General features: G+C 37.6%; 9 protein-coding genes and 1 long non-coding RNA gene across 15 annotated transcripts; 5 read left to right on the forward strand and 5 right to left on the reverse strand.

The window, feature by feature from the left end:
• Positions 1–10,646: 10,646 nt before the first annotated feature.
• Positions 10,647–11,706, reverse strand: LOC131331330 (LOB domain-containing protein 38-like). Its single transcript, XM_058365218.1, has 2 exons — positions 11,428–11,706; positions 10,647–11,158 (listed from the first exon to the last, which is right to left on the reverse strand). The coding sequence occupies exons 1-2, from the start codon at positions 11,609–11,611 to the stop codon at positions 10,794–10,796; spliced, it is 549 nt and encodes a 182-aa protein (XP_058221201.1). The 5' UTR covers positions 11,612–11,706; the 3' UTR covers positions 10,647–10,793.
• A 12,910-nt stretch (positions 11,707–24,616) lies between these two features.
• Positions 24,617–25,784, forward strand: LOC131331333 (LOB domain-containing protein 39-like). The gene is made up of 2 exons (XM_058365222.1): positions 24,617–24,906; positions 25,274–25,784. Exons 1-2 carry the CDS (start codon positions 24,723–24,725, stop codon positions 25,660–25,662), a joined length of 573 nt encoding a protein of 190 aa, XP_058221205.1. The 5' UTR covers positions 24,617–24,722; the 3' UTR covers positions 25,663–25,784.
• An 11,202-nt stretch (positions 25,785–36,986) lies between these two features.
• LOC131331332 (zinc finger protein ZAT10-like) lies at positions 36,987–38,027 on the reverse strand. Its single transcript, XM_058365221.1, has one exon. It carries the CDS (start codon positions 37,838–37,840, stop codon positions 37,148–37,150), a length of 693 nt encoding a protein of 230 aa, XP_058221204.1. The 5' UTR covers positions 37,841–38,027; the 3' UTR covers positions 36,987–37,147.
• A 3,734-nt stretch (positions 38,028–41,761) lies between these two features.
• On the forward strand, positions 41,762–47,307 carry LOC131331331 (adenine phosphoribosyltransferase 1). The gene is made up of 6 exons (XM_058365220.1): positions 41,762–42,147; positions 42,256–42,366; positions 43,528–43,620; positions 44,555–44,704; positions 45,059–45,117; positions 46,946–47,307. Exons 1-6 carry the CDS (start codon positions 41,826–41,828, stop codon positions 46,997–46,999), a joined length of 789 nt encoding a protein of 262 aa, XP_058221203.1. The 5' UTR covers positions 41,762–41,825; the 3' UTR covers positions 47,000–47,307.
• Positions 47,308–49,016: 1,709 nt separating this feature from the next.
• On the reverse strand, positions 49,017–55,065 carry LOC131329576 (uncharacterized). The gene is made up of 13 exons (XM_058362782.1): positions 54,683–55,065; positions 53,248–53,416; positions 52,985–53,065; positions 52,002–52,084; positions 51,788–51,903; positions 51,564–51,674; positions 51,116–51,225; positions 50,571–50,865; positions 50,403–50,480; positions 50,256–50,306; positions 50,075–50,164; positions 49,584–49,661; positions 49,017–49,322 (listed from the first exon to the last, which is right to left on the reverse strand). The coding sequence occupies exons 1-13, from the start codon at positions 54,690–54,692 to the stop codon at positions 49,275–49,277; spliced, it is 1,320 nt and encodes a 439-aa protein (XP_058218765.1). The 5' UTR covers positions 54,693–55,065; the 3' UTR covers positions 49,017–49,274.
• A 20,294-nt stretch (positions 55,066–75,359) lies between these two features.
• On the forward strand, positions 75,360–78,772 carry LOC131328782 (cyclin-D5-1-like). 2 transcript variants are annotated; one of them, XM_058361683.1, is made up of 5 exons: positions 75,360–75,804; positions 75,921–76,007; positions 76,801–77,095; positions 77,201–77,334; positions 77,435–77,898. In XM_058361683.1, the coding sequence occupies exons 1-5, from the start codon at positions 75,550–75,552 to the stop codon at positions 77,636–77,638; spliced, it is 975 nt and encodes a 324-aa protein (XP_058217666.1). In that variant the 5' UTR covers positions 75,360–75,549; the 3' UTR covers positions 77,639–77,898. The 2 variants fall into 2 exon arrangements, with proteins under 2 accessions (XP_058217666.1, XP_058217664.1); XM_058361681.1 differs by having other exon boundaries at positions 75,473–75,804; positions 75,900–76,007; positions 77,435–78,772.
• Positions 78,773–79,712: 940 nt separating this feature from the next.
• On the reverse strand, positions 79,713–89,560 carry LOC131328780 (calcium-transporting ATPase 1-like). 5 transcript variants are annotated; one of them, XM_058361680.1, is made up of 8 exons: positions 88,847–89,308; positions 86,706–86,760; positions 84,683–86,622; positions 83,904–84,062; positions 82,695–82,866; positions 82,057–82,352; positions 81,032–81,287; positions 79,713–79,976 (listed from the first exon to the last, which is right to left on the reverse strand). In XM_058361680.1, the coding sequence occupies exons 1-7, from the start codon at positions 89,021–89,023 to the stop codon at positions 81,039–81,041; spliced, it is 3,048 nt and encodes a 1,015-aa protein (XP_058217663.1). In that variant the 5' UTR covers positions 89,024–89,308; the 3' UTR covers positions 79,713–79,976; positions 81,032–81,038. The 5 variants fall into 5 exon arrangements, with proteins under 5 accessions (XP_058217663.1, XP_058217659.1, XP_058217661.1 ...); XM_058361676.1 differs by lacking the exon at positions 79,713–79,976 and adding an exon at positions 89,319–89,560 and having other exon boundaries at positions 80,728–81,287; positions 88,847–89,026; XM_058361678.1 differs by lacking the exon at positions 79,713–79,976 and adding an exon at positions 89,315–89,500 and having other exon boundaries at positions 80,728–81,287; positions 88,847–89,023.
• Positions 89,561–100,790: 11,230 nt separating this feature from the next.
• LOC131330232 (uncharacterized) lies at positions 100,791–102,582 on the forward strand. Its single transcript, XR_009201028.1, has 3 exons — positions 100,791–100,891; positions 102,011–102,072; positions 102,355–102,582. It is a non-coding gene; the product is annotated as an uncharacterized LOC131330232 (long non-coding RNA).
• Positions 102,583–124,468: 21,886 nt separating this feature from the next.
• LOC131329257 (probable strigolactone esterase DAD2) lies at positions 124,469–127,118 on the forward strand. Its single transcript, XM_058362355.1, has 2 exons — positions 124,469–124,970; positions 126,082–127,118. Exons 1-2 carry the CDS (start codon positions 124,600–124,602, stop codon positions 126,509–126,511), a joined length of 801 nt encoding a protein of 266 aa, XP_058218338.1. The 5' UTR covers positions 124,469–124,599; the 3' UTR covers positions 126,512–127,118.
• A 6,011-nt stretch (positions 127,119–133,129) lies between these two features.
• Positions 133,130–138,484, reverse strand: LOC131329256 (U-box domain-containing protein 4). Its single transcript, XM_058362354.1, has 2 exons — positions 137,296–138,484; positions 133,130–133,482 (listed from the first exon to the last, which is right to left on the reverse strand). Exons 1-2 carry the CDS (start codon positions 138,295–138,297, stop codon positions 133,396–133,398), a joined length of 1,089 nt encoding a protein of 362 aa, XP_058218337.1. The 5' UTR covers positions 138,298–138,484; the 3' UTR covers positions 133,130–133,395.
• Positions 138,485–144,179: the final 5,695 nt, after the last annotated feature.

Genomic DNA, 144,179 nt, shown 5'->3' on the forward strand with positions numbered 1-144,179 from the left:
GCAAAAGCTTCTTTCGTTTCCACGTACATCTTCGATTTTTTTTTCTTCCCTTGTCTGGTCTATTTCAACTTTTGTTAAAAGAATATTTCTAGTGACATGTAACCCAGAGGCGGCTCTATTAAGACCATTCTACGGTCAACTGAACACCCGAATAATTTTTTATTTATTTAGAATACATGTAAAAATTATGGGTTAACATTTCTTTGAATACCCAACGTAAATATCAATGAAAACTCTATTCTAAAAGTCTTGAACACCTAACTCAAAAAGAATTGAATATCTAACCCAAAACTAATTGAACACTCAATCATAACCCAATTATAGTCCATCAATCCAGGTAATTTATATTTGAACACCTAACATATTATCTCAAATAAAGCTCTTAATCATAATTAAAAAAATTATAAAAAGAAAGTGATCGAAAAGAATAATCCTTTGGTGCAAGTATTATGCTCTGTCCTCTCTCTCCATCTTTATTGCACGTTGATGGTCCAAATGGGTTAATTTTGCATTCATGACAATAACTACTTTATTTTTTTTTTCTAGTTAGCTTATAAGATTACAGACAGAGCTTTAAAAAATTTCAACTACATGGCAAATCAAGTTAAATTGAATAATATTCATTCGAAATTAAAACTACGATATAAAATCTCATTATGTCATCCTAAAGAACAACATATTTTTGAAAAGGTTAACCCCAATGTACTCGCTACAATTTCCTTCAAAAGGATTTTAGTAGTTTAATATGTTAGTTAAAAGTTGGCACAAAATATGAAAACTCCTCTAGAACAACTGTAAAATTTTACCACATCCATTCTCGACCTCTTTATTCTCAAAACACTGTCTGCTACGAAATACAACAATTTTCAAAAAAATAAATTTTTTTGTTAAAAACAATAGTATATGTTTTTAAAGTTGTCATTTTGCCTTGCAGTTAATTTTTTTAGAATAGAGGTTATGTTTTTTAATTGTACTATTTACACAACTATATGAGATTTTGTGTGTGTGTGTGTATGTATGTATATATATATATATATATATATATATATATATGTACATATATATATATATATATATATATATGTACATATATATATATATATATATATATATATATACAGATTCAATCAGGTAAGGGCGCCCTTACCTTGTTAAGGTAAGGACCTCCTATTTTCCGATCGAATTTCGATGATCCGAGCCGCTCAATGTGTTTAGAACGTGATTTTAAGGGTACTCGCAAAAAATCGGCAAAAAAAATGACCGGAAAGGGCTTTATCCGAGCAGTTTTTGTTTGTTTTTTATCTAACGGTTCAAATAAAAACTGTTCGAATGAAGCCCTTCCTAATATTTTTTTTTGCTGATTTCTCGCGGGTATCCTTAAAATCACGTTCTGAACACATTGAGCGGCTTGGATCATCGAACTTCGATCGGGAAAAGGGAGAAAAAGGGAAGCCCTTACCTTAACAAGGTAAGGGCGCCCTTACCTGAAGGGGACTGTATATATATATATATATATATATATATATATATTATTGGTTAATATATCAGCTAGTAGAGTTAATGTAATTTTTGAATACCTTATCACAAATTTTTGGAGCTGCCACTGCCTTTTACCATCCGCATTCCCCCTTTTTTTGTTTTTATTGATGTGAATTGATTACATTATCCCTTAATGTGTTAAAAAGTGAATCCAGACATCTTGAATTTTAAACTTTTTATTGATGTGAATTGATTACATTATCTCTTGATGTGTTAAAAAATGAATCCAGACATCTTGAATTCTAAACTTGGTAACTTTTGGCAGCCAGGCCGCAAAAGAGAAATCTTGTAAATCCCTTAGTCCTGGCATGAATTTTCTGTCGTCTTTGACCAGACTAAGGAGGAGAATAGTAGTACGTAAGCTGATTCAGACATCTGTAACTCGGTGATCGTAGAGGGAAAAAAAAAAAAGGACTGGGGACATGATGTTCTGGTGCGATGATTTAGCTAGTAGTAGTAGTAATGAAGTGGGGTTCCCTTGTCAAAGCGCGCGGGGTGCCTCGTGCACCATCGTCACTCCCACTGATTACCAAATCGTGTAGCCAAATCCGCAGCGTTTGTTTATAACCCACGTAAGAAAATTGCTAATCCCCCCTGACACACAACACCCCCCCCCCCCCCCCCCCCCCCCTCCCTCCCTTTTCTTTCTTTCTTTCTTTCTTTACCGTTTGGTTCTTCTTCTTTTTTTTCCTTTTCTTTTCAGTTTCAGTTTCGTTTTTTTTTTTCATTTTATTTTCAGTTTCGTTTTTTTTTTCATTTTATTTCCTTTTCTTTCTTTCCAGTTTGAATTTTTTTTTCTCTTTAATAATAGGTTCAAGTCTAATTCTAGGCTTTGTAAAGTAATTGAGAGCAAAAAAAGTGTTTCAATTGATCATGTTTATCCGACTGTTTTATTTTTATTTTTTTGACCTTTATAGATTAAAAAATATAGTTACTAAAATAAGTGTTTCAATTTTCAATCCGTTTGAACCGGTGCAAAGTTGTTATTTTTCTGATCATTTCATCCTAAATGGTCCTAATAAATTTTTGGCTCCAAGGCGTTTCAATGAACACTCTAAGAGAGTTTTGAAACTAAATAATGAGTCTTAGGGTATTTGTTGAAAGGCCTTAAACCAAAAAATTCATTATGACCATTTAAAATAAAATAATAATAAAAACGATCTTTGCTCTGATTTAACTGAATTGAAAATTAAAGCACTTAATTCTTGAATTATATTTTTAAATATACAAATGGTGTATTTATAGAAATTAAATAAATAAGGTATAAGTAATTAAATTAAAAAATAAATTAAAAAATAGGGGGGACCCGGGGGGCTCAACTGCCCTCATTGGCACAGTAGCCTCTATAAAGCCCCTAAAACGTTTCCGTTTTAGTTATAAAAAAAATAAAAACCAGCCATTTGCAATCCTATGGAGTAGAGACGTGATTTGAAGCAACATACTACTGAATCAGTTAAGAGAATTTATGCTAAATAATAGTTAACAAATTTATTAAATTGTACTATAGTTTAAAAAAAGTAATCCTAAATATAACATTTGTATTTTGGATTAGTATGTCGTTTGCAAAATACATTTCGTAATTAGTTCCCGAACACTAATTGTAATCTTAATTGAAAATAGAATTTGAGTTAACCAAAAAAAAATAAGAAGGGAGGTAAATGGGAAAAGAAACAAATAAAGAAAATAATTGAAAAATAAAAAAAAAGATTCAAAGTGGAAGGAAATAAAAGGAAATAAAGAGAAAAAAAACGAAAAAAAAAATCCAGCCGAAAAGAAACAAAAAGAAAATAAAAAGGGAAAAAGAAAAAGAAAAGTAAAGTAAATGGGCGGAGGGGGGAAGCAGGAGAAGAAGGGAGGAAAAAAAAAAGTAAATGGAAAAAGGGAGGGGCAGGAGAAGTAGAACGGGGGAGGGGAGGGGGTAATATGGGAAATGGGGTGTGGGGCCGGGGGGTGGGGTGTCAGGGGAGGGGGGAAAGCAGCCCCTCCCCACGTAAATGTATTCTTGGCCTCATGTTTTTTTTTTTTAAATCTTTAAGGTGAACTTTTTGTGGTTCTTGGATGAAAGTAGTCCCATTGAAAATGTAAGAGTTTGCATCTTATACGGATCTATAGTACAAATGTGTGATAATCATTTCCCAACAACTTTACGTTCTTAAAATTGATGACTGTGGGGAACATAAGTTGGTAAGTGATAACTCCAAAGATTGGCCAAGTGGTTTTGGCTCGGAACTTAGATATTTGTTTTATCCTAAAATCTCAGATTTGATTTTTCTTGATAACAACTTTTGCGGTCACCTCACCTCCACGTGTAAGTGTGTGAAACGGCTGCGGGAAGGACTGTAGGCAGTAGTCCGAGGTGTACCCAAACTGGTTCAGGACATCCTGTACGGAGGCTACTCCATGTTGAAGGTTGCGTTTTCAATTAAAATCCCTAGAAATTATCTAGGCTACATTGAGTAATGTGCATTTTCATTCTACCCCTACTTTGAACTCCCAACCAAACAAAGTTTGAACACTCATCAATTTGAGAGAACCACAAATCAACTTAGATTTGAATACTTTCTTCGGCTTTAATAGGGCTCTATGCAAGTGGGCGGTGAAATTGGGCGACATGATTAATCGAGGTGCGCGTAAGTTAGCTCAGACACCTGAATTATCAAAAAAAATTCACATTTGAACACTTAGCAACCCATGTTTATACTAATATTTCAGTCTTGTTAAACAGAGTCGGGGATTAAGATTTTTTTGAACACCCCTACCAAATTTTGGTAACCCACTCCCTATGTACCAGAAACAGGACACATATGGACATCACCAACGCCTAGGCGAACGCCAATGGACTCTAGTTCAGTTGACATCTTTTGATCGTTTTCATTTGGGAAGTAAGGGTTTGAACTTCGTCATGGACGTTTGGAAATTAGGGCCATAGATAGCTTCTAAGATCGGTTGTGGACTAACCTACTAACTCCTCATTAACCCCCGTTAGCTGATATATACTATATTGACGGAAAAAAAAACGAACTCCTAGGAAAACAGGGGAGTTATTGCAAGGAAAAATACTTGTGTAATTATATGGATTCAGCTCTTTTCGAGTCTTCTAAATGAACTTGGCTAGCTGTTTTATTTTATTTCTTTCTAGACTCTTATTGAGTTGCTATGATGATTGAAACATATATTTTTTCTAAAACTAGTCGAGAATTCAGCTACGTCAAAAATGATGTCCGCACATCTAAATTATATAAAAAAATGATTTCCAATCTTGTATTGCAAATGTTTTTGCCAACACAGAAGTGTTTCGGAAGTATATCAATTGATATATCTGATCAACACACAAAAGATATCAACATACTAGAGAGAGAGGGGCTAAAATTCTCGACGAGGTGGCCCGTACATCTGCAAGGCCGGCTGGGGTAAGCTGGGGAAGTAGCCGCTTTCGACTTCCAAATTTTGATCCAAAATTGAGGCTCCACTGTAATGTAATTTACATATTGATATTAGATTAATATTTCTAAATAAAAACACAATTGTTTCTTATTTTCTTCAAAAACTCTTGCGATAATATCTTTTTACACTTATATTGTCATAATTGTATCCTTTTAGTTTGATATTTTTTTATGTTTTTATTTTTATACTTTTATCATTTTTAAAAAAAATTCATGAATATGAAAGGGGCTCAATATAAAAAATCCGCTTCGAGTTTCCAAAATATATGAGCCGGCCTTGCACATCTGTTTTTTTAAATAAAAAAAAAAGAAGGTTTTATGGTCATAATGGGGAGGTTGCGGAAGGAAGTAAAGTGGAGGGCTTTGTGAAGGAATACTTTCCAAGCACCGAGCACGAGTGGCTCTTCCGGTTTTCCGCGGCCAGTTGGCCATCCAAACTCCAAAAGTATTTTGTCCGGGCACCTCAAATGACAAAAGATGGTGACACATAAAATCATTGCATTAAACGTCATTTCTCCACCACCCGCTATCACAATTTTCTGTGATGTCTTGTTTATTTTAAGGAGGACCCAATGGGAGGTGAGGGCCTTGAGGAAGCCAAATCACATTTGTTGTCATTACCTTTTCGACCAATAATTTGGAATTTTTATAAATTTATCTTGCAATTTATTATACGTTGGATCGCGTTTAATCGATTTGTGTGTGTACAAATGTATGTGAACATATATATCCTTATTACCACACACGTACAACACCACAACTGTGACTCACTCTGCTATTGTGTGCCGCCGTCGTACCCCATATTGCTCAACCCCTTTCCTGCAACCGTTCAACTATTGGAGAAGGAAAGAAGAAGGAAGAAATGAGGAAGAAGAAAAAGGGAAAAAGAAAACTCATTATTGGTGGGTTGTAGCCGAAGGAACTAATTAAGGGATGTTTTTTTTTTTTTTTTTTGAGAAGGGGGTGGTTCTTTTTTGAAGGCATATTTTCCAAGCTCTAGGCACGAGCGGCTTCGGTTTCTCTCAAACTATTTGTAACCTTATTATATCTCCACCGTTGGATTTTAATATTCCTCGGATGAACTGTCCAAGTGAATGGATTTGGGGAAGACAAAATAAAGAGATTATCTATCTAAGATAATCATTCAATCAAGTTCAAAAAATCAAATGAACGAATGGTATCGGTTTGGAAAATAAATTTTAGGAGATCTGATCATCTAATAAGCGATGTCCGGCTTTCATTTTGTATGAATTACCAGAGTACGGAGCCACTTAGGTAAAAGTGTGATCAATTGATCCACATGGCTATGACAATTCGCCATTAAAGTATGCAATTTTCTAATAAATTCAAGGCAGCCTAGCCATTCTTACTGGACAATCCAGTCATTAAATTAAAAATAGTAAAAAAGAAGAAGCGTTATGTGCTACTACTACCTTGAATTAATAAAATTCAAGTAAAGGTACCTTTCAATGGGGCCCAAACCAATTGCAGATGCGGAGAAACTCAGCCGGCCTCAAGCAAATCCATTGGCAAAAGCTTACTTCATTTCGGAAGTACAATAAAATATAATCCGAGCAACATACTATTTTTACGTGGCTAAGAATCTCGACGAGCTCTAAAAATTGAATAATTTTGATTACCGAAGTGAACTCAGAAAGAGCCCATAAAGAGCCTAACAGAACTACTATCTAATTCCTCTTAAAGGAATGGAAACGATCCCTCCTTTATTTGCTAAACTATCACAGTGATGGAGTAGGCTAATGAGGAACATTGGATGGTATGTCCTCTTCAATAAACCAATGGTAAGCTTTCTTTCGTGAAACCATTTTGAGTAGGGGCGAGCCAATCGATCCAAACAGTCAATTGTTTAAATTTGGTTTGAGAACTTAATGAGCTTTAAAATATGTTTAACCTTAACTTGTTTACGAGCTGATCTCAGACGAGTTTTAATCGAGCCGATCACGAGGTCTGAGCCAACCATTTGTTAATTTTTACAAGTTGTTTTTGGAAAGGGAGTAGAGTGTGGGACAGAAATTGAGGTTTGGAATCTTTTGGGTAGAGCCTACCATATGGGTCTAAAAGTGGGGATGGGAATTAAAGTGGAGGGAGGGGCTTTTTGAAGGAATATTTTTCCAAACACTGGGCACCAGTGCGTTCGATTTTCCGCGGCCTATATCCGGGATTGGAAAATTCAGCATTGCAAGGCCCTGCAAGGCACTCTGTAGAGAACACACGGGGTCATTGATCTTGACAATGAATGGTTGGATATAATCCAAATTTCTACAAATCCTACCCATCCATTGTTTGGATGAAAATCATAACCGTCTATTGCCGAAATTGACGGCCGAATTATTCGCACTACACGTATAGTGCGGGAGTGCACTACACCCCGGTCCGGAAATCTCTTTCCAACTATCAACTGATGTTCCTCGTATAAACTCTAGTGAACTTTTTCCATATATTTTTTCCAGGCCCCACTTACATAAAATTAAATTGTTACGCTATTTTCTCCACCACTTGATTACAATTTCATGTGATATCTTCTTTTTATCTAAGGAGCATCCAATGGGATTGGAGGTGAGGAATCAAAAATCACATATGTTGTCATTACCTTTTTGACCAAGAATTTGGACACGGCTTAATACACTCCATCCCTCTCAACTTAATAGTTTTTCGTTCTATTTTAACTGAATTAAAAATTAGTAAAATCTTTAAATCGGTAATAAATTTTATATCTAATATTAATCTTATTTGATAGATCTCGATTGGTTCTATAATACACCCTTCGTCCCAAATTCTTAGTCCTCTTTTCTTTTTTGAAAGTCTCAAAAGATTGGTTATATCTCTTAATTTATAATATTTTTTATATCAAATATGAATCTTGTTTGTTAAATCTCACTGAACTCTTTTATACAAAATTTTGAAAATCACCTAAAATATTATAAATTATAAGATATAATCAATTGAAAAGTGACACAAACTCCCAAAGAGGAACTACAAATTGGGACGGAGGGAGTACAATATTTTCAGGATCACATAAAATATTATAATTACAAGATACTCCATTAATATTTTCAAGGTCACATAAAAGTAACACAAATTCGCAAAAAAATCTATTAAATTGGGACGGAGAGAGTATTTTATATAAGGGGTGTTTGGTTACCCAATTTTCACATTAATATTTTTTACCCACTTTCACATTAACTCTTTGTTTTTTTGTTTTTTGCATTTTTTTGTGTTTGGGAGCAGATTACAGAATGCAATTTGCCAAAATATATGGTTGATAAGTTATAAAATTTACTCCTATTTATATTATTTCATGAAGTGTGAATTAGTACTCCCTCTGTTCCACTTTGTTGCGCATGTATCTTTTTTGGGACATCCAAAAAAATTATTTATATCTCATAATCTATAATGTTTTTTATGATTTCGAAAACTTTGTTTAAAAAAATAAATTGAAAGTTATCAAACAAGATCCATATTAAATTTATAAAATAGAGCCGATAATGCCACGATCATTTCTTTTCCTGCCACGACCCTTTATTGCACTCATGGTGGAAGTGACGCTTTTGTCCTCTTTTCCAAAATAGTCAGCCCATACTACCATTAATTATCAGTAATCTCCTTTCATGAATTAACTTTCCCGAATTGTCACCTGAGTGTGTGTATATATATATACAATATAAAAACTAACGGTACACTACAGCAAATGCAATCGAAACTAAGGGTACAATCGAAATTGTTCAAATTGTTAAACATGTTCTGAGAGTTTTTGTAAAAAATCAGCTGATTCGATTATGGGTGAGGGCTTAATCAATTTTTTCCCCCAACATTTGTAGGGAAAAAAATTGAATCAATTGATTAAGCCTTTACATATATATGTGACTTAGTTGGTTTTTTGGAAAGGCCATTAGAATAATATTTCAAGCAAATTTTTTTTTTGTCAAAAGTGAGAAGATTATATTGATAAACGCCTAGCGACACTTACTATTTCAAGCAAATTGAACGACTTTGATTAATAGTGTATGACTCCAAAATAAATTTTATGTAATCTGGTGCATAATTGGAGGATGACACTAAATCGTGTACCCATAGTAGGGTAGAAAAGTATAACCAAACACTTAAAAGAGTTTACTAAAGACAAATATAATTCCAAACTGAAACGGATGGCTTTTCTAGATCCTATTTTTTTCAATTTTGTGTCATACTGTATTTTTCATTTTCAAAAAAATTGACAAAAGTAAAGCATTATAATAAAGCGAAACAAAATTTAAAAACAAAGTTTAGAGGTTAGAACACTGTAAAGCAAGAAAAAAATGGAACAGGGAGAAGGACGGGTTTTGTTTAAGATTTCCAAGGCCCAGCTTTTGACCAAAGAGGACAAAATAGTCACTTTGACCTCGAGTGCATTAAATGGTCGTGGCAGGAAAAGAAATGCTCGTGGCATTATCGGTTCCCTTTGTAAAATACTATAGATTATGATATATAAACAATTTTTTGAAACGTTCCAAGAAGGAAACAGACGAAACAAAGTGAAACGGAGGGAGTACATCTTTAGTTCAATAGAATAGATTCCGGTCTCAAAATCATATCCAGATTAGTGCGCCTCATCATCCTAGCTCCATCAAGGGTCGTGTTTTACCTGCACAGCTACATAACTTAATTTGAAAAAATTGTTTTGATATCTATGGTTTTCCTGCAAGAAACTTCCCCCATCTATTACGGCCTTATGGGTCCGGTTGTGATGCCCCAAGGCAGTATTGGGGTATCCATGCCCCCATTTTTCTGGACCCTTGGATCTTTCTCTTTTAATCTTAGCTGTTGGATTTATGCCCTTCTATCTCTAAGTATTGCCATAGTTTGTAGCAATTATTGTCATATTTTGTGGTATGTGATTAGTGTGACAATTAAACATAGTATGTATAACCCCTTTTTTTTTTTTTGGTAAGTAATGGGTGGTGGAAACTAGGGGATAAATGTGATAAATGCACGGTGAGACCCATGATGGGTGTTGGAAACTAGGGGACTTCCACCCAAGGTGGAAAGAATTCAATCTCTTCCGTTTTTATTTTCAGTTTGTTCTTGTTCATCTTCGTTTATGGAGATTTATGTTCCTAATGTGGAACTTTCACTACCCTCTAATGGGTATTGCTTCCTTGTTTTCGATGACATTCTACCCAATCCACATGGAACCCGAAAGTTGAGGATTGTTTTTCCTACAGAGAGCTCCGGATTTTGAGTGTTTTGTCCTCCTGCTCAGTTTCTATGTGATCCACTAATACTAATTAAATACCGCTAAGATTCTTATCTTTTAAGTATTTATTTTTTACTTTACGAAACATGTCATTCTTTTACAATACACCACGTTTAATTAAAAAATATACTTATTTAAGTTAGTAGATCACACCCTAAAGAGTTTCGAAGAAATATCAGTTTATTTTCTTAAAGATATATATGTCCCCAGATATTAATCGCTATTCAATTGGCACGAGCTTTGTCATTATTGAGCTTTTCGAAAAGTTCTACAAAATGAAGGGTTGATGATCGATCGATCATCAACTTGAACCGTCCAGAAACTTCAAAATTAGACCTGCATGTCTGGTTTTCGGAAAATTGGAAAGGAGACTTTCAACACTGAGCAGAGGCCCCAGAAGTACTTTCAAGTTTTAAGTCATCGAAAGAGGTTTGATTTCATTCATCCAACAAAAAGCGCTCTGTATGACAAAAAGACTTAATATCCTAGTCACCGAAAGTTCTAACACCAAAACGAACCCGGGATGGTGCTGTGCACGACACGGTTGGTTAACTTGCTCATACAAAAAGGTTTAGAAGCTTTGGTTCTTCTCCACACACATCTTTCACGTCGTAATCGCAGCCATCAAAGCTGATGAACACCCTTGATTCTTCCGAGTCAAACGACATGGTCACCGAACTCTTCTCTAGATCGGATTCTTTGCTAGTGCTATTGTCGTACCATTTCTGAAAGGAATGAAAAGCCTCTGTCTGCGACGGGGTAACAATTCCGGCACCGATTGGCCGCAAAGCGCCTCCCGAGAGGACCGTCTTGACCGCGAACTGGCATAGGTGCCAGTTGCCGGTCGAGAGGAGACCCAAGGCTCCGTTCACCGGATTCACTGTTCGACCGCATGCTTCAAATAACAGAGACTGAAACAGAGCTGCAGGGTTCGAAAAGAAAAAAAGAATCAGAAAAAAAAACAAACAAACAAACAAACAAAACAAAATGAGTATAAAAAGTTGCATCATTTTGTTACGAAAAATAACTGGACCTTTCCAGTTTTGCTTCTTTCGGGCCAATCCCGAGTTCATTTTCATGATTTGGAACAATCATTTTGTAGACGTTATCGAGAAAATCAATCACGTCAAAAGTCACGTTAATTATACAACGATCAAAATGGAAGACTTGAATTGTGAAATGGTAAATTACCGGGTCGATCGTTCTCGGGTACGGCGCCGATGAAAGACATGAGATCGCTCCGGCCGAAGAACTTGGACACGAAGAGGGTGGCGTTGCTTTGGGCCTGAGGGCTCTCTATCCAATCCAAACACGGCCTCAGTATGCACGATTGGCTGCACCCCTTCCGCAGAGCTCGACAACCATTGCAGCTCATCTTTCCCTATCCTTCAAATTTTCTTTCACTTTAATTTCTAGAGAGCTGAAAAAGGAGGAGAAGATAGCAAAACAGTAGCGCAAAAGTGGGAAGGGATGGGACAAAGTTGTGGCTTTGGAAGTCCTTATAATGCCGAGAAGTGGCCAAGTGGGGATGTGGGTTGAGTTAAAAGAGTTGACTGTGGTTAGCTTTAATCCCGGGGGTAATTTAAGTGACAACAAAATCTAGACATTTTGAGTTCGAAACTTGACAACCTAATGAGGACAGATCGCGAAAGAGAAAATCTTGATCTTTCAGTCTCGGCGTGGATCGTCAACATAATTTGATTGAATAGAGGACGTGAATAGTCGCCAAGATGGTCACCTAATTTGATCGAATAGAGGAAGTGAATAGTTGACGTGCGCGTAAGATGGTCTGAACAATCCCGACCATCGACATAAAAAAAAAAAGACCAACTGTGGTTATCTTTTTTTAATTAGTAGTGGGGGTTGTTGCGTAGGGAGGAGTGGGGGCTTTTCTTTTGAAGGAATATTTTCCAAACTCTGGGACGAGCGGCTTCGGTTTCCCACGGCCTGTTTGTGATATTATATCTATCTACAGTACCGTAGGCTTTTTAATATTCCTTGAATGAACGTTGGAATGACAACTATACCCATTGCCATGGATGCTCGTTTTGATGCGATCATTTGGAGATGGATATTATCGATATTTTCCCCCAACAGCAATGGGGCGTGAGGGAAATAATGAATTGCCCAGTTAGGTTGTGGGGAGTGTGTGATTTTTCAACTCTCGTACTCGAATACTTGTACCTGTCTCATGATGCCCGTTTTTTGTTATGTATATCGGTCCTTTTTACATACATCTTTGATCCACACGCAATTATATACTATTCTTTTTCCCTAGTTGGTGAAAATGTTTCTTTTTTTATATTTAGTAACGGCCATTTATTTCCCGCTAAGGTTTAGGCCCCGTTCCGCTAAGGTTATAACTTTGTTACATGTATATTTGTTGCACTAACTTGCATCTATGTTAGTTTTGTAATTTTGTCATGCGAATAAATACTTCATCATGTTTTTTTTACTATCTTTCTCCTTTTGGTGTGTTTTATTGTCAGCAAAAAAGAATTTATTAATCTTCAGAATTCTTTTAATTGTGTTAATGCGATAGTACAAATATGTATGGACTTTTTGAAGTTAATTTTAATTATAGTCCATTTAAATGTTTTACCTGATTGTTTATCTATATCTTACGTTTTTATAAATTCTTAGAAGAGAACTTGAACTCCTCGTCCCTTATCTCACCTAAGTACAGTAATCCATGATGCTGTTGGGCCAAAAACTTAGAGAGAGAGAGAGAGAGAGAGAGAGAGAGAGAGAGTGTGTTGTGATACCAGGCCTAATTTTTGCATGAATTACTTAAGGCCACTTGGGCACAAGTGGAGCTCCTTGACCTGTGGAATGCAATCTCATTGTTACGACTATATAATCTTTCATAGAAATATTTTTATTACTTTGACCCACCAAAAATAATTGTTTCGAATTCTAGAATATTAATCCCGAATCGCTCCAAGATATCTTCGATAACATAATAAATTTGATTTTTTTTTCCTTCGACGATCTCCCAGAAAAATTAAAAACACTTTATGCAATTCAAAGTTTTCGAAACCGTTATATAATTTAAAATTTCGGCTGAGACTTTCTTTCAAGGAAATGAAAAACATATAATAAGGAACCAACTAGTTTTTGTTAAGATTTTGGAATTACATATATACCAGAGGTATCCGCACGTACCGGATCCACTGATTTCGATGAACTCAGTGAATTCTGGGTGGATCCCACCATCCTCGAAACATACGGCAGCTAACCAACCTAACCCCATTTGTATTATTTTGGGCAGCCAAGTCTTGGAACGAATCAATGGGGCCCAATTGCAAGATGCGGAAAAACGCAGCCTCAAGCAAATCCATTGGCAAAAGATCCCTCCATTTCCACATTATTCGAGTTTTCTAAATTTTATGTCCTTCTCTAGTCTGAAGTGTCCAGCTTAATTCTTTTTCTTTTGATAAATAAAGAATATTGGGTGACGTGTAACACACTTCCTATGGACTAGAAACAAGATATGATCAACGTCATCATCAGGTTTTGAAAAACGTACAGAGTTATCAATCATGGCTACAACAACCGTCCTATTGAGTGCTCTATGAACCCTCGTCGGATTCATTTTTATGATCGGAATCGTTTGGTTTTTGAATCTCGTTGGAACATAAGTCACGTAAAAAAATCTTGTTGATCGTATAAGTATTGACACACTTCAGAATACATATTTAGGTTGAGAAAAATGAATTTAGTTAGTTCCGAGGTTGGAATCATTTTCTACGATGTAAAAGTCTTTCAATTAAAATATATATACTGATAACTGATCAACATACTTTTTTAACGCCGCTAAATTGTGAATAAGTTCTAACATGTGAATGTTTCAGATCGTCATCGAAGTGGACTCGGCAAAAGCCTAAGAAGAGGCTAGAAGGACCGTGCAGTCCCTGAAAAGAGACGAAGAGGATCCTATGTAAAATATTTTTGTTAAACTATTATAGTGATTGAGTAGGCTAATTGACCATGAAAAGCCATTGGATGGTATTGTCCCCTTTTCGATATACAAGTCCAAAGTCGTCTTTATCACAACCATTCTGGCTCCCAAGAGTCCAATTTGGTGGGATATAAAAATGGAATTGAATTAAATCAAATCCCAAAAGGTAGCAAGATGCAGTCTTGAACATATATTGCACAAATACTTAATTGTGACTTGGGACTTGGAAGAAAGTTATTTATCATAAAAAAGATTCAACATCAAATTCTATTTTTTTTTAATTTTTTTTTCTAATTGAGATACAAGAGAGAGAAGAGTGAGGGAAGCAACAAAGACTAGATACAACTTGGGAAAATAAATAATAATAATGATAGAGGTACTACGTTCTTTCTACGTCAGAATTGCGCGGAGAGGAGCAGCTCCCCACCAAAAGAAAACTCCCAAAATTGTTTCTCAGAAGAAAAAGAGATAAAACATTTACGTTTAGAATCCGGTGTTTGAATACACTTTTATCAACACTTTGACAACAAACTTGCAATTATACAAAAAAAAAAAAGGTAGTTGCGTTAACGAACAATTTTATATATACAGAAAGTTTCAAATGAGGACCTCTTAAAATGCGGACTCCCTTTCCCGATCGAATGATCCGAGCCGCTCAATATGTTCAAAACGTGATTTTAAGGATATCGGTGGGAAATTGGCAAAAAAATTTACCGGGAAGGGCTTGATTTGAGCAGTTTTTTATTGAACCATTCAATAAAAAACTATTCGGATGAAGCCCTTCTCGGTCATTTTTTTTTTCTAATTTCAAGAGAGTACCCTTAAAAATCACATTCTGATTACATTGAGCGGCGTGGATCATCGAAATTCAATCGTAAAATGGGAGAAATAGAGAGGTTTGCATTTTAACTAAAATGAGGACCCTCTCATGGGAAATGGACTGTGTGTGTACACACACACTCTAAAATTATCTTCAAATCTTCTCATTGTCATTGTGATCAAATGAGTAAATCTCTTTCAATATACATTACCAAGCAATCATTTTAGTACTTAGATACATTCTTTTCATACAAGAAAAGATGAAAAAAAAAAAAAAAAACATTACTGCCCTCTAGTGAGGACAAAGCTAGCTAGGGCATTCAAGTGACATGAATTGGCCGCTTATTTTGTATTTGGAGAGAAGAGTGAAATGATTTCTAAAATCATGACTTACACATCGGCAGAACTATATATAAAATCATTTAAGACATTGGAAGAGAAAATTGTCAAAGGGAAAAAAAAATTGTTTGAGCCGAAGAGACAACCTCTTTTTTGGTTTTTTGGAGATATAAAATGGATATCGCATAGTGTTGGATAGGTTGAACTGTTATCAATGCTGGCCTGAATATTTGGGTTATTCAAGTTCGGCTCTAAGCTTGGTTGCCCACTTACTATAATTAAGTAATAAAAAATAAAGAGACGTACAAGTCAAAAAAAAAATTCGTTGGGCCGGTATACAGTTCTTTTTTTCTTTTTCTTTTTCTTTTTTTGTCCCAGGATGGGGTTGTCCTAACCCAAGATCTTGTGGAACTTATCCCAGGGCCAGCTCTGAACTATTATAGCAGACAAAAAGAACACCTTACACAACCTCAGAATTGTTTCTTTTTTATTAGAAGTGGTTATAGGGATGTGGGTTGAGTAAAGGACTTGAATGTGGTTATATTTTAATGGTCTTCTTTTATTCGTGTATGGTGTCACAGATTCATTCACGTCAGAACACATTAGAGGCGGGCCGAAATCGTACTAGCAGTAAATACTGAGCAATTGGCCAACTCGGAGACGGGATTGCCGTCAACAAATGAGACCAATCACGAGTGGATCGATAGCACTACATCAGCGTATCGCGTGGGGTCACGATTTCGTAAATTTCTCTCTCTATAATGGGTGGTTGCGGAGGGATACGGAGCGCTTTTTGAAAGAGTATATATCTTCCAATCACTGGGCACCAGCGGCATGGGTTTTCCGCGGCCTATTTCCAATCTCAAATCTCCACCGTGGGATTTTTATATTCCGTGGATGCAAGTGGTGGAATTTGTCCTCCTAATATTATTTTTTTCTTGAGAATCTCCATTGACCACACGATAATGGCCCAACTTACAAATAATTACTCATTATAAGCTACGTTATTTTTCAACCACTTCCTTAAAAATTACTGTAATATCTTGTTATCTTAAGGGGGATCCAATAAGAGGTGAGGGAGCTCGGGAATCGAAATTCGCATCTGCCATCATTATGCTTTTGACCAGGAATTTAGATATGGCGTAAGGCATGATATTTTTTTTAATTGTATTAGAGCATGATATTTTGTTGATAGTTCACATTGTTGCAAGGTTGATGAGATATCCTAATTATTTTTAGTGATTTTGGATTATGTTATTTATTTTAATTCAACTTTAATTTTAAGTAACTTAAATTTTTTTAATGCCCACTAAAGACAAATATAATTCAAAGTTTTAGTTAAACTATTTTTGTTTTTCTAAACCATTTCAAATTTAATGCATATTTTTTATTTTATTAATTTTTTCTCATTGAGAAGAATAAATAGTTTGCAGAACTTAAGAGTACAACCGAAAACACCCACATAGGGGTGACGGTAGCTTGATTAGTACACAATTAAATCTAAAACTGAATAATGCCTTGATCAAGTTTAATTAGTAAGTAAGTACGTACTTAACGACCTTAAAACAATGAGTTGTTCAGACTTGATTTTTGCTGGTTCTTAGCTAATTTCAAATAAGCTTTTCACGAATATGTTGTGTATTTTGCATGATGACACGATAGTCAAATACGAGTCGAGCAAGTAGTTTGATTCATCTATCGACATAATTCTTATAATTCATTTTAATTTAATTTTAATTTATATTTAATGAATGGTTTGAAATATCTTTATGGGACCTGAAATGGGTACCAAAAAAAATCAATAGATCATTAATCTCATGCCCATTTAAAAGCTTGTCAAACGGGGACCAAACAAGGAAAAATTGGGACCGATTATTTGCATTAAAACCATGCCATTTGAACGGCCAGCACACCCTGCTGACCATGGTGGCCAGTAGGGTCCCCCAGTTTTCCAATTAAAAAAGAAAAAGAAAAGGGGCTCAAGTGGTACAAAAGATTTAGCTCAAATGGTACAAAAGATTTAGCTCAAGTGGTGTTGGCGCGCATATTACCAAGATGGGTCAGATCAAGGCCATCGAAGACTTAATAATATTTTTGTCGTTTCAAAAAAAAAAAAACTATCGAAGACTTAATAATTTTTTTGCCGTTTCAAAAAATTAAAAGGCTATCGAAGACTTGTTTTTTTGATATTGAGTTGTTCGTTATCATCGGTCCTATTCTTAAGTTGGAGTCATTTTCTTGTTGTGGTAAGCTACTCTTTAGGTGTGGATCTTGTTTAGTGGTTAGTATATTAGGTTAGAGCATATAATTATTAAAGGATTATTTTTACAAAGACACAGGAGCTAGCATTTTGTACGAATTTTGGATGTTTGTATTTTATTTAAGATTTTATTGTAACGCATTATTTTACGGCTCTAAAACTTCGGGCCGTCAACTCTATGATTATTAAGTTTATTGAACCATCCAAACGGCCGGTTCTCTTTATTGATTTTATAAGTTGTGTTAAACGTCACAACATCTCCAACTCCAAATCGTATCGACCTTAATCAACTACTATCATTTTGTCCTCTTCGGAAAAAACAAAAAACTATAATCTCGTCACTTAACCAAAAAAAATTTCTAAAAATTGTCATCAGTTCCTCATTCAAATATTGAATGTAAAGGATTCTTTAGTGCTTAATAGTTGGATAGTATTTTTTTTTTTTTTTCCCTACTTCCCAGAAGCCAACATTTCATTCATATCTCTTTACTGACTGTTGATCTAGTCACAAAATCCCTGATTTGTTGCAGAGTCTTCCAAATATCTCTCTGCCAATTAACTCTTATACGATCGATGACCTAAGGAGTATCTATCTCAAAGTCATCGATCGGCCGAGTTAATTTTAATAGATTAATAAGACAAGATGACCTAAAGAGTGCTATCTCAGAATTATCATCAGGCATGTCAATTTCCATGGATTATTGGCGGATTCTTAGTGAAAATTAAACAAGTATATAAGCGTGTACAATTTTTAGTACGTATATATTTTAATGGATGGATGACTTCATATTTTGCAATTATCTATTTAATTCAATTGTCATCAAATCAACACACCCAATTATTATTGGCTCTGTCTCAGGATCCTGATTCACAAGCCAATCTCTTTCTTTTGTTATACGGAGTACTATTATTTATTCATTTCAAACAACAAATGCCCATGATATTTTTTCGTTTTTCTCGATCGATAGAAGTAACCATTTATATCATATGTATTAAGTACAGAATACAAAATCAAGATACTACATTAGTTGTATGGTAGAAACAAATTAAGAAAGAAATGAAAAGCCCCTCTAAGGGAAGAACACCCACACGCAGGTGGAGAGATTCGAACTCTTAACCTCCTAGAGAGATGTAAGAATCATGACCAACTGAGCTAACCCTCATAATTTGGTTCCCATTATTATTTCATTATTCTTAATTAGTTTTGTTACAAAAATCTCTTCTAATATTAAATCTATTTTTCCCTCCAAAAAAATTGTAAGAAGTCGCATATAGGTGGATGATTGGGACTAAAAAGTAAAAACTATTCCAATAGTTGATTTCCCTCCGTCCATTTTTTTTTTTTTTTGATAAATTCTTTTGTCCCATATTGCTTGTCCTTTACAAGGGAACTAATCAACGCGTGTTTCCTTAGAAAGTTAAATTGGATTTTCAATATCACCCGAAGTCAATTTGGGAGACAATTGTTATTCTCATGCCCTCAGTTCCTTCCGTTTAGCAAAAACCAGGATTTTTAGGCTATAGTACATTGTTATTTGGAGAATTCGAGATTTTTCAAAAACAATAATCACTCAAAGTATATACAAAGGAACCTGAAATGCTATTTCGAAAACAGTAAAAGATATAGAGAGAAAATTTTGGTTAATTATGATTGAACTCAAGGAAGAATCGATCCTTCAAGTAAAAATATTTCAATTATCATGGTTGATATTGAGCCTATTCTTGATTTAAGCTATTCTATTGTTGGCCCAGCATGAGCTTCTCCGCCTAAGCTATTTTCCAAGCACGGAGATGGGGTAGCGGCAACCGGTTGGAGCACGCAAATTATTATTTGTACAAAGATATGGGAGCACCGGAGCAGTTTGTAAAGATATTTAATTAACGTTTTAGATGACATCAGACGTAATATTTTTAGATGACATTGCGCGATTTTTTTTTTTTTTGTTGTGGTCCTAGCCTTTCAGATTTGGGTCGTCACAAGACTCCCGATTGTAAATATTATATTGAGTACGTGCACACCGGAATGCTGATTCTCTTAATTATTTTGCAAGTTGTGTCACAAAATAATCTCCAAATTGACCATAATTAACTATCATTCTAGCTAGCATACCCAAAGAAAGTTGAATATTGTGTTCTTTGCTTCCCATGGGCCAACATTTGTTGTCTTTTCCTTGATCAAGTAATTCTCTTGATCTTGTCTCAAAAATTCCAACCGATTCCGTTCCGCCTGCCTTTATACCCGTTATCGAATAAGATTGATGTAATAGAAGTATCCCAGAGTTCATTATTCGAGTCAGATCCAATGAAGCGAGATACGATGACTTAAGGGATATCACAAATTTAATTCGATCGATTTCATTTGATTGTCATTGAAGTACCACAACGAATTTTCGTCCGTGTCCTATAGACATTACAAGTGAGACTCCTTTACTAGATTTTTTGGAAGCATTATCGATGCTTCTTAATTGGCCTGTCTTTGGGGGTACATGTGTGCTTCCCTTTTGTTTTTGTTTTTTTCTTTTGTGTCTTTGTGGTGTGTGTCTTGTTGGGTCTTGGGTTTGTCGTGCCTGTTCGGGTCCTTGTTTGGTCTTTCTTTTTAGTGTGGTCTTTTGGGGGGTTTCTTTTGTCTTGCTAGTTTTGGGTGTTTGTCTGGGTTGGGAAGCACGCTTGGTGGGTATCTTGGGGCTGGGTTTTGGTTTGGGTTTTTCTGTGGTTTGTTGGGTGGGTGGGTGGGTTGGTGTGTGTCTTGGGCTTGCGTATCTGGTCCTTTTGGGCTGGTGTCTCTGGTTTCATCTTGGGCTGGGGTTTGTGTCTTGGGTTGGTGTCTCTGGTCTCATTTTGGGTTGATGTCTTCATCTTGCATGGGTGTGGCCGGCCTGCTGTAACTATCATTTCTGCAATTTGGAGCTGAATCTTGCATGATCTTGACTCGTTTTGGGTCTTAATCTCTCACATTTGAAGGATTGATACGTTGCTGCTGCTGCTGCTATAATTGGAGGCTTTTAACTGCTGCTGCTATTATTGGTGTTTTATACTGTTGTCGCTGCCATACTTGGAGCTGTAAATGCTACATTTTCTTGCATGTCGTCATGAAGGAGTACAGACATTTAGCATATATCCTTGCATTATATATGCTGAATTGATATGCGGCTATTGCTATTATCGGAGGGTTTCAACTGCTGTTGCTGCTGCTGCTATATTTGGAGTATGCTGGTATTTTGTACTGTTGTTGCTGATATTTGGAGATGTATTGCTGCTATCTATCTTGCTGTCATCATGGAGGAATTTAGGCAATTAATTAGATGCTGTCATTGCTGGGTGTTATGCTGAAACTAATACCAGTCATCTTCGATCTTCTCCTTGGGTGATTTTGCTTAAAATATGGAGCTTTATCTCTCTCATGGTGTCTCAGCTAGCTCCATTATTATCTGTATGTCGTTGGAATTTTTGTGGACGTAGACTCTGTGTGGTTGGAATCTTGCCAACTATTTATGGGCGTCGATCTTTTGGGATTTTGGGATGGCAAGTGATTGTCGAGCATTTAGGGTGCCAATATAGTTGGAATGTCATTCACTTGTTGTGATGCCCTTTATCCTCTTTCACAGAATTGATAGGATTGATCAGAGGACACCGCGTCATGCTGGCCCCTTTATCCTCTTTCCCTCGGATTGTACTGTTCTCTTTAATATTAATAAATTTGCTTTCGCTTTTCAAAAAAAAAAAAATTCATCACCATTCTTCTTCAATCAATCGGCTGCGTGCGAATAAGTAAACCTAAAAAAAATATGTACATAACAAAACATTAATCCAAATACTAGTTTTCAATTATCTAAAGAATGATGTTGCCCACCACTAACCTGCTATGACTCCGTAACGTAGTATATTTTGTGATTGAATTTCATGTCTTTTCTCAATCGATTTACTCGAGGCTGCGATTCGATTCTCTGCATCTACAAATGGGCCCCAAGTTTCCGATCAAATTTTGATGATCCGAGTCGCTCAATGTAATCAGAATGTGATTTTAAGGGTACCCATGGGTGTTCAGCAAAAAAATGACCGGAAGAGGCTTCATCCGAACAGTTTTTTATTGAACTTTATTGAACGGTTCAATAAAAAACTGCTCAAATCAACCCCTTCCCGGTTATTTTTTTTGCCAATTTATCATAGCCACCCTTAAAATCACATTCTGAACACATGGAGCGGCTTGGATCATCAAAATTTAATCGGGAACTATGAGATTAAGATTTGGGATTTTTTTTAAAGGTTTTTTAAGGGTCTCCGGAACCGCTCCAATATATATATATATATATTGTCATGAAAGATATCTTGGGACAATTTGAAATTAAGAACCTTGAATTTTGAACAATTTTTGATGTTTTGGTTAGGCGTGTTAGGACCAAAAGTCCTACTGTCCAATTCCAATTCAATCCATGAGCCACGGATTAGTTCCATGACCAAAACCAAACCGCTAGACCAGTCCAATTTTGATTTTGTCCAATTAGCATCCAAATATCTTTTTACAACACATGAACTCATAAGTTTTTAACGAGTTCAAGTTCCAATAACTACGATAATATATTGACGACTTTCCTAAGAAACAAGATTTTTCCTCTAAATGAATTAACTTACCAGGGAAAAAAATTACTCTCTATATATAAAAATATATATTATATATACTCCCTCCGTCCCACTTTGTTCCGTCTGTTTTCTTTTAGGAACATTTCAAAAAATTGTCTATATCTCACAATCTATAATATTTTTTTATGATTTCGAAAACTTTGTTTAACAAAATAAATTGAGATCTATCAAACAAGATCCATATTGAATATATAAAATATTATAAATTGTGAGATATAGACAATTTTTTAGGACGTCCAAAAAAGGAAACATGCAGAGCAAAGTGGGACGGAGGAAGTATATAGTAAGCTTCTAATGCGGACCTCCGCATCCAAGCAAAGTGCGGACCTCCCCTTTTCCGATCGAATTTCGATGATCCGAGCTGCTCAATGTGTTCAGAACGTGATTTTAAAGGTACCCGTGAGAAATCAGCAAAAAAAAAAAAAAAAAATCGGAAAAGGCTTCATCCGAGCAGTTTTTGTTTATTTTTTATTGAACCGTTCAAATAAAAACTGCTCAAATCAAGCTCTTCCCGGTCATTTTTTTGCCGATTTCTTGCGGCTACCCTTAAAATCACGTTCTGAACACATTGAATAGCTCGGATCATCAAAATTCAATCGGAAAAGAGAAGAAATGGGATGGTCCACACTTTGCTTGGATGCGGAGGTCCGCATTAGAAGCTTACTCTGTGTGTGTGTATATATATATATTTATATTTATATGTTAATACTACATAGTCCAATTCAGTTTTAACCATGGTTCTTTAGTTGATGCAGTAACTGAATCGAAATTAATGATTCTTGTTTTTTAACATAACCAGATCAATGAATTGGAGAACCAAACCAAATCGGACGGTTCGATCAGAATTAGATCGGTTTAATGATTAGGGGGTTTTATTGAACAGTACCCTCACTATTCAGTGCTCCGCAGCAATGCTTTAAACCACATAGTGGGGTAGCCCCAGCCCTCTAAATTAGTGGAGAATATTTCTAAAAGCACCTTCTGCGGTCACAAAGTCCATCCCCTTTACTCATGTTCTCATCCTAGGAATATCAAAAAGAAAATTCTACAACCACAATTCACAAACTCTTGCAGTATATTTTTCTGTTTATCTTTCCTGTTTTCTGTTTCTTTTCCAGCTTTTCGCAGGATTACCCCTTACCCTTATCATGAGCCTATGATTTCTTCTCATAGGTTTGCTTTGGGCCTTATTCTCGTTTTACTCTTTATCGGGTTTTATTAAATAACTTGTGTTATCGTTTTTTATACACTTTTCACATGTATTTACATTGATTTATGGGTCTCATACACATCGAAGTCATAGCGTGTGTGAATTCTCGAGTGAATGTAAATGTGTTTGCAAAAATAATTGTGCGATTGTTTGTAGTCGTAAAAGAGTGGATATTGAAGATCACAAATGGGCCGTGAAAAACCGAAGACGTTCCTGCCCAGGGTTTGGCAAAGATTCCTTCAAACAGACCCCACCTAGTTCCCTGCTCAACAAACACCACTCCTTGGCATTATTTAAAAACCCAACTTGACCGTTTTTTTAATTATTTTAATGTAAGGTATTTTGGATCAAGTTACCGGCATCTTGGACTTATTTCTATATTTTTTTCACACAAATAATTATGCGTGGGGTGAGTGGCCACAAAAGTTGATGACAACGACAATCGAACCTGAGACCAGAGATGGAATATAGTGTAGTGGGGGTACCTATCAATCAAAATGGCAAAAATTTATTTTTGTAGTCAACTACAATTAAGATCGTACAAAATAAAAGCATGTATTACTAACTACAAAAGTTTATAACGCGTACTTTAAGTTAAATTAGGTAAAAATGAGCCCAAAATCTCATACTAAATTAAATTTTTAAAGTATATTTTAAATGAACATTGACAAGATTTAGAAAGATCGAACTAGTTTTGTTAATGACTTTGTTTTATAATATTTCTTCCAAACAGTTAAAAATAAAAAGAATTAAGAAAGAATAGCTCAAAATAGACAAATAGCTCATAAAACAATAAGTATAAATACACCATATGATAACATTCAGACGTAAAACTAATTATGTATGTGTTTTTTCGAGATATATGCAAGTATGTATGTTTATATATTAGCACACTTTCATAATTATGATAATTTATACAAAAAAAAGATTTTATTTTGATTTTGTGCGGGAGCACGCGTTCGAATATGGACACGTGCCCCCACTTCGGTCCGTTTCAAAGAACTCAGGTGGAAGCAACATCCTAAGTCTCAAGCCAAGATTACTAAGCCAAACCCTTGGGTTGAAACCCAACTACGGTTAACTTTTAATTATCTCAACCCGGCATCCCCTCTTTGGCTCTTTAAAAGGCCTCCCAAAACCTCCAATTCGCCCCAAGCTTATTCTCTCTTGCTATCTTCTCTTCTCCTCCTTTTTTGAGCTCTCTAGCTAGAACTCAGAGAGAGAGATCAAAAATTTAGGAAAAAGGTTAGAGAGGGAAGATGAGTTGCAACGGTTGTCGAGCTCTGAGGAAGGGATGCAGCCAGTCTTGCATCCTAAGGCCGTGTTTGGATTGGATTGAAAGCCCTCAGGCCCAAATTAACGCCACCCTCTTCGTCTCCAAATTCTTCGGCCGAAGCGATCTCATGTGTTTCATTGCCACCGTGCCCGAAAAAAATCGGCCTGGTAATCTATATACCTTCTCGAATTCTCTAGCTCTCGATAATAATCGATCATCACAAAAGGACTGGTTTCTCCTATCTTGGCATTTCAGCTAATAATCCAGCAAAAAAAGTCGCATATTTATTTTTCGCTTTAGAACCCGAAAAAGTCAGGACGGACCTAATGTCGATTGCTAATTTGTTTCTGGGGTATGGCCCTGTGCTCCTGTTATTGGTTGCCGTAGTAAAATTCAAGTTACCAAAAAAGATATGAGTAGTGTTAGGTATCTCTAATATTGACAAATCCTTTTTTTTTTTTTTTGGTCAAACGGAAACTTCTCGATTTCTGTTGGGTTTTTATTGATTCTTTTCATCATGTTCGTACTTTACAGATCTCTTTCAGTCTCTGTTGTTCGAAGCCTGCGGTCGAACCGTGAATCCGGTGAACGGAGTCCTTGGTCTACTCTCCACCGGCAACTGGCACATATGCCAGATGGCCGTCAAGACGGTTCTTTCCGGCGGCACTCTGCGGCCGATGGGTGCCGGAATTCCAACCCCGCAGACCTGCGAACTAGCATCCGATGATTTTCGCGCGACTCGGAAATGGTACGACATTGACAATACCAAACAATCCGACCTAGAGAAGAATGAGATGACAATATCCTTCAATTCAGACTCGGAAGAATCAGCTGGGTCGATGATCAGCTTCGACGGCGGCGATTACGAGGTCAAGACTAGTCTGGGAGGAGAAGAACCGAAGCTGTTGAACCTTTTTGTATGATCAGATAACCGAATTAGTATTAGGATTTACGGCGACTTGAATAGTAATCGGTTCAAGTGTTTTTGTTGTAGTAATGTGGAGTAGTGCTTTTTGGTTGAATAAAAGATGAACTTCTTTTGATAGCTTGAGGGGTTCAAATACTTCAAGCAATTTTTGAAGGCCACCCTAGCTCTCAACTATGAAAATGGACACGCATATGCAACAAACGCTACAAACAAACCAAGCAGCTCGAGGTTGAGTTCATTAGGACTCGGCTCGGTTCGTTCCTTTGATAATCAAGCCGAGTTTGAGTTTTGAGTTTGTTTAGTAAATAAGCCGTACTTAATTAAAACTTCAAAGTTCAGATTTGTTTGAAAAAATAGGCTCGGCTCGTTTATAGAGGCTTATTTAGTAAACGAATCTGACTCGGCTCATTCACAAGCGAGCTCAAACTTGAATTTTTGGCTCGTTTAATGAATGAGTAGAGTTCAAACAAAGCAAATTAAGCTCAGCTCGTTTGCAACCCTCATTTCATGTGAGGCTTTTATTATTTTTAGTCAAAATGAACTCGCATTCTCCACTCTTATGATTTCTAGAATAAGAATTTTATTGTTTATAAAATGGTCTATGGAAAAAAAAAAAAAAAAAACTTTTTCCCTCCACGAAAGAGGAAACTGGGATTTTTATTTACGCTATATAGTACATTGTTTAGCATAATTGATTTTTCTAGAAAGAACAATTACTTCAAGTCATATATAGAAAACTCCACATGCATGCTATGTACAAACCAAAAGAAAAAAAAACAAAAGAAAAATAAATAAATTGCTTGGTTAGAGGAAGAATCTTTATTTGGACTAAAAATTTGGTTAATTTGATTTGTTATTACTATCGTTTATTGAGCCTATTCTTCGCTATACTACGAGTTATACTATTGTCGGTATATCATATGTAGCTTAATCATAATTTCAAGTAAGGAGATGATATAAAATTATTATGTTTGCGATAGTTGTTGATACATATTTAAAATTTTGAGTAATAGAAATGTGTGTGTATTTACTATAGTTGTGGGATATGATAGTCGGTCAAGTTTTGCATAAATGGAAGCCAATTACAGAGAGTTCACATTGAAACGTAATCTTAATCCAAGGTTAGGATTGTCCAAATTATAACAAGGAGGACTAAAGTAAATTTTTCGGTTAAGCCAAAGGAATAGAACACAAAAATCCAAAAAAACAAATCACTTCCATGCATTATTTTTAAGTTTCTTTGCACCAAATTAAATTGCTCCGTAAGTTCTTTAATTTGATAAAAAAAAATTAAATGTTATGCACAGAAGTATTTTACTTTTTAATTTAAAAACTATATTATTTTTGGTATCGGGCAACCAATTTGAAACGGAGTGATTATTAAATTGTATAAAGGCGGGTCTTGTCTTTATTGGCTTTGTGTCAAGTGTAATATCTCCAAATTGACCATAATTAAGTAGGAGTATCATTCTAGCATACCCAGAAGGCAAAAAAAGTACTAGTATTAGCGATTAACTCATTTTCCAATTGGCAACACATAAAAAATCATTCATTCTTTAATGTTTACTTGGGAAAATAGTTAAATCTGTTCTCTCTTACCAAGTTCCCACAATTACTCTCTCTCTCTCTCTCTCTCTCTCTCTCTCTCTCTCTCTCTCTCTCTCTCTCTCTCTCTCTCTCTCTCTCTCTCTTTTTGGGTAAATATAATTACCCAATTATTGTCTTTTTTCCCCCCACAATTATTGTCTTTTTTTATCAAGTAATTAATTATGTTGAGATATATTATCGTGCTTCTAAAATTCCAACCAATTCCGTTTCACCTACTTTTCTACCCGTTAACACATAAGATGACATAATAAGTATCCCAGATTTCATGAGCCAAGTCTATTCAAATAGATTGAAAGGTGGATTTTCCTTTTGAAAAAGAAGAAGAATATATTTTTGTACACTTGCTACTAGAGGTTGGCTTCTCAATTCTACCAATATCTTTTTGAAAGAAATTGTGGCGAATAGGTTAGGGTGGACCTTTTTGAAATTAATGTGCTCTTCTTATTGAGTTCCTTCCATTAGATTTTCTACCGTAGCCTTGGATCTGAAGAAAGATTGTTCACGTCAGCAAAATTTTGTGACGTAGTTGAATTTCTTTTAAAATTATCTATGATCTTATAAACTAAACCAACAACAAATTTAAATTAGCTAATGCACTGAATACTAAAATTAGTATATTTGACATAATAGACATTTCGACAGAAGGCAGGACACCGTACTTATAGGTAGCGACAATTTTTTTTCCCTCTTTTTTAAATTTCTTTCAATGAGCTAATGTATTTAACGTGGTTGATCAACTATAAAATACCTAGCTTAATGGGTGTTCATAGATTTTAGTTAATTAAAAACCCTAGCCACATTCTCTCTTCCTTCCCCTCCCTGCCCCTAGGCATTTTCATCGCCAATATGTGGTGACGAGAGGAGAGGTCTTTACCCACGATAGGTGTTTTCTTTCCTCTCAAGGGAATGTTTTTCCTTTTTGGCTCCCGAAAGAGAAAATTGGGTGTTTCGCACTAAGATAGATGGTTATTGGCCTACTTGTTTTCAAAAAAAAAAATTTACTGAAAGGCAGGAGTATATTTGAACTTGAATGCAATGTACAAAAACTGAAATTGGCCGGTCAAACAAAATATAAAATAGACCACAGAATAGAAAAAGATGAGCCAAGCAAAATAAAAATAGAAAATAGAAAAAGATGAAAACTAATGGGCTTTTGTTGCCCATCAAGCTTCCAAATTCAAAACAGGCCCACGAAGTAGTAATATAATGGGCCAAAGAATCACAACTGGGTTTTCCTTCTGAAAGCTTAAAGTCCAGCCTGTGAAACATCTTCATCTTCATAAAAAAGAAAATTCCCCTCATCTTCTTAAATACTGTACTAAACATAGTATGAAAGAAATGAAAGTAGAGGATCTACCTCTTAGGCCTAGTTTCGAAAAACATATTTTTAGGCCAACTTCGATCTTTTATAAGTATGTATACATATCCAGAGGCAATCTGATGCTACACTGTAGTGTAGGACTTATGAACGAACTAAACTAGCGTTCAGCCTGTTTGATGCACGGGATAAAATAAAATCACATAGATGGTTTTTACGACTTATGAAAGTTCGTCTTTCAGGTGATTCAAAGCATTTATTCCAAAGCTTTGAGTCCCTTTAGTCAAGTTTGTCTTTCAGGTGATTCAGAGCATTTATTCCAAAGCTTTGAGTCCCTTTAGTCAAAGTTCGTGCTAGTAGAGCTTTCCTAGCATTCGGGCATAGTCTTCCCTACCCCGTTAGGCTGTCGACGGTTTCTTGCATTAAGGTTGCTCCCCTACGAGCAATCCAGTTCATTCTTTCGCTCAGTTCCTGAGGGCGGTCCGCTTGGTCGTCAGGAGTCAAGGTATGCCGTTTTCCTTTATTTTCTTTATTATTTAGTTTAGTTGTTTTTAGGGATGACAATGGGAAGGGTCGGGGGTGGATACCACTATTCCCATCCCCGATCCCCGAACCCAAATCCCTCCCCATCCCCGCCCCGATCCCCACCGGGGATTTATTTTTACCCTTCATCCCCGCCCCAAACGGAGAACGGGGATTCCCGCGGGGAATCGGGGATCCAAAGATTCCAAAACTTTTCAAAAAAAAAGTCACCTACCATTACAAAATACAAACCATGAAACCAAATTCAAAAAAAAAAAAAATCGAGGCTGCCATTACAGAATTAAAAAAAAAAAAAACAATCTAGTGGTAGTAGTATAAATAAATGAAACTCTAACTTCTTAATTCTTATGTATATATATAACGGGGATTCGGGGCGGGGCGGGGACTAACTCATATCCATCCCTTACCCGTTCCCCATTTCTTATAAAAAATTATCCCCATACCCTACCCGATCCCCAAATAATCCCCGAATCCCCTACCCATTTGAGGCGGGGAACGGATCGGGTTGGGTCGGATCGACCGAAATTTCCATCCCTAGTTGTTTTTTTTATTACTTAGGAGCATGCCTAGGTTTTACTTTGTGTTCTTGTTTAGTTCTGGCTAGTTTAAGCTTTTCATTCGTTTAAATATTGCATGCTAGCATAGTTTTCGTTTATGCATCTTAACCTAGGGTTTTCATAGTTTATGTGCAATGACCATTTTACCCTTCATGCATGTTTAGTCGTAATGTTGCATGTTTAATTCTGCATATTAGTTACCATGTCGTTACTCTGTCCACGTGAACACTCGCTCATGCATACATGTAGTCGTTACTCTGTCTGCATGCACATTTACCGTTTTACCCATGTCGTTATGCTGCCCACATATATGCTGATATTTTAGCTCATGCCATTACGCTGCCCGACTATAGCCGTTACTCTGTCCGTTTACTATCGTTATGCTGCCGATTTTACCCCAACGTGTCAAATTATCGTTTTACCCCTCGTGTCGCATACTAGCATGATGTTCGTTTAATTAGTTGTTCTGCCCTCATGGTTTATCTATGAGTAGCTTATCGATGCATGTGGTTTCCTAATCAGGTTACTTTCCAAATTACCCGATTTCCCAATTTGAAAAGTTTCTTAATCCGATCAAGTTTCCTAATCGGGTTACTTTCCTAACTTGGTCAGGTTTTCTAATTTGAAAAGTTTCCTAATCCGATCAGGTTTCCAGTTTTACCTAGTTTCCTAATTCGTTCATATTGCATGTTTGTTCAGCCATGTCTAGCCATGTTCATGCGCATTTCCCATTTCAATTCAGTTGCATGTCTAGTTTAATATCACATATTGCATGCACGCTTTTAATTCAGGCCTTTGCTATGCTCGTTAGCTTTAGGGTAACTTCCCCTAGAAGTAAGGACCCTTTCAGTATTCGCAACGGCAGATTAATCATTTTAGTTGCTAGTTTAGATCTATGGATCGTGTGAGGACCTAAAGATGGCTTTTGATTATCACCTGTGGATACGAGATGATAATGGGTTGTCCATCTCTAGGCCCTCATCCATAAGTTGTATGTTTTTGTTTTCTTTTCTGTGTGCTGCATTCGACGGAGGTAGTTTTCAATTGATTTTCCCCTTTTGCAAAAGACTCCTTTTTCAAAAACGTGTTTATTAAAACCTACCTATCCATTTGCTTGAGTCTTGTGCATTTAGGATAGAGATGATTTGAACCAATGGTGATGAGTAGAGGCCAATCGTCAGATTGGGCAGAATGGGTGCCTAACACCTTCCCACTCGGTACCTTAGCCCCCAAACCCGTCTGTGGTCATGATACAAGGATCAAGCATTTCCATAAGAGTCATTCATGGTTTTTGGACCTAAACCAAGTGGCAACTCTAAGTTTTGTCGAATACTTGTTTGATTGCAAGTTTTTGATAGTGTTGTGCCAGTCATCATGTTTTCAATAAAGTTTACCCACACGTGCTCGGTCACGCGAGCGCCGAGCGCCCACCCTCCAGGGCGGCTGTGCTCACAAATGGGCAAAATAACAATTGGAGGTTGGGAACATAAGTATTTAAATCTACTAGGATTGACACCTAAATAAATCTTCTAAATAGGATGCCTATTTAATTTCTTCAAAATATAAATGCTTAATATGTTGGTGAATGTATTCTTTCCGAACAAAATTAATCAATGAAGTTAGTGAAGAAAATGTGTTACCAATTACTCTAGGTTGGTATGGTTAGTGTATTGTTTTGGGAAACATGGCACGAGCACGGAAAAAGCACAGGCACAAAAAAACACAGGTGCGACGACAACGGCACGGAAAAAACACAGGTGCGAAAAAAAAAACACTGTGACAATAATGGCAAGTAATTTTATGTGAACACACCCTTAAAGAAAATTTCAATAACCCATTTCGATTTTGAAATCCAATTTTGTTTTGGGTTTTTGTGGGGAAGATAAATCAAAGATGGGGAGGAAGAGTGGTACTTTTTCAGCCTCCGTGATTGGAAGTACCCAAACGGGTTTCGAACAAACAGAGCCACCGAAGCTGGGTACTGGAAGGCTACAGGGAAGGATAGAGAGATTTACAATTCCAAGACTCGTTGTCTTTTAGGTATGAAGAAAACCTTAGTTTTCTACATAGGGAGGGTTCGGGGCTCGAAAGTAGAAGAAGAGCAACTGGGTCATGCATGAGTACAGTCTTGAAGGCAAATTTGCCTACCATTATATCTCCCGAAGATCCAACGTCATAACTCTCTCTCTCTCTCTCTCTCTCTCTCTCTCTCTCTCTCTCTCTCTCATACTGTATTATTTTGATCGGCTCTCTCTCACTCTCTCTCTCTCTCTATTTTCTTGATTGATTATACTTCAACAAGGCCATGATATGAACATGCAAGTACGTGTAAATTAAAGAAGTTACATTTCTCTTTAGGTTAATCATTTGTCTCATGTCATCGCTACTGTGACGCCGCATAGCCAGGTTGAGGTTGGGCTCCGGTGGAGAGTTTCGGTAAACATCTGGATGGGTGATCATAGGGTCCCACATCACTTGGTAAATGCAAAGTTCAATGTTAGATCATGCCCTATCTTGTACAAGACATTTTAAAAGTCGCAAGGGCGTCAAAGCTCATTGTGGGGACCCTCTTTTATTATGAGTGTATATGTGTAAGTGTGCTTTTTTGTGTATAATGATATAATCCCATTGTTGTTTTGGATCAAATTTGCATCCCCATTTATCCCATTTCCCATCTTTTTTAGTCGAGTCAGATTTTTCGGAATAAAAAATTTGGGAAAAGGAGGTGTCTTGGCTAAATTTACTCATTTGCCCTTTCACACTTTATACGATCAAAACTAGAGATGCCAAACATATCGTGTCGTGCCGGGCCGGGCCTGCCGGCCTAACCCATTTAGCTTTGTGCTAACTGTGCTTCGTGCCGTGCCGGCCCATTTACTTAATTGTGTCGTGCCGGCCCATTTACTTAATCGTGTCGTGTCGTGCCAACCCGTTTACTTAATCGTGTCGTGCTGTTCCGTGCCATGCCCGTGCCGGCACATCACCAACCGATTTTTGCCCGAAAAAAATTCTTCCCAAAAAGTAAACATTCTCGTGCCGTGCAACTAAATAGACCGTAAGAGTTTGGTGCATGGTTGCGGGCGTCATGCTTGGCTTCACTATAGGACTTACTATTTTTTATGTTCAAAGATAAACAATGCGGTCACCTCAATTCTATTTTCTTCTTTTTTATCCCCGCACCTCAATTCTATCTTGATGGAGCGGATATGAATAAATATCCCAGGATTTTAATCTCACACAGCAATACTGGGTTATAGGCTATAGCTACGCTTTGTCCTAATTATATATGGTATTTTATTCAACTTAATATGTCAACTTTGGAAGATTTGGACGCGGGAGTGACACTGATTAAGCAATCTACTTATGTTTGTTGCATGTTAAAAGTATAAAAACATATAACTAGCTAGACTTGGGGGTGTTTTTGGTAGTGAAAAATTTGTAAATTTTTATTTGTGGTTAAAAAGTTGTTAGATGTTTCCAGCAGTAAATAAGTTGTTGAGAAATATCAAGTTGTTTCCAGTAGTAAAAAAGTTTTTGATGGGTATGTGAGTGAAAAAGTTTTTGATGGGTAAAAACCTTTTTTTTAGTGGAAACCAGTTGGTAAAATGCGTTAAGCTTTTAGTGGTTTTTGTTGGTGGAAACGGTTTTTTTTTTTTTTGGTCTTTAGCATTGCTTCTTTTTTTTTTTTTTTTGTGTGTGTTAAAAAGAGTAAAAGTCTGGTTCAGCCCTCCTGTGGCAGTGGTTTTAAAAATAAAAAAAAAAAATCTAATCCGAACCAGTGATATTTAAATTGCAATTTCTGCATTATTCATACTCCTACAAAATAGTAGTAACTAAATTTGCATACAGTAAATACGTAATTGAATCACATTAATGTGTATATATGAAAGTTGAGGTGGCACCTAACCCACCCTCTAGTTCGCTCCACCATGGGATATATATATATATTTTTTTTCATTTGTTAAACTTAATCTATTCTATCTTAGGGGATTTGAGGAGGGGAATGGGTGCTTATGAGAATCGAACTCTGTCCATATGCATGAGAGTATAAGGGAGATACCAATTGCACTCCACTCCACTTGCCCGCCTTGAGATATCAAACACCGAATTTCTGAGATCTACAGAAAGCACCTATGACTTTGAACCCACCAAGCACTCTATTTTACCGCTCCCCCACCACTCTCAATATCACTGTCCAAAAGTGTTTTGGACGGTCGGGATTTTAAAAGTCTCCTAGAAGAGTTATTTTAAAATCCGGACCATTGATTACCGAAACAGACGGTGAAATTAAGCGCTGCGGTGGGGGGAGCTGTGAAACTGAGCGGTGGATGTAGTACCGCTGCTTCGTTATCGCCCAATGTATATAGATTACAAGAGAGGTAAGTGCTTATTTGAGTTGACATCGCGTTTATTCTATGCAAGGATTAATTCGCATCATTCAATTAGAACCGTATGTTCATATTCTTGTAATAATAGCTGGTGTGCCACCCCACGATTGAGTTAGTCTGGTGGCCTCACACAACTCATGATGAACGTTCGATTCCTGGTATCAGGCTCCAAAAAAGTAATTTCTCGTGGATTCCTTAGTCCTAACGTACGTGATCTGTCTTTGATCAAAACGATGAGGAGATCAGTTGAAGTGCACGTGAGTTGGTCTGAACGCCCCTGGCAAAAATATATATATAATAGCTGGTGACTGGTGTGCCGACTTCTTAGTACATTGAGTGCCGACCAACTACTAATTATATGCAATCTTAGTTCGTTGAGGGCATCTTTTATGTGTTTGTGCTTGAATTTGGCCACCCTCCCAACCCCCATCTCTCCTACCATGGAATCTCTTGTGCGTTGATATTAATCCAATGATCAGTCACTTCTAACATCCACGAACCACTCTCAAAGGTGGAGCCTATTGATGTAAAGATCAGCTCGGGACAGTAGTTTCCCGTTTTGTAAAAATGTACCAGACTTATACTCTATTGTATTAATATATAAGTTAATCTGTTTGGTTTCAAAAAAACAGCGGAGCCTATTGGGGAGCTCAAATTGTCTGTAGTACTAAGATTTGTTTGAACCGGTGTGTCGATTTTTTTCCTGACCATTTTCGCATTTACTATTTTTCTCGGTCGACTCACAAGATCGATTATTATAGGATTTAGTGGCCAAAAATGCACCAGAATGATGTATAGGTAAATTTGGGTATAGATAATTTGAGGAGCCTATTGAGAAGTGTTGATTGACGATGTATGAGTATAATAACTTTGTTTATTGCGGATAAATTTCTAACCTAAAGGTAAGATTACTAAGATCTAAAGAAAGAAACCCGTTAATGATTGAGCAATGGGAATCTGTTGCGGAGTAAAATTTAAAAATATGTGAACATGTTTTAGTGCGTACGTAATAACAACCATTATAGGCCTGTTCATATTAAAAAGGTCAATTCATTTGCGCGTGCTACATAATTGTTCTCGCTCTTCTAATAGCGAAAAAGAGACCATTATAGTATAATAGTAATTAGAACAATTCTACATGTACATATGAGAGGAGGCTGGGTAGAGATCTGGAAACAGACGCGTTCGGAATCATTCGATACACGTGAGTCTCGCACGGTAAAAAAGGGACACACAAACATTGAACACTTTTGGACACAACGTTTCCGGGTCCGGCCATTCTGTGCCCGTGACATGTTTGTCAAAATTACTTACTCTCAAGTTAATTAGTACTGACTCAGTCATGTGATTAAAGCGTCCACTTGTACTAGTATTAATTAATTACCACCGGACATAATACAATTCACATGGCTTACATTTCTAGGAAGGTTCCCAATTAACTTTTTCCATTAGGGAGATTAGTATCCTAATTAACAGCTTTGTGTTAAGTTTAATTTAGGTTGGATTGTAGTAGCTAGTCCAACTTTCTGTTCCACACGCAAAGCCTACTCTCCTAATTTTAGTTAGTTGCATGTGCAAACCAACTTTAATCGGTTCTCTCAACTGCTCTAGAGACTAGTAGAGGTCTGGACTCGGGAGGGGATAATTATTTTGTGCTGTCATCTTATACAATTCCTACTAGTAATAAACAGAGACGAAGCCAGATTGGGGTGACCAAGGTCAGCCTTGGCAAGATAAAAAGAGATTAATTAACTCCAATTTTACAAACAATTAGTATGATTTTGAACATAAACAATACATATAATGCAATAATAATTACACTTGTAACAGTTGCATGATATGAAAATAAGAGGGCATATGTATTATTGGTTCGTCTCGACAAGAGAAATCGCAAAAGTAAAAAATTAGGACTTTTACACCAATATGTTTTGAAATATCCAAGAAAAACCTTAAAAATTGACTTTTTGGGGCAGACTTCGAAAGAGCACGTGGGGTTATATGTCTCCATTTCATTTTAATTTTCTTTGAAATATAATATCTTGGGACTGATTTATACTGTAGTAAAAAGAAGAAGAAGAAGGGAGTGTTCTTGAATAACAAACAAATCTCTGTGGAGAAGTCGTACAAGTGTTGACATCACATTCATCGCTCGCTATCTACATTCGTCGAGTGATCAATGGTTTAACGCTCACTGTCTGCATTCGTCAAACAAAATGAGTGATCAATGGTTTAAACTTAATGGTAATTTGGAAACACCGACTGGGTTGCTTTAAAAATGACATTTTTTTTTGGTGAAAAATCCTTAATGGAACCATCGCGCCTGCGGGGTCGAAGGAGACATTTTATATTCCGAAGTACAAAAAAATAAAAATAAAATGAGATATTACATAAGAACAAATCTGGCCCGAAAATATTTGGATCCACCGTCGCAACACCAGTATATATTGCAGAAACTGGTGACTCGTATAAATCAAAACTAGTTTGAAATTAATGGCTCTGATAATACACCGAATACGTTATTAAATTCCTTACAACTACTACTGTATTAAGCTAAGTTTAAACAGCTCATTACAGCCAAATGTGTCATATCTCCAAGTGGCAAATAGTTTAAGCATGATTCATGTAGTAGTTACGGGAAGTTTTTGGATGTTGGACAGGTACCACCCCACACGTGGTACCCGTAGCCGATTCCACGTTGGACAAAAAGAAGAGAGAATAGTCGAGTGAAAGGGGAGAGAATAAATTTGGACCGTTCAAAATATTTGGATATCGTCACATGTTACTGCTCAGCAGCAAAAATATTCTCAGTAGTTACACACACAGCCAAAATATTCTCAGCAGCCAAAATTGATGGCAACACTAAAGCTTAAAATCAATCCCATCAACAATCTTACTCTGCACCGAATTTCTGTTAAAAAAAACAAACAAATTGAATTTCAACTGACACAAAAATACTAAGACAGAAACTCGCTCAAGATCTTATCTACACAAAAAATACTACTAGTAGAAAAAAAAAAAAAAAAAAAAACTAAAACTAATTCCCTAAAACCCCTAAATTGCAGTAATTCATGTTGGGGAAGAAAAACGAGCTTTCTTCGCTGGATGAGGGCTCTCGACCTCGTCCTCGCCACCGCCGAATCCTTGCCAGAATTCGGGCAAGGCAGGCACGTTGAGGTCGAGGTCGAATCCACGGTGGCTGATGGTGGACCCCGCACCTTCAGATGACGTCACGCCTGCGACGCTACCGGTATTGCCGTTGCCCCCTTCGTAGTGCCGGCGCTTGTGTCCTCCCAAGGCCTGGCCGGTGGGGAAGCACCTGTGGCATATCGAGCACTCGTGCGTCCTTCCACTGCCGTTGACGGCGGCGGTCACTGTTGTGGTGGTTGTTGTTGTTGTTGACTGGTCGTCGGCTCCGGCGAGCTTCCGGTGACTGGCCTTGTGCCCGCCTAGGGCTTGGTACGAGCCGAAGGCCTTGTTGCATACGGTACACTTGTGGACGAGCTTCGATTCGGATGAAGTCGACGGCTGCGGCGGCGAGATTGAGGCGGTGGAGTTGGCGCCGCCGTGGCCGCGAGCAAGCATGATGAGGCAGAGAGCTAGGTATTCTTCTTCGGTCGGTGGCGGCGGGGATTCCATGCTACGCGAACGCTTGGATCGCTTACCCTTGGCCCACGACTCAATATAGCGGAGGTCGCTCACGTTCTCGTGGTGGAACGGCGGCGTTGCCGTGGTGGGTGAGTTCAGAGCCTCAAGCGCCATTCGATTTTTCCAAGAAACAGAGGTGAATCAGCAGCTGGAGAACCCAAAACAATACTGAAAAACAGCGCTGAAAACAGCAGCGAATAGAGAGACCCTGATTTAAGAGGAATATAAGAACGAAGGAGAGTTCTAGAGAGAGAGAGAGAGGGAGAGAGGGGGTTGAAGTGTGGAAGTTTATAGTTGAGTGTGGAGTGAGGAGAGAGGGGGGAGCGGCTTTATATAAGGAGGTGGTGGGGGAGAAACTAGAAAAAGGAAGGTGCGGGACAAGTGTGAAGAAAGTATAAGAGCGGTGAGGAATAGTGTATTCCTCTGAAATACTGTGGTATTTACATAAATTTGAGTAGTAGTATATTGTATTGCGTAAGGAAAGACGCGGAGCACGTTTTGAGTTTACTTGGTGGCCAAGTGGTTGGGAGTGGACTCAAGTCGGTGAGAGAGAGAGAGAGAGAGAGAGAGAGAGAATGTGTGTGAGCCTGTGTGGGGGAGAGAGGAGAAACTTTTCAGTGGTGGGTATCATGTCACGCGTCTAACGTGGTGCCCGAGCGGGTATATTCGAATCATTTAAAAGTGTATTTGACGGTCTAAATTGAAATACTCTCTATCTTCTTTTCCTTTCATTTTTCTCTCTCCAAATCTGAACAGTCTAAAATCAAAATGTACGATCCGGATGCACCAAAGGGACACCACGTTTGACGTGGCAGCCAATCGGCACTGAAAAATTTCTCCCGTGTGGGGGACCGTTTGGGGAAGGGAGTGAGTGAGATTCAGTGAAGGGAGACTTGTGGGAGGCTAAAAGGAAAGTTTCAAAGTCAAAAATCAGAAACCCCAGTTGATATTAATTAATTAGAATAAGCACAAAAGAAACGCGTTCTTTAAGTTTCAGCAGCCGCCAGGAGGCAGCAGCCGTCCGCCAACAGAATCAATCAACGGACGCCTTCAGTGTTTAGTAGTGACTTTTCTTCCATCTGGATGTCGACCGAGTGAGTAACCCATACGTATACGGTATGTATATCTGCATCCAACCGTTTTCGTTCATGCATCTTTTGTTGGTGAAATTACAACAATTTTACACCAAAGAATAAAATTATAATGGACAAATTAACAGGTTGAGTCGCGAAAATTTCGCTCTCTTCAAAGAGATTCAAACCCTCCACGGTAACAAACCGGTGTAGTAGAAAATCTCTGACTTGTTCCCTTCAGAATATAAACAGTTTGTTAATTTATTGTATGGTTCGGACCTACTCTATAAAAGAACACCCTTACATTTTGCCCAAAACTCTCATGTACATATTAAAAACTCACTAGTTTTGAGAGAACAAAGATAGTTGGAAGAATTGAGTATGAAAAAAGATAAGAAAGGTCTTGGTATTACTCTCGGCTTTTTGGGCTGTGATTGCTTCTTATATACAAAGTCACTCAAGCCGGAGTTAATTGTTTAATTGTTTTACTCCTCACAACCGCAGTTAATTGTTTGTTTTGTTCCGCAAAGGAATGAAACTGTGAAGGTGCCAAAGCCAGAGCATGACGAAAGAGGGGAAGTGATTGTTGTACTTGGTTTGGTAGTTTTAGATGGATGTCTTTCTTTGGCTCTTCTGAGGGATCGCGATATCCAGACTCCAGAGTCAAGATGTTGAGGTATCAACAATGCAGAAATAGGGTGACAAGTTGTCTTGGACAAGACTGTTTGTTATGTCATCGATTTGCATCCAAGAGTTAACGTGGTGCCATTGTGTATGACAAAGAATGGGGTGGTGCTAGACAATTCCTGCGTTTAATCCTACGAGGAATACACATTGGAATCTTCCACTACCAAACGATAACTGGTATTCCGAAGCTGTTATGTTTTTTTAAAGTTTGGCTTCACAAGTGAGATACAACTGGAAAGATGTAGAGTTGAGGGAAATTTTCCTCTCAGGGGTAGCATGGATGAAGTGCATGCCGCGATCAAGGTGAAGAGATTTCAAGTTAGTTAGTTCGTTCTTAGTTGTGGCATATGGGTCCTGAATATCATTCTAAATTGTGACGTAGTTTTCAGATTGCTGTTATTTTCTGTCTGTATCTGTTGATGGGTCTGAATTGGTTTGTTTGAATATCGAAATTTCAAGTCTTTTACTCCAGTTTATGGCTGACATTCATGCAAGAAATGCCAAAAGATGGTTGCTGCAATTTATTCAAGAATGTTAAGTAATGTCCAGCATTGTTTTCGGAAAACAACTACACTTTTGTTACTTGAAAAAACAACTGTGTCAAAGGTGGTATCTCCCACTCAAAAGTGTGTCCTTGTAGAAATACTGCTGAAGTTGTTCTCTATAGCAATTGCTATTGGCTACAGTTTGTTTCAGTACCACTTTAATATGTACTATTTTTCTCCTCCTTTGTATAGAAGCCATCGAAGAAAGTCTCCTTTCTACTTTTCACAGACAACCCTTCTCCACAAACTTTTCTTTTCTTTTATCCAAACCTCCCACCATAATTTTGACAGTAAAAGGTGGCTTTTAGTCCTATCTTTTAATTTCCTCCAATTCAGTAAGATGTTATTTTCCTCTGCATTTTATTTTTCATTCAAGACAAAGCATTCTAAGCAGAGACTGGCAGTACACATGCAAGTTTGCTACTACCTAGTAAGTTTTGGTTAAACTCAGTAAATCTCCAAAGGCCAAGAAATATGTTTCCTTTTATCCATAAGAGCTTACAAATTTTCAAACCGTGGAGTGGGTGTTCTGGCCAAATCACGTACATTTGGTGTCTATGTTTTTTGTGTGAGTGAACCCCCAATCCCCCAACAAATACTCTTGTGAATATACATTTCTAACTAGACTGGGGCAATCCACCTTTGGAATTCCTGATATTTTTTCCAGCATTCAAACCCCAAATCTTAACTACTCCCTCCGTCCGGATTTAATAGTCATTTTTTGGAGTTCGTGTCATTTTTCAATTGATTATATCTTCCAATTTATAATGTTTTATGTGATTTCGAAAACATTGTATTATAGAACTAATTGAGATCTATCAAACAAGATCTATTTTCGATATGAAATTCATTACGGATTCAAAAATATAACCCATTTTTTAAGTAATAGAACTAGAAATAATTAAATTCATATGAAAGAAGTAAATTTTTTTTGTCCAGAGCTTCCCCACACACCTGACCACATCACCTTTCATCAAATTATTATTTTTCTCCGAACAAAGATGTAGACATCCCATCTGGTCTAGGAGCAAATAAGTTTGACTACTTTGTGAAATGAATTGAAAAGTGTAGGATGACTGAGAGATCAAAAAGCAAAAGTGAAATACCATCACTTTTAACATTATTTTCCTTGTTACGTCAGTCCGAGGCGGGGCAATGCCCCTCTTTTTAGACAAAATGCAAGCTTATGCAGGTCGATTCAGCAGCAGATATCGTCAGGTGGAGAGTTTGGCTAGGCCGGCACATCGTCAGGTGGAGAGTTTGGTTGGGCCGGCACATCTGTTAAAATATAACACATGTTTCATAAAATGAGTTCAATGAGAACATAAATCTCATGTGACTAAAAATTCATTTGATTCTGATTTTCAGTACGAATACGAATCGTGAAAAACGTAGCCTAACGGTCCTTTAAACCTTCATAATTTGATACTAGAGGTGTCAGAAAAATCCCGCTATTGTTAACCGACTCTTGCAATAGCTAAGCGATCAAGCGACGTTTCTCGGTCGATACCTACCCCAGTGAAGTGAATGAATTTGAATGAAAAACTAAAAAAATGAATCAAGCACTTACAATTTTCCGATTCAACTAATTTTGGAAAAATCCATCACAAAGTTATACACTCCTACTAAAATCATTGAACAACTCAAATTACTTTGTGAAACCCTAAGATTGATTCCACACACCGAAATGTCCATTATCGGTGCATTCTCGGTCGGTACCTACCGTGAAGTTCTTGTTTTAGCTCGAAGGACGTCCTCTTTAAAGGGAGAATAAAACGCCCCAAAAGTGAGATCATGAATCCACTGACACGGAACCTCTCTTTCCAAATTTCCACCGTCGATATCGTCAGACAAAGTTATCGAACGCAACATTTGACCAATTGCAATTCAGTCACATCACTGCACTTACCTAGCTCATCGTCATCGTCATCTTCATCTTCATCTTCATCATCTTTTGCTGCTACTCTTCTTCGAGGACGACCTTTACTTTACATCCGTCCTCAAACCCCTGCAGCGGCAGCGCAGAGAGATCAGCATCGATCAATGGCCGCCGAAGACGATCGCATCGCCGGGATTGCTTCCGCGATCCGGGTCATTCCCGACTTTCCCAAACCCGGTACGCACACATCTACGTTTTGATGCAATTACGTGTGGATGTATGTATGTATTTATGTTTTAGGGCTTTTTTTGTTTTGTTTTGAAATTGGAGGGGTTTTTTTGGAAGGGATTCTGTTTCAGGATATAACGACGTTGCTACTGGATCCCAAGGCGTTCAAGGACACGATTGATTTGTTCGTTGAGAGGTACAAGGACAAGGGCATCTCTGTTGTTGCGGGTACGATCTCTCTTCCTCTTGATTCTCAAATAATTCCGTTTGCTTCTGTTTTTCTTTTATAAATGCACAATCTTTATAAAAGCTCAAACAATGAATTCAACCTACACTGAAGGACTCCGGAGAATAACCAGCAGCCAGGTATAACCATCCCGGCAACACTACCAGACTATCTCAACAACTGAAAGTGAAGGAAAAAATGAAACTCAGAGAACAACCAATGAAACAAAACAACCATACGAACACAGACAAATTGGAGCTCCACTCCTTACCCAAACTCATACCAAATTTGAGTTTTACTCAATTTTTTCACCAAATCAGGTGAGAACCAAATCCTTCACCAAATTTGCAACGGCTACTTTATGGTGGTAGGCGGTGGTGGTCGCCGGTGGTTCTGCTTTTCCGGTGGTGGTGGTTGGTTTTCCAGCGATGGCGTTGGTAGTCGACCCTGGTGTTGCTGCTGCTGCTGGTCATCCATAGTGGTGGAACTCTAGATCGTGAAAATGAGATCGTTCTTCATCCAAGTTGGAGAGAGAGAGAGATTTGGTCGGTATTGTTTTAGGTTTCCCAAAGAGTGAGGGAGTGATTGTCCAAACAAAACTTGACATGCCCCATGTCGGTATTCCAAGAGACCTAGACTTGGAAAGATGCATTTTGGGAGTATGTCGAACTGGTTCGACGGTTTCAGTGCTGGGACTGGGAGATATAACTGCTACTTTTGGTTGCATGCCCGAGACAGTTAGGATGCAGTTATATGACTTGGTTATGTGAGAAAATGGTTGGGAAAAGAAGACATTTTCTTGTACTATTAGGGCTTTTTTATCAGTTGACAAAACCACCAAGATTTGGTTGGCTGCCCGAATTATTGTCGGCTCATATTTTGAGCCACCTGGTGTGGCAAACAGCAAACTTAAGTTCCCACCAGTACTGGGTGTTAAAAGGTTTACATTAGTCAACTTCCTTGCGATTTTCTCTCCGATGCAGTTTGTGCTTTGCAGCCATCACAAACCGTAATCTCAAGTTCATTGACATTGTGGGATATTGGACTCTGGTATGCAGTATAAAGGTGTTTGATTTGTCTTTGGTAGTAGTCATACTTCTTATTTTGTGAACAGGAAAACAACTTGTAACCAAATAGAAATAAGGTATGTTTGTGTTTTACAGGTGTTGAAGCAAGAGGTTTTATATTTGGGCCTCCCATTGCGCTAGCTATTGGAGCTAAATTTGTCCCTATGAGAAAACCCAACAAGTTGCCAGGTACATCATTCAGACTGATCTTCATATAACAAGCAGATTGCAGAATTTTCTTTGGAAGCTATAGTCTTAGACATCCAAGAATCTTTGATTAGTACCTGCACAAATTCATCCATGATTATGAGCTGTTTAGCTCCCTGAAAATTCCATACCATTTCATACACCATTTTTGTTTCATGTAACCTTTTTTTGTCCTTGAGCCAATACAGTGTCGGAGCTCCATCTCCAGGTTATCATTATTTGTTAATCATTTGGACAGTGTCAGAGCTCCGTCTCCAGTTCTGGACCAGTACTGTTATGGTGTTGTGAATTTTATATCACAGTTTGGAGAGTAAAAGTAGACTAATGTGTGGTTTTGAGCTCTATATTGTCTATGTATTGTCGGATTGTCCATTAGTTCCAATTTCCACATTATCATATGACATGGACCTTGTGTTACCTTGATTGGTTCCATACTTAATCCTCAACTTCACATAATTTGATATATGTTTATCTGTTCTAGTTGAGATTTCTCAGCTGGCTAATTTTCTGCGGCACTAATCCTCGATTGATCCTGTCACTGGCTACAGGGCGACCTACCTCTACTCTAAACAAAAGCCTTCGGTTCTTGTCCATTCAACGACCATAACTTCACTTAGGTCCTTGTGATACATACTTTAGAACTCAACTGGTATTATGTTTAGTGACTTCAAACAGAAACGATTATTTATTCCAAGGTGTTTCCTAAGTAGCCTGATATCTTTCTTGTGGATACATATGTGCTTCTTTTTCCTTCTTTTTTCTTTTTCTTATTTTGGCAGGCATGGGGGTTTCAAATTTAAGTTCTGTATCTATCAAATTCATATGGTTTTTGAAATTACAGCTAGATTTTTTGCGGTAATATTTAGATGCTGCTCAAGTAAGTTAGTAGGCTCCTTACCTGTTTGTATGTTGGCAGGGGATGTTATCTCAGAAGAGTACTCTTTGGAGTATGGAACCGACAAGATAGAGATGCACGTTGGGGCTGTTCAAGCAGGAGAGCGTGCCTTAGTAATTGATGATCTTATTGCAACAGGGGGTACCCTGTGTGCTGCGATCAATCTACTTGGTAATGTATTGCTGCTTACCTTTTTCTATAGTTCATGAGGAATAAAGAAGCCTACAGCTAGATAGGCAGACCATTGAGGAGAAGTATTTATTCACGGTGGAGCTACAAGCCCACCAAATTTGGAGGGCTTTCCTGTGATGGGGTTCACTTTGGTTTTGAAAGGTTCATCATGGCCATTAATCTTTTTACTTGTTGCCAAACTTGAGCTTGTAGGGGGTGAAATGGGTGTTTAAGTGTGGTGAGAAGTGAAATATTTTTTTATCTTTTTTAGACTGCCTAGAAATCAGCAGCAGGCTAAAGAAAGCATGTTTCCCCAGAGTGCACTCTTGTTTCATACTTGCTTTTTCATTGCAGAGCGTGTAGGCGTGAATGTTGTCGAGTGTGCCTGCGTGATTGAATTGCCAGAGCTAAAGGTACAGTTCCAATTAAAATCTGCAATCTGTGTTCTTAATATTTATTTCCACTCTGTTTTGTACAAACCCATCTTTGTGAATTAGCCCAGTCTGTTAACCTCCTCCAGCCTTGGGATTGGACTAACAATCCCTAGGGCCCCAAAATTGCTTCTTTGATAGCCCAAAAGCACTCCGGAATATGAACCCCGTGGGATGAGAGCAAGCCCCGAAAATGGGGTGGTTCGTAATACCCCATGGAATTGGTATTCATAATCCAATCCTAATCCTAAGTTTGATATAAAGTGCAAATGCCAAACTGCCCATGCTTAAACAAGGTAATGGTCGTTTGTGCTTTTGGTCATTTCTTTTTGCTATTCAGTTTTGACTTATGGGTTTGTGTGTTCATTGTTGAAATAATTAGTCCCTCAGTCACAATTTTATTCTCCAGTTTCACCATTTCTGAACCTCTCAAAAACTTATTTATATTTTTTAATTTATAATGCTCTTTATACATAATGTGAATCTTGTTTTATAGATCTCAGTTAATTCTACCACACAAAGTTTTCAAACTCATAAAAAGCTTTATAAGTTGCTAAAATATAGCTAATTTTTTAGACACGAACGTTGAGTTAATTCTTGAACTGGCTTTTGTACAAATTGAGTTCCGCAATAAGGCACGGTCTGGTTTGAAGTAGATTGTTCAACATCAACAAATCTTTATCATGTAAAATAATTTTTCCAAAGAAATTTATCATTTTTCGTTTTTAGGGGTTTGGTTGATCGGTAAGAAAAACTATTACAAAGTAAGTTTCTAGAACAACAGTATCAGTCAAAGATTCAACATATACAATATTTTCTCAAGATTATATACAATCAAACACGCTAAAATAAGTACAATATTTTAGTATTTTACCCAAAAACATTTTACAGCCCCAAACAACGGAGCTTCAAATGCATATGTAGGGTTCCATTAATTTTTTATGTTGGAGTGAAAATTCTTCAGTTGTGGATTTACATTTTTTCAACACAGGTTGCCAAAAATATGCCTTGTAACGTTTCATATGCAAAAGGGAAATAACCCAAGGGCAAAACTGAGAATCATGTTTCTCAATCGCATCCTCCAATTTGCAAACATTGGTCTAGGATGAATAATCCAATCCCAAGGCCTAATACTATCGAAACCAAACAGGGGTTTGAAATTAGATGGGGTATTGACAGTTCCTTGTATTGCGAATTCTATTCTAATCCCATTACCTTCCTGATCCCACATTGCTAGTCTGATCAAACTGAGGCCTAAGGTTGTTAGACTTGCGTTTGAATCTAATACTATATGTTACCGATCTGAGGAGATGCAATTGAAGACCTCTTACAAGTTCTGCTTGTGTTTCCCATTGGCAGTGAACAAGTGTTGCTGCATGTAACTTGAAGTCGTTAATATTTCTCCCAGTTTAAAAAATCATAATCTGAGGGAAAAACATAAAAAGATAGGAGTAGATCACTATTGATTTGATACCTCTATTCCCATTTGGTCTAATTCATACAGTCTCCATTTGATTTTGATTCAATGCTTAAGCTCTTTGATTGATGAATATCTGATGTTCTGGATTAAGAATGGAACAAGATGATATCTGGATTCATCAGAAGGTCCCTTGACTTGGTTTGAATCCTTTGGTTGAACAAAACTAGATTTTGCAAAATTGTGTTTAATATTTTAGGATACATGAGTTGCATAAACTTTCTCCATCTTAGCTTCTGGTTCTGTGAGTCATCCTGTTGGGATGTAAGGAAATTCCTGTCTTGCAATTGTCTTATTGACTCATTCTTGGCGTGAACTTTTGCCTTATTTCAGGGTCGGGAGCGGCTAGGAGACAAACCACTCTTCGTCCTTGTTAGCTCAACTTGATGTTACTTGCATTGTAGACCTGCATGTGGGTTTACAAAGTTTTAATTCACTAGTCTAAAAGCTAGAAATGGCCTTATGAAGACCATTTGATTGAATGGGGAGAGGATTTGACTGAATACTAGGGTTTGTTCTATGTAGTTCTTAGCATGGTGAGATAAATAGGGGTATGGGTTGTGTTGTGGCTACGTGTTATGCAAGTGAGTTTGACTTCAATTTCATGCCAGGATGGATGTATAGTCCATATGGAAACCTCTCTTCCGTTTGTGTACTAACTGATGATTGCAATAGGAGAATTTTTTGCAACCTTATTTCGAGTGCGAATCTGTTAGTTCTATAAGCTCTCGGGCATCCTCTCGTGCAAACCAGTTTTCAAAAGGCAACTAATACGCAACAGTCTGTACAGTCATTTGCAAATTTTATCAAGTTTTTGGAAGGTAATTCAGCTAAGTGTTAAATGCAAATGAATGGAGAACTCCGGTAGATGAAAATACACTGGCCTTGCTTGGTGATGCAAAGAAATGACAGTAGTGTTTTAATTTCCAATCACTTGTTTATTCCCTGGTGCTGATTCTGAATGGCAGTGATGATGAGGAGACTAATGCTGGGGAAAATGGGCAGAGCTTAGGGGATGATTGTATTGCTTCTCAGGAGCTTAATGGAGGAGCAATTTCAGACTCCAATGGCCTGTTGCACTGAACTCAAATGAGAAAACAAGAGCTAGTAGGGGGGTGCAACTGATCCCCAGAGTCTCTATGCAAGGGTAATCAACATTCCATCAGAATTAGGGCTGATAAACAAACTAAGTTATCCAGGTTCGAGCTTGTGTTCGTTCAGTAAAAAGCCCGTTCAAGATCTATTTGTTCAATAAGCTTGAACATTTTTGGAAGCTCGTTAAGTTTTCAAATTAAACTCGAACGAGCTACTAGATGGCTCGTTTAGCTTATAATGCATAAGAGCTCAAGCTACTCGACATCCAGCTAGTGTTCAGCTCTATTAAACCTCATTTGAGTTTGGAAATCACCTGGTAAACGAGCCAAGCTTGATCAAACTTCCGAAGCTCACTAAATTTTCAAAACAAACTTAAATAAAGGACTACTTGGCTCGTTCAACTCGTGTGTCAGCCATAATCAGAATGGAATTGCTATATAATCAAATGAGCTTAAATTACAACAGTTTTAGGACTCATGGTTTTAACACTTCAGATTCAATGTTGCAGAGAAGAAGAGAGAAAATTAATGAGAGGCTGAGAATCCCTCAGAACCTCGTCCCAAATGGAACGAAGGTAAGCAGCATATCATGAAGTTCTCCTGTCTCCTATCAGTCTTGTAACAATTTCAAAAATTAATGAATTTTTTTTATTTTGTTCAAAAAAAAAAAAAAAGTATTCCTGGCCCTCATCTATATCTATATAGGCATTCCTAAAGAGTTTTTGCTGTGAGTCTAATGACAGGTTGACATCACCACAATGCTTGAAGAGGCAATCAATTATGTCAAGTTTTTGCAATTAAGGCAAAGCACAAAAGTCATTCAGTCATATCCTTCATAGTATCATATGGTCAGAATTCAATCGGGCTTGCTTGCGACCCAACGCGACTTCTTTAATTATGAAATACATGTGATAGCAAGAAGGCAGATTTGCGATGAATGACACCAACTTTCGGAGGGTTGTGAATTATAGAGTTTCCCTCATGAATAACTAATCTTTGTGTTTTACCTGATTCCTGGTACTTCTTTCATTTGTAGTAGTTATTAAGCTCTGATGAGATGTGGATGTTCACCCCTATCACATCGCCTCTACGACAAAATCTCCCCAACTCTGACTTTAGAAGAAGCTGCAGGAAGCTGAGAGCGATTTTTACAGTTACATTTTACCGAAATAACTTCTGATGTTAATTACCCCAAAATAAAAACATCAGATGTTCACTTCTACCGGAATAAGTTATAGTAATACAAGACGTTAAGGATACTGGACATTGGATCCATAATTCCACCCCGAACCAAAATACAATCACCTAAATTTGAAGAATCAATTTATCTTTTATAATCAGCAAGAATCAATTTATTGATGTCCTAAAAATGCTTCATGGAGCGAGCAAGAACAATGTTCAACAAATGACGACCAATTAAAATGGTTCCCCATTCTGCATATTGTATCATCTGGGATGATAATAATAATAATAATAATAATAAAACTAAGCTAAATATTTTACAAAGCCCCTCTATAGGGAGGCACTCCACATCTGCAAAGTGTGCAAGAGACTAGGCTGACAGCACTTCACGTCTCATCTCCTAAACCAACTGCAAAGTGGCCAGCGTTCTTACCCTGTACACGGAGAAAAACAAAACGCACCGATTAGTAACTAGAAAATTGACGGCATAATAGAAATAGCATGTTATCTCAAAATGGGCTCAACAATTATAATTAAGCTTTTTCATCGCACGTAAACATAGGAAAATGAATCTTCATGTTTCTGCAGTAACGCATAATAAGAGCTTAAAAGAGGTACTACAATTCTATTGACTAGCCTTTGCATTATTACTTTAATTTGTTATCTTGATGACTTGATAGTAGAAACTAAGCTACCTGGGCCATCATTCGCTGCTTATTCCGGATCTGTGTCCTTGCCTTGTTGACAACCGAGTTTGGTGACTTGAACCATCTCTGTACAAAGGAGTAAAGCACTTTAGGGAAGCTAAACAAAGGCAACGAGAAAATAAAGAAGAGCTTCACATGAAAACGGATTTGTTAAAAGAAAGACCAAACTACATGCATAAAAAAATCACTACACGCAGTTTGCTTTACAGAGCTCAATATTGGCAATGGGCAAAACATAATATCTAGCTTCTTATTTAATCAGTAGAGCTTATATTTCCGGAAATTGAAACGGCTTCAAACAAAGTTCAGTCAGCTTGCTATCACAATTCCCATTAAACAACTAAGCTTAGCACATAGGCTGGCTCCCCTAAGGCTGCTCATATGCTAGCCCTACTGGAAAAATCTACAGACTACAGTATATGTTTGGCAATTCACAATAGTTAAGCTATAAGGGTCACAGAGCATGTGAATGAACTCACCTTGTCACTAGTACTCATACGAGACTCATCTCCAGGAAGCTGCTTCTTCTTCGGTGTGAACCCAAAGAGGTCATGAAGAAATTCATTTTCCTGTTAAACACAAAGGAAACCGAGATAGTTAGAAAAGAGAGAAATTACCAAAAAGAATAGATAAAGGCAAGTTATGAATATGAAACTGAACCTGCATGTGCTTGACAAAACCTCCCCCAAGAAAATGCCTTAAAAAGTTCAACTGTTACAGAAAACAAGAAAAAGATGCAAGGAAAAAATGAGAATGAGAAGCAGAAAGTTTAGGCAGCCACATTCCAAAACCTGATAGAAGAGGAACCTGTATCAGTTGAGACCATGATGTCACATTCAGAGACTCCCCTCCAATCTTTATTGATGTTTCTGGAGGATAACCGTCCTGACATTGACGTAAAAGTAAGATCATCATAACCAACAACAAAAGAAACGAGAAGTACAAAGAGAAATCAATAAAAGCAAAAACCAATACCTCAAGAAAATCAAGAATGTCTCGGAACGAACTCCGCTGACTGTTTAGGTCTTTCTTAGCAGAACCCTTACCACCTGCCTCCGAGGAAAGGACTCTTACTTGATTCAGAATTTTTGCTCTCAGTCCCTGTATATGTGTGAATTCCCTAGAGATGGAGCTGTCACTAGATTCTTTAGCTTCACCAGAAAGCTTCTCCAATTTTCCAACCTCAAAAATCAACGCAAGTGCTTCACCAGCTGCAATCCGAATAGACCTATCATCCTTGTCTAGCAGAGTAGAGAAATAAGTAATTGACCTGCATCATTAGCAGAACAAAGTTGACTTAGTGTACTTAAATCTCTCCTTGCTGACGAACACAAAATCCGTAGCCTATCTACAACCTCTCGTGGCTACGTGGTCTAAATTTCCAAAACTTCCATACCCATGAAGTCATGAAGAACACCCATAAAGTCAGTAAAAAGAATGCTTATATGTTGACATCATTTTCCTGACTAGAGAGAGAGAGAAGACCAAATCAGTGATAAAGAAAGCCAAGGTTTACTCACTCTTGGCAATTTTTTGGATTGTTTGCCCATCCATCTATAGAGGTAAGAAGAAATGACCAAGAAGAGACCATCGCTGTTATTACACCTGGTGATGGTTTAGAAGCAACTACCTGAGAAGAAAAGTGGCATTAGTTTTTCCATTATAGTTTTCAAAACCAACTACATTCTGATGGATCAAATTTGAACAATGGAAAAAGCATTACATGTCAAAGCATCTCAATTTGATGTAAAAATGTGTTCATAAGTTCGTTTCTACTAGCTATAATTAGCCAAAAGTCCCAACAATATGAAAATCTCCTAGCAATAAGAGACAAATTTGCAATCCAGGAAATGTTGAATTTGAACACCATGGCAAGATTAGTTGTATTGTGAACCATGACACAATAGGAAACTTACAATACGGCATCGTAAACATTCTAAATAAAAGGAGTGAAAGATCAATACTTACATTGGAACCCAGTTTTGGATGAACCACTTGCCACATTGTTTGCATTGATTTTTCTGTTTCCTCCGCCTCATTTCCACCAACAAAAGTGATAATAGCTAAACACTCTAGCAACTACAATAACAACCAAAAATTATCATTTACAAACAAAGGATTTCAAAATCACAAGAATAGCAACCCAATCGCCATCAGCTGTTAAAGTATCAATATCAACCATTCAAGCATACCGATGAGATCTTAGATGCTTCAGACCCAGACTTGAGAGCCTGCAAAATAGGAGGCATTGATTCTTCCAATATTTCTTGTGCTTTGCCCCCAGGACCCGTGGTGAGAGCCAACAATCCTACAAATGAAAACATATTCAGAACTTCTGAAATTCAAACAAACTGAGCAAAATTAAGGGTTGAAGTTCTGAAATTCAAACAAACATAGTCAGCTTACCAATTGCATGAGATGCTAAAGATATCTCCTTAGCAGATCCCCGCTTAATGGAGTTCAAACACTGATGCAGTAGTGTAACAAACCTACAGGAAAAGTACCAAGTGACTACATAAACATACAGAACAGCAAGAATGGTGATAGCAGTTCACTCTAAATCCAAATCTTTAAGGCAAAGTATTCTGTTTTCATCAATTTTCTCCCATGGGCCCTACTTTTCAGTTTCACTAAACCACTGCCAAGGCCGGCCCAAGAGGCCTGGGCATCCAAAAAAGTCCAATTTCTAGGGGCACTCCAATATTTTTACTATTTGGGTTTGAGTAGGACTCTTTTTAAGCCCAATGGAATGAAAAAAATGCCCAATTAGAGGAAATGAGATAGTCCACCCACCATCCCAAAACCCAAGTGCCCAACCCACTAAATCTCCAAAATCATTTTCCCCAAATCAGTGAATAATACCTCCCAAAAATCGTTTCCCCACAAACCCACCCCAAAAACTTGATGATCTCGTATTTTGTGTTCATATGTAATGATTAGTAGAACTTTATATTGGTTTGGCTTTCTCATATTGTGATTGTTGCTGTAAAAATTGTTAAATATTAATTCTTTAAGGACACACTTTTTTTTTATTAGGCCTTGGGCACTAAAAACCCTTGGGCCGGCCCTGACCACTTCATAAATCAAGTAACTGCAGATGCCAATCAAAGAAATACAAAAGACATAACTAGACTAGTAGCATGAAATCTTTTTCAAATCACACAAACGTCAATGAATGTCAGTCCAGAGTCCGGTCCCCTAGCATTAGAAGAATTCATTTGATCAGTCCGTATCAAAGCGTATATCATCATTCATCCTTTCAGAGCCTCCTCAAAAGGAGACGAACTAAAGAATCACAAGCAATTGAAACAAAAACACCACATTCCCCTAGTTTGGATCGTTTTAGAAGCTCCTAACTATTCCTAAGAAAACGATTTAGAAACACTTACTTCTTTTCCACGAACTCGTGCTGCAAAGAGCTATTAAAAGCCTCTATAACTGCTGCCAATGCCTTCTCTCTCGTGGAACCCCTTTTACCACAAAAAGTAAAGACAATATTAGCATTCAGCTAAAATGGGAAATAACCAACGTGTGTTCCTTGATTGCCAACATCCAGTGTTAAAAAACCAATTACTTGTAATTCAGGTGCCACTTCTTTTAATGGAACAATTAATGGAGGACAAGCTAATTAAGATAACTGATGATCAATTACCTTTTCTCGTATAAAGCATCTAAGGATTGATCAAGTAAACTGTCTTTGTCCAGCTGTACTTCTTCCATGCCAGACACCAACATGTTATCTGTACCGACAGTGGAAGATGAGCTCACACTATCAGTGTCGTCAGTATCCAGCATCGCAGCATTCCTACGTTGAGAACTACCTGCAGAGTCCAACAGATTCACATCAATAACCTCTCAATTCTATCCCCCTCCAACACAACACAACACAACTCCACCAACCAAACTAAATCCTAATTCTTTGTGGTATAATTTTGGGTAATTAAAACTCCCAATTCCATCCCCCTCGAACGCAACATGACCAAGCAAACTAAATTCTGATTCGTACTCTATCATTTTAGGTAATTAAACCTCTCAATTCTATCCCCCTCGAACACAACACGACCAAGCAAACTAAATTCTGATCCTTCGAGGTACTCTTATCATTTTAGGTAATTAAACCTCGCGATTCTATCCCCCTCGAACACAACACGACCAAGCAAACTAAATTCTGATTCTTCATGTTATCTTTTCGGGTAATTAAACCTCTCAATGCTATCCCCCTCAAACACAGCACCACCAAGTAAACTAAATTCAGATTCCTCGTGGTATCTCTCTGGGTAATTAAACGATAGATATATTTCAAAAGAAGAAACCTAGATGGGCCAACTTTCAAAAAAGCATTTTGCAATTTACTACCCTAAAGGCCTAAACAAAGTGGTGGTGTCTTTTCCACAATTCAGTCATGATTCTGACTCCCGCATTGCCCACAAATAGGCAGGTGTCCGACCGCTTATGCGCACCTCGACTAATCTTGGACATCCCACCAAAGTCCACTAGCGGGGCCCACTTAAAGTCGAGACACAGTCCCGCGCGACAAGCCCCACATGCCTCAGAGGTTTCAAACATGAGACCTAATAAGGAGCAAAACCTAACTCCCAGGTCTTGACTACAGGGCCAACCTTCAAGGTTATGCACAAATAGGCATTCGTATGAAAGTACAAGCTTTTAAGAACAAAAATTCGATTACTTTGTAAGTGTTTTTGCAGCGTTTTCTATAGTGAAAGCTAAATTACATTGTCAAAGCACAAAAACGATGGGTTCAGAAACGATCAGAACAAACCCTAACTCATCAATTACGTTAAAAAAAAAAAAAAAAAGAAACTCCAACCATTGGAGTTGCTCTGAGTCGTCGATTACGAAACCCTAGAATCAACAGGTACGTAATTATGCAATTTAATGTTTTGTTATCTTCACAACTTAAAAAGCATTTTTTTAAAAATTCCCCCTAAATTCTTCTGCTTCCAACATTTCTCTCTCTCTCCCCCACTTATTACCCCGGCTATTTTTCAAAAAAAAATTCAAATCTCAATCCAAACATAGCATAAAAGTGTACGAAACTTACGCAATACGTAGAAAAAAAGACTTACGCTTTCCCATGGGTGACAGCTGCGGATTGTGTGCACGTCAGAGGGAATTACAAGGCCGACAGCGAAAAGATCTGAATAAGAAGAGGTTGGAGTGCTGCTGAGAACGAATCGAAAGAATCGAGGAGGGAAACTGAGTTGAATCGATGGGCGATTTATCCATTAAAGTTTCGAGAGGAATCTCTCTGTTTCTCGCTCTAGATTTGAGGTTGTAGAGATTAACGGTGAGGCGAATGGGATTTTCAGATAGAGAGAGATACGGCTTTTTATATATTGGGATGGCTTAGAGGGAGGGAAGGAAATTTCTTGTTTTAAATGAAAACAAAAAGGAAAATAGATATTAAAAAGTGGGGATCAAATTGGGGTGGTTTGGAATATTCGGCGAGAGTGTGGACGAGGGCAGCCGAGTAAATTGCTACTTATGACGTGCCAATTTGTGGAGCGTTGGCTGGAGATTATCGGAAAGTCTAGCCTACCGCTCCGTTTTACTGCTATCATTCAGCGTTCAATTTCACTATTCGTTTCTGTAATCAATGACCTTGATTCTAAAACTCTTTCAAAGAGAAGTTGAGATGAGCGTTTTAAAATTTGTCCCTTTAGACTATCAATTTAAGCACTGCAGGAAAACGGTGAAACATAGCGGTCAAGGTTGCACTGCTGCGAGATTATTAGGGCAATATGGGTCTCCGTCTGGTGGGGCCACGTGCCAGTTGGAGAAGATGGTAGAACACTAGAGCAAGAGGCAGGAAGCGATGAGGTTGCACGTGGAGGATTAATTTATATAAAATAAAAAAAACCAATAGAGGGAGCACGCGGCGTTGAGACGCGTGAAAAGCAGAAAGTCTAAGGTTCCCGACGGCACGCCAGACCCACTCTGGCTACCAAACTGTTGATTCGAGCCGTTCAAAAATTTTAAAAAAAGAATTGAGTGTGCCCACGCTAGAATCAACGACATCCGACGTGTGTATCCAAACACTCTATTTTTGTGTGTATTTTGAACGGCTCGAATCAACCGTCCAGTGGCCGAGTGGGCCCGGTGCGCCGTAAGAAATCCGGTCGGAAACTGTAGCACCTCTCCGTGAAAAAGGGAGTACTTCTAGTACTTTCTGGACTTTGGGTTGGTGGGGTGCGCAGCATAGTCAAATCGTCGGATTGTACATCTGACGTTTCGAATCTCATCTCAACAATTAACGATCGAGAGTTGTTCAATGTCGATATGAGATCGGAGCCATCCGGATACACAATCTGACAGCTTAAAAATACACAACACGGTACTACGCACGTCACTAAGCAACATCATCCCCATTCGTTACTTTCTAGTTTCTCAGAGGGGCAGGTGGAAGAGATTATTCAATGTCCTGGAGTTTTCAATAATTTTTTGGTACTCGGATTCCGTAATTCACCTATACAATACAATATAATACCACAGGATTGCTATGTGCTCGGGCATTCAATAATTTTTCGGTACTCAGACCTATGCAATATACATAAAGACTACTGGTACAGCAGTAAAAGAGCACAGATAGCGCATATATCGTTTTTTTTGGCTCGTCTCGGGTCCAACAAACATAATTGGAGCCACTTATTTTGTTCACTATATTTTGTTAAAGATTCCTGTAAAAAATAAGCTTCATCTAACATCGATCAGTGCGTTTACAAAACATCCAAAATGGCTTCAGAAGTTAGGCTAAATTCCGAAGCAATTTTTGACATTTCGTAAACAACCTTATTGATGTCGAATAGAACTGATTTTTTTTACATTAACCTTAAACAAAATATATTGAACAAAATGAGCGACGGAGATATACTGACCGACTACTATAATATCTCTCCCTGGTGAATATCTTCGTGTCAAATATCTTGCAAGTGAGAAGCATGCTTTTTGGAAGGGTACGGAAAGTAGTCTTATTCATTCTTTCAAACGTGGGGTTTATATTACTACCGAAAGTCTGTCCACAGACATTTCATACATAGATTGTACACAGATTTTTTGTGAGATTCACCACGGGTCACAAAAAAACGATCCAAATCATTCATTAAATGTAAAACACTTTTTCAAGGATTACCTTAAAAAATCAGCTCAATCCGATACTTATAAGTGCTCAATCCAACCACTTAACTTTTTTATTATTCTGAAATCTAAATAAAAAGTTAGATGATTTGATCGACACCTTAAAGGTATCGAATTGATCTGATTTTTTTTGTAAATACCCTTGAAAAAGTGTTTTACATTTAATGAACGGCTCAAATCATTTGTGTGGAACCCTTGATGGACCCTACAAAAAAATCTCTGTACAATCTATGCACGTTTATCTGTGTGGCTGTGTGGGTAGCAGCTTTCCTATTACTAGTAGTTTAGAGGCTGAGGCCTCGTTTCAGAAAGACGAATAAGTACTTATTTTTCAAAAAAGCAATTTCAAGTTCAAAAATAATGAGCTTATTGAAATCTAAAAATATGCAATATGGATCTTATTTAAGAGATCTCAATGAGATCTTTAATATGGTGCAAAAAAATTGAAAATTTATTTTTGAGTTTAAAAATATGTGAAATAAGTACTTATTTTTTTAGAAGGTGTTCTGGAACGGACTCTGATTATGGAATGATATATCTTATTTAAATATCCGTTCTTTTATGGCTTTCGTGCTCTTTGACAAACAGCATGACGTTTGTGAATACGTTGCTTCCAAAGAATAGGTCAATTAGTACTAATTACTTATGGCTTAAGCCAAGTATACAATTTTCGTGGAAACTATATATGCCACAATTTATATTCAAGAGTTCAAACGTATGCGATTATATCTTCTTAGAACTTTACTTGTCCTTCTTTTTTCTTTCCCCCCACGGCCCCCTTTTTTTTTCCCGAAATACCACGCTTTCTGAATTTTAAGTTTCAGAAGAGTAGTAAATACTCCATCATAAACCATAAAAAAAAATTGGTTAATCGATAAAATATGTATCTACGTGTGGAGTCGGTCCTGAGCAAAATCTAAAGGAAAGAGAGAGTCAACAATATGCACAACATTTTACACAAACATGTCTATGAGGAAGTGTACGTTTCATTGCCGGCTAAATAGGTTGCTGGATTTAACTGCCAACGAGACATTTGTTGTGCAAAATATTGTGTATGTTGTTGTGTTTGTAGACCTCCTCGAATGAGAATACATATCCCATCTTCTTTGTGGGCTAAAAAGAGAGAAGGCCACAAGGTTTTCTAAGAATTTGTCATTTAAACATGGCCCATATGCTGACAGGCCCATAATGAGTGGACATGGGCTCTGCTGAGGTTTGTGTTATTTGCCCGAAGAAAGGGAATAGAACTTCAATGGGCCAAAATTAATGCTGCAAGGGAAATCAAAAGTACATTACTACTATTATTTACGCCGTTAGAGCATCCACATTGTAATAAGCAAATTGATATGGATAAGCAAACTTAATAACAATGCTAAAAAAATACCTCACATTGTAATAAGCAAAGTTACAAGTCTTTTAGCAAATAATCAAATTCCATCCATTCCATAACCAAACTTAACAACTTTTACCAATAACCAAAACTCAATAATCAAACCCAATAACCAAACTCAAAACTAAAAAACACCCCATATTAGAATCGTCTCATCGAGACGAATAATTTGGTGTGGTCAGATACGTGATTAAAACTCGTTTGCAATTGGACATAGGTGCATTGCGTATTGTGGGGGGGGGGGGGGTGTTTATAGGGATGCAAAAATAACAAATGTGGAGGTAAAGTTTGTTAAGTTTGATTATGAACTAAAAGGATAATCAAATGCTGACGTGGCACATTTTGATTATTGAATTTGATTATTCCCATTGCGGATGCTCTTTTTCCTCGGTTACTTGTGAAAACATGGCCCCTCGATAATGCTCGGAAAAAAGGTCGAAATACCCTTCAAACGGCTTGCTATTTTAACCGGTCTTGACAAGGCAAAGCGCCACTCTATCGAGCATAAACTAGATTTCCTTGGAATTCTTCGCCATCTACATTGTAAAATTTGTCTTCCTAATTTCAATTTGAATGGACTAATAGGGGCAATTTTATAACTTACGTAAAATGCTTGGAGCAAGAAAATAACTGTCCGTTTTAACTTTAGGCCCATACTCTGACTGGGCTTCTTCTTGTCACAGCTTCATTTGTTCTGTTCTATAAATAAAAATAAAAAAATTTCTAGAACCGCATAAGCTTTTAGGACCATGCTCTTCTCCATAGACTGATGTCCAAGTCACGGCCTTGGTCGTTTGGAGTTTTTGAGAGTAATGAATGGAAGGAGATAGACAGAGAAATTTTTTTGAAAACTTTTGAGACCCCAAACGAATCGCAAGCAGAGTCACGACCCTACTGACTTCCCATCTCCTAAGATAACCAGCTTCATTCAGATGAATATTTTGTTCTTTTTGTAATCCATACCAAAAATACGCATGTCAAATTTGTTCTTCTTGTACCTAACCCCCTGCCCAAAAAACCGGACTCCGCCCCTTTTACCGATTGTGACACTTTAGTTCGAAGTCTCACTACTGCGAATTGCAAATTCCATTTTATCAACACCCAATGGTCTCGTATCGATTACAGAGAGACAATAAATCATGGCCCATAGCGTTATCAACTTATGGGTATTCTTCCTCCAAGTCCAATCCCAACAAAGTCAAGTAGAATAGAGAGCTACACAGCACAAGCAACCAAACATCCTGAATTCAGAGTCGGCCGTAGTCAAAGCTTGATGTGCATGCGATTGCCTTAAACCCCTTCAAAAATTTATGCATTTTGATTTTCAAGGGTCCTCCTACTTAATTTGATACCCCTGTAATAGTTCCAAAAAAAAAGGACTCCATCTTTAAACTTCTCTAGGCTCCCGAAAAGTCACGGCCAAGCCTTTTCACAACCAAAATGTCAGATAAGATGATGTACTGTGGGTTCATGATGAATGATAACCGAGGCCAACTTTAATACAGTACTCCGTAAGCATGGCAGTGACTGGGTCCGGCCTTCCCTCTTCCATCTTTCCTAGTTATATATTCTGGAGTTTATATATAAGCCTTTGTGGTTATATTTCATCTCCTAGTCACACTCTGTTTGTTGTTTTCTGTACTATTTTTTTTCACACAATTCTATAGACTTAATCCATTACCTCTGATTAACCATACATACTCTTAAGGCCTGTTAATTAGTTGACGTCTTATATGCTGAAAATCTGAATGGATCTAGACGCAATTGAGTCCAAATTCAATGAGATTAAATAAGCAAGTAAATTGTCAAGCTAGACAGACCACTAATGGAAAAAAGAATTATGGAACCGGCCTCTTCCATTGAAATCCTGCAGCTGCGGGTGGTTTTAACTTTTACGTAACACATCATCGTCTTTTTTTGGTTTGACAGTCAATGTGTCCCGACCAGCTTACGAGCATCTCAACTAATCCTTTTCCCAATTCGGTCAAAGACAGATCATTCATACCGAGATCAACTGTGTAACACAGCATATGAACTATCCAAACATAGCATCAAGCCATCAACCACACAGGAAAAGCTGGTGGGGGCAAAAAGGGAATTAGAACCCATGTGAGCACACTGCCCAGTGAGTTCTTCTGGGGAGAAGAAAGTTTGAAAGGGGATCAGGTGCAGTCAAACCATTGGGAATCTATTGGCATGGGAGTTAGTGTGTGTAGGGGGTTTATTTCTTCTTGTGTGGGGTAGTATACCCCCACCCCCATTGCCATCTTTCTCATGTCAGAAAATTTTAAGGGTGCCAACCTATAATCATGTAGGGTATAACTTTGGAGGGATTTGGCTTTGCACTAAAAATTTGAGGAAAAAACGTTGGCCTTTTTATCATTTCGTTCATACTAATTAACAAATTTTGACATTTTAGCTTATTGTTCACACTAACTAACAACTTGTCAACAACTTCCTCATTCTGAACGACTTTTTTCACTCATATACCCATCTACAACTTATTCACTACAGGAAACAATTTGACATTTCTCAAATAACTTATTCACTATCGGAAACACATAACAACTTGATTGCAACAATTTTTTTCTCAAAACTTATTCACTATCAGAAACACCCCATGGGCATGAGAAAGGAAATAAATGTTTGTCATCCATGAAGTCGCATATTTAAATTCTACGGAGACCAAACATTTTATACTAACCTTGGGGCCACTAAGGAGTTTGTTTAATCGTTAGCTTCAAGGCCCTGCAATCGATCGAGAAGCACGTAATTAAGCTGGCTCAGACGTCCTGTTGTTGAAAAAATAATCATGGAGGGTATACCAACACCAACACCAACACCATCACCATCACCATCACCTGTTCCTTACATTAATACTATTTGGGTGTAATTTCCCTCCCCCCTCCGAAAGTCCTTTGGGATTCAAAACAGTTAACTGAATAAATTGCCTACCAACCTCGATTCTGTCTGTATTCATTTTAGGAGGATCCAGCTCCTTAATTTTCTCTGTCCCACTAACTTAAAAATTTTAGTCCTCGTCTCTGTTTCTTTTGTCACTAGTCACATCAAAAATAAGGACTCAAAGTATGCTATCACTAGACCCATACAAAAATACGAACAAAAAAATTGTAGAAAAATTAATATGGTGGTTCAAATTTCTAGTAACAATTACATGTTTAGGAGAAGGATTATATAGGTTGGGATTAAAACCCCGCATTATGATCCTCGATTAAACTCTACGAATATTGCATTTGGTGGTGTTGTACAAACCCCTATAGTAGTTAGTTAGTTGCAGTTTCAAAAGACACATAGGTGCATGGTGATCGAAGCTTCAGCTATTTTTTCGTTCAAAATTATGCATCTGATGCGGGTATGGGCCTTGGATGAGAACCCTAGTTAGGAAAGACATGCATGCCTCTCACTTTCCATACTTGTACCTTTTCAAGTTCTCAAAGTGCACCTACACTAGTCTCCTTCGATCTCCATATCGATGTGTTTTTCGCTATACTTGTTATAAGTATCTCTCTCTCTCTCTCTCTCTCTCTCTCTCTCTCTCTCTCACAAACTTTTAATGTGGGTGAGAAAAAATTCGGTTATTCTACACAAATATTTCCTTCTTTAGTCCTAGAAGTATACAAATTAAACTGACGTCGTTTTGGATGAAAATTGGAATTTCATCGCAGGCCTTCAAATTGGCCGGTGTCTTCAGGTTGTAAGCCTCGAAATTATTCAAGGATATATATTCAATCTGAAAAACAAATGTAAATTATGACTTAGAAAAAGAACAAATGAACTTCACGAAAAGCGAGATACAAGTTGGAAGCGGTTTATGTAGTACTTCAACGATATACTTAAAAAAACTACATATCAAAACACAAATGAGTACTTGAACCACTAATAAATTACGACTTAGATGGATTTTAGATATGATACTACTCGTTCCAACGAAAGAACATAAAGAAGTTTTCTAAATGAAAAAAATTATACATATGCACCTGACAACTGGTTGATATCTCAATTCCCCCATGCGCATCATCTTTTCATTTTTCTTTTTCAGATTTTCAGAAATGTTGCACTTCATGGTCTAGATTTTGTTAGTTCACCCAAATATTATTCATTAGTTAGGTTGTGGCTACTCTTTTTTTACGTAGAACAAATTGTAAAAGGAATTCTTACTCTTGGAACAATTGGATCGGTATAAGTCTCGCAAGAAGAGGTTAACTGCGTGTTATGGTTGAGGGGTTAAATTGCAATTGTTAAAAATGTTTGGGCATTTACAGAATTATATAACTTTGGTCAAAACAAATCCATTTGAGGCTAAGATTTATGGCATGTTTCTTCTTTGTTAGTAATACCTAAAATTGAGCTTAACTCAATTTTCTATTTTAGATTTTAAAAAAATTATTTTCTAATTTTCTTTTACGGATTTCTTTGTTGGCAAAATTGTATTCCCTCCATCCCAATTTGTTAATTTGTTCCCTTTTAGATTTCTGTACGTTTCAATTTGTTTGTCCATTTGACTTTTAAATGAATAAAATTTTATTTTTGCCCTTACATTTTTTTTGAAATAAATAACTTTTCAAAAAAGTTGAAAGGGTAAATGTTGAAAAGTAAAATACTTTAGGCGTAATCATTATGCTCCCTAAGCAATAGGCCTCTCCTCCTCTCTCTAAAAACTTTTCCCTCTTCCTCTCCTTGAACCAGATCTAGGGTTTCCCCTTTGGAGGGACGTAGCGTCTTCTTCCTCCCCCCAGCCGCTCCTCTTCCTCTCTATCTCCCTATCCTCCTCCTCTTCTCCCGTCTCCTTCCTTCTTCTCCCTTATCCCTTATCCCCATTAATTTTCTATTGGTGGGGATTCACCGCTCACGGCTTTGGCACGACTATTTAGTGTGGTGCTTTCTGTGGGTGTGGGTTGGTGACTGGCGTCCGGTGTTGGCGGTGGATGGTCGAAGCTGCTAGGGGCTTTTATTTTTTCTTGAGCTTCTATTGTTGGGCCTTGTCCCAATTATTTGGGCTTCTAGACTCTTAGGTGATTGATCTTAACTTTCTTTATCTGGGCTTTTAGGCCAACGGGTGTGAGTTTTATCCCAATTGGTTTTCTATATTTGTTTCCTTGCCAAAATTGAGTTTTGCCAAAATATCCGGGCTTTTAGGCCAACGGGTGTGAGTTTTGTCCCAATTGGTTTCCTATATTAGTTTCTTGGCCAAAATTGAGTTTGGATCTCAGATGCACATAGGATTATCCTTAGCTTTGTAACTCTTTTATAGGTCTCGGATTAGGGATATGATGTCATCACTCCTTGTCATATTAATCTTTGTAACAAATTCAGAGATTATTAAAATCTTTTTCGCCTTTCAAAAAGAAAAAAGTACCCTTATTGAATTTAATAAAACTTATTTATGTCCATAAAAAAAAAAATCATTATGCTCATTAAGGAAGTTGGATTTTCAATATTGGACAAACAAATTAAGATGAAGAAAGTATAATTTTCTAGTTGATTTATTATTTGTAACTATAACTACGTAATATTGTAGCCCACTGGCCTATTCAATTTCTTAATTAATAACATTACAGGACATTAATTCTCCCTCTTTTACTTGTGGACCTCAAGGTTACAAGTGAATTCGAGTGTGTTTCTCGTTTGGTACGTAGAAAGAATACACCACGTTAGTCTTGTTTGTATACTCTTATATTATTTTTCCTTTTTTGCAAACGAATAGAAAATTCCCTCGCACCATCGGTAGTCACTATCTTTGAACAGTATTTATGAATTTGATCACCCTAGATTACTCTTGAATTCGAATGTATTTCTCATTTGGTACGTAGAAAGAATACACCACGTTAATTAGTCTTGTTCGTATACTCTTATATTATTTTTCCATTTTTGCAAATGAATAGAGAATTCCCTCGCACCATCGGTAGTCGCTATCTTTGAACAGCATTTACGAATTTGATTAGCCATCATTAAATTTTGGAGACATGTGCAGGACGAGGACTATTACTACTGGCTGGTCGATGGTACAATTGATGATGATGCCCATAACTATTTGGGTGGTCTCAATTCTGAGCGACAATAGTGACGTCCCTTATGAGTTAGGACCCCCACAAGAATTACCCATATTAATACTGTATGTTTGTAACACTAGCAAACTTATGTGTATCTCAACTAATTTTCGACGGTGGTTCAAATTAAAATCAGAGCAAATCTGTATATGGACTGACCCCTCAAAAAATTGTTAGCACGTGAGAGATTTTGAACTTGAGATTTTAGGAAAAAACAAACCCGTAAGTCTCAAACCCTGACCACCAACTCAATCCTTGGATTACCTACAAGAATTATTGATATGTAACCAAAAAAGAAAAAAAGAATTATAGATATGTATGTGTTGCTCGGAATTACCACAAGATTGCCAAGTTTGAGTGCTGTTTGGATGAGGTTTGGCATTCTTATTCCTGTGGAGTTGCAGGTTGAATTGCCATATCCAGGAGCTCATGCCCTGAAAAGTTGCACCAATAATTTTTTTTTGTTGTTGTTGTTTAGAATACATATTTGGGTATCCAACCCCCGCACTCTATGCACACGGTTTTCAATAATTTTTTCTCTAATTATTACTCTCATCTCTCTCCACTCATTATTCCAAAAACCTTCCTCAAAATTCAAACCAAACAAACTCGTTTTGTTATATCTTATTCTTGTATGGCAGTGTTTTCCCACTATTCGTTATTCCCTCCGTCCCAATTTTTTTTATTGGCAAAAATACATTTTATTAAGGAAAAAGAGAAGGGGAATTCTAACCAAAGTTAGAAAGTACATCCAGATGAGACAAAACCCAATCACACCTATTGGGACATCGGTCTTGCTATTATCAGCTCACTGGGCTGACGACAAACACACTAAAAGATAAGAAAAACACGTATTTATGTGCACTTTTTACATCCTTTACTACACATTAACACACCTACTATCGTCAGCCCATTGGGCTGATTTTAGAATTCTCCTTGGGACATAGCCCATTACACATGTTGGCCTATATGCCTAGATCTTACAATTAAAACCAAAACACCTGATGGTCTAAAAAAGCTCATATCTTACAATTAAGCACAAAAAAGAAACCTAGCCCATGTGGTGGGCTAAGCCCATCCCGTGAAAACCTTAAACCTAAACTGCACGTCTGAGTCGTTCGAAACCCATCGTCCAGCCACCGACCACCATACTCAAACAGACAGCCACCCAACACCACCGTAATGCCACCTCCAACATCACCAAGCCCCTGGAGAGACGAAACAAAAACCAAGAATCCAGCTTTGTTACGGATACTCACCTTAACCTTTCGGCAAGAACCGTGCCGCCCAACAACAAGCATGGTGGGAGACCACGCTGATCAACCGCCATTTTCATTGTATATTATTTCTTTTGTTTCTCTTATGTCTATTGCCTATATCTTTTAATTGATAATATTTTTCAAAATTTCAACTTTGTATTATAGATAAATTAAAATCTATTTCAACAACTTTGTATTATAGATAAATTGAAATCTATCAAATATGATTCATATTATATATTTTTTGAGATCCACATTGAAAGATATAGGCAATAGACACAAAAGAGATAAAAGGAATAATAGACAATGAAAATGAGACGAAGGGAGTACATGTTTCACTGGATACCTAGCTAAAGCAATAACTCATCTTCTATTTTTACTTCTCACCATTCAAATTTGAAGATCAATTTCCCTCTTTTAAATATTAGCAATTGATCGAAACAAAAAGTCTACAATTACAAACACTTTCACACAAACGCGTACACACATATACACACACACAGCACATGTGGGCCCCACATACATTAGATTGGTTGTAGCAAAGTTGTTGATCAAAAACCATAGTTGTAGCTATGGACTACCGTCAAGAACATGTCATATTTAGACCTAGTTTTCCCAAAAGTACTAAGAGGGCTTATTTTCCCTTTTGTATTTTGCGAAGAACTAAAAATACCCATCTTTGAAAATTATTTTTGATGTTATGATTGGTAATGAGTGGAGAGAGGTAGATAGAAAAAGTTATTGAGAACCGTGCAGGAAGAAAATTATTTTTCTCAAAAATAGGAAAAGAACAAAGGCTATAGTAATGAGTGGAGAGAGATAAATAGATAAAGTTATTGAAAACCGTGCAGGAAGAAAAATAATTTTCTCAAAGATGGGAAAAGAACAAAGTGATGCAGAATGGAAATTAAAATAATTTAATAAATAGCATTCTCTAGTTTTCTTTATTTTGATTTTAGTAATTTTGTTAGAGAGTTTCAATTTTAGGAATGAGTGTTCTAAGAATTAAGTATTTAGTCTCCTAGTTTGTCTTGAACTAGCATTCTTGTATATTTTGTAGATGTTTGATCAAGAAGAATTAGGGTTGATTTTATTTCCTTATGTCTTATTTTTCTTTCTGGTATTTTAGTAATGTTGGCTAGGTTTAGGAGTTTTGGTATTATAAATAAGGATGTAAGCCTTAAGACAAAGTAGTTTATGAATTGATTAATAAAAATTGGGAGTTTTGATCTCCTTATTGTGTGTTCGTAGATAAAGTACATCTAGTTCATACTTATTTGTGATTATCTTTGTTGCGTGTTTTTCTTTTTCAACACACCTCCCTGCATCAATTGATATCAGAGCTTAGGTTCGATTCCAGATCTTAGCGCAAGAAGGAGTTCGTTATGGTTGTTATGTTATTGCCAAAGATGTATATGAACAAAGTAAAGCTGCGTGAGAAGCACGAATGGAAGAGAGGTTTCAACAACTTGAGCAGTGGATGGAAGGGGCGTTTGGAGCGCTAACCAATTAGATTGTTGCCTTGTCTGTTGGTGAAAACCTACCTCGCCGTTGTCCGGTTCAACCTCGGTTTTTGAAAGAGGAGGAGGTGTCGGATGATGTTTCTATCACCAAATCTTTGGTGGGTAACCATTAGTTAAAGGGGAGGACAAGGGTGGTCGTGGTTTGTAATCATGATCTACAATTTTGGGAATTGGTTCAAAGACCAACTTTCTTGAGTTCCAAGGAGGTATGGCACAGAAAAAATCCTAGAGGTTAATACAATGGACGGTATCGCAATTGGATGATCATTCACATTAAATATTATTGTGGATCCATATGGATCGGAATAAACCGCCAGTCTTCGATGAAGACGAAGAGATTGAAATCCATCTAGTAAAAGAAGCATTAAAGCCTTGTGTTTCCAACATTAGTCAGCCTAGTGAAGACGTCCGAGTAAGAGTTGATTTTGGCAAATTTACGATTTTCACAATTAACCATAGTGTGATGGATTCTTGGTCATTAATGATGCATACAAGGTAATCCCCAAACGCATGTGGTTCGTTGGATGCAACAATGGAAATATGGCAACGTGGGTTGAAGGCAACATTGTTAATATGGCTGAAAGAGGTTCTACCTTGTGTGATTTGGTGGAAGCAGAGGTAGATTCAATGTAGGCACAAACAGGTCACGTGACCCAATTAAAAATAGGGCCCCAAAGGAGAGCCCCAAGACTAAGTAAGTAACATATATAAAATATGCCAAAAATTAATAAGGTTGCTTAGTTGTTCCAGTGGTAGAGAGCCGTGCACCCTCATAAATGACAGTGGTTTGAGTATAGGCACTACAAATTCTGTTTCTCAAGGGTTTAAAAAAAAACCCTTCTCTCCTTGAATTTTGACTGGGTTGGGACTCAAACTCATCCTTAAAACTGACTTTATGTAGCATTGGTACCATAAAACCATCTACAATGTTGCCATTTGCTACACAAATCAATTAATATAACTATAACTTCCACGGAAAAATAAAAAATAAAAATCTTATATTCTTTAATATTTTGAATATTCTTTATTATTTTTTACAAGTGCATCCCTCGCTCTTATTTTCGAATTGAATCATGAAATTTAACGTGAGTTCGTCTACGACTTTCACACGTATAAAGCTGGTCCAAAAAGAGTAACCCATCTATAGAAAATTTCTGGATCTGTCACTGGATGGAAGTGTCATTTTTTGTGCTTCATCCAACTAGTTAGTAGTTATTGCGTTGAAGAGTACTTCTTGTAATTTGTCTGAACAAAAGTTTCAAGATGGTATACGGTTATTGCAGGAAGTTGTTCCCTTAATTTTTGAAGACTCGTCGTCTTTAACGTTCAGGTTCGAAAAAATTAATTTGAAGTATAAGATTAATGCAGACAAGATTCGACGAGCCCAATTATATAAACTCGAGGACGAGTTTCTTCAAGATGCAGAGAATGATGCAAAATGGAATTGAAATAATTTAATAAATAATATTCTCTAGTTTTCTTTATTTTGATTTTAGTAATTTGTTAGGGAGTTTCAATTTTAGGAATGAGTGTTCTAAGTATTGAACTAGCATTCCTACTTTGTAGGATGCTTGATCTAGAAGAATTAGGGTTGATTTTATTTCCTTATGTCTTATTTTCCAAGTGATTGAGACGTAAGGCTCGGTTTGGTTTGGTTTGATTTGGTTTGGTTAGTAATGTTGGCTAGGTTTAGGAGTTTTACTATTATAAAAAAGGATGTAAGCTTTAGGGCAAAGTAGTTGTTTATGAATTGATTAATGAAAATTGAGAATTTTCTTATTATTGTGTGTTCGTAGAGGGAGTATAGTTCATAATAATTCGTGATTGTCGTTGTTACGTATTCATCTTTTTCAACACGCCTCCCTGCATCACAAAGGCAAGCTAATTTAGCCTCTTTAGCATTTTTGGGAAGTTCTGCATTCTCGTAAATTTAATTTTTTTCTTCGTTTTGTGTGTTTTGTTTTGTCTTTTCTAAATTTTTGTTAGATTTGCATTCTAGATTTTATATTAATCATCCGTTTCGACGAAAGAAGTTTAAAAACTACAAAATTATGATCAAAAGCAAAAAACAAAACTATACGAAAGACGAAAAAAGTATCAAACAGCTATTTTATTTATCTAAAGTGTCATCTTATTTAAATTTTTTCAACATCAATCCATATTTCATACTTTTTCAATTCGTCCTCAACGTAAAAAGAAGAACGCTAAAAACAAGTAGAGAAAATACAGAGAAATGCACACCTACCTAACCTTGTACTTAAAAGGTACACTTGTTCCCAAGGTTTGGAAAGTCCCAAAATCTCTTGACCATTACAGGTACACTTGTTGCCCCCTTAACGATTAATGAGTCTTTCACCTGGGTTCGGATCTTTTGTCGTATGGTAATTTTGGGCTCTGGTGAATATGAGGCCAGGAAATTTCGAGGCAACAAGAACATTTTCAACATTAACAAATATTCTTAGTTTGTTCTTAAAAGATATTAATTATCAAAATACGTCTTTAACCGTCATTTTCCCAAGATTGTTTTGTACCTGGAAACGAATTGGGGGCAGTGGTGTGCGCAACTACGTACTGCGCACCTCCGAACCGTCGGATCGTGCATCCGACGGCTCAGATCTTATCTCGGTAATGCACGGCTCTCGATCGTTGGTTTTTGAGATGAAATCCGAGCCGTCGAATACACGATCTGACGGCTTGGAGGTGCGCAGCACAGTTTTGTGCATCTCACTACACTGCACCAATCCGAAGTCCCCTGGAAACTGTCAACACAATATAAGCATGAACAAAAGATGTCTGATCTACTATAGATGTACGTATGTGACTATAGATGTTTGATCGACTTAAATTTTTCCATAAATAATTTATTCAACGAGGCAATTTCATTTATTTATTTGGGGATAAATGAGCAAATTTGATAATTTTTCTTCAACTGGCAAGTCAATCACTTTATTTGCAAGGTTGAAACGTTCCACCAGCTTTGGGAGTCATTCCAGATGGAGCCTTGAGAACACTGGCCCCAATGCCATGTGATAGCCAGGTTTGAGCAACTAATTAAAACATGATTCTAAAACACTTAACACAATTCTACATCCACCCCTCAGTTCTTTACCTACTAAACAACCCAATTGGTGTACCAACCTACCACCATTCATATATAGGACTACTTCCGGTTCGACTCAAACCACCTAAAAAACAACTCTTAAGATCATTCGAAATTTGTCCAGTTTTTAATCTGAATGTTCAGGATTAGTCAAGATATTCATAAGCTGATTTAGGCACTCGATTATAATAAAATAAAATAAAATAAAAACAGTATGATTAGTTCATTAATTGGTGTCATTAGACTAATTACTACTGATTTAATCCAATAGATTAGCCAATAGAGACCTTCCCGTGGCATCGGTGGTCACATTAATGCATCAATAACTGAATCAGCATCTAGCTCAAAAGAATCAAACAACGACTCTTTTTTAAGACACATGTACCAAGTGAAGTACTCCATATGCTTAAATTAGGTTGAAGCATGCAATTAATGATGTTTAATTAAGATGGAATCTTAATTGGATTCCACCAAGACTTCATAGAGAAATGCATCATATATTTTATTTTTTTTGGCCAAAATGGTAGGAGTTGTATTATATCATAAAACAATTGAATACATCAAAGTTGGATATCATCCCAAGCAGAGTAAATAACCAAACAAGAGGTCTAGCTACACAAGATCACCCATTAGAGCCTCGCAACCGCACTTTGCCAGCTAATCAGCCATGACCAACCCCCAAACAGAGAGAGCAACACAAACCCTCAACTGCGGTAAAGATAACCAAAACAACACCAAAAACCCCACATTGGAGAGGGAAAACTCCCATTAAAAGGAGAGAACCAAACCAACAAAATCCAAAATAGACAAAACCAAAAAGAGACATGAAAATAAATTAAAAAAATCGGCCGAGGACATTGTCGCTGAAAGCCACCGCACCAGATCCGTTGGCTTATTCGCCAGATGAGCAAAGTCAAGCCATCCATCTTCAAATCATCACCAGATCGGGCCCAGCAAGGCTGGACAAGCTAACAAAGGAAGGAGACGAAGAGGGGAAGATGGAGGTGGAGGGGGAGGGGAAGCGCAGGTGGAGTACGATGGGGCTAGGATGTGAAGAATAGGGAGGCCGGAGGAAGGGGGAGGCAGAGGAAAAATATAATTTCACCGTCCCAATATTGTTTGTTTAATTTTAAATTATGTCAATCATCAGTTTAAATAATAAAGTATTAACCAACTTATCATTTTCTTGTTTAACCAATTTTAAAGATATCGATTACTGTGTGAAGAACTTAAAAAAAGAACAAACAAATATAGTAGTAAAATGCAGTCTTCTTTGGGTCATTTTAATTAGTAGTTTTAGAAAGCAGCATTTTTTTTAAAAAATGAAAAAGTCAGTTTAGGAAAGAAAGGTTAGTAGTTGAGATTTCTTTAGTTAAAGAGAAACTCCAGTGGAGTGGACCGACCCAATTGCCAAAGTTGAGAACGTAATATCTCTTCTAGTTTGGGCTATGTGCAGATACATCATTTCCAGTTCACTTTGTTGCATCCGCACCCTTTGTGCTTGTGGATCTGTGCAAACGCATCCAATTAACGGAAATGATGCAAAATCCACTAATGGAAACGATGAAAATTCTAATAGCCCTCATCTTCTTCCTTGATTCTACTTCTTTCTTGAATCTAACCACTCCATCCCGTGTACCAAAAATCGACTCCGAACCATTGATATTGTAGAGCTTGACGAGTAATGCATCATCCATGCCAAAATTGAAGTCGATCGAAAAATGAAAACCTAATGGTCAAATAGAATTTATTATAAAGTAAAATTTTAAATCTAAATTTATCTTTCATTTTAATAAGAATAATGTTTCCCGATGATTGAGTTGCTAATGTCTGATCAATAAGATATTTTTACAAAGATGCTCTCTACACTTTAATTAATACATTATGGACGATACATATTCAAATTTTAATATATTGATTAGACTCAAGAGGTGTGAAAGGTAAGCATCCGTTAACATGGACGGAATTGGATGCGTCTGCAGCAAAACAAATGCGAAGAAATGTATCCACACATTACCCAACCACATGGGGGGTTTAAGTGAAAAGTTTTTCCCAAAAGGTATGTGGGTTCATTCAAAGCACATTGCTAGAATAATACTTCAAACTGTTCCCAAGAGTAGGGACTTAAAGAAATTAAAAATGCAAGAGGAACTCTGCTGAGCCATTAAAGATAGTGCAGAGGGTAATTTGAATAAAACTGTGTATGAAATTGGAAGGTGTGTAATATTCCCATTTATCACTTGTTTGGACTTGGACAGTTGGATTTAGGATCTTGTGTCTGATAAGGGTTCTTTTACCTTTGCCACAGCTGTTTTTGTTTTTGTTTTTGTTTTTAGTTACTGCCATTAGTGCCATTTGACTGACATTTTCAATTCCAACCTTAGAGCCTCGTTTGGCAACAAAGTATCTGTAAAAAGCTAAATTATAATGCTGGAAATCATCTTTAAGTATTGTTGCTAAACTAGGGAAAAAATTGGATACAACGTTTATTTGTACTCACATTCTCTCATATGGGATGGATTGTGTAGGTTTCATCCAACAGAAAATGAGCATCAAACAACCGTTGTATATTATTTTTTCTGATAAAACAGGCCAACCGGGGTACGATTGAGCAAACAACACCAAATTTGTTCCAATAGCTTTCCATATTCTTCCACTTGCATGAGTCCTTGGCAGGACTGTAATGAGGAATGAACGAAATCTCCCCTTGCATCTTCTATTTAATTACTACCCTGCTGTTTGCAATGGTGAATACTATTTAGAGCAAAATGTTGAGCACATCAACTATTCTTCTGACGAGTTCAAAAATAAAAATAAAAAAACTGTTTTTCTGATTGGAAACAATCGTCAATCTTGGTCAATTAGGATGAATTTTGATGTAATTCCTGTGAAAGTAGGCATTGAGTGTTTTGATCTGTATAGATCGCAATCGTAAAGATGGCTTCGGTATCCATAAATCCAATTGAGTCTAGCTGGGATTGACAACCTCGGAAGACCTCATTAGCAAAGAGAATTCTACAATCAGAAATGCTGCTGGTACAGCAGAAGTGGGTACAGACAGCGCGTACAGCGCGCGTTTGGGCCCGTCTCGGGTCCAAAAAAAATAATCGGAGCCGCTCTTTTTGTTCAATATATTTTTCTTAAGGTCCCCGTAAAAAATCAGCCTCATCCGACATCGATAAGGGCTTTTACGAAGCGTCAAAAATCGCTTTAGAAATTTTCATAAGCAATTTTGGATGCTTCTTAAACACTTTTATCGACGTCGGATGGATCTAATTTTTTACGGAAACCTTAAACAAAATATATTGAACGGCTCTGATTATTTTTGTAAATGAGTCCAAGTTGTATGCCATCACCTCATGCCATACAACTTAGACTCAGAAAGTGTCGATTTTTTGAATTTGGATCCCCACATGATCAAATATGGGCAAGAGGTCTTCGAACCAGTTTCCGTATCAATAATATCCATTATCTTTTTCCATGAAAAAAAATCTCAGGAGATTTGGCCAATGGACATGAGAAAGTAATTAATAGTTTGTTTCCAAATGTCGCAAGCTTGAATCTCACGAAAACCGAACAGTCTAAACCTTAGGACAACTGAAAATTTGCTTTACCAACTGTTAACTGCAGAACCCGAAAAATCGACGTGCGGGCAAATTGATCCCGAAAATCCGATTATCAAAATAAAAAACAACATAATTAGACTTTTCAAATTAAATTGCTCATTGTTGATCTGGTCATTTTAATTGCAGTGCTACACACACAACGGTTGTGTAAAACACAACACACAACCAATCTCTAGCTGTCCATTGTCATAATAAATGGCCAAGATTCACTCAAATTTTTCCCCATAAAAGTTCGACTTTTCTTTGGAAGAGTTTTTTTAAAATCTAGACCGTCCAAATACATCTAGACGGTTAGAATTACGCACACAACCAACACAACGGTTGTGCAAGTTGCATTTTTGTTTTAATTGAGCCTTGGGCCCAACCACTGTCCAATCACAAGAGCCCCATTCCCGCGCCATATGTCGTTCCCGCCTCTTTACCATCATCAACTGGACCACGCGCTCCAAACTCGCGTGCGTATAAATCGCTCGTGCCCTTGAAACGAGGGGCGAAGGAAGGGAAAAAATTATACCATGCCCTGGGGCATTGCCACGTAATGCTTCAAATCTCTTCTCAACCACTTACTTCTATAGAGTTCGAGATTAAATGCGAGAACACCATAATAATATGTGGCAAAAAGAGGTTTGGGACATCGCCACATAGTGGCCCAAAGGCACGGAATAATCTCTCGAAAGAAGGGGGGAGCACTTTCAGTCAAAGTTTCAGTCGTCACGTACTCATGACTCTTTTATGTTTCTGTAGCCCCAACCACACACGTACGTGGAAATACAGATTATATAGTATATCTAATGTTTTTGAAACCGTCACGTGGTAGTCCTAAGTCGTTAATTTGTGTGCACCAACGGGAGCCTGAAGTCGCGTCTAAAACACATCCCAAGATATTCTAAAATTCGTAAGGGCGAGAATTGAAAGAGTGTGAATTGAAGTGGGTACCTTGACCCCAAGTTCGTAGAGATGGTTGGGGCTTCACAAATCAAGAACCTCTTTGCATAACGATCTCTTATATGATTTCTATTGGGAAAGAAGAAAAAAAATTCCTAAACGATCCCATTTTGACAATCTGAATTGTGCATATTGTCAAATTTTATTTAAAAAATCAAACTGGTCAATGTTTATTTGAACGAGCGTATTTATGATCTAATAAATAACAATGGACGGTTATAATTCAACCGTTCATTGCTTTTACGCAACTAGGATTCAAACCACATCTTAATAAATTTTAGATCATGCTGATTTTCTAACCAATATTAATACATAACGATATCTATGATATGATTTGCTCATATCTCAAATGAAACCGTGTTAAATCTCATTTAACATTCCATGCGAAATCACAACAGAAATCGCACATGAGTACATCCTTACTGAGGACCCATTCAGTTAAGATTCTCATGTTTTAAGTATTTATTTCTTATTTTACGAGACATGTTATAATCTCGTAATACATCACATTTAATTTAACAAATAAGTATTTTTCTTAGTGGAACGGACAGCATAAAGACACCCAATAATTTCCCCCCTCTAAATTAACCTCACAACCATTAGCACCACCTTCCACCAAAGCTCAAAAACCATGACTCACAGTCTCATCATAACCGTTAGTTAACCACATCTTTCCACACCCAAACTACGCTACCACTAATCACATCCCCGCTAAATTTGGACCCCCACCTCGCCTCTCTCTCCTCACTTTCTCTCTCCAAATCGTGGATTTAGCGCTTCATTCATATCCTATATCTCCTCTTCCTAGGTCCCTCCCAGTATTAGCAACCTAGTGAGAGAGAGAGAGAGAGAGAGAGAGAGAGAGAGAGAGAGAGAGAGAATAATGCAATGGAGGATTTTCCTTCTGGCTCTACACCGCCTTCTCTCTCGACCCAGCTTCTCTGTCTAGAAACTGAAACTTGCTTGAACGAAGCAGACGAAGAAGAAACCTTCGTTTGCTCTGCTCCAGGCATTGAGGAAGATGAGTACGTGCAAATGTTGCTTCGTAGAGAGATCAATGGCGGAGAATCTGAACCTCCGCGGGTGTCGATCGACGACTGGATTAAGTGTGCTCGATTAGATGCCATCTTATGGATTCTCAAAGTTAGTCGTAATTAATTCAATTGGTTTTAAACACAATCGCGTACGTATTGATATATGCCTTATGATGTGTAAATGTGATCTGTGATTTGAGTCAGTTTTTGAAAATCTTAATCCAGACTAGAGAGTTGTTCGGGTTCCGATTCCAAACGGCGTACTTGTCAGTGGCGTATTTGGATCGGTTCCTTTCAAGGCGAATCATCGATGTAAGTATGTTCGACTCAAGTTTTCGCTTTAATTAGTGATTACTTTGGTAGTTACATAATTTTAATTTATAATCAATACTCCTTCCTGCTGACTTTAAATGTCTCCTACGAGAATTCGTGCAATTTCAAATCCCAAATAAACATATTTTTACATATTATTTTAAAAAAAATTTCTTACACGAAATTAAATTAAAGTACTCAATAGTGCTTGGAGAGTTTGTTGAGCTTTTTGAATCAAAGTGCATATGGGAAAGAAATTTGGTGTAAGAAATTTAAAGAAACAATATGTAGAAATATGTTTTTTTGGGGTTTGGAATTGCCCAAATTTTTGTATGGGACATTTAAAGTGAGACGGATGAAGTAATAATGTTTAGCATTCACTTATGCATGCCTATCGGCCTTCGCTAACTTCGATGTATATTGTGTACTACCTCCGTCCCAAAAAGATTTCCCACCTGCAAATGAGAACTCATGAATCATTAGTTGTAAAGAAAATCAGAAAATTTCCCACAACTTATGTAGTACTATCAATGAGTTCTTTTTAATTCATGGGAAAAAAGAAAAGAAAGTACGACTTTTTTGACAATTTTTTTTTTTGTCTAGTGCAAGTTTTGGGACAATCTTTTTGGAATGAGTGGAGTATTTTTTTTTTCTCATAGGAAACAACGGCTTAAATCTAATGTACGGAGTATGTATTTGTGTTTCCGATTGCTTTTTTTCGGCATTCGTATCTTCTAGATCCTGCGTTAGCGTTTATGCAAATTCCTAACAATTTGCTAATGACGGTAAGCAGAGCGAAAAATGCTGGGCGATTCGGTTACTCTCGTTGTCATGTTTGTCATTGGCGGCAAAGATGGAGGAATGCAGAGTCCCGGGACTAGCAGAGTTTCAGGTGGAGGAATTCAACTTCGGTAGCAAAGTGATTCAGAGAATGGAGCTTCTGGTGTTGAACACGTTGGAGTGGAGGATGAATTCAGTCACTCCTTTTGCTTATGTTCACTATTTCACCAAAAAGCTAAGCAAAGCTCACACCCCACCAAAGAATACAATGTCCAAAGCTGTACAAGTAATCTTAGCCATGATGAGAGGTATATCTATATTTGACCAAACTTTTTTTTATTTTTTATCTTCCATTCTCGTTAGATTGAGTAGCATTGATTTTCTATATATTGTTTGTGTGGATGTGATTTTAGACGTAAATTTGATGGATCATCGACCTTCAGTCATTGCCGGGGCAGCCACATTGGTGGCATTGGATCGAAAATTAACAAAACAGACTTTGGAGCTTGAGATCAATTCCTTGTCTCCAAATGTGTTTTCTGAAATTGTGAGTCCTCATTATAAGTTGAATTTCTCCAACTCATACGTAGCATGAATTCCGAATGACCTAGTATTCAATCTCTTTGTTGGCATTTTTTTGGGTATAGGAGGATTTGTTTTCTTGCTATAATCGAATGCAAGAACTGGACATGGGGGAAGCGACAACACCCGAGTCCCCGATCCGACTGAGAGGCATGGATGCTTGTGAAAATTCTTCTGTTATTTCTGCACTTACCACTAAGAGAAAGATGCTTACATTCAGTGATTCTGACCAAAATTGCGGCATTCCGGACGAGAAGCGACAGAGATAGAGGAAAACCGTCCGAGTTTATTGATATAATGATTGGTTTAATATTTTTTCATTACTTCTATGATTCCAACAGATGGTTTGGGTGGCTCTTTCTCAAAGCAGAGGAGAGCAAAGAGAGAAATAAAAAGCAAAACAGCTTTGGGCTGCAAGAAAATATATATAACAGTTTTAAGTCCAAATCTCAAAACTGTTTTTAAGATAGGACTTTGAAAGCTGTTATTAGTACAACCACCATTCTTAGTTTTGGTTCATTTGTTAAAATTTGTTTCATTGTTTTCATTCAATCTTTTCTTGCTTTTTTTCTCTCTTTTTTGGTTTCATAATATGTCCTTGTGACACCCTAGCTTTTGATGATGGGTGTGCTTGGAATGCTTTCATGAGTCTTTCTGAAAGGAATGGGGGAGCTGTCTTTGTGATTTGATGCATCTGTGTTGCATGGTCTGGCCATCAAAAAAAGATTGTAAAGTTTTGTGAGAATAGTATATGTTTGTGAGTCTGGGACTTTGGGGTTGCCTTTAAAGTGGGCCCTGCTCTTTTTCCTGTGCAAGTGAGAAAAGCCATTGTCTGGTATTGAGGGGTCATGAAAAAGTTGAAAACCAAGACATTTTGTGGAATCAATAGGAATCTCTGTATTGGATTGGATTGGTTTTTATGTGCTGATTCATACAGTATGTTTTACTAGATTTCAGTTTTGTAACAAATTCAATATTCAAACAGGGGCATAACTGCATGATATTTGGAAATTTCTTCGGAAGTGACAACAATTGCTCTCACAGTGAACTTGAGGACACCTAACAAAGGATTTCGGGAATCGAAACACCGGAAAAAAAGAGTACAAATACCATTGCAAAGAACATTAATATATGGATTACGTTCTTAGATTAGCGTCGTCGGTCCTATCATTATGTTTACATGGGATCGAACTTACACAAATCTGATAAAAAGAATAATGACAACTGTCTACAATAGGAGTATCAGAATTCACCTTCCGTGGAAAAGGTTTCCAGTTGGTAGACTAATTTTCAACGCCAAAAACTTTGCACTAAACTCCACTTGACAAGAGGGAAGAGGCAGACCTTCCTTTACATCATCTTTTTGACAGCATTACAAGACATGGGCAAGATCAGGGGTGAGTGTCCTTGTTTGTGTTTCCTTTGGTATTTTATCTCTTCAACCATAGGATGTGGGGAGAGAAGGAAAGAGCATTGCTGTACAGTCAAAACTGGCAATGCAATTACTCTTGAGGGTACTTTCTCTGCAGTGTGTACTCAAACCAGCCAGCTGCCCTTTATTTTTTTTTTTATGGTTGCAAAGAAGAAAATTAGGCATCTTGACTTCAACAGCTCTGCTGAAGAAGTGTACTATTTTTTTTCCCACATTTTTACTTGGTCCATATTTCCATAGGAGATGGCTTCTCTCAAGTGGCCTGCACCTCAAGTTGAAGCTTTTGTGGGTCCTTTTCCGGTTCACAAAGATGATTGGAATCATTCACTTTCAAAATCTTGTTGTGAACATGAGTCATGCCATAAATCATATCGTTCGGGTAATGATTGGTATGGTTTCAGAATTGTTGGGATTTGTCCCACATTGGTTAATTATCTCCTCCAAAACTAGTATATAAGCCTGGGCGGCCTCTCCACTCTTTGCCAATTGGTTTGGAGTTGGATGCTTTCATTATTTATCCTTAGTATGTAAATAGTTAATTAGTTAGGACCTCATTGTAATTGTTGTATCTTGCGTTATATATATACCCAGTTTAATGAAAGTTACCCTAATTTTTGGGTCTTCCACATTTTTAATTTGAGTTGGATGCTTTAACATAGTATCAAAGCTAGACTTTCGGAGGCTTTTCCCCTTTGTTTGTGCCATAGTTGCACTTTGTTTCATTGTGATCCATGTGTTTCAGATCCTTTGTTGACCTCTCCACGTGCGAATCGGGGATCGCACATGCGAGAGAGTGTTGGAATTTGTCCCACATTGGTTAATTATCTCCTCCAAAATTAGTATATAAGCCTGAGCGGCCTCTCCATTCTTTGCCAATTGGTTTGGAGTTGGATGCTTTAACAAGAATACATTTATCCAGTGATGAACGGATTCTAATCAAGTGTGTCACAAATAAATTTGTAACATAAATGGACTCTGAAACCGTACTTAATGATACCTGATCAATATAATTTTTGGAATGGCTTATGGTCATGGTGAGATTTTAAGAGTTAGAACAATTCCGGTCATCTTTGCAAACCCAGGAAGGGAGCACAGAAACCTCAACATGAGGTGTAGTCCAGTTGAGAGAAGCCATCTCCTTACCATATCTCTCAAGTCCTTTCATTGCTTTTTACCTGTAAGAAGATAAGTTTGCTGCATTCATACATCATATAATGTGATGGCACAAATATGCTACTATTTCAAAGATTCTTCACCATGGGGCTCTACGGCAAAAGACGCAACTCAAAATCCTAAACTCTAAATTCGAGTAATGTCATGATTTATCCAAGGTAGTTAACTTGATCCAAACGCTTCTTTGCAGTAAAGATAATCCTGTCTCTTTGATTCATACTCGCAATTAATGGAACGTAGTTACTTGATCTAAACGCTTCTTTACTACTGAAGCGAAGATAGTATTGTTTCTTTGATTCATGTCATCCAAACATAGCCCACCGTTGATGCAATGTGCCATAATTACAAATCTTCTGGACATCATCAACCAAGTCTTCTAAAGTTTGTTTTTTTGGAGCAGTCTAGTCAAGTTGATTTGACATAGTTAATTTATTTTATCAATGCGAGCCAACTTGATGGGATCTAATCATAATTTTGCTGTGCATTTGTGGTTTTTGAAATGGAGAGGTTAGAAACCATTTGATATGTCTGAATTCCACATTCAAACGTGCGATCAGTTCAACACATTTCTTATGTACCCAACAGTTCCTATTGGATCCCTCCCTCTGGACAGAAATTTGGCACTTACCTTATGAGCTGTAAATGGCTCACTCATCCACGGACACACAAAACGAATTGCTAAAACACAACTGAACGGATGAATAAAACGATGGTTAGAGAATTGTCCAACTTAAACTATAGATCAAAAAGACATAACGTATAACGAAGAGCATAACCATTACTAATTATTCTCGTGCACAGTATTTGAGGAACGTTACCTAGTGTATTGTTGTTAGTACACTTTAAAGGAACTATAGGATCAACCATAGAAAGTTCTCACAAAAAATTGAGCCATTTTCCAGCAATCTATGTAGGAGATATTCAGCCTTGAAATTAGCAGGGCTGCGCCCTTTACTGTAAGAGAGACATTAACAGTGCCCTACAAGTGCTTGCTAATGAAAAAACTAGGGCAAATCACAAAAGCAAAGGCAATTAGCAAGTACCCGTTCTGCTTCACCTGAAAATCATGTGGAGCCCACCGGAATCATCTTTACGGCCGCGGCAATGGGCATGCCAAGGAATCCAAGGGAAACACTCAAGAACCATTGTGGCAAAGTGAGAGGGCAAGTGTTTGCGAAAGTGCCCAGAAATTCGATGATAATAATTTGGAAGAGGACCGTGCAACTGAGTACTGCCACGAATACATAGTTATCTAGAATGCCTTTGAAAACGTTGATCTTTTCCATCTCTCTGGAGCTGACCTCATTGAAAACCTGCACAACAAATCAATATTATGACATAACTTGAAATTTTATACGATATTCATTGACTTTGTTTCAGGGAAAGCTCACAATTAAATACTAACACTTACCAAATCATAAACAGATCACTATTAAAAATTATGCGTCGGCCAATCGTAAACCACATTAGAAATAACTGCAAGTTTTCATGAACGAAAACTTCCACATTTTGCCTCAGAATGCAGGTAAAAGCCTTCTATCAACTTCACAGTAATATTTATCATCATTTTCTTAGCTTCAGGGGGATTTATTAAGGAAAAAATCACATCCAAAGGGGAATAAGTAGGTTTATTAATAGGATGAGTTGTCATGCTGACTTTAATATTGGACATTGTTGGGGCTATAAAAGGTGAAAGAATCGTTAGTGTAACTTTTTACGGAAACAGAACTAATATAAGCTTTTACAAGTAGTGAATGCAGGCAGCATAAGGAAGTACAATACTTCAACTCTTGTAGGGAAAACAGACCCTTAGGTAGTGTTTGGTTGGCTGGATTTTGGGAAGGAATGGAATGTCATTCTTGGCCTCACCATGGAATGGCAATTCACCATTGGCGATGGTGAATTGCCATTTTTTAGCAAATCAAGCATCACAATGAGCACTTCCAAGGAAACGACCGTTACATTCCAGCTCATTTCAGTGAATCAAACATTGCCTTACAGTTCAAAGTTCACACACATCAAGAAAAAGCAACCAAAATAATAAAAGCTGTACTCAATTACTCAAAATGTCTCAAGAGTTACCTGACAAAAGACAAATGAGTTAAAAATAAGAGTGTTTAGAGTCAGATTAGAATCCGGGCTGTCAAGACGAAAGACTCCTTTTGCCGTTTGGAGATACCATATGATAACAAATTGATACAAGGACTGTCCCAAGATATTCCTCCACATGACATTACTGATGAAGTTCCCTTTCCTTCCAACAGGCGCCCGCTTCATTAAGTCATCATTAGGAGGTTCAGTAGCTAGCGCAAGTGCTCCTAGTGTATCCATGATCATATTGACCCATAGAAGCTGAACAGCAGTGAGAGGAGCACTTCCTGAAAGCACAGCCATACATGAGGGGACACAAGCATAAGCTGAATACTAATCAATTTTGCAGAATTTTTTTTCCATAAACTGTTTCTAAAGTTTGAAACAACCATCCTTTCTATATTGTATTCTCATTTTCTACTGCATATGATTCTTGTGATAAAAAGATGTTCCCCCAGAAATACTGTACATTCTCTTTCATTAAAATTTTAAGATCGAGTTTTGAAGATCATTATCCAAACCAGTTTCTTAAAAACAACACACAAAACTGCTTTGATTACTGTAACTGAACAGGTCAGGATGTTCAAGGAAATCTGATAAAGAGGGAGCTTAAAACTTGGATAGTTTACCTGTCAAACAAGCTGAAGAAAAGTTGACGATTAGGGCAACAACATTGACTGTCAGCTGAAACTGGACAAACTTTTGAATGTTCATGTATACCGAGCGTCCCCATTTGGCCACGGTTACAATTGTGGAAAAGTTGTCATCTAGAATTATGACATCAGCACTCTCTTTAGCCACCTAGAAAGTGGGAGCGACATCAACAAAGCCAATCCAATGGAAAGAAATACAATGGCTTCAAGGGAGCGTGTTTACTCTATAGTTTTTCTTGTTTGAAGGGTTATGAATACTGTTATCTATGGTTCCTAGTACAAACTTATCAAGTTCAATTGTCCATCTCAATCAAGATTCTAGCGCATAAAAGCTATTTACTGCCTATGCAGTTTTGTCTGAGATGGCAAAGAGGCTCACAATATAATCAACTATTCTCTCCATAAGCTACACAATGAAATTGAGTTTACCAAAATATTTCCAAAAGTAAACAAGCAATAGCACTATGTTTGGTTCAACAACCCAAATTTGCAATGGTTATGTGAGATATAGATAGGTTATTGCTCCACAAACAATCATCACACGGAAAAAATATAGACAACTCAAAATGACAAGAAAACAATTATCAGGGAGAGGAGAGTAGAAATCACACGTTTCCGTTCAGTTCCGTGCATTCTGGCATTCGCCTATATCATGGTTCTACTCCAGAATAGCTTCCTCAAATTCCAAATATGTCACAGAGGAACACCAGAACCAAACACCCAAGAAACAAGAAGAGCAAAGGCATATTCAGATAGTAGAGTAACTTAAAAGCAAAAGTAGAAAATCTGGTACCACATTGGGCAAAATGGTCCAAAATAACAGCATAACCAGATAGTACAGTAACTTAAAAGCGACTATATTAAATCTTGTACCAACAAGGGCAAATTTTACAAATTAAAGGTAAGGCAGTTCCTTCTGCCACTCCGCAATGATATCTATTCAGCTTCTAAACTCATATGAAGCCACAAGTTTAATAAAATTCAGCATTTAATTAACTCAAATTGATATCATACCATCCCATCTCAACTTGAAGCCATGTTTGTTAAATTTAGCAGCTGGTATTGAAGATAATGACAAACGAAAGAACAAGAAAGTCCTAAGATGTTATAAACTGGCAATCCAGCCGCATGAAAAGGAGAATCTATACTTCTATAAATAAGAGTAAAGCAGAACTTAATAATCACCTCAGTCCCTGCGATACCCATAGCAAGCCCAATATCTGCTTCATGAAGTGCTGGAGCATCATTTGTGCCATCTCCAGTTACTGCAACAACTTCTCCTAACGTTGTTCGCAAAAATTTAACCAGGGTATGCTTATCTAATGGAGAGGATCGAGCCATAACCTGCAAAATATCACAACCTATGAGATATAATGGTTGCACATTTCTAAATAAATTTCTGCTCCATGCACAATTATCACCTTTATCGGCAGGTTTCTTAAGACTGAATGAGTTTCTAAGGTACCTAATGGCATCTTTGGCACATAGCGGTACATAAGTTGTTATATGTACTTTTTATTTTCCCATCTACTAAATTCAATGGAGTTGCTTTCAGCACGAGTTTCAAGGACCAAATACAATAGCAGCTTCATCCTGACTGCAGTAATACAATTCTTAAGTTTAAAAGCTGCAGCAGGGGAGAAGTTCGTTGCACAGATGACAGACCGGGCCCGTTTTGACCTAAGAAAATTAACCTTTTCCAGGTCTTGCCCAAAGGAAGATAGTGCATGCTTTATTGAAGAATGAATTCAAAAGCAAAGTCCCAACGTATTATATGCCTAAATGGTCCCACAACTATTTTTTGCTAAAAAAGGGGCCCAAAGCCCAACAAATGGTCTCGTCATCGATGATTGTGGATGTCAATTTCAGAACCATTGGGTCCTTTACAATCATTCCTATCCAACTTTATTTACAAGAAACCCCAAAACAATGCCAGCATGATGCCATCACAAATATAGAAGCACCTGAATTTTGGGTATGAGTTCAAGCAACTCCTCCTCACTCTTCATGCGAAATTCTGGGCCTTCAATGGCGACACCCTTATCAGTCAAGATACCACATTCTCTAGCAATTGCCTTTGCGGTGTTTATGTTGTCTCCGGTGACCATCCGCACAGTAATTCCAGCTGACCTACAAATTGCAACAGACTCTTTGACTCCAGGACGGACTGGATCTTTAATTCCAACAATTCCTATACAAGTATAACCCTCAAAGGGAACAGCACCTTCGGCACAAAACTCATTTCCCATTTCTTTATAAGCAAGGCATAAAGTCCGAAGAGCTTCATTAGCAAAAAGTTCAATTGTATCCTTGAGGTGATTGGTGGATACCTCATTGAGAAGAACAACCTCACCATTCAAGTCCATAACTTTGTCACACGCCCCTAAAATTATTTCAGATGCACCTTTACAATGTGCTATGAAACCTCCTTCCGGAAGTTCCAAAACTACCCCCATCCGCTTCTTCTCAGAATTGAATGGTTCAACTTTCACAAGTTTTGTCTCTTGTCGTTCTGCTTTGAAATCCCCACCAAGAAACAGCCCAAATTCCAGTAGAGCCATTTCAGTGGGGGTTCCCAACACTTCAATTTTGTTGTCCTTATTCTTAACTATGTCTCCCCCCGTATTGTTAAATATGGATTGAATTAGCATTTTCAAGGAAGAATCAGGAATCTCAGAGCAAAAGGTAGAAGTATCCATAGAGCTACTAACTTCTTTTATTTTTCCACCAATGCACGCTCTTACAACAGTCATGTGGTTAGTAGTTAGTGTTCCAGTTTTGTCACTACAGATACAAGTGGCAGACCCCATAGTCTCACAAGCAGCTAGATGGCGAACAAGTGCTTTGTCATTCATCATCTTCTTCATGGCAAAAGCAAGGCTCAAGGTCACAGCTAAAGGCAGTCCCTCAGGAACAGCAACCACAACAATTGTAACTGCAATAGCAAAGTATTCCAGCATTTCCAAGGCATCCTCTCCCGACCAATTCCAGTGGGATCCTTCTTGCAGCTTACGGCTAAACAAGCCTTGCACCAAAACAGAAAACGTAATAACAGCGAAAAACAAGCCAATTTTCCCAATAATAGTGGCCACTCCATTTAGCTTAACCTGCAATGGGGTCTCATCGTCTCCTCCTTCAGTAAGGGTAGCCATTAGTTTTCCCCATTGGGTTCTCATCCCAACTGTGGTAACAAGCATTTTACACGATCCATCTTGAACTTTAGTTCCAGATAGGAGAAAAGGGTTTGCAGCAGTCACATTAACTGGCTCACACTCTCCTGTTAAGCTAGATTCATTTATCAACAAAGAAAATCCAAAAACAAATAGTCCATCAGCTGGGACTTGATCTCCAATAGAAAGATGAACAATGTCACCAGGGAGCAAATCATATATTGAGATCTTTTGCCTGTATCCATTTCTAGTGGCCTGAACTGTAATTTTTTTCTTCTCCTTATCCAAATCCTTAAATTGCAGAGATTGCCTATAATCACTTGTAGCAGTGACGAATACAACCAACAGGATGCTTGCAACAATTCCAAGTCCATCATGGGCCCCCTTTGGCCATCCTTCCATCGTTATGCCAACTACTAGAGATATAAAGGCACAAACACCAAGTATCATGAGAGTTGTATCCTGGAGAGCTTCCCAGACAAAAACCCAGAAACCCTTGGGAGGGATTTCAGTGAATTTGTTAATCCCATAAATTCCTTTTCTTTGCCTAAGTGACTCTTCAGAGATGAAAATACCATTGGTTGTTGATGTGGAGAGCTTGTTTGCAATACCCTCAACTCCTCCATGATCTCTCAGCTTTCTAACATTATGTCCTTCCACAATGGATCCTAACTCATTGGCACAGATATCAAAACCCGCAGATTTGACTTCCTCTGGAACCGTGTAAGTTATACCTGAATGCATTTCCATGAAATTAACATGAAAAAAGCAAAACAAATTCAAACTTCTTGTTTCAGCACATTCAAAAGAATTTTACCCTGGATGAACTGAAGGGCAGCTTGTGAAACCAACACTGCAATTCTGAACTTCTCCTATGAAATTGAAGAGTAAGAGACTAATAAGTGACCCAAAAACAACACAATAACTTTTCATAGCTTTTTCACCCTTTTCCCGGTATTTTATTTTCCCCAAACAGCAACATTTTCATAGCTTTTTCCAAAACGCACGTAAATGGTCCCTTTCTCACAGCCAGTTGATGCTGTCCTCTCACTAACTTTGATATTTAGTTAATTCCATGATTGAAAGCTAGCTGGATTAGCTCTATCCCAAAAAGGGCCTAATGGAAGTTTAAGTTAGCATATACAGTTTTTATAGTAACAGAAATTCAAAAATCCACACATTTTAACTAACTTCTTTTAAGGCCTATACCGATGCATCCAGGACATTATATACTCGATAGCAATAAGAATTGGATTAAGCAATTAGCACTAAATTTTAGTTCTCAAGAGGGGCACTTTAGAAAGTTAACAAACTGGTGTTTTCACTTGAGTACTGAATTGAATAACTGGCACAAATTAGGGTTAATCTTTTATCACTCAATTAGATACTGAAAAAACTAGTGAAGCTTGAAACTACAAAAACAGCTTCAAACCACCACAAGCTATTAATTGAATTATCAAAATAATAGATATTTCAAGAGCCAAGAAGTTGCTAGAATTATGTGAGAAGATGTCTTAACTATAGAGAGGGGCAAAAAATAAGTACCCCAATAGCAGGAGGTATTTTTCAATTCTGGTCATAGCCATTGGAGCTGCTCACCTAGGTTGACTTTATTAGAGGTATGAAATAACGATTGATTTGTACCCATTGCAGCCACTCACCTAGCTCATAGTGCTTACTACAAAAGGCCACAAAACAACCTTGTAAATCACTTAAAACCCAAACCTTCTAAAACCAGATCATTTTAGATTTTAAGTGGTTTAAAAAGTTGCTAAGGCCACAAAACAATTATAGATTTTAAGTGATTTAAAATTTAGTTCCAAAAGCATCCCAAACCCTCTAAAACCAGATCATTTTTCAGCTCCCAAAAAAATTATGGGTTCGAAAATCTTATGGAGATTTTTAACAAATCCACATGATTGTTCTTAGATTTAGGGATATGATGCCGTCAAATCCTTATTCCTTTAGTCTTTGTAACAATTTCAAATATTATAAAAAAAAATGCCGTTCAATAAAAAAAACTTTTTTAAAAAGCTATAATCATAAAGCCTACGCATAGATGTTTTTGTCAACAAGCACTACAAGTATGTAAAATTCCAAATGTGGCAACAATGTAAAATCACATTTGGAGAGCCGATGATATTTCCAATTGTGGCATTCAAATAATGACAAGTTTCAACACCATGATTGCCAAGAGGTCTTTGGTCCAACGGCATCAGGAGTGCACTTAGGTTCTAGGAGAATTTAGATCAGGAGGTCAACTCCTCTCCAAGGTGCTAATCAAACAATTGGGGTGTCCTATAAACTGAAAAAACTGGACCAACCAGACCAAACCGGTCTATTTGGATTGGTTCTGTTGTTTAATGGAATGGTTCTGGTTCTAAAAAAATGAGAACTGGATATTTTGGCTCGGTCCCTAGTTCCATAATTGGGAACCGATATTCGAACCAAACCGGACTGTTATATACACACACACACACACTTGAAAACTGTGTCATTAAGTACGTTGCATCTGTGATTATACACATTTGCAACAATTTTGTGGACAAATTCAGTTTTCAAGATTAATGAAGCTGTTGCAATTATTTTGCGGTCTATTTTGTTAGCTATTTTAAAGAACTAGAGGTATGAAAATTCATGTTCTTTTTTTGGGCAATTTTTGAATGCTACCATGGTTTAGAACTGGAATCGAAACAAACGGACTGGTCTAATGGTTTGGTTTGGTTCCAATAAGTGCAACGGTTTGGTTATGGTTTTCAATTCTTCAGATCCTTTAGATATGGTTTGGTTCCTGAATTTCTATAAAAACCGGTCCAATTCGGATCATGTACACCTCTATCTAACAATACTAACTTTCACCAATCAAATAAAAAAACGCCGATGACCTAGTTATATCTCCATTTTTTTCTCTCCGGGACCAACAGAAAACAAAAATTCGGGGGAGGTTCAGAGAGAGACCTGATTGGAGCGTTGAATAGCGCGAGCTTCGAAACGCTTAGAGAGATTAGCAGTGAATCGAAACCTTCTTTTACGATTCTTGACAATCCAACAGAGCTTCCTCCATCTCTGAAGCGCCTCCTCCGACGAATTCTTCGCCTTCACTTCCCCAAAGTTCTCGTTCAAGTAGCTCTCCATCTCCTTCAACAACCGAAAACCAAAACAAAAACAAAAACAAAAAAAGTATTACAGAAATTGGAGGAGTTGAGAATCACATCCCCCACGCTTTCTGATCTGGTTGACAGATCAAAAGATGTCGCATGTTTCGTTTTTCAATCTTTGGTACCTAACCAAGTCACGTAATCGGCGAGCGCGATAGTGAAAACTCCATTAAAAAACATCGCGACCTACTGAAATTCACGGCGGCAGGAATTAAGAGTTCGAGTACAGAACGCGAATTGAAAGCGGGAATATATGAGAGGACATAACCTACTGGGGAAAAGGCAGTGGAACAAGACTGCTGTTGACTACAGCGTACGAAGTCTTTCTTCTGTACTACTGTTGTATTGTCTTCTTGAGTAGACTTCTCTTGTCCTTCTTCGGCGGTCAATTGCAAGATCTCGTCCTCCTCCTTCCTCGAATCCCTAGAGAGAGAGAGAGAGAGAGAGAGATTTTGAGCGGAAAAGGGGAGCGGCTGCTGAAGTGTTTGCTGCGTGTCTGAAACCCTCTCTGGGCCGTTCGGTACATCCGGACGGTCTAATACATTTTTGAATGATTCAAATTGAAATCATTTCTCCTCTCATTCAGCACTTTCTTTTTTTTTTTGTCCTCATCAAATTTGAACCATTCAAAAATATAATAGACTGCTCCGATGCGCTAAACGGACACCACGTGATACCCACCAGACGCGCGGGAAATTTTTCCTGGATGGTCAGGTCTTTTCGTTGAAACGATGTGAAATTGAGAATCAAACCAGATCTTTGACAAGGGTAAGTTTCACTGCACTGCCTTCTGATTTTTTTACTCGGCATTCCTGCACCATACACAAATAACACTCCCACCGTCACATTTTGTTGGGCCTGTTACGTTTAATACTTTATAAAAAATTGTCTATATCTCATGATTTATAATTATATTTTTTATAATTTACCCGGCTATTGGGTGCATTGTTGCACTGGTTAATATTTATGAATTTGCATTTTTTTAGGAAAATAATTTTACCATTTCTTTTTTTGTTAACGTCATTCTCCTATAAGTATATTTTTTGTTCAAAAATATACTTGCAGTATAGTGGCTTTAACAAAAAAAAATGAGCGCCAAAATCAGCAATTTTTTTTATGCAAAAACTTTTTGCTTTTCTGACCTTTAAAAGGGACTGCATTTAGGAAATTGACTGTACTCTCTTCTCAAAGAAGGCAGAGAAGGAGGGGCAGCCCACATGTGCGAGTGCAAATTTGTAAAATGACAACTTTGCCCTAAAATAATGTATCGACCTTTTTCACTTTAAAATTGAGATTGAAAAGTTAAAAAAAAAAAAATACATGTTCATAACTTCTAACACGGTAACACTTGAAGCCACTTCTGTAATTTTTTTTTTAATAATTTAGGTGTTTGAGTCAACTTTTTTTTTAATAACACAGGTGTCTGAGCCAGTTTTTACATATCTCGACTAATTTCGGAAGACCAATTCTACTGCCCACTTGCTATGGTTTTAATTAAAGGTAACGCCAAAAGAATTGATAACACCTAAGAGGTTTCGAACATGAAACCTTAAGAGAGAGCATTACTCCCCCACTCCACTCTCTCTCACAAACCAGTCCACTAGGAGAAACAATATAAGGGGTTGGTCAGAATTATTCTTTTCTTATTCAGATTTTGAATTCCTGTTGTTAAATAGTAGTAAAAATTATCTATAACTTATTATTATTCTTAACATTATTTTAACATATAAATTTTATTTTTTTATTTTTTTTGAGTCCTCTTGTCTAAGAGAATAAAAAAATAACAACTTTATTTATGTCTTAATATTTTTTGAATTTATTTCATCGATACAACATACAAATTTCTGCAAAAAAATTTATTTAATTTTTTTAAATCAGTTTGATTCCTTTGATTGTCAAAATAAATTTATTTGATTTTTTTTATTTAAATAAACTGACGTTTTTATTTATTTGATTTAAACTTATTATACAAACTAAAAATTGTACAAAATTGTCAAATATTTTTCTGACATTAACAATTTTGACAAAACTGTTGTACTTGGTGGGCACTTTCCCCGCTTTAAATAAAAAATGTTACTTACCAGTCTATTTGACAATTATTTTTGTCTATTCATATTTTGAATTCTTGTTGAGAATCAAATTGTCAAAAATGTTAGTTTTGTTATTACTTCCAAAACTAAGGGCAACCGTGTAAAGAAACCCATCAATACTAGCTTATGTCATTGTTATTGGTCTCCTGATATTGAATGGAAGTACTTATTGGAAGATGGCTATTGGGACCCATATAATCGGTGCTACTTAGAGCAAGTACATCAGATTAGGTAAAAATTGAGCCAAAATTCCCCAGTGAACAGAGCACATTTTTCCTTTTAACTACTCATATTTCTTTCAATACTATATCAATACTATTTATTTTATCTATTCTCTATTAAAATAATACTTTCTTTTTCTTTTTTTCTTTTCTTTTCATTTTTCTTCTTCTAGTTGCAGGAGAGAAAGAGTGTAACGACCCGGATTTTTGCCCTATTTTTTTTAATACAAATTTGAAATGTTAAAACTAATTCAACAATTAGTTAGATTTATTAAATTACATTATTGTGTGTATATTTGATATTACAAAAAAAAAATCGTATTCGAAACATATTATACTTTAGAGATATACATTCATCCATTATCCTTCGTATCTAAACGCTAATTAGAATTCTATAGAAACTATATCTCTCTCTCCTCCCGAATTCCACCACCTCTATACTTGTCATCTATAAATACCTCTCTCCTCTCTCATAATACAACACTCCTAGTCCTCTACAAAAACAAGAAAAGAGGGATCACACCCTTTCGATTTTCGTCCATATCACGTCCCTCTATTCATGGCCTGTTTCCTCCTAGTTGCTGTCGTTTTTAGGCCTATGTTTTTTCACGAAAGTTGTAGAGGGCGTCGAAAGCTTCAATTTCGACCCAAGAATCGCCCAAAACGGTCAAGAATTGATAGAGTTATCGCCATTCAAAGTTAGGTAAAATTCTCGGATTCTGATTTCCAGGCAGACTTAGCGATCCTTCTAAACTTCCATTTTTCTACTACTTAGAATGGTTTTCGGGCTTAGACTTCTTCATAAAAGTCGTATAGCGTTTCAAGATCTTCGCGAGAGACACAAGAATCATCCAAAACGGCAGATGTTTGGTCAAGTTATTCCAGCCCTAAGTTGCTGCTAAAATATCAATCTTTCGCCACCAAACGAAAACCCACCAGACTCCACCGAATCGCCTTTTCTGAATTAAAGGTATTATAATTCATATCCAACCTTCTCCTAAGTATAATAAGTGTTTATGTATTATTGTTTAACGTTTCGGAGTAGGAGAAATCAACCCCGACGTCGCACGGTATCTCACGGTATTCCCCTATTTTTGTTTCGAACTGTTACTGTTCATGTGTAGTTTTTTTTTTTTTTGGAAAAGAAGATGCTGATATTACACTTATCCCCTTGGGTTTTCCGAGTTTATGATTTCGGCCTAGATGTATTAATAACATATTAACCTTAATCCCTGTGTTTCTTACTCTAGAATTTCGGACTATAACAAGTTTTGTCCTTTTGTTATTATAATGCGAGGAAATCATGTTAAGTTTTGTTAATAACATTAACAAGTTAAGTTAAGTCACTTGTTTAATAAAAATTGCTTGCACAAGTAGTAATGTATGGGCATCGGCCCAGTCATAAAATATTAAGAGATTATTTACTTGCACACTATCAATTGTCATGCTTGCTTTCACATAGAAACATATCATGTTTATTGATTACATTATTATGGATTCTTGTTTGTTTCCGAAAAGTGACAATTGGCCTAGGAACAACGAGTAGTGCAGTTCTAGGCCTGATGCGGGCGTGCCAGGGCAGGATTGCTACCCAAATTCGTATCAAGGCCTGGAAGCCTCAATCTGACTTCTAATCGGACGAAAGTGCACGGCCTAAGGGTGGAGACCGTGAGGAGGTTCGTGGTTTGCCTTTGCGGGCTAAGGACTTAAAATTTCCTAATCGTGTGAAAAATGGAAAGAAAGGTAGAGCAATGCCTAAAACAAAAATAAATGGACTTTATTAACGGTTTAACAAAGTCTGATTACAAGGAAATGAAATAAAATCTAGGCTTGGCTAGATTGAGTACAAACTATTCTAGAAAGTAAAGGTAATTGAATGATAAGCCGTGGGCTTGTTTGGTCGGGGACCAAAAGATAAAAATAGTTAAAAGATAATTGAAATGTAATTTGGATAAGCCATGGGCTTTGATGGTCGTGGACCTAAAGATAGAAGATAATTAAAACATAAATTTGCATAAGCCGGGGGCTTGATGGTCGGGGACCTTTGCCAAGGCCTTCAACTCTGGTATTTATAGGCAGACGTTCCAGGTCTTGAGCTGTTCAAGCTGCTTCCACAGGCCTTCATGCATGGCTGCCAAGTGTCCCTTTTGAGCTGCTTCAAAATGCTCCAATGAGAGGCTATTCTTTGATAAAAATGTGCCCTTTACTCCAAGGAAATGGTAAAGGCCTGAAAAGCCCTTCTTTTCTGCATAAAACTTTGTAAAAGAGTAAAAGGAACTTCAGCATCCAGGCCTTTGAGCTGCTTGTGAGCAGCTACTGCTTGACTGGACGTCTTTTGGGCCCACCAATGCTGAAGACCAAGGCTTCTTCAGGCCTTCCCACGATTTTATTGGTCCTTGCATCCCTTGTGGGCCCTTAAATCCTCTGAGGTTCATCTTTCACGGAAGAAGGATCCAGAAACAAAGGATTAACCAGACCTAGATGAGCTGCTTGTGAGCAGCTTGCTTAGGTCTGCATGAATCATTCACCAATAGCTCCAAGGGCTGCATGTGCGCCACCTGTCTCTGGCCTTGCTTCATGTTGAAGAATGGGGTCTCACCAGTTCAGACCTTGAGCTGCTTGTGAGCAGCTTACCCAAATCTATCTAGCAAGAATATTCTAGGCCTTTGAGCTGCTTATGAGCATGGATGTTTATAAAAAAAAGGGATATTTGGGCCCACCAAGGCCAAAAACGCAGGCTTGGTTGAGCTGCTTGTGAGCAGCTTATATGATGTTAGATATAGGCCTTTGAGCTGCTTATCCAGGCCTAAGCTGCTTGTGAGCTGCTTGGGATGTCTCCATGCATGGTTGCCACGTGTCCCAAGCCTTGCTTCATGCTAAAGGATAGTAAAGACTCAGATCTTGAGCTACTTGTAAGCAGCTTACCTAGATCTGCCAAACAAGAACATTCTAGGCCTTTGAGCTGCTTGTGAGCAGCTTAAGGCCTTTGAACTCTTTGTGAGCAGCTTAAGGCCTTTTGAGCTACTTGTGAGCTGCTTGTGAGCAACTTAAGGCCTTTGAACTCCTTGTGAGCACCTTAAGGCCTTTTGAGCTACTTGTGAGCAGCTTAAGGCCCCCTAATTACTCCTTAAAGGCTTTAACGATGCTCTTAAAGCAGTGGGCCTTTCATCAATTGGGCCTAAACTTGTTGGTAAATCATGGGCCTTTGCCCAATGTAAGCCTTCTGAGCCCAAGCCTGGTGAGAAAACCAAGGCTTCTACCAATTTGGGCCCATTTCTTAGGCCTTCGTTACTTCTAGGAATTTGGGTTAGGCCTGGACGAAATACTCAGGCCTGGTGGACTGATTCAAGCCTTAGGCCTTTGACTGATTTAGGCCTATATGGAAGGCCCATCATTTCTTAATAACCGGCCATAATTCGTGGGCAACTGGTCGTAAGGTCTTTCAAGGCTAGGGCCTCGACCCTCGAGGCTACCTTTTAACCCGTAAATCCATTTCCTGATTTTTGGCCAAAAATGAGTGTAAACAATTCTTGATTGTTGTATTTGTTGGATCAGAACTTGGTTCGCTTGACGGTTTCAAATGAGAATTTTGCAGCCGTTGTAATTGTTAATGAAAAAGGAAAAAGGAAAAACACATGAAGGTTGTGGGCTTAGCAGGACCTCGGGGGTAGCCTGACAGGACCCCGTATCGATCGGGGGTAGCCTGGTAGGACCTTGAGGGTAGCCTGAAAGACCAGGTGTTGCTAGGGTGGCCAAGCAGGACCTCAGGGATAGCCTGGCAGGACCTCAGGTATTGAGGACAGCCTAGCAGGACCTTGAGGGCAGCCTGATGGATCTAGAATTGTGAGGGTGGCCAAGCAGGACCTCAGGGGTAGCCTGGCAGGACCTCAGGTATTAAGGTAGCCTAGCAGGACCTTGAGGGCAACCTGATGGACCTAAATTAAGTGGATAGTCTACTAATACCTCGTGATATTGAAGGTAGCAGGATATTTAAAATATGAGTTCGTAAGACGATGGATACTATGATGCAGGTATAATTATGAAATGTGAGATTCAAAAGAATGTAATTTAAAGGCTTGCTAATTGATTTACTTATTTAATGCTGGTCGTTCTATTATTTCCATATGAATTGTGATAAGACTGCTTAGCTTTAAAGTAAGGGGTTGGTAGGGTTAGGATTATTCTACTGAGTGAATTATCACTCACAGATACGTTTGTATCCTGGTAAATCGGTTGTTTTGGCGATCAATTTGTCAGAGTATGCAGGATTCAATGGTGGAGCAGTTTGACACAAGAAGAATACTAGGGGCGGAGACCGAGTATGCTTGGGATCTGTATCAAAACTAGAGTCGCTCTGAAGTTATTTCAATAAATTGCCAGATTTTATTAAGGTTAAATAATTTTTTTTTTTAGTCAGTATCTTCCATGAGAAGTCGGCTCAATGCTTGTCAGACCAATGTTTACCTTTGAATAAAAGTTTTGTATTTTCAATTTGAGTTGAAATAAAGAAATCCCTATGTTGATACTTCCGTGTTTATTTGGTTGACTAAAGAAATCTTTTTTGAAAAATAATAATTTATGTTGCCGATATTCGTTTAAAATATCGGGCCATTACAAATGGTATCAAAGCTTAGGTTCAACTCTCGGCCTTGGGTAGATGGGGTAGATCACTTCCAAGAACGTAAACTTGAGTTACTAATTGAAGTTGTTACCTATTTTAAGTCTAAACTATAAGTACAATTCAAGTTGTCTCCTGACCTAGATTTCGGGAGAGTACCGTGAGAAAACATAGGCTTTACTTGTTTGACTAGCAGCTAGGCTAATTGTAAATGGTATGTGTCCGGTCTATATGACGTTCCCTGTATTGATATGTGACTTGTTTGCTATTATTTATTTAATATTCCAAAAAAAAAAAGGGAGAAAAAAGGTGATATTTCATTATTATGAATGGTTAAAAATATGTATGCATAATAGTAATATTACTTATTCTTATAACTTCAAAATCTTTGTCTCGAAATTGATTTGTTAACATGATAATAAGAAACTCTCGAAACCCTAAACCTAACTTCGTGGGGGTAGTCATTATAAGATTGGTACAAAAGGGTCAACGACGTCATTCTTTACCGTCATTTAGTCGACCTCAGCAACAAGGACAATACGTGTAGCCCTGATGCCAATGACAACGTTGCCAACGTCAACAAGAATACTTGCGCGAGTCCTTAGGTCATGCCAACGTTAACCCTCATACAATATACTCCTAAAATCAACAAAACCATTCAGCTACTACTAGCGATCGCCAACACGGCTTGTCGACACCCCTAACTCAAATTTATAAACTTTAGATGGAAGAGACGAGAAATAGTTCACACGAAAACAACAACCAGAATAATGGACAAACCGGAGGCCCCCAGCCGAACGGACAAATTGGAGTACAAGACCTGTTTCAACTCATGCAAACATTTATTACCGCCGCCACCGCCAATCCTCAACATCAACAACAGGCCACATGTGTACCACGAGGCCCTTTGACTAGGAGTCAGGCGTTGAACGAATTTTGTAAACGTCGCCCACCGCACTTTCGAGGCGAACCGAACCCTACTACTACAGAATCCTGGTTGGAAGAAATCAAGAAGATCCATGAAGTTCTAGACATCCGCAGAGATGACAATCGGATTGCGCTAACCACCTACCAAATGCAAGGAGAAACGCAACATTAGTGGAAGCTAATTAAGAGTACACATGCTACAGAGACAATGACTTGGGAGAGGTTTGAAGAAATCTTTCTCGACAAGTACTTTCCTGCCCCAATCAAACAGGCAATGGTTCAAGAATTCATGAACCTTGAACAGGGTGAAATGACAATCTCTCAGTATGCTGCGCGATTCGGGGAGCTGTCTCATCACGCCACAACTATCATACCAACAGACAATGACAAAGCGAGGAAGTTTGAATGGGGACTCAATGAGACACGCCGAGCAATAGTAGCGCAGACACTCCCCACCTATTCACAGGTGGTGCAATGTGCGCTTAAGATGGAAAGAGAAAGTTTAGATTTTAAGACAAGGCGTGAGCAGAAGAAAGCAATACCTGCAGCAGGAGGACCGATCCGCAACAACGATAAGGGGCTCGTCACACCTAAACCCTACACTCAAAACAACCAACTCCCATAACAAACCAACCAACATTGGAAGAGCTCAAATCAAGACAAAGGCAAGAATCATGACCAGAGAGGCATATGCTACCACTGCAATCAGGAAGGCCATTTCAAGTTTGCATGTCCTCAATTGAATGAATTTGGAAGTTTCAGAAATGGGGGACAACAGGCACCAGCAAAATCAATCGATTTTGGAAATCAACAAGGAGGTTAGAATCATTCACGAACTGGATGGAATCAACAACTGCAACCACCTCACCAAAATCAACATTTTGAGAAAAGAAATGGTTCGGCAAAGCCAAATCAATCATCTCGAGGCAGGATCTTCGCACTTCAAGTGTAATACCCGTCCCGGATATTTAGTATTTTAAACTCCTATTTTAATTGAATTATGTGTTTACAAGGTTAATTATTATTTGATGGGAATGTAACTAAATGCTATTGGTCGGTTGCATAAGTGGATGGGTGGTGTGGTTACACCACATAATTTTTCAAAAGGAAATATTTATTAAATATCTCATTCCTCCCCCTTTTCCTGATATTTTGTGTGGAGAGAGAGAGAGAGAGAGAGAGAGAGAGACGCTGGGAGAAAGAAGAGGAGAAGGAGAAGAAGAGAAGAAAAGAAGAAGAGAAGAGAAGGGGATTTGCTTGTGGATGATCATTCTTTCTTAGAATTGAAGTCCTAACATGGTAATTCATGTTTTCTTGTATTTGATTTCATATTTAATTTGTTGAGTTCATATGTTTGGGGGTTGAAATCGTGCCTAGAATAGATGGGCTTGGGTTAATTTGGATGTGGGTTGGAGTTCTTGGAGAAATTAAGAACCTAGTCTTAAATCCCTTGAATTTGGTGTTTAGAACTTGATTTGATTCGTGGGTTTTGATGTTCTTGAGTAGCTCTTTGTTATGTACGAGTTTGAGCATGATTTTGTGAAGTTTTAGTGGGTTTTAGATGAGATTTGAGTGGAGAAAAGGTTGGGAATCGGAGGATGAACAAACTGAATTTTCGCTGAAAAACCCAGTCGGTACCCGTACCACTTTTTGGTGGTACCTGTACCGGCAGATCAGAATTGAAACATTTGGGTCGATTTTGGGTGGGTACCCGTACTGAGTTTTTGTGGTACCTGTACCTCTCGGGTAACTTTTCAGCAACTGTTGTGAAACTTCGGACGATCATATCTTTTTTATCCGAACTCCTTTTTGGGCAAATTATATATCGAAATTGATGTACTCAAAACGTACTTTCTAATGGTGGAGGTTTCATAACCCAATTCTAATCCTAAAAGAAGTTATGGTCAAAATATGGTGAAATGGTTATAAGTTTCCATATAGATTTTGGAGATTAAGTGCTACTCTAACTTTATGTATGCTTTGGTACACATATAGGTCATTGAGATGGACATGTTTGTATTTGTTGGGTATTGTTTAATACCTAGTTAGCTCTACAACTCGATATTAAACATTCGTTTGAATGCCTTAGGGATGTTTGGTGACTTGGTTAACTTTTTGGCATGTGTTAGCTTGGTAAAATGTTATGAGGTGTTATCATATATTTGTTTGAGCATTTCAATGGAGTCGTATGCTAATATGGTTAGCTTGTGATTAGGTAGCGAGTTGGTCAAGAGGGAGGTGTCGAAACCGTAAGTTTGGCATACTCCAGTCGAAGCGAAGGTGAGTGTGTCTGATATGGTTCTTCTCAATAAGATATTGCTATGGTGGTATGTATATATCTTGCTAATGGTATTTTAGCTTTCAATATGATTATCGATATGTAAATAATGCGGTGGAGGTGATTATATATCAATGATATCATGCTAATCGAGGTTTAACTATTGATATGGATATATGTGGTCGAAATTGTATATCATGCTATATATTGTTTTAGCTAATGGTATGCATGCTTGTTGTATGTTGATTGTACCCGCGAAAGGATTGTGGAGTGAGTCACGCCATGTCGTATGCCATTCCGTCTAATTAACGGAGGTTGGGAGCATGGTTTGCGGGACGCAATGCCTTGGGTACATGGGAATGTGGCAGACGTGTCACTGCATGCTTGTGTGATTTACATTCATGCTGTCGTTAATTCAGTTATTGTTACGTGGCTGTTTATTTGATAATATTGCTATGTTTGGCGGATGTGGTGGTTATAACTAATATACTCATATGGGTATTGCAGTTATGTTGGTGGTGAATATTCTTATTGATATTCTTATGGGTATTGTGATATTTTATTGAGCATTTCTATATCTCACACACTCTGGCTTTACTTTTTGGTCTGCCAGGTAGCAGGTTCCTTAGAGTGGTTCCACTACCGGTCGACGTGTTGAGGTGTACTCGAGTATTAGCTTTGGGAGGTGTTGGTGGTCGAGCGTGCTGGAGGTAGTTATTGAAGGAATTGATTTTTATAAGTTGTAATTTAGTCATTGGTGAATATGTTGAAGTATAGAACTTAATAAGTCTTGTAGTAGTGGTTATGGTTTTAGCTATGCAGGCTTGTGATTGGTTGATCGGTACGTTGACTCATTTCTGTTTTATTGTGAGAAGTCTTCCGCTAAGTTGTATTCTGATTGGTTGTAGAGTGTGGTGTGGTCTTTTGTGTGGAATGCCACGTGGCCGCGCCGACTCGGGCCCACTTTGGGTGTCGTTTGCGGGGCGGGGCGTGACATCAAGTAGATTACGAAGAATATGATCCTATGGCGATCCGAGGTAATCTTATAATTGTTCAACGCATATATTTAAGCATTATACAATTTGGAGCATCGCACTCTTTTTATGTCTGCTCATGTGTTAAATCACTGGGACTAGAAACAGAACTCTTAGGAACTATGAATGGAACCTCAGCATTAGGGGCAGGATCTCTGTAAGTCTTATATGACAAGTTTGCGTGATAAAAGTCCCCAATCTATGTTTGACCTGTGACCTTCAAGTCAAAGAAAGGGTCAATTGCAAATATCAATTTGAGAATGAACTGACTACTTGTTCACTCTGCTGTCATAGAACGCTATTGAAAGATAGTGACAGCTTACTCTTCAGACATAACGTGTCCTAAATTTAAGGGGGATAGATGAATCATCATCAATGGCGACTCGGTGTCCGACATGAAACTACATGTAACATCCTTTTTAATTGAGGTGCCTTTATGCCACACTTTAGAAACTTTAAGTGCTAAAGTGCAATTTTTCTTTGAAATTGTGCATGTGTGCCGTGTGTGTTGTGTGTGTGTGTGTGTGTTCTTTTAAAACAAAAGAAAAAAAAAAAGAAAACCCATCAGGAGGGTTGTTCCAACGTTAGAGAGAGAGAGAGAGAGCAGCGTGGAGAAGAGGAGGAAGAAGGAGAAAAGAAGAAGAAAATTAGAGTTAGGTTGATTGAAGCTTAATTAGGTGATTTTCATCTCCTTCAAGGCTGAATTTCATGTTTTTCATGTTAGGTTTCATGTTCTACATATAGTATGCACTTGATTGAAGTAATTAGAGATGAATTGAATCCATAGCAGAAGGTTTTTGAGCTTGGAGTTGAGTTTATTCCTGAAAATTCGTGTATAACATATGAATATGCATAACTGTGTTTTGAGCATAATTGAATCTGTCCTGTTTTTGATGAATATTTCTTGTCGACTTGCTGATTATGTTATTTTCTGATAATGTTACTGGAGATGCCTCTATGAGTGTAGTTTATGTTGTAAAAATTTCAGAATTTTCTGAGCGACGCGGGAAAACATAAAAATCATGAACTGAGTTGGTGTCTGATTTGCGTCTGTGCAGACAGCACAGACACGTGTTGGAAAAAACGGGCATAACTTCTTGCTCGGGTATCGGTTTTATGCACCGTTTCTTGATTCCAAAACTAGACTCGTATATCTTTCTGAATATGTATGGGTTGTGTCGTGGTTCTTTCTAGATTATAGCAGTTTTTGAATTAAAGTTCAGGTTTTGGTGATTCTGGAGTTCTGGGCAATTTTTGGAGCTGTGCTGTTCATCAATTTTGTCATAGTTAAATATGCTTAATGACTATGAGTTCTCATGAGTCTTAAACCTTAATCAGTTGGTGTTGTTTTGGCATTGGAAGTATTGGAAAAGATTGAGTGTGTGATTTTTAATGAGCATTCGATCGCAGACTGTTCTGTTGGAACTGTGTTTTCTGTATTAGATGTGTAAATTTATTTGAGCGTATCTTGGTCATTCGGACTCCGTTTAAGACAAATTTTATATTGAGATTGATGTTCTGAGAGTGTACTTTCTAATGGTTATAGTCTCGGAATCTAACTCTAAACCTATAGAATACTATAGTCAGGAATCGATCAGTGGTTCTATTGGATAATGTGTGAATTTGTGAAATTCTTGGTTTTAGGTACGAATTGGTGGATTTACTTTTGTTCGGCATTTGTTAAATAGTGGAATTGATGTAAAACATTATTAATGCATTTGTTAAAGCCTTTCAAGTATTTCTATACTAAAATGTTTTCAAGTATTTCTATACTAAAATGTTTGGCTTGTGGATAGGTGACGAGTCGGTGAATCAAGGAGCACTGAAACCATAGTTGTACTTTCTTTTGGAGTACAAGGTGAGTGTTTGATTCATAGATGTTGTTCTATATTGAATTAAACATGATTGATGGCTTAGTGCCCGGTGGTTGGCTTTATGCCTTAAATTATTGGCTGTGTGCCCGGTGATTGGCTTAATGCCAAAAGGCTTTATGCCTTAAATTATTGGCTGTGTGTCCGGTGTTGCTTTTAATTGCTTGGTTCACTGTTTGACTGATTGAGATATATCTTTTAGATGTACCTTTAATATGGAATTGCATCCATGTCTCATAAACACTCCTGGATTCCATTTTGGAATCCAGTTTTGCAGGCGTTGTAGATATCCACTGCTGATCGTTGTGGGGTTGTACGCTCGCTTAGGGTAGCATGTCGGGAAGGCTGGACTAGTTTGGCGAAATTTTGTAGATAAGGATGTAGTGCAGCCTATGTTTATATTTGGTTTATTGTATAGCTTAATGATTTCTTAAGACTTCCGCTGTGTTTGTAAGAACGTTAAGTTTTGCGTTATCAATAAAATGGCTGTTGGTTAACTTAATTGCTAGAACTTGAGTTATAGAAATGGGTTGGTGGTTGATGTTGCACCCTCACGTCGGTTTGGGCTCATTGAGTGCTGGCCCGGGGTGAGGTGTGACACTACAAGCTGTAAGGATAGCGACAAAGTCTCTTTCCAATCAATCAGGAGAAGAATCAATCAGAATGCAACTGATGTCAACTACTCGAGCTTATTGGAGCAAACGCCATAATTTCGAGGACGAAATTGATTTAAGAGGGATAGGTTGTAACGACCCAGATTTTGGCCCTATTTTTTTTAATACAAATTTGAAATGTTAAAACTAATTCAATAATTAGTTAGATTTATTAATTAAATTACATTATTATGTGTATATTTGATATTACAAAAAAAAAATCGTATTCGAAACATATTATACTTTAGAGATATACATTTATCTCTTATCCTTCGTATCTAAACGCAAATTAGAATTCTATTAAAACTATATCTCTCTCTCCTCCCGAATTCCACCACTTCTATACTTCTCCTCTATAAATACCTCTCTCCTCTCTCACAATACAACACTTCTAGTCCTCTACAAAAACAAAAAAAAAACAAGAAAAGAGGGATCACACCCTTTCGATTTGCGTCCATATCACGTCCCTCTATTCACGGCCTGTTTCCTCCTAGTTGCTGTCGTTTTTAGGCCTAAGTTTCTTCACGAAAGTTGTAGAGGGTGTCGAGAGCTTCAATTTCGACCCAAGAATCGCCCAAAACGGTCAAGAATTGATAGAGTTATCGCCATTCAAAGTTAGGTAAAATTCTCGGATTCTGATTTCCAGGCAGATTTAGCGATCCTTCTAAACTTCCATTTTTCTACTACTTAGAATGGTTTTCGGGCTTAGACTTCTTCATGAAAGTCGTATAGCGTTTCAAGATCTTCGCGAGAGACACAAGAATCATCCAAAACGGCAGATGTTTGGTCAAGTTATTCCAGCCCTAAGTTGCTGCTAAAATATCAATCTTTCGCTACCAAACGAAAACCCACCAGACTCCACCGAATCGCCTTTTCCGAATTAAAGGTATTATAATTCATATCCTACCTTCTCCTAAGTATAATAAGTGTTTATGTATTGTTGTTTAACGTTTCGGAGTAGGAGAAATCAACCCCGACGTCGCACGGTATCTCACGGTATTCCCCTATTTTTGTTTCGAACTGTTACTGTTCATGTGTAGTTTTTTTTTTTTTGGAAAAGAAGATGCTGATATTACACTTATCCCCTTGGGTTTCCCGAGTTTATGATTTCGGCCTAGATGTATTAATAACATATTAACCTTAATCCCTGTGTTTCTTACTTTAGAATTTCGGACTATAACAAGTTTTGTCCTTTTGTTATTATAATGCGAGGAAATCATGTTAAGTTTTGTTAATAACATTAACAAGTTAAGTTAAGTCACTTGTTTAATAAAAATTACTTGCACAAGTAGTAATGTATGGGCATCAGCCCAGTCATAAAATATTAAGAGATTATTTACTTGCACACTATCAATTGTCATGCTTGCTTTCACATAGAAACATATCATGTTTATTGATTACATTATTATGGATTCTTGATTGTTGTATTTGTTGGATCAGAACTTGGTTCGCTTGACGGTTTCAAATGAGAATTTTGCAGACGTTGTAATTGTTAATGAAAAAGGAAAAAGGAAAAACAGATGAAGGTTGTGGGCTTAGCAGGACCTCGGGGGTAGCCTGACAGGACCCCGTATCGATCGGGGGTAGCCTGGTAGGACCTTGAGGGTAGCCTGAAAGACCAGGTGTTGCTAGGGTGGCCAAGCAGGACCTCAGGGATAGCCTGGCAGGACCTCAGGTATTGAGGACAGCCTAGCAGGACCTTGAGGGCAGCTTGATGGACCTAGAATTGTGAGGGTGGCCAAGCAGGACCTCAGGGGTAGCCTGGCAGGACCTCAGGTATTTAGGGTAGCCTAGCAGGACCTTGAGGGCAGCCTGATGGACCTGAATCTAGTGGATAGTCTACTAATACCTCATGATATTGAAGGTAGCAGGATATTTAAAATATGAGTTCATAAGACGATGGATACTATGGTGCAGGTATAATTATGAAATGTGAGATTCAAAAGAATGTAATTTAAAGGCTTGCTAATAGATTTACTTATTTAATGCTGGTCGTTCTATTATTTCCATATGAATTGTGATAAGACTGCTTAGCTTTAAAGTAAGGGGTTGGTAGGGTTAAGATTATTCTACTGAGTGAATTATCGCTCACGAATACGTTTGTATCCTGGTAAATCGGTTGCTTCGGCGATCAATTTGTCAGAGTATGCTGGATTCAATGGTGGAGCAGTTTAACACAGGAAGAATACTAGGGGCGGAGACCGAGTATGCTTGGGATCTGTATCAAGACTAGAGTCCCTCTGAAGTTATTTCAATAAATTGCCAGATTTTATTAAGGTTAAATAAATATTTTTTTTTTAGTCAGTATCTTCCATGAGAAGTCGGCTCAATGCTTGTCAGACCAATGTTTACCTTTGAATAAAAATTTTGTATTTTCAATTTGAGCTGAAATAAAGAAATCCCTATGTTGATACTTCCGTGTTTATTTGGTTGACTAAAGAAATCTTTTTCGAAAAATAATAATTTATGCTGCCGATATTCGTTTAAAATATCGAGGCGTTACAAAGAGAGGCTAGAAGAGAGACAGAAAATAATATTGAATATATAAATGGTGAATAGTTCTTGGCTAAATTTACCTAAGCACTGTTGCAAATTTTATTTTACCTAACCTTAAAAGGGGCTATTGCTAATCTGGTGCAATGCTTATTTTGGATTTTTGCTTAGGTAAAATACTTAAGATGCTATTTTACCTAATCTAGTGTACATGCTCTTCGCACCCATTAGCATTTGCCTTTTATGATTTCAACAACTTTGTTTAAAAGAATTAATTGAGATCTATCAAATAAGATTCATATTTAATATATAAATTATTATAAATTAAGAGATATAGACTTTTTTTGAGACATCCAAAAAAGAAAACAGGCACAACAAAGTGGGACGGAGGGAGTAGGTCGTAGAGGGATCCGGATCCTTCAACAGGAGACAGCCTTGATCTGAACCGTCCAGTAGTAGATTCAATGATTCGGATTTTTTCATAAATGCTTACCGAAAAAATTTTAAAATACATTTAAACCATTGATTCAATGGTTCGGATTTTCAATAGAGATTGTGTTTTCATCGAAACATTTGAATTGAAAAAATTCATTCTTGGGTGCATAATTATGAAAAAGCATGTTTTATTCATCAATTTGTAAGAAGTTGAATGTAAATTTTGTTCTTCAATTCTTTGAATTGCCAATATGCAGGTGGTACTATTAGAAGAATAAGGATCTAATTAGTAAAAAGAAAAATTGTACAACTTCATACGTATAATACTCCATACCCCCATACGTATGTGCAAAATATGTGTGATGTTGATTGGCACGGGTACATCATTTTGGGTACACTAAATATACATAAAATTGTGTGAGACCCATCTCAAGTTTCATAAAAACAAAATTCTAATTGTTTAATTAAGTTTTTAATCGTCATTTTAAAAATCAACTTAATCTAATATCAGTAAAATCTAAATTAATTTATTCAATTTTTGGTCCCTGCATATTTTAAAAGCAAAAAATCTAATGACTTGATGAAGCTATTACCTGTTAAACCATCTGGACCTAGACTTTATTGTGTATATGTAGGTCCCGTTCCGGAAAGGAAAATAAGTCCTTATTTTTTAAGAAGACAATTTTAAGCTTAAAAATTATGTGTTTACGTAAATTATTTTCCTATTAATATGGATCTTATTTGATAGATTTCATTCTCGTTGAGATCTTTAATACAGTGCAAAAAAAATTGAAAAATTAATTTTCATTTACATTATTTTTTAGTTTGAAAATGTAAAATAAGTACTTATTTTTTAAGAAGGTGTTCTGGAACGGGGCCGTAGTGCATTATTGTAGCAAAAACGATACTCACACAATAATCCAAACACAACAACTTACACAACCTCTCACATGCATGTGGGCTCCACACACACTACTATGTGTGGGCCCCACATATATGTGAGAGGTTGTGTAAGTTGTTGTGTTTGGATTATTGTGTGAATAGCATCTTTGTTATTGTAGGCTTATAGGCTTAATCTTTGTATAATCTTGATCAGACTTTATTGTGTATATGTGGTGCATTATTGTAGACTTATATTTAGGCTTAATTTATGCTATTTCCTAAATACTTTTTTTGTACATCTATATATTTCCTCCCAAAACGGTGTACCATAGTTTTTTGGGTTAAGAATTACAGTAATGTGTAGTCAAATGTGGCCATTAAATACAAATGGGATCACACATGGGGCACAGTATAAAGGTATGGGCAGCTGAGCACATGCGTACGGTGTGCACGTTAGTCAAAATTCCACTGACTCCCATTGTTTATTAGTATTATACCATATAAGTTTTTAAATGACGGTAGGATACCATATACGTGATATTTTGTCGGCGATTCGAACCATTTAAACGTGTTTTAGGCTTAATTTATGCTATTTCCTAAATACTTTTTTTTGTACATCTATATATTCCCTCCCAAAATGGTGCACCATAGTTTTTTCGGTTAAGAATTACAGAAATGTGTAGTCAAATGTGGCCATTAAATACAAATGGGATCACACAGGAGGGAGGGGGGCTGCTGCACCCCATTTTGGGGCCTATCCGATCTCGCTCCGATAATCTGAATCGTTCACTTTGTAGAGCTCGTCGAGTAGAACAATTATGCAAAAAATCAGCTTAATTGGATATCATTAAGTACCTGATCGGAACTTTTTATCTTAAAAGAATGGATCCGAAACACTGGATCAAATCCACTGTAACCCATGTACTGAGAGTTATATGGGCTCCGATCAGATACTTAATGATATTCAATTAAGCTGATTTGTTGCATAGTTGTTCTACTCGACGAGCTCTACAAAATGAACGATCCAAATTATCGAAACGAGATTGAAATTGACCCCAAAATTGGGACAGCAGCACGCTGCTGTCCCCTTGGAGACAACAGCCCCCGCGTCCGATCGCACATGGGGCAGAGTATAAAGGTATGGGCTGCTGAGCACATGTGTACGGTGTGCACGTTAGTCAAATTTCCACTGACCGCCATTGTTTATTACTCCTATATAAGTTTTTGAACGATACCATACACGTGATATTTTGACGGCGATCCGAACTATTTAAATGTATTTTATTACACTACCCGCCCCTTTGCTACAGGTTAATCAGATTTAAGGGTCATCCTCAGGTCCGCAAGCCCGCGGCTCACCAGAAATCCATCCACCTGCCAAGCCTTAGCCTAAACAGGCAGATGTTTCAAGTGGGTTGGTCCAACCCGAATTGTGTATGGGCTAAACTTGGGCCTAGGGATTGTAGCTCGGACCCACACGCAAGCACGGCTTGCAAGTCCAATTTGAAGGCCTGCGCATAGTCTCTGATAAAATCTCAAAAAAATGACGGCTCAGGACGTATTTTAATAATTAATACCCGCCAAGGACATGCTGAGAACATTTATTAATGCTGAAAATATCCTTGAAGGACATTAATTATCAAACACGTCTTTGGCCATCATTTTCTCTAAAATCTCTCCTAAAATCTAATGTCGAGCAAGGGCCAAGGAGTTGTTAGTGAATAGTATGCATGCGATAAAATTTCCCAAGGAGTTTAGTTATATGCATATTTTATTTGAGTAGGTAAGAATAAAATTATCTAACAACGGACTTTTGTAGCATTTTCCGAAGATTATTTATTCTCAAAAATCTTACCTAAATTCACTTGAATCTTGACATTTTTTTCCCAAATGAATTTGGGCCTTGGTCCCCTGTTTTTTATTAATTAAGAAACATATCAAGGTGGTTTGTCATCCTGCCCAATCGGGCGAAGCCTGTGGGCTAGATCTAGGCTTAAAACTTGTGAGACATAGTCGAGCCCACCCTTAAAAGAAAGACATCTAGGCCAAGCCTGTGGATGAGCTTGGGTAGCAACTTTTCGTAGGCTGGACCGTCCCAGCCCGGCCTGATGATTGATCCTTACTTACAAGTGCGACAAATAGGTGCTAAGAATTCTTGAATATCACAAGACACTCATGAATAGCATGCGATAAATAAGTTTTATGGCGGCATTTTTTTCACCACAAGGCGTTTTGGGGGGTAAAGTTTTGCACTTAAAATTGTTTAAATTGAATCAGTTAGTCAAATAGAAGTATCTAATTTGTATGTGAACTGAATTTGTGAGCTAAGGAATAATACCCGTATAAATAGGCCCAAAAATATAGTCCAATGGCCCAAAGTAACCTAGCATTGGGTTGATTTGTTTCACTCTTCATAGTATCGTTGGCTGGACTAACTCTCACAGACCTTGGGTCAATAGGCTTCTTCTAAACAGATTTAGGCCGTGTTTCGCTAACCAAAACGTTGTAAACTAGTCTAATTATTTTGTTTTGTTCTTATTTAAATTTTTTTCATGGTTGTTAGTTTTGCGTCATTTTGGACTTTTTCTTGAATATTTTCAAAAACAATTGTGTAAGAATCACAATTTTTTTTACTTTTCCGATTCTTCTCGTTGAGACAAACCAATAATACATAAAAGTTTGGCCCAAAACTAACAAACGCGAAAAAAATTTGAATAAAGACAAAACAAAAAAGTTATAATCCAAAACCGTTTGGTTAGCAGAAACGGGGCCTTAGAAAGCACCAACCTTAAAGTCTTGGACGGTACCGTTTTTTGAACATAGTCCTGACTTGAACACCCGTAACGAGATGTGGTCCTTGTCTAGATCTTTTTTTTTTTTGGTTTATTTTTAACGTTTTTCCCTTCGTTCATGACTACCCAAGTTCATCTGGTTCTTTCTTCACAGCCGAGTCTCTAGTTGCTCACGAGCACGAGCAGCTCTGTTTATTTGCACTCTTATCAAACTCCACTAACGTGACGATCTGGCATAGAGTGTACCGAACCTAAATCAAAATCTCATTTATCACACCAGTAAAGGAATGCTCGTAATAAACACCATGAAACCCCCTTATAATTACAGAGAAAGAGAGAAGGGGTATATTGCTACATTAATCTAAATAAATATTTCCAAAATACCATTTATCGGCCGACTACACAAAGGGAGAAAAATATTTCGACCCTAAGAATAAACTTTCCAGTTTTTTTGATAATTCTATTGTCCAGGCTAGCGTACGCGCACTTCGGCTAATTTTGAAGGCACACAGAGACGGAGTCAGAATTTTTGCGTATAAGGGGCGAATATATAGAATCAATTTTTTTTTTATGATAGTTTTTTTTTTTAGTGTAAAAGTAGGGTTTTTTAAAATTGTAGGGACCAGAGGGAGGGGGGAGCTCCTATTAGAACCTCTGGCTCCAACCTTGAAGGCACAATCCCACTGCTTAATTACTTGCAAGGAGTCCAATTAAAGCCGAAGTAAAGCTCTGCATGGTGTCCAATAGAGTTGATAACATTTGAGAGGTTTTGAACATGAAACCTTAGGAGGAAGCAACACTAAGTCTCAAGTCTTGCCCACTCGGCCAACCCCGTGAAGTTAAGAATAAACTTTCCAGTGATTTGTTAATGTTCTTATATGTTACTAGATTGTTCTTTGGTAAGTAATTAATATTTCGATCGAGTAGTTCATGTCTTATCGGCAAACACACTACAAGTAACAAAAAAAAAAGAAAGAATAATCATGCATGTACAAACGCATATCGTGGCACTGCCATTGGTGGTGTTTTAAAATCCTGAAGCCACTCTGTTGATGAAAATGACACTTTTAATTGTAAAATCATCGTGTTAAGAAGTTGGAGTCTCAACTCCTCCACTCTCAAAACCTCAAAATATTACAGTGGACTAAGGATCAAGGAAAACTCAAAGGAACTGACTTACTCAAAGGAACTAACTTGCCCGAGGTCTGCGGCGGGAAAGAGTTCAAGTTGGTGGAATGGATCCATCCAAGAGAATTTACTTTGTGTTTACACCTAGCAACTACATCCTTGGCCACTCCAACCCCCCATTCACGAGTGTGATCGATGGGTCCGACTCCAGCGTCCTGGCTCCAGGCGGTTTTTTTTGTTCTGTTTTGTTTGTTGTTTCTGTATTTTTGGACCAGTAATGTCTGCTTTTATTATACTGTTTTCTTATATATAGTATCTGCATGTTCTGGTTGGTCAAAAAAAAAAACATTCTATAATTGGAAGGCAGAGGGATAATCCAAATGATCACAACGACTGCAAAGCGTTCTTCAGATTTTTCAACAAATCTAAATCATTGTGAGTGATTGTACTACTATTCTTGCCGATAAGATACTTACACAAACGTGAACCATTAATTATGTAGACGAACGACGGAGATTGCACTGCAGAGACTCTCTCTGGAATCGAACTGCAGAGAAGCCGGATCCAAATTCAAAAGGGCAATTCGACAGCCACAAACAAAACACATGATATAATAAAGTATATAAACCAACAGTTCCATAGTTGGGTGTAATAATAGAACTCCCCACCAGAAGCTTTCAAATCTGCTGGCATATGTTAGAGATAGTGTTAATTTGCACGCGTGATAACTGAGATGAACCAAGCTAGTCTAATCAAAACTCTCAGTCATGACTTCTCGACTACCAAGTACCAACCGCTTTATTTGCCTTATCCTTTCTTTGCTCCTTCTTTTTTTTTTTTTAAACAACTTTAGAGTGTCTGAACTAGTTAATGCGCTTTTCGACCAATCCCTGAAGATCCAATTTCACTCTCCATTGACAGCAGTGGTGACGCCACTTAGTGAATGAACAGTGGGGTCGGGCGATGCCATGGAGGGAAAAAAAAAATACTATTACTATACTGAATTTTTTCCCAGATTAACAAAATGACCCCATTACAATTTAATGACGACACCACACTATATTATTTTCTCACTTGAAACCAACCTTTTTCCTTCTTTATTAAAAAACAATTGGATTTCGATCGTAATTTTTCACTTTTTAGATTCCTTTCGTCATAAAGAAACAATAATTCAAAAAAAAATCGACGAAAAATTAATAAATGCAAAAAAAAGAAATTGAATAAAAACTCAATTATTATTATTATTATTTGTTTATTGGGCCAAAAGATGACCCTAATCAAGTTTCATAGACTGAAGCGGTAAATCACGTCCCGTCCAAGACACATTTATGGCAAAAGAGAAACATGCAAATTCTAGAAATTGGTGGAACACAACACAGGGAAGAAATTATTAGAAGCAATAAGGAGGCCTGATCGAGTACTCAAGTTAAAATCCACCTTATCCGAGTCTGTCAAATCCAAAAGGGTAAAAAATGAAAGGGCAAAAAAGCACGGGACACGCATGCCCCTGGGAAGACAAAATCATGAGGGGGATGTTTTGTTTTCCTTTTTTACATCTCAGGAATTGGGCAGTGGAAAGACTTGGATGAAGAAAACAAACAGTACTGTACTACATAGGAGTATATGGGTTGGGATCTGCCATTAATCATTATCATGCATGCCTCGAATTTGTTACAATAAAATCCCCTAGGTAATTATGATACGAGAGAGAGAGAGAGAGAGAGAGAGAGAATGACTCGAAACAGAACTGACTTGGAATCCAACAGAAGTCCTTTCTAGTCTAGTAGGAGTATTCCAAAAAAGAAAGGGAGAAAGAAAGAAAACAAGACAACAGATATAAAAAAGAAAAAAAAAAAAGAAAAAGGAAACAAGAAGCTTCTTCCTTCCTTCCTTCCTAGTTCCTATGAAGCCACGGTTACTTTTTAATAATGTTGCCCTACGGTTACTGTCATGTACTCGTACAGCTACACACTACGGTAAAGCAAAATACGTATCCGGTGCAATGCACCAAAAACATGATACGTACGTTTTGGTATCTGGGTACTGCGCCGGTACACCATTGTGTTCAGGATGGGTACAATTTCAGCACGCCTATTCTGTTTTTTTATGTACTAGTTACTTCTTCTTCTTTTTTATAGTAATAGCAAAAAAATTTGGCTGCTAAATTTGTCACTCTTAGCGCCACTGCCCTGCAAGTGTATGGGGAGTAGCGTTAACAAAAAAAGAAGTAACAAAATCATTTCTCAAATTTTTTTATTAATCTTTGAAATTGTTTCAAAGAACTAACGCGATAGGGAGAGTGAAACCAAGGAGAAGCTGCAAGAGAGACGTGAGGAAACCGGAGAGGCAACGAAAAACAACCGAAGGGCAACGGAACATCGAGAGCAATAGCTGGAGCCGGGCTAGGGGAGCGACGGAGCGCATACGAGAAATGCCGATGAACTCTCCAACCCGGTGCAACCGACCGCCGTGAACCCGCCGTACGTCGCTGATTCCAAAAATAGTCAGAGAAGCACCGGCCGAAGAGAACTATCCAGATCTGTCAAACTCCACCATCGAGGTACCTGAAAAAAAAACGAGAGAACAACCCCTCCCCCCGAAATTTGAAAATAGGAGGCAAAGGGTTTGGGTTGTCTGTTTAGAGAGAGAAAGGGATCTGCCGTCAGGCGTCAGGGTGTTTAATCAATGACTATCTTTTCCTCCTATTCATTTGTATATACTCCTACAATACTTTCTTAAACATTTTTTTTTCAAAATAAAAAATTTACTTTAAAAAAATTAATAATAAAAAAATAAAATTCGGATTCGGATTGATAATGAATTTAATTTGATCCGATCCGAATTTGAATTACTGGATTTGAATTATCGGATCGACGTTATCGAATTCTGATAGGATCTAGTTTATTGACAGACCTACATCCATACACCTCGATAATCATATGCCGCCCATATCCCAGAGAAAAGTTGGCAAGATGATAATCCTGAACCGGTTGAGAGGAGAGGGGGGTAGAAAGGATAAAAGAAAGGTGAAGTTTGATTTTTTTTTTTTTTTTTGATGATATAAGAATCAAGAAACGTATTGTTTGCGTATGTTATCAGAATTTTGCAAATTCGGTAAAAATTTCTCTAATCCTTTCACATTCCCTTCGTACAAATCTTACCCTTTTCAGGTTGATTTTTAGCATTCCTATTGATCAACCCATCTCATTCAAACCTAGACAATGTCGACATATATAGCCAGATGCTAAACTTTATAAGTGGGGAAAAAAAGGATCAAGAGTGCTTGCATGCTGTCCTCCACATCACCCTTGATGTTACAATTGTCTGCTGTTTTGACTTTGATGGTTTGATTTGTACAGGATCTCGATCCACTGACTAAAATAAGTAGTTATTTGAATTTGAAAAAATAACTTGTTTCGTAAAACAGAAAATAAATAGTACTTATAAAAACAATAAGAATTTTAGCGGAACGATATATTGATATTTATATGATCAAATTAATTGTGTCTTAATAATTTAGTTATCTAATCTTATATTCGTACTTCCCTTACATAGTTTTTGGGTAAAATAAATGACTTGGATCATGTTTATGATTGATATTTTTGCAAAAATTAACGGTCTATTTGTCAAGCCATAAATATTAATTTGTCCAGCCTTAAAAATCAACGATTGAGATCATAATAGCAGGAAGGGATGGAGGGAAGGCAATTATACACCCCATATAAATATGCATTTCGTCAAAAAAATTCACAAAATCTATCCAATTGGCCCCTCATAATCATAGAATATATCCCAAAGCCTTAATCCAATATATTTTCAATTCGTTTTATAGTGGGCGCGTTTGCGATAGCTCTGGAGACAGATTTTAGATTATAATTTCAAATTTTGTTCTACAGATTTTATATTTTAGTAGAAGCAGATAAACATGTTAATCATAGCTATGAAATTATAATCAAGTTACAATAAAAGCTAGTATTGTTTACCTCAAAAAAATTTCAGCTTTTCTAGAACTTGAAGTCTAAGATCTTATTCAAAATTAAAGCTCCAGAAGCTACCCAAATTAATCCAGCTTTGAGATTTTCATAATTTAATTTCTTTTTTAGGTTTTCAAAATCTATAGAATTCGAAAATCTGTTATCTAGAATTTTTGGTAAACATTCCAAAATGATTTTGAAAAGCTAAAATCTCAAAATAAGAAGAAAAAAAAAAATTTCGTAAGCACTCACAATGGTTCATACATCATATTCTTTTTGTCAATAATCATACATAATAAAATTAAGAGTTCTATAGGTAATGGAGATTTTAGCACCAAATCACAATGAGCTTCAAAGGATAAATTTAAAAGTTATGAACATACCAACCTGATAAAAAAAAAAATGAACATACCACCACCTTTTTGTTTAATCTAATGAACATAAATAGACATAGACATATTACGCTGAAAATAATGTGATAGCACTATGCAAAGAAAAAAAACAACACGAAAACATTAAAGACTTGGTAATATGATTACGTAAAAACAATTTTCTGTCAAATTCACCCCCCAAAACCTAATTCCTGATCCGTCCCTAATAGCAGGTTAGAAGTGGACACCTTCTAAACACACAAGTGTGACTTGCTTATTGGCACAACAAGAACACTTAATTGGGGAAAAAGACATCAGTGCTGTAACGACCCAGGACAGCTGACCTGCTTATCCATAGTCTAACAAAGTGGCTCAAAAGATTAACCTTGAGTTATACAGTAACTGGTCGGAAGTCGTTATATACCATTTAACATTCCCACATCCACCGATGTGGAACTATTTCATTTCCATGGTGGGTTTTCACAATTACCCCACCTTATGATGCATTGGCCCAACAATCTTCCTCTGGTGGTCATGGTGTAACACTTAGCTCTGTACAACACAATCAATGTGCTCGTATCGGATTCTAGAGGTGGCCCCCACAATGTAGATCAGAATTGTGCTCTGATACCAACTATAATGACTTGCGGCAGCTGACCTGCTTACCCTTAGCTTAACCACGTGACTCAAAAGATTAACCTGAAATTATACAGTAGCTGGTCAGAAATCGTTATATACCATTTAATATTTTCCCACATCCACCGATGTGGGATTCTTTCATTTCCACGGTGGGTTCTCACAGGTGCTACACTCACCGCTCAACATCTCACCGTTTGTCTTGTCAATCAATAGTCCGGATTTTATAAAGACTTTTTAAAATTCGTACCGTCCAAAATACGTTTGATGGTGAAATTGAGAGCGATGAAGAAACTGTGAATGTTGAGCAATCGGTGTAGACTTTGGGGGGGGGCGGCGGGGGGAAAGAATGGATATAAAAGGTGCGGATAAGAGATAAGCCCAGTGAGTCATCAAACCAATTAAAGATAGGTCCATTACCTCCACAAGGTTGTACGGACCCTGTACCCATTGATATAAATAGGTAAATGTCGAAGTTTCAAAATATGCCAAGGTCGCTCAGTGGGACCCGAACTCCATATAACTCATCTACCAACTTAGGGTATTTCGCAAGATCTTATCATGTGATGATTAAAACGGGACGCATTACAGTTTATGTAAACTATTTACTCTTATTTTAGAGCCCTCGTTATGCTTTCATCCATGTAAGAAAAGGAATTATCCGATATCGATATGCATATGAACCAAGTACATTTGTAGCATGAGAAATGAATAATCGAAAGTTGACTATTTGTTTGCAAAGCTCTGTACGATCGAAACACCTGCAGGGTTTGAACCTCAAACCACAGGAGGGAGCAAATCCCTAAAGTGCATAATGGACAAGCCACGTGCATGCACTGTCAATGCATGCTGTGAGTTCAAAACAAATTTCATTAGGATCTCAATTTTTTGAGCTCGCATGAATCTTATTTTGAAGGTACAGCAAGTCGATCCCCCAGTCCATCAATTGCCATACAATGCAAATCTTTGTTTCATTGCACAAAGTTTAGATATACATCATAAAAAATTCAAATTCAACTGTCTATCACTATACTATGGCCCCGTTTGCTAGCATTTATAATATTCTAACTTATTTAGCGTATTTGATTAAAAAAAAGCTAATGAAAAGATCTTTAATAGGGTAGAGTTAAAATAGAGAGTTTGATGTATGGGGAGTGTAAAAAGTGAGTAGCTTTTTTGGGTATAATTTAGCTCCAAATTTGTTAAGTTTGGTGCGAAAGCTCTCACGAAGTGTTGTACCCGAAGTCACAAAACGAGGAGGAAAAAACAAGGCAAGATGATGTATGAGGTAAAGATTATTGGGTAATTATTCAGTACTCCGGGAGTATACTCCATCCCTTCACTAACGTGCGTGGCCTACATGTGAGGGCCCGATATATTATGTGAGGAGGGAAGAGGATATACTTCCGGTGTATTGAATAATTTTTCGAGATTATTATACACCAACACTTCCAATGTCTATCCTTCTGAGTGATTAATACTATTCATGTTAAAGGTAACCACTAACCCCTCGCCCTATCTCAGCCGATTTAGGTGAGGTTAATGATGATCATTTAGTTAGGCTAATTATAATTAGAGTTTGCGGCAGAGATTCGTTACTTTAAGAAAGAGAAAGAGAGGTGGTGCTGTTTGGTATTGGCCAATCCTTTTCAGATAAGGGGAAATTTTGGAGAGAGAGAGAGAGTGGAAGAGAGAGGAAAGGCAAGGTGTGGTGGTTAATTTATGGGCCAATGAGAAACAAAGGATGCGGCTACAAGAAAGAAAAAGAGGGACCAGGGCATATGCAGAGCATACCCTTTTCTGGAGAGGTGAAGGCTTCCTTACCCACAATTGAATCAGATTCTTCCATGGCCCCATCATTGCTGCCTCCTCATCTATAGATAGCTAGATGTGTAAGATGAGCTTGCGAAATCTGATTTGGTTTAATTTGTGCTTTGATGACTGAACAACGGTGATACCGTAATTGATTATGTAACTTCACAAAAGCTGATAAGTTATAGTGCAAAAATATTAGTAAAAAAGGAACTGTACTATATTCTTCATTCATTACAACTTACATAGTGAAAGCTAGTGTGAGTCGTGAACATATTCAACTTTACAAGTAGAAGTCACGTAAAATATTTGCGTCCATTGTTCTTTGTTTTACACTTAATTCTTCTTAGAGTCTGTGTACGTTTACTAATTTGGCCAATTCCTCCACAAGATAGATGGATGGATGAGATTCTTCATGTGGAAAACATGGTCACATTGAGCATGTGCATTACGTAGGGATGATATCAGTTTGGTTCGGTCGGTTTTTTACACTCTTTTGTACCGAACCAAATCAGTCGGTTTTTGAAAATCAGGAACCGAAACCGACCAGTGCAAGAATGGAACCGTTCTGTTTGGTGGTGATTAAAGCGGTTCGGTTTTGTCGGTTTTGTCGGTTCGCCGACTTGGGTCCAAGGAGAAGAAGTTGAAGAACCAATGACAAACTTGGCCGGCGGATGAATCGATGAACCCTGAACCAGTCCGATGTGATCTTGGATTATGCATTCGGCGATCGAGATTAATCTTAACATCCGACTTCGAGTGAGATGAGAGAGAGAGAGGCTCTCCAATCGGACTTGGTGTGAGAGAGGAGAGAGGAGAGCTCTCTGATCTGTGTAGCGCCATCGTCGGAGAAAGAGGCGCATAGATTGCTGCCATGTATGGCAGAGAGAGAGAGAGAGAGAGAGAGAGAGAGAGATATGGAGAGAAAGAGACGCACGAGATTTGGGGTTATCTATTTTTGAATTTTTTTATGGTAGTTGGGTCCAGCTGTTACTGGAGGGGTTTTAGTTCTCTATGACCATCCATGTGGAGGAGCTCTGGGATGGAGGGCTAGGATTAAAAGAATGCACAAGAGTATATTTCGGTTCGGTTCGGTTCATTTCGGTCCTATTTACCCATAAACCGAAAATGAACCGAACCTTAATTTTCTTCGAATTTTGAAACCGAACCGAACTGACCTAACAACCAAATCGACCGAAATTGCAAAAAAAATATTCGGTTCGATCGGTTTTTCGGTTAATTCTTTCATCCCCAGCATTACACATTGTCGTGTGATTTTATTGATTGAAGATAATTTGTTTATTTTAATCATAATTTGAAGATAATTTGTGTTTTTGAATTTTTTTTAGGGGAATTTTGCCTTTTAAATTACACCCTCTATTGTACTAAACACAATACTTCTGTAACTTTTTTGACGTTTCAACAAGACCAACAAGATGAAGCGCCTATCATTACCGTTGTAAGCCTAGCTGCAGGGGCGGAGCTGTGCGGAGGGGAGGCATTGGCCTTCCTTGGTTTTAAAAGTACTACATATTTGACGCTATGTAAATATACTTATTCGTATCCTATTATCCTAACAACTTTTAACTTTGTAAGCGGTTTTAAAAAATAAACGATACGGATCATAAACGGATATCTTAATGGCTTTCAATTAAAGACCACAATAGAATTGAACAAAGCCCCCACCCCCCAAACAAAAAAAAAAAAGAATTGAACAAAGCATTTTTTTTCCTTTATATAATAAAAGAATAAAGTTCAAGACAAAGTCGATTTATGTGATTTCACACAAAAAAAATTATTTTCGTACTCTTATATACGAGAAACATGCAACACTACAAATAGGCTTCCATCCAATAACGCTAGCCCTCAATTCGAATCTTACCTTCACACAAGTGCATGGAGTCGAGAAAAAGACTAGAAGTTCGAAAATGTATACTAGAAAGATCCACGTATGGGGAGGATATCCTCCCTATACGTCTACAAATATATATATATATATATATATATATATATATATATATAAAACTTCAAGTAAGGGCGCTCTTATCGTATTAAGTTAATGATGTCTCTTTCTCGACCAATTTGCGATGATCCGAGCTGCTCAATACGTTCAGAACGTGATTTTAAAAGTACCCGCGAGAAATCAGAAAAAAAAAAAAAGACCAGAAAAAACTTGATCCGAACAGTTTTTGTTTGTATTTTATCGAACGATTCAAATAAAAACTGCTCAAATCAAGTTCTTTCCGGTCATTTTTTTTGCTGATTTCTTGCTGGTACACGTAAAATCACGTTCTGAATACGTTAAAATCACACTCGGATCATCGAAATTTGATCGAAAAAGATGAGAAAATGAGACGTCCACATTTTATTTAAAATAAAAACACCATTACCTGAAAGAGATTCTCTCTCTCTCTCTCTCTCTCTCTCTCTTTATATATATATATATATATATATATATATATATATATATGAGCTCATCCTTTTTTAGTACCAGTGGAGCTGCCAAACGCCTTTTGCGAAATTGCTTTTCTTGATGCAAAATTTGGAAATGTTGAAGCACCGTCAGTAATAGCAACTTGTAGTTTTTTTTTGAACAGTTGCTATCTGTTCAAAATAGCAACTTGTAGTTTATCGATAGTATTGACAGCAACAATTTTCATTCTCTCTGATGTGTCTGGCAATTCTTTCCGCAAGCTTTCAAAAGACTAGGCCACCCGCTAGAAATCTACTTTTAAAGCCTTGAAGGCCGAGCATATCTCGGCGTAACACACACACACACATATATACACATACAGTCAGTTTCAAATGAGGGAGTTCTTATTTTAGTTAAAATGCGGACTTTCTCGTTTCTCTCATTTTCTGATCGAATTTCGATGATCCGAGCCGCTCAATGTGTTCAGAACGTGATTTTAAAGATACCCGTAAGAAATCGGCAAAAAAAATGACCGGAAAGGGCTTTATCCGAGAAGTTTTTGTTTGAACCGTTCGATAAAAAATAAACAAAAACTGCTCGGATGAAACCCCCGGTCATTTTTTTGCTGATTTCTTGTGAGTACCCTTAAAATCACGTTATGAACACATTGAGCGGCTCGGATCATCGAAATTCAATCGGGAAAGGGAGGTTCGCATTTTATTAAAATGAGGTGGTTCTCACGGGAGACGGACTGTGTGTGTGTGTGTATATATATATATATATATATATATATATATATATATATATATATTTGAACAGGACGGAACAAAGTTTGAATGTCGTATATTCCTCCCTCACTCTCCCCTCCAAAACTTTTGTTAAAACATCTAATTCCAAATCAATGGGCAAAGAGTGGAGAGGCTGCCCAAACTCATATACTAGATTTGGAGGAGATATTTAACCGATGTGGGACAAATTCCAATACTCCTCCGCACGTGCGACTCCTAACTCGCACGTGGAGAGGTCAACAAAGGATTCAGAATACACGAATCACAATGAAATAAAGTGCAACTATGGCACAAACAAAAGGGGAAAAACCTCCGAAACTCTAGCTTTGATACCATGTTAAAGCATCCAACTCCAAACCAATTGGCAAAGAGTGGAGAGACTGCCCAAACTCATATACTCCCTCCGTCCCTAAATAAGTGTCCGGCGCGCAAAACTAGGAGTTCAAAAAAATGCATTTGTTTCGTTAAAAAAATTAATTTTTTTTCACAAATCAATAGATAGCAATGAGTTCTATTAGATTGTGGAAAAAAATTAATTTTTTTAATAAAAAATATGCCTGTTTTGTAAAGCCTAGTTTTGCGCGCCGGACACTTATTTAGGGACGGAGGGAGTACTAGTTTTGGAGGAGATATTTAACCGATGTGGGACAAATCCCAATTGATTTTAGGTTGGAACCCTCCAAGAAATCTAACATGGTATTAGAGCTAGGTCTTAGGTGGTCTCACATCGTGTGGTCAAGTCTCCATCGCCCGAGTCAACTCATCAATTCATACATCAACGTGCATCCGGGCTGCATGTGAGGGGTCGCCCGAGTCAAATCTCCTGGTTTCCTAAATTCGTACCTCCACGTGCATCCGGGCTGCATGTGAGGGGGAGTGTTAGACTTGTCCCATATTGTTCATCTCAACCACTCAAGCTTGGTTAATAAAATCTAGAGGCTACTCCACCTATTGCCAATTGGTTTTAGATTGGAACCCTCCAAGAAATCTAACAACTTTAGCCGCCACATTTACCTTTCTTCTCCATTTCAGAAAATTATGCGTCAAGGCGATGTCTGGGTTAGGTTGAAAAGACATAAACCGCATTGCATCTTTCATGTTTTGTATTATTTAGACGATTAATTTGGTTTTATCCAAGATATTTGTGATGAATTATGCATTGTAAGTGCCATTAAGCTTTACCTCAATACAACTTCTCACTTTTATCCAAAAAAAAACTTAAAATCCTCGGTTTTTTTTTCTAAACTTTTGTGATTGAATCTCGGTAATCTATCCCGACAATCAATAAAATCAAATTTTAAAAGATTCTCTCCGGAACGAATTCATCTCAAGAAGAACTTTCCTACAAATCCAAACTATTAAAAACACAGACGACTTTGTGCAGTCTAACATCATATCGCAAACCTGATTTTTATTGAAACAGAAGAATTCTGTCACGCGTCGTGATCCGTGGCCAAGGGGATACGATGAGGTAGCACGGCAACCACCCACGATCTAAGGGGTCGTTTGGATGCCGGAGAAGGAAGGGGGATAAGTTATAACCCCTCCCTTAGACCTGGGCCCATCTCTAAGACCTGGTTTGGGAAGCCAAATTGAGAGGTCTTCGTTTATCCCCTTTCTTGTGGAAGACCGGAGAAGAGGGTAATGAGGGGTATTATTTTCGGATAGGGTTTGAGGTGTCCATAAATTATCCCCCCCAATCCCCCTCCTTCTTGGACAATTTTGCCCTTCCTAATCCCCTCCCACAACCCTCAACCCTCCTGGGTTTTCGTCTGGTCAACAAACAACGAAATAGGAAGAACAAGAGGAACACCAGCAGATTGGAGATCGAACCTGTGATGTTTAGCCGGGATTGGAGAAAGGGAGTGTTGTAGTTCTTATTCTTCTTCTCTGCCTCTTCGTCTTCTCCTCCTGTTCTTTCTCTCCTCTCTCCCTCTCTCTCTCTCTCAAGTCAAGAGCTACCTGGACCCAGAAGATAAGAACGAGGGTTAAAAGAAAAGAAAAGAAAAGAAAAATTATCATGTGCATGTGTGCCATGTGCTCTCACTAAAAAAAAGGTATTAAAATTTTCCCACTAAAAAAACGAAATTAAAAAAATGCTTTAAAAATGCTTTTTAATTTTTTATATGTATTAAATTAATTAGTTAATTAGTGAACTGAATTATTATTGTTTAATTATGAAAAAGTAATTAAATTTATTAAATTTTGCAATTTTATATTTAATTTAATGACTAATCTAATTTAATACCATACAAGGGCAAAAGGGTCATTTGATAGCTTTTTATATCATCCACCCTTCCTTATATCCCTTATTAATCCTCCATCCAAACCAAGTATTATTTAATCCCCCTTCTCTAATACCTCATCCAAACAATCTACTATTTTATCTTTCCTTCATAAACATCACATTAATGTGGGTCATCCTTTATTAACTAATACCCCCTACTATCTTATCCCCTCTTATTAACTAATACCCCCAATTCTTTCTCTGCATCCAAACGGGCCGTAAATGTGCAGTTTCTGTCTCTGAGATATCCACATCTTTGGTAACTCTGGAAAACAGAGGGCGATCTGATGTAGCCAATTACAAGGCTTTCCATCTTATGGTGGACCTAAACATTTTACTGTCAAACAAATAGAGCCTTCGAACCACTTGAAGAATCGAATTTTAGATTTCTCGCAATCGAGCAAGACAGATTACATAAGTCAAGAAAATACATATATAACCGATCAGGCTGAAAAAGAATTGCTGAAGTTGATGTACTTGGTCGGTAATGAGTGATTTCATCGTCTCTGCAAGTTTTATGTTAAAAATAATCACATATGTAATGATGTAATCCAAATTCATGTAAATTGACTCGAACACGTTAAATTATCAAAACAAAAGATAACCACATGGGTTGAGTCTGTTGAATGATTTTTCCTATATTTGTGGATTGTTGGTTGTTTTTGTTCAAATGGTTGTTTGAACAAAACCAATAATTTGAAAAATACAACTGATTATTAGTTTTGCATCAATTTTTTTGCAGAATATTAGTTTGTCCCAATGAGAAGAATCAGAAAAGTAAAAAATTATGTCTTTTATCTCTCGTTTTTTTTTTTTGAAAATATCTAAGAAAAAATTCAAAACATCCAATTTTTTGGGATTTTTTTCTTAGATATTTCAAAAAAAATTGGCGCAAAAGTTTGGGTTCAAAAAAATGGTTATTGATTTTGCCACTCCATTTTTTTCTTAATGCCACTCCCCTGCAAATGTATTTTTTGTGCAAAAATACACTTGGAAGGGAGTGACGTTAACAAAAAATAAAGTGGCAAAATTATTTTCCAAAAAAATTTTGAATAAGAACAAACAAACCACAAAAAGCCACGTTACTGTTATGTGGCGATACTCGTCGACAATCTCAGCCGTCCAAACGTGTTTTGAACGATCAAGATTTATTCATTCTCTCTCCCCCACCCGACCACTCACTCTCCTCTTTTTCTCTCTCTAAAATCCGAACCGTTCAAAATACATTTAGACGGTTGAAATTGCTTACATGTATCACATGGATTGTGCCGCCCAGCACCCAAAAACTTCTCGCAAAGTACTATCCAGGAATAAGGCGGTACCAAACGGGCCTAGATGTGAACCCACTCATTCTTCCCCAAACGGAATTTTCTTTGTTCCATTTAAAAAAAGGAAATTTAAAAGCCACCAATCTTGGGAAAAATCCTCTCTCCAGAGTATTGAGAAATTTTTGGGTGCCAACCACGTGGAGGTGTATACACTGTCCGAGCAGTTCATTCGAGCCGTCCAAAAATATGTTGAACAGCATAAATTTAAACTCTCTCTCTCCTTTCATCCCACCATTCTCTCTCCTTTTTCTTTTTTCAAATTTGAGCTACCCAAAACAAAAATTGACGGCCTAAATACGCTGTTTGGGTATCACGTGTTGCTCGCTTGCCGTCCAAAAATTTCTCAGAGTTCAGACCAATCCTATATAAATAGGTGGCTAACGTACGAAGACTTGACATGTATCTAAACCACACAGTACTCCACCATATTCAACTCCCCGCACCTACCCATTATCCTCTCTCTCCCCTTTACTCTCTCTCTCCCCTCCCTCACTCTCTCTCTCTCTCCAATTCTCTCTCCAAATGGGTCAGAGCCTCTTGGAAGCGCTGAACGTCCGCGTCGTGGGCTCCGGCGAGAGGACCCTGGTCTTCGCCCACGGCTTCGGCACCGACCAGTCGGCGTGGCAGCGCATTCTCCCCTCGTTCCTGCCCTACTACCGCGTCGTCCTGTTCGACCTCGTCTGCGCCGGCAGCGTCAACCCCGACTACTTCGAATTCCGGCGGTACACCACCCTCGACTCCTACGTCGACGACCTGCTGCACATACTCGACGCGCTCGGCGTCGAGCGCTGCTCATACGTCGGCCACTCCGTCTCCGCCATGATCGGGATCCTCGCCGCCATTCGCCGCCCTGAGCTGTTTACTAAACTCATCCTCATTGGAGCTTCCCCTAGGTAATAAAAATGGGTTAAACCCCCAAAATGAAATGTTGCATTGCTTGATTTTTTTTTAATCAGTTGAATTTTAATTGTTGATTGAATTGTTGTCGGGTTGTCTCGAAAACTTGAGTGTCAGCTTACGCGCAACTCAACTGATTTCCTCTCCGATCCGGTGAAAGACAAGTCATCCGCACCGAAACTAGTGAATCACAAGAAATTACTTTGTTATGGTCTGACTCCAAGAATTGAACTTTGCTCAATTGTGTAGAGCAAATCCACCAACTAACCGGTTGAACCGGACTAACCCTTGTGACTAGATTTTCTGTTGACATTGCCCATTGGGGTTTTCCCTATTGCAGGAGAGTATCTATTTCAATAATTTTATTACAGCATTTGGACACAAATTCAGAAACAAATGCATTCAGTGTTGGGTGAATACATGTGGCTTCCATTGAACATTCGTACATTCAGACGATCTGGAAAACTGTCTGGATATTGTATTGTTTGAAAACTTTGTATTATAAAACTAATCGTAAATTGTCAAATAAGTGACATATTGTATATATATAAACAATTGAAAATTGATACGAACATCGAAAATCCCGTACCTGGACTCTTACGACAATCGAATTCCCCAGTATTACTCTGCAAGACACAAGCGACTGATTCTTGGCTCTTGTTGCAACTATGATTAACCATTCAACACGCTCTCTGAGATGAACGTTTTCGGTCATCAAAACAATAGAGCCTATGTACTAATATCAGAAATCGGTTGTAAGTTTGTTTGTAAAAGTTGGGAGTGTTAATAAATAGACTTTTCCTTATAGAATTAGCTCAAATGTCGAATCCTGCAAATTCCGAATTGTTTACCGGTCCTCCTTTTGTCCTATTACAATAGGACATTCTACGAACAAGAAAAGGAGTGCACAAATCAGAGACATATATTTGCCCGAGCCATTCGATGCACATGTGACACACTGTAGACGTGGTTTCACACGCATCGAACGGTCCGTCACATATGTGTCCGGACGTGTATATTCCGCGTCCCGGGCATTTCCCGCGTTTGGATTCTATTCTCCTCCCCCTTGTTTTTGGGTTCTAACAACTTTCGCAATTGCGTGATCAGATTCCTAAACGATGGAGACTACCACGGCGGATTCGAGCTGGCCGAAGTCGAGAGAGTCTTCTCCGCAATGGAAGCCAACTACGAGGCCTGGGTCCACGGCTACGCCCCGCTCGCCGTCGGGGCCGACGTCCCGGCCGCGGTCCGGGAATTCAGCCGCACTCTGTTCAACATGCGGCCCGACATCTCCCTCTTCGTCTCGCGCACGGTGTTCAACAGCGACTTGAGGGGCGTCTTGGGCCTGGTCAAGGTCCCCTGCTGCATCATCCAGACGGCCAGGGACGTCTCTGTGCCCGCGTCGGTGGCGGTGTACTTGAAAACCCACCTCGGCGGGCGAAACACGGTGGAGATGCTCCCCACGGAGGGCCACTTGCCCCACCTGAGCGTCCCGCCGTTGCTGGCGTCGGTTATCCGGCGTCACCTCCCACGGTGACTAGTCGTGCTACGGGGCCCACCATAATAATACCATCTCCGTCTGAAAAAGATTGTTCAGTTCACAAAACGAAACCTTAAAACTCATGCATTTTATCAAAAGAAATTCGAACATTTTGACGTCGATTGCGTTTCTTTTCTAAGTTCTCGTTTTGTCGACGGGACAATATTTTCGGCACGGCAGAAGTATCATATAGTTGTGGGTCCAAGATATAAGGATATAAGTACATCTACATACTGTGTGGGGACCCAAGGGAGTCTCTTTCACTTTTAATTTAGTAACAGATTGGAAATAAAGAGTGGAGATGTTGGACACCTGGCGAATAAGGTTTGTGGAGGCTAGAGGTTAAAAAACATCGATATCTTCGTTTGAGGATAAGGATCTGCACGTGATGGTCACGTGATGACGTAACCATTTTTTTGTGTCTTCCTCTTTTTTGTTTTTTTTTTTGTTTTTGTTTTTTTTGTTGGTGTTACTGTTTTGTCCCTGCTTTCATTTTCTTTTCTGACTTTATTTGGCAAATGCCAACGGAGGAAAATGGAAAATGATAGGAAAACTTTTCTTATGTATATACTTTTGTTGAAAAATCTCATGCTTGAAAGAATATGTGTGCGCCGATGGATTCTAGTCCAATTGGCATTCTTTTAGTCCTCCGCATGTGAAAGGCCAGGGATGAAGTCCGTCGTGGACGTTTGAAATTTAGGGCTATGAATAACCTCTGAAATCTAAACATACTAAACTATCTGCTAATTCTCATTGATGTATATAATATAAGCAAAATAAAAAAGAAAAGAAAGAATCTGTGTGTTCTGTCCGTTAGTCTGATCATCCAAAATTAGTGTTGACAATGTGCACATATCTTTGTGGACGAATAGTTTTGTGGGGCCGACTCTCAAATAATATGCATTGTCCATTAACTCTAAATATTTTTCGAGTGACTTTAAAAAATAAAAAAAAAAGCTCAATAGGATTAGGGCATGTACTTGATCTAATTGGCTAACATTTCGTTAATTCAAGATCCTCAATTCTAAATTAAAAGTTGAAAGATTGGATCAAGCATTTACACTTGGAAAATAATAATATCAAAACCGTTTTTGTTGGTGTCAAAACTCTAATGTACAAAAGGCTTGTAACATTTGCAATGTATAAGACTTTTATGCGTTAGAGTTTTGGCACCAATAAAAATGGTTTTGGCATTATCACTACCCTTTATACTTGTTTGATTGAGCTAAAGTTTACACGGGTCCTTTGCAAAATATTTTAAAATTAATAAACAGCACGGATTATATGTGTGGAATTTCGAAATATACCACAGCCATCCGTGGGCAAAGGATCTGTCCACATGGTATATTTGATCCATAATTCTTGGGCTATCCCCAAATTCTCTTTTCCAAAAATGCTCGATCTCATTGGCATTCCGTCCAACTATTTAGTGGTATTATCTTCTTTCGTCAAAATTAAAAACAAAGCTTGTTTATATGTGGTTCAGTTTGTTTTATGCTCCACCACCTAAAATATGGTTAAGCTTTTCGAACTGTTCTATTCACACATATAAATAGGTACAGATTGTGTACATATTTTTTGTGTGGGGCCAACTACGGGTCTCACACAAACGATCCGAACTGTTTATTAAATGTAAAATATTTTCCAAGGGCTCTCGTGAAAAATCAGCTCAATACGATACCTATAGATGCTCGATCCAATCCTCAAACTTTTCATTCGGTTTTTAGGATAATGAAATGTTAGATGATTGGATCAAAGACATATAGGTATTGGATTGAGCTGATGTTTTGCGAGATAATTTGAAAAAATATTTTATATTTAATGAAAGACTCGGATTATTTGTATGAGACCCATAGCGGGCCCTACATAAAAACCTGTGCAAGATCTGCGTACAGCAAGTCTGCGTCAATAGACTTATTGAAGCTTTTTCAGCTGTTTGGGACTCGTAAGAGCATCTCCAACCCATCCCCTAGACTTCTACATCCTCTAGTTCGGAGATTCAAAGTAATTTATTATATTCAACAAATCAGTTTAGAGAATGCAAACTAATCACATCCACTATAATTCACATTCTCCATTTTCCCTCCAATTATTTTATTTTTGAAATTTAAATTAAATATGATCAACATTAGTCTCATTGTAAAGATCGTGCCAAGATGTTTCCCATGGGGTAAATTTCATAAACATTAATCTCCTTGAATAAAAGTTATATTTATTTTATCAAAATAACTCCAAAAGTGTAAAGAATTGTAAAGTATGAATTTTAAAATCTCCTGGTATTGAAATTTTATCCAAAGACCAAAAAGGTAAAGTATGTATTTTAAAATCTCTACTTTGAAGAATTGTTCCTTGGGATCTCAAATCTAAGGTCTCCCTTTGGAGAATCAAAATAGAGATGGGTTGAATCGCATCGATACTTTATTTCAAAGAAACCATTCTCCCTTTTAGAAAAATAGAGATGGGTTGGAGATGCTCTAAGAGATCTCCAATTCAAAATAGTACTCCATTATATACACAAGTGATTTCATGTAAAATCAATTGGACAAATGACATTTTAATAATTCAAAAAAGTAAAAAATTTGAACAGTGAAATTGAGGATATCGTCTATGAGTCTTTGATACTCTATCAAGCCTCGTCTTCCAAAAATAGAGGACAAAATAGAGGATGAGTTTGGAGATGCATATTTCTTTCTAAAATTTGAAGAGATATAGATAATAAGAGTATAGGTTGGAAAATGCTGTTAGTGGTGCCAATTTAGCGAATCACGCTATTCGAGTTTGAATTTGCTTGTTTGCTCGTTAAAAACTCGTTTGAGTTTCGTTTGTTGCGTAAATAAAACAAGCTTAAACAATTTTTTTTTGAAGGCTGTTCAGCTCTCGAACCGAATTCGAACAAGTTATCGGCTCATTCCAAATTCTGATTACAGAACTGGGCCAAGTGAACCTTGCCTGATTATAAAGTCCAAAACGCGCCCAACTCTTCATTTCGAGTAGCCTCTTTGGACGAGCCGTCTTGAAATCTTCTGGGCCTAATCGAGCTAGTCTGATGGCCTGCTTGGGCTTTAAGTTTTCCAGCCATATCGTCATCCTCCGGGCCTAGTCCGGCTTTTCCAGATGGCCCAGTAATGAAAGAGTTGATAAGTTCAAAGCCTCCTCCTGTCCTCCTTCGATTTGGGTTCCATATCTATTTGGAGTTATCTCGACGTATCAAATTTCATAGAGTCGGATCCAAAGCGTCCGCCGTATCGGAAGAATCTTCTGGTTGTGTGATATCAACCAACCCTTTAGACCATCCACAGTGATAGAATCAAAAACCAAAAGATTGCTAAAGTTATGAACATTTGCTCAAAAAAGAGCTCACATTGGAATAACCAAACCTAGCAACTAATCAAATTTTGGCCATTGGATAATCAAAACTAACAATTTTTTGCCAATAACCAAATTTAGTTGTTGCCACATTTTTTCGATCAAGTGCACCATCATTACCAAAAAAAAACCCCTCTTCCATTTTCAACATGTTTTTAAGAAAAATACTTTTAATAACAGTTTTTATTTTTTTGCAAAAACTGTTAGTGTACTTGGAACTGTTTTTTCCCATAACTGTTTTTTTTTTTGCAAAAACAATTTATTTAAATTTTTTTTTTCAAAAATTGTTCTTTTAAAAAAAATTAATTTCAACGAACCATTTTTTTTTTATTCAAAAACTGTTTTTTTTTTAACCTTTTTCCGAAAACAATTTTTTTAATCAAAGTTTTCAAAAAACTATTTTCTCTTTTTCAAATAACCTATTTTTATTAGTTTGAAAATTATTTTTAAAAAATCATTTTCCATGTCCCAATTTTTAGATTTTTATAAGTTGAAAAGGTGATGTGTCAAGTTTTGGTTATTCAATTTTGATTGTACTATTGTGGACTTCTACATTGCTAATCTTAGCAACCCCTTAAATGGATAACCAAAAGATGATGTGTAAACTTTTGATTATTCCACTACGGATGCTCGATCTTAGTACTGAAATGGGTTATTTACATCAAAAAGAGAAATACTTCTACTAGGAAAGGATCCATAAACACAGTAATGGACCATTCCAGGGTGCGCGTTGCCCAAGCAATTCAAGGCCCAAAGTAAAATATAAATGATGTAATGGGTATTGTAACATAAATAGTATAAAAAAGCTGAAAAGGGCTGTTCAAAAAAAAAAAAAAACAAGAAGGTAAAAAGGGTGAAATGAGTGATTTTAACAGTCTTCATTTTGAAAAAGATTTTTCGAACTCTGTGTATTAGAGTGCAGATAAAGCACGGTTGAAAGCTATATTCTTTAGTTCAAAATTTTAAAGAATTATTTCAAAAAATAAAAGGTACGATAGGAGACACTCTCATAAAGGTGCCAGCCACCCACAAGCTCAAGGAGAATCAGGGGTGGAGTTAGCGTGGGATCGGGGTGGCACGTCCCACGTCTCACCCTCGGTTTTAAAAATTAAAAAAAAATCTAGAAAGCTTAAAATAAAAAAAAACACGAAGGTTATATACCATATTCACTCAGTGGTTTAGCTCTTTGGCTTAGAGTCCTGTTGGAACTCTTGGACTAGAGATCGTAACTTGGTACACCAATTTTTTGAATTTTTCTCTTTGCAAGATTATCAGCTCTGATCTCTCTCTCTCTCTCTCTCTCTCTCTCTCTCTCTCTCTCTCTCTCTCTCATTTTAAGTTTTTGCATAAATTCCTCCATAGTTTGTATTTTTTCCCCCTTTAATTGGAGATGAATTTAACACATCTAGGCATTAATTTTTCCTACAATTTTAGTATTTTTGCATAAATTTCCACATGATTTGTAATTTTTTCACTTATTGAAGAGGAACATAACACAATTGGACATTAATTTTTTCCCCACAAGTTTAGTATTGTAATTATTCCCTCCACCCCAAGTTTAGTATTTTTATTGCATGTTCCTTAACGGATTACAGTGAGTGGGTGAAATATTCCAAAGTACCGGAAAAAAAAATAGTGAGTGGGCGACATAAAAATAGAATTCACAAACAAATTTTTTTTTTTGTTAGGTAAATTCACAAACATGTTGATTTACATACTTGTATGAATATATTACAGTGTCACCCCCGCATCCGAATCCTGACTCCACCACTGAGGAGAATTATGAACCTTAGGGGGTGTGTAAGCGTGAGCACGAGCCTAAAATCCTCTTTCGAAAATACTGGAATTACCAGATGCCCAAGATCAAGAATTACTAGTGGGCGCGTAGTATGTAATTAATACTTGTTGAACACGGAAACGAACATTTCCTAAGCACCGAAAGAAAGCGGAAAGGAAAGCATCGCATGACCCAATTCCTAATTGTTTCCAACTGAAGGAAGGACCGCAATAGCCTGGGTGGGTGCGTGTGTGTGAACGCAGACCCTAAAAGAAGATAGCTTAAAACTTGGAGTATCTATATATGGTTCTATTTAAATAGAGTATTTGAAAAGGTTTTGATTCTGCATTTCAGTTGGTGGTTAGGTCAGAGGTGATCGTTAACCGTTGAAAAGGTCACCTCCTACTCCTAGCTGACGATGCAACCCCCCCTCAACCACCCGCAACCCGTCAACCGTTGACAAGGTCCGAGTCCTGAGTCCGCGTATAATTTTTTCAATTTATTCGCATAAAATTAAAGATTCCATTTTCATAACGGATACTTATTTAGGGAGGGAGAGAGTAATATTTCTGAAATTATATCCGGATGACTAAATTAAAATTTATTTTTTTAATAACTCAAGCTTTTGAGCTAGCTATACGCACCTCAACTAACTTTGGAGACTAATTTCACCATCGAGTAGCAGAGAATCCAATTAAAATTTTGGTAAATCTCGATGTAAATTGGCCCAAAAAAGTTGATAGAAGACTAAAAATATTTATTTTAGCAGTCCCTTTCGTGAAACTACATCCCATTACTTGTCTTCTTGTTCTAAAATTGGGGTACATCTCTCATTGGAGTAGAAATTTACAAACCTGTTTCCTAAAAGTCTACCTCATTTGTGGAAAAATATATACTATAAACTTGCGTATAGCAAACGAATTTACTTATTTTATCCAACGTATACCAAAAGATAATTTGATGATTTTACAACCAAGAAAAAAAAAAAGAGGTGTCTGAAGTAAAAGGGGTGTGAGTGTTCAAAAATGAGATGGAGGAGGTGTAGCTGAAAAACCGGAAAAGTACAAGGGGTGTCCCCCAAAAAATGTTTACATTTCGAATGAAGTCGAAAGTTATGTCCCACAAAAGTCAACCTTCTTCCAAGCAATTACGAACATCCTTTGTTTTTTTTCAGTAAGGCACCATGAATCTTTGTTCTCTTACATGGTTTTCATATGACACTAACTAAGATCCAGTCCAATTTGACGATTTAAATTGTTATCATAGGTAACTGGAGTAAACAACGAGATCAAGAAAAAGAATCGGTTTCAATTATCATACTATGAGATTATTTTGCGTAGCATGAACAAAACACATCAATTATCTTCTTGGTTCCTCAATAAAGAGGAGGCTAAAACGGGGACACAAACAATGATTTTCTTTTTTCTTCGTTTCACCACGAGAGCACACAAAATGAACAATCCAAACAAAACTTGAAAAAGATTCTTCAATCTTTCAAAAACCCAAAAGTCCAAGCAAACTACAAGACTATTTTTTCCAATCTTTCGAAAAACCCAAAAGTCCAAGCAAACTAGAAGATGGACATATTCATCAGGAAAAAAAACCAAAACTCACGACCCATGTGAAGAATTTACAACCAAAATTACCAATTTACAGTTTTCTTCTACGGTTTCTTTTGTCTATTTTTTCCTTCTTCTGGCGGTGGGGGAAAAGAGTGATTACTAGTAGAATATTGGAGCTAATGTTGATAAGTGGACAAGTCTGAGGTGTTGGCAGCGGTGTTGCCGGATCTCGGTTGCCGTAGAAGCCCAATCAGTGTCTCCGCCTGCCCACGTTTTCCCCGCCACAAACCGACAAAATAACGCACACTCCATCAGGTTGTGACAACGCAACATGGAATAAAATAATTCAATTGAATACTCCAAACTTAAAGAAAAAAAACAGAGCACAGTAATTAAAACCAGAAGCCGGGACACACGCGATGTGTGTGCTAGTCAAATTTTAACAAAATATATGCATTAATAGCTTCCTGCTTATTGTTTGTTCGATCAAATCTTTAAAAAAAATTGACTTGCACACACATCGCACGTGCCCTGACCTCTAAAAAAGACTTCGAAAAAGGGAGAAACAAAAGTGCTCTCCCTTTATATATTACGTACTAGAATAGATGTACTTCCCGATGAAAATAAACGAGAAATTTTTAGGTACCAAACGGATACCACATGACGGTACCCATCAGCAATTCCAGCTGTCCAAACGTAATTTGGACGACCCAAACTTATTCCCTCTCTGTCCCTTCACCTGACCATTTTCTCTCCTTTTTTTTCCTCTCTCTAAAACTTAGACTGTCCAAAACACGTTTGGACGGCTAAGATTGCCGACAGGGTACCGCGGGTGTAGCACCCGCCCATCACCCAAAAACTTCTCAAAATAAACAATTACTGTGATAAACACGTTAATCAAGTACAATTTTCTCACTTTTGACAAAAACAAAAGAAGAAGAAGCAGAATCGCTTTTGAGTTCATATCATTTTACATATTTCGCGGTGAATTCATAATTTTTGCATTGTACATGCTCAAATAAAAGTATGTATTGATGAATTTCCCTATCCGTACAAATCACTTATTGTAAAAAATAAACATACGCAATCATAAAATAGAAAGTTTATTAATTAAATATATTGAAAAAGAACTCTAGCGATGCAAAATTTCACATCTTCAAACATAAAATATGCTTAATATGCATTGGACGACAATGAAAAACAAATCTCAACCCAAAAAAAAGCGTACTAATAAACAATGATGATGATATCATCAAAATTCTTTCTCATCGAAAATAAGAACACCACAAACAATACTAGTAGTTTATATCAAGTTTTGAGTTCTTAAAAAAAATTATATGATAATTTGACTAGTCACACAATCACTCTTTATATATTTCTCATCAGTGATCATGCATATAATTTCCCATTTGACACTTCACGCAATTTTAACAGAAAATGTTCCTCACCAATAGGAGTGGCAGTCGATATAACTAGTATAGCTACATCGCTAAGAAAAATATACGAAATTTTCCAAATAAAGTTAAATAGTAAATTAAAAAATATTTTTATGTTATTTGTTAAACTAAAAAATTAAAATTTTGGTATGAAAGGTACGTGCCTCCACTGGGCCTAGCAATAACAAAAAAGATTACGCATTGCATCATCAATTGAGTAGGTATTGCGGGAATATTTATTTAAGTGTAATACTCTACATTTAGGAAAAAATACTGTTCGACTTCTTCACATACCGAATCGTGCGATACGTCTTGTGCCATGTATGTACCGTAGGATTTATTTGAAAATAATATGTAATAGAGATACAAAACGATGTTACCCTTAGATCCATCGAACCGTAAGATACGTATCATTAGAGTCGACACTAATTTTCCCTAAAATTATGTGGCGGGTCCTAATTAAGACCAACTCCTCCATTAGAACTTGAAAACTAAAAGATGTCACTATTATAAGAGTTTTGAACATAAAAAAAATAGCCTCCTTCTGGACTATTATTTTCCCACATATACATATCCCCAAAAAAATTCTCCATTACCACTTTGGTACTTCATTTGATTATAATAATTTACTCTTCTTGCTTTTAAGCTAGCTAGCGAATAAAATAATGGCAACAAGCTCTAGTCAGTAGTCACATAATAGCACTTTCGAAGGGCCGAATATTCCCACCAGTCTGGACTAATGATCTTCGAATTTTATTTGAAAAGTCACAGAGTAATTTCCAAAGGAAGAGAAAACAACAAACCGAAAACAACAAAAACTGTATTTTACGAGGGGTTCTTAACGGCTCAGCTTTTTACTAGTAGTACTTTTTTTGACGGATGATGTTTTAGGTGAGCTTCCGTGACTTCCGTCCACCATGGACTAATTCATACAGTTTCTTCGACAGTCGTTTCATACGCGTACAAAACGCGTAAGCGCAGTTAAAATGACAACGTCGGTTGCGCTGGTAAAGAGCGTTGAAGCTAAAAAAACAAAAAAGGAAGACTGCAAATCCATTCGTCGAAAGATTTTACAATCTTGTCAACCCCTCGACATTTAGGTGGATTTTAAACTCAAATAAAATAATCTCTCAGTAGAACCTTCTGCTCTTGCTCTAAAATCTCGTTCTATATTCTCGCTCTCACGAACTTTCTTAAATTAGATATTTTTAAAAAGAACAATGTTAGGAACACATCTTCAAAGGAAAAATCTATTAACACAACCATTTATACAACATGCCCATGTGGCATTATTTCATTGATAGAATGTCACAGATGCATGTTGTACAAATGATAATTGCATTAGAGTCCATTCCAGAAAACCTTCTTAAAAAATAAGTACTTATTTCACATTTTCAAATTCAAAAATAATATAAATAGAAAATAATTTTTTGAATTTATTTTTTTGCACCGTATTAAAGATTTCAATGAGATTTTTCAAACAAAATCTATATTGCATATTTTTAGATATCAACAAACCCATTATCTTTTAGCTTGAAATTGCCTTTTTAAAAATAAGTACTTATTTAGCATTCGGGAACGGGGCCTTTGTACACTTCCCGCATAAAAAACACATATTCTAATGGCTATGAATGCAGAGTCGTTCGATACACATGAGCCTGTACATCATACGTCTTTAAATAGTTTCTTATTTTCCCGCGCTTATCAACGAGCATTATGGTCTATGTGACGGGGAGGGAGGGGGGCTGCTGTCCCCATGGGACAGCAGCATGCTGCTGCACCCTATTTTGGGGCCCACCCCGGTCTCGCTCCGATGATCTGAATCGTTCACTTTGTAAAGCTCGTTGAGTAGAACAACTATGCAAAAAATTAGCTTAATTGGATATCATTAAGTACCTGACCGGAACCTTTTTATCTTAAAAAGAATGGATCCGAAATACTGGATCAAATCCACTATAACCCATGGACTGAGAGTTATATGGACTCCAATCAGGTACTTAATGATATCCAATTAAGCTGATTTTTTACATAATTGTTCTACTCGACGAGCTCTACAAAGTGAACGATTCAGATCATCAGAATGAGACCGAGGTGGGCCCCAAAATTGGGACAGTCTGCTGTCACCTTGGGAACAGCAGCCCCCCTGCGTCCATGCGACGGAGTCGGCTCCCATCTAGTTTCCGTCCATTTTAGGCCATTTAGGAGTCTTTTCGGGGTCTGCAATGATCAAAACCGTTTATTCTTCAGAACTCGTCATTGACCTTGTTGAGAATGAAGTTACTCGGATACCGTTTGATATGATTTCAAAATCCATTAAGTTTCAGATGACTGTGTCAAATGGGTTGCACACTTTTTTTAAAACAAGATTAATGTATTTCGACATCATATCAAACGGTATTCAATCAACTTGATTTTCAACAAAATTAATATTCTTGGCGAGCTCTAAAAAGTGAACGATTTCGATTATGCGGCTCACACGCAGTCCAAACCGGACCAACCTGGATGGAGGGAGACCGGACGGGAGCCGACTCCCAGTGCGTTGTGAACGGTAAATCGGACCGTTATAACGGTTAAGCCAAAAAGACGAGTAAAAAGTAGACGGAATAAATAATAAAAGATAAGACGGAGTAAAACTTTTACCTTCTGCTTGGCCCTACTGGTCCCCGACTGCGACAACGCCACGAGAGGAGGAATCGCTCCTTCGCGGGCCACCATAGTACGGTACGCCACGCTCTCCTCGCAAACCTGCAACAGTATCGCCACCGCAATCTCCTTCTGCCTCTGCGACCCCACCTCCACGATCTCCACCATCACCGGCACCCCCCCTTCCTCCACCAGCGCCGCCCTCGCCTCCGGCACCCCCACGAGCACCCCCACCACGTACGCCGACTTGTCCACCATCCCCGACCCAAAGTCCGCCATCAGCTCCACCAGCGGCTTCATAATCTCGGACTCAACCGCCCTGATCTTGTTCTCCTTGACAGAGCATAAACTATACAGCGCCGTCGACGCGTCCTTTTTCCCCCTGATGTTCCCCGTTTCTAGAAGTTTCACCAACAAAGGAATCGCTCCTGACTGCCCGATCAAGATTTTGTTCTCTTCGATTTGAGACAAACGAAGCAAAGCACAGGCGGCGTTTTCCTTGGCCGTGGATGTACCGATTCTGAGTGCCTTCACGAGCGGCTTGATTGCGCCAGCGTAAACTATCAGTTCTTTGTTCTCGTCGCAGAGGGAGAGGTTGAGGATCGCCGTGACGCCGTTCTCCTGGAGTTGAGGGTCGGCAGAGGAGATTAGCGAAATCAACGGTTTGATCGCGCCGGCTTGGGCGATCTTGAGCCGGTTCTCAGGGTTGTTCTTGGCGAGGTGGCGGAGCTCCAAGGCGGCCTGCTTCTGGTCGTCGACGGAGCCGGAGTCGAGGTCGGAGACGAGGTTCTGGATGAGGTCGTCGTCGTCGGAGTTGTCGGAGGCGCAGGCGATGAGGAGGCGGCGGCGGCTCTGCGCCGCCGTGGACGAGGTGAACTCGCCGGATCGGTCGCTGTTGCAATCGCTGAAGGCGGAGGAGGAGGAGGAGGCGTCGTTGATGTTCAGGTCGTTGAAGGTGCGTCCCATGTACGTGTAATTCGCCTGAATTTCTGTCTCCATCGCCGGGATCTTCTGAATCACTTCATCGACGATTTTGTTCTGATAATCGGAAGTGTTGTACTTTTAGGTTGGGGGGTGGGGGAGGGGTTGAAAACGACAGCGTTTGGGGTCCTCGCAGGGGGGTTAGGTCCTAGGATCTACGGGAAACTCAAAGTGTGGGGCGTAATTATAAGAGAGAGGAGAGAGAGAGACGAGAGAGAGAGAGAGAGACGAGAGAGAGAGAGAGGAAACACCTGGATTGGGTTGTGGGATGGGGTGACACGTGCAAAGACATTAGCGAATCCCAGACGATAGAGAGCACGTGCAGTGCGTCGTTCCTCTTTAAACGCGTGCATAGAAGGTTCGCTATTCGGGACGGAGCTTTTATTCGAAGTTGGGGTCCATTTTTCTTTTTGGGTTAATTACACTGACTAACCCCGAGATTCCTAATAATAAACTCCCCTCTGGTTAGGTCCCGTTCCGCTAAAAATTTTATTTTTTTAAATATTTATTTTCTTCTTTTTCGAGATTGGTCATTCTCTCAAAATATGTCACATTTAATTTAAAACAAACCCTTAGTACATTACCATACATTTTCTTCAGTGTCTTTTTTTTACTAACAAATAGGAGTAAATCATATTGTACACCATCCTAGGGATAAGGAGAGTGGGATTTGAACGCTTAAGAAACGAAGTTCTCATTATCTGTTCTACCAACTTTTATGAGACAACTTTTATGTCTATTATTATACTTGGGTGAATTTGTTGATATAAACGCTATTTTTTTTTTTTTGCTGATATCATCATAGTAGAGTTTTTATCTTCAATCTGTTGAGTTCGCAAATGAATTCTCTTTATAGATAAAATGAAGTGTGGAATAAGATTATAGGAATATTAGTTTTATCACTTCAGAAATGTGCTCAAGCAATTACTACTAAATTATAAAATCTTCTTTTTATAGAAATCAAAGTGTCGAATAAGATTAGAGGAACTTACTAGTGTTATCGCTACCAATGCGAAAATATTTTCTTAAATAAAATCAATGAGGGATAATATTTTTAATTTTTCTTTAATCCTTTGTTTTTATTAAGTGTTGAAAGTTAGGACCACGTAACGAAATCTATTACAAAGGTGAACCACATCGAAAGGTAGTCTATTTGTTAGACAATTAGTTTGTCTTTATTCAAATTCTTTGTAATGATCTCTGTTTTGTAAGTGCCGCTAGACGTTTATTAATATAATCTTTTCACTTTTGATAAAAAAAGAAAGAAAGAAAGGTAATCAATTCAGTAGAAATACATTCAACAAGCACACTGAGTTTGAAAACTCTAAGAAGTCGCGAAATATGCATGCTCGACCCAATTTAATTAAACCAAGTTTTTATCCGCAACTAAGGCTATGTTTCAATATTTATTCGATGCGGAAAGGCATTTGTTTCTTTTACAATCAAAATTAATGGCGTGTGATCTTTTAGAGGAGTATGAGAAATGTAAATATTAAAATAGTTTCAATAATAAGGAGGTCAGAGTAATTAATTAAATTGAAACCTGAGATTATAGATTTTTATATATTTATCAGCAATTTCAAGGAAGATGAGTGTAATTTACCTCTCTCTTTTCTGTTCTTGCGGGATATCTTAATAAATCCTACAGTGCCACTAATTAACTTTGGTTTGTGCAAACAGTGTCTGTGGCTAACATTGATTAGTTAATACTAGTACTACTCAGTAGTCATTACTTTATACGGTTAATTTAATCCTACCACTTCCCACCAATAATTTTATATTAGCGCAGTGACAGGGTTAATAACTTAATTATCATTTGAAGTCCTTATCGTGTGCAACTCGCGTAGATATCAATTATTTCCCGTATGGAAATTTGGTCAACTAGAAACAGAAAAAATATTTCGTAGCGCAATATTTAAAAATTAATTTGGTTCTTATAATTTTTATAGAATATTTTAGACAAATTACATAATGAATTGTTGAGAATTAAAATGCAATAGTATACCACCACATGCATAAACAAAATGCTGCAAATTAAACTAGTAGAGTAAATTTTATTTCGAATTTTTAAGTTTGCGGGAGCGGGAGCCTCCATTAATGCCTCCACCCATGGCAGTATTGTTGCACTCAGGTACAGTGAAGTTGTAGGTTCAACTCTTATGAAGAGAAAGTACAATACTTTTTTTTATGGGTTGAGATGGCGTCGAGAATTGGACCGGTGCTTCGAGCGATCAAAATGGCACTTGTAAAACAAGTCCAGGGATCGGTGGTATGGTGACTTGTAGATCCTCCGACTATTAAGGTAGATGAGGATTTTGTGCCAATGTTGTCAACAAGACAATGCGCTCGAATGGCTGGGTCTAGCTATTCACTCATTAGACGTCGGATAATGCAGATTCCTTTCTAACGTGACAAATAAAAAGACAAAACTGGGATGCTCCTACCCACTACAACTACAGCAGTACACCTCTTGGATTCAAGGAGAGAGCGATGGGGTGAGAGAGAGAGAGAGGGGGGAAGGAATAAATTTGGGCCGTTGAATCATTACTTGGACAGTTCGGATCGCCGATAGAGACCGCCACGTGGTATTCATTCGGCACCCAAAACTTCTCAAGTAAAAAAGTTCAACACACTCGGATGGATGTGATCGTTAGAATCTGAGCTCTTTTTCTTGATTTTTATCATAGGACATGACAATAACTTTCCGTTGTAATTGACTTAATGCGTACATTAAGGTGTTTTTTTTTTTTTTAATAACTTAAGGTGTCTGGATTATTTTTTTTCTTATAATAACTGGACGTAGGGATGGCAACGGGGCGGATCGGAGGCGGATATTGCAATATCCGAATCCGAACCCTCCACCCGCCCTTCGAATCCGCCCCGAACTCCGAACGGAGAACGGATATCCGAATCCGAATTTGGGAAGAAAAAAAAAACCAGATTGGAACTCAATAAAAAAAAAACTCAGATTGAAAAAAAATAAAACTAACATAGAGAGGGAGTCTCACTACCGCGTTTCTGAGGGGAGATTGCCGGATCTCTCCGTTGCCGAAGGGTTTTTTTTAGAGAGAGGCAGGTGGGTTGGGGAGGAGAGAGAGAGAAGGGGGAGAAGTCATGGGCGAGGAGGGTTGTGTGAAGTGAAGTCGATTGGGTAGGAAACTGACTATTGACTAACCCTAAAAATAAGAGGTATTTATATAGTCGGATATCGAAGGTGGATCGGATATCGGATTCGGGTCGGGTCGGATCGGAGGCAGACTTACCTCCAAATCCGATCCGATCTCCAATTTTTTTTGAAAAATAAATCCGAATCCGCCCTGATGTCCGAAAAATCCGATCTGTTCAGAACGGATAACGGATCGGATACGGACGGATCGGCCAAGATGGCCATTCCTAACTGGATGTTCGGATCAGCTTGCGCACCTCGGCTAACTCAAGGTGTCTGGACTATTACTCGCACCAACATTAATTTTCGGAAGACCGTCTTACGTACATTAAGTTTTTATGTTGCCGTAATCAACGTTTTGAGTTCTTATCAAACATCACTTTTGCGTTACCCAATTTTTAGCGAAGCCACCAATTACTGTGCTTGTGTTCCCCCCGTCCTAAAATTCCGCAAGTACTCATCAACTTTCCATTTTATCCCATTTTTTAATGATAAGCAAACTTCATAAAACAGGTATAATCACATCATTTTAAAATATCCTTAAAGGAAGCTAATGCTATCCCAGGAATAATCACTGAGATAGCTACATTTCTCAGAGCTTCGGTACGAGCGTAACAACTTTGTTTTATTCTTTTCTCTTTGTGTGAGCTAATAATAGTACGTACTAATAGGCCTGTCAATGGGCCGGATCCGATCCGGACCCGACAGATCCGGATCCGATAAAACACAATCCGATCCGGATCCGAAAAGACTCAAATCCGATAGTGAGAATCCGGATCCGAATCCAAAAAATCCGGATCCGATCCGGAAATCCGAATCCGATCCGAAAACTTTTTTTACTTCAAAAATTTTAGCAAAAAAAAAAATTTTTTTTTTCAAAAAAATACAATTTTTTTTTCAAAAAAAAATTATTTTCCGAAAAAAATTTTAAAATTTTAAAATAAAAATAAAAAATACAACTTCTTAAACATTTTTTTTTTCAAAATAAAAATTTTACTATTTTTTTTAAAAAAAATTAAAATTTAAAAAAAAAATAAAGTTCGGATTCGGATTAATAACGGATTTAATCCGATCCGATCCGGATCCGTATTGAATTACCGGATTCGGATTATCGGATTATCGGATCGATGTTATCGGATTCGGATCCAGATTGGATTTTTCGGATCGGATCCGGTCCTTTGACAGGCCTACGTACTAATGTTGGAGATGCGCCAAAAACATGACTAGCTAGTTTTAACGAGTTGCTTTATATGAATCAATCACTCGAAACGGCTAGCTATATTTTAAATTTGAATAGTTGGAAAGATCTATTTTGTAATATATATATATATATATATATATATATATATATATATATATATATATATATATATATATATATATATATATATATATCGGAATTGAAAAGGTTGCAAGTAGTATGAACAATAGCCTCTTTAAAATTTTGCTCCGATGGCAATCACACTTTTCCGAAAATAGTTAAGCAGACCCCTGTCAACTGAGATTTTACAACTTAAACATCTATTTTTATGTTATTGTATAACCTCCATTAAATAAAAAAGATGATTCCTAACTTGAATTAGTATTAGATTGTTTATCAGATTATCTAGTTAAAACAAAGTCATACATGACGACTGTAGACAAAAAAAAAATACCTAATTGATATTATTTCGTCTTTAGTGAACCTCTTTGTTCTGTTTTTTTGCAATGATTCTTTACTTTTAGACTCATCTAAACAAGACGGATTCGATTAATCCACAAAATAAAACGGATGTGACTTGCATGAACTCTCCCATATACTAGTAATGAGTAAACAAAGTGACAATGCAAACATCGTAAAGAAAAAACAGAAAATTGGGCTAGAGTCCACAGTCTAGACTTATTGGGCCTTCTAGTCCGGGTAATTCTTTTAACAGGCTGCGGATCCATTATAGTCACTTGTATGCAGCCTTAGGTCCATTAACGGACCAAACTACCCTTAGTATATAAAGGCCAGATTTAAACTCTGAGAAGAGAGAAGAGTTCTCGCTGTCGTCACTGTCGTGAATTTGGGGACGACCAAATTCACGATCCACCAAATTCACGATCAATGCTTCCTCTGTCTCGCTCTCATGGTTTCAATTGTTGAGCTCTCTCTCTCTCTCTCTCTCTCTCTCTCTCTCTCTCTCTCTCTCTCTCTCTTTCTCGTTTGGTTTGGTTTGGAGATTTAGGTTTGAATTGCTGTCGAAGGTTTCTCACTGTGATCTGACGAAGATTTCCCACTGCGATTGGAAGGTTTGAATTGTAGCCGAAGGTTTCTCACTGTGATCTGACGAAGGTTTCTCTCTCTCTCTCTCTCTCTCTCTCTCTCTCTCTCTCGTTTATTTGATAATCCAATTTACAAGTCAGCTTTTGAGTGTGTGTGCATTTGTGCGGTTTGTGGACTAAATGGATAGAACAGATCTATGTCGACAATGATATTTTGTTTTTCAGAGTTTTGGAGCAGATTAATAGGACAGATAATGATATTTGTTTTTGCATTTTTTGCTTGCAGAGGGTGTTAAATTTCCAGTCTGGAATCTTCTATTGTTCTTCTGTGCAAATATGGTTCAAAAACTCTTGTCGTATCAGTTAGAAGAGATTTCTGCTTTGACGATGTTGTCCGTAGTCTGGTTAAGAAGTGGCCAAATTTGGAAACCTCTAGTTTTCAACTTTTGTATGCTGTAGGTGGACATGACAATTGCGTTCTAGATAA

This window comes from Rhododendron vialii, chromosome 6a (genome assembly GCF_030253575.1).
Source record: "Rhododendron vialii isolate Sample 1 chromosome 6a, ASM3025357v1".
In the NCBI taxonomy this organism is placed as follows: Eukaryota; Viridiplantae; Streptophyta; class Magnoliopsida; order Ericales; family Ericaceae; genus Rhododendron; species Rhododendron vialii.

Bases quoted from the DNA above. Each gene is read 5' to 3' on its own strand.
- LOC131331330 (XM_058365218.1), bottom strand. From the start codon at position 11,611: ATGAGCTGCAATGGTTGTCGAGCTCTGCGGAAGGGGTGCAGCCAATCG. The intron at 11,159-11,427 runs GTAATTTACCAT...CGAACCCTGCAG, and splicing joins ACCCGAGAACGATCGACCCG to CTCTGTTTCAGTCTCTGTTA.
- LOC131331332 (XM_058365221.1), bottom strand. From the start codon at position 37,840: ATGGCGCTTGAGGCTCTGAACTCACCCACCACGGCAACGCCGCCGTTC.
- LOC131328780 (XM_058361680.1), bottom strand. From the start codon at position 89,023: ATGGAGAGCTACTTGAACGAGAACTTTGGGGAAGTGAAGGCGAAGAAT. The intron at 86,623-86,705 runs GTAAAATTCTTT...AAATGCATTCAG, and splicing joins TGCCCTTCAGTTCATCCAGG to GTATAACTTACACGGTTCCA. The intron at 84,063-84,682 runs GTGCTTCTATAT...GATATTTTGCAG, and splicing joins AACTCATACCCAAAATTCAG to GTTATGGCTCGATCCTCTCC.
- LOC131331331 (XM_058365220.1), top strand. From the start codon at position 41,826: ATGAATCCACTGACACGGAACCTCTCTTTCCAAATTTCCACCGTCGAT. The intron at 42,148-42,255 runs GTACGCACACAT...TTTTTTTGGAAG, and splicing joins TCCCGACTTTCCCAAACCCG to GGATTCTGTTTCAGGATATA. The intron at 43,621-44,554 runs GTACATCATTCA...GTATGTTGGCAG, and splicing joins AAAACCCAACAAGTTGCCAG to GGGATGTTATCTCAGAAGAG.
- LOC131329256 (XM_058362354.1), bottom strand. From the start codon at position 138,297: ATGGAGACAGAAATTCAGGCGAATTACACGTACATGGGACGCACCTTC. The intron at 133,483-137,295 runs GTAAAAGTTTTA...AAACGTGGGCAG, and splicing joins CCAGTAGGGCCAAGCAGAAG to GCGGAGACACTGATTGGGCT.
- LOC131329576 (XM_058362782.1), bottom strand. The intron at 51,904-52,001 runs GTAAGCTGACTA...TTTCATTTGTAG, and splicing joins TTTAGCATCTCATGCAATTG to GATTGTTGGCTCTCACCACG. The intron at 50,165-50,255 runs GTTCAGTTTCAT...TGTGTTTAACAG, and splicing joins GTTTTGTCAAGCACATGCAG to GAAAATGAATTTCTTCATGA.
- LOC131331333 (XM_058365222.1), top strand. From the start codon at position 24,723: ATGAGTTGCAACGGTTGTCGAGCTCTGAGGAAGGGATGCAGCCAGTCT. The intron at 24,907-25,273 runs GTAATCTATATA...CGTACTTTACAG, and splicing joins GCCCGAAAAAAATCGGCCTG to ATCTCTTTCAGTCTCTGTTG.
- LOC131329257 (XM_058362355.1), top strand. From the start codon at position 124,600: ATGGGTCAGAGCCTCTTGGAAGCGCTGAACGTCCGCGTCGTGGGCTCC. The intron at 124,971-126,081 runs GTAATAAAAATG...TTGCGTGATCAG, and splicing joins CTCATTGGAGCTTCCCCTAG to ATTCCTAAACGATGGAGACT.
- LOC131328782 (XM_058361681.1), top strand. From the start codon at position 75,550: ATGGAGGATTTTCCTTCTGGCTCTACACCGCCTTCTCTCTCGACCCAG. The intron at 75,805-75,899 runs GTTAGTCGTAAT...GATTTGAGTCAG, and splicing joins CCATCTTATGGATTCTCAAA to TTTTTGAAAATCTTAATCCA. The intron at 77,096-77,200 runs GTATATCTATAT...ATGTGATTTTAG, and splicing joins AATCTTAGCCATGATGAGAG to ACGTAAATTTGATGGATCAT.